Source organism: Catharus ustulatus, chromosome 26 (assembly GCF_009819885.2).
Source record: "Catharus ustulatus isolate bCatUst1 chromosome 26, bCatUst1.pri.v2, whole genome shotgun sequence".
In the NCBI taxonomy this organism is placed as follows: domain Eukaryota; kingdom Metazoa; phylum Chordata; class Aves; order Passeriformes; family Turdidae; genus Catharus; species Catharus ustulatus.
In genome coordinates, this window is record NC_046246.1 from 4082710 (window position 1) to 4203810 (window position 121101).

Here is a 121101-nt window from a genome sequence, read left to right on the forward strand (position 1 = left end):
CAGCCAGAGCTCCAGGAGCATTTGGAAAACACTCTCAGGGACATGGTGGGATCCTCAGGGTGTTTCTGAGCAGAGGGCACGGGGGCTGCAGGCAGAACCTGAGGAACAGCAGCAGCAGCACTCACCTGCTCCTGCCCCACCAGCTCCCAGCAGGGCTGTGCATCCCCAGCCTATCCCCAGCCTCTGCTGCCTCCTTCCCGGCAGAGGGGTCGGGACTGGCCGTGGCCGTGGCCATGACACGAGGCTGATGTCATGTGGGCATGGGGCCAAGTGCCAGGGCTCCTTCTGGGACCAATTTGGTTCAAAGCCCATGGCACGCTGCGCGGTGCGCGGGACGCGCGGCAGATGAGAAGCAGACGGCGGGATGAGCGCAGGGAGTGGGAGCTGGCCCTGGGATGGAAGGATGATTTCCACCAGGCTCCCATCTCTGGCACGGCCCTGTAACAGTGCCAGGTCTCTGCTGGTGCAAGGTCACAGACCTCCCCCAGCCAGGAGGCCAGGGAAGGGCAAGGCATCCGGGCCCCAGGGAATGGCTCTGGTGGATAAAGTGCCAATGCCTTCTGGAGAAGCTCCAGTGGGTCACCCCAGCACCCTTCTCCCTTCCAAGCTCAGGATCCCCAGCTCCAAAACCCCAGTGCATCAAGTCCTGTGCTCAGCCTTCTTAAATAATTTTTAATTTCCTGGAGGGAGAGCTTTTAATTTATTTCTGGGACAAAGTGGGGGAAGGGGAGGGGAAGATGACTCTGAAGTTCATCACTAAGCCCCCTTCACTTCCAAACCTCCCCTTTCCAACTGTCCCCAAAAGGACCTGACCAGCCCCCCATTAGTCCCCATGTCCCCTCTATCCTGTGCACCAAGCTGGGGTTCCCTGCTCTGGGGATCCCCACAGTGTCCCCATAGGCAGGTCCTTGCAGAGAGGGAGAGCTGGGGCTGAGGGGACATTGGCTTGCAGAGGAACGAATCTATTTCCACAGGAAGCAGCAAATCCTGCTGGTCTCCATCAGACACAGACATTCCCAGGAGATGGGCCGAACCCAAGCTGCACCAGTGCAAAATCCAGCGAAACAGATCCCTAAAAACACTGCTTCTGCATCCTTCTGTGAACCCAGAACTTGCCCAGCTCTCACTATGATTGGCACTTAGGGAAGGACCCCCAAACCCCCCAAACCAGTGGAGCCAGATCCAAGGCAGCAGGTTTGCAGCAGGCTCTGCACATCGGCACCCTGTGGGGATTCCTGGGGTGAGGACAAGAAAAGCTGAGAGAGGAGCATCCCCTGCTCTACCCTGGAGCCAAACTCCAGTGGCACTCATGATTTTCTGCACTGTTGAAATCTAAACTGGAGATGGAAAAGGCCTGTTTGGAATGTGCCTCTTGGTAAACTGAAGGAGAAGGTCCCTGAATGGATCAAAATTCCCTCTGTGCTCTCAGTGATGAAAACGTCACTCAGTTTGAGCTCAGGCCACGATGAGAGTGAAGCCCAGAGCAGCACAAAGCAAAGGCTCAGCTGATGGCAAAGGCTCAGCTGAGCTCATTGCGTGCCCAAACTCCTGTTTCTGTCCTGCTCATTTTCAGATGCCTGAGTCAGCTCCTGCCTTTCCTGTGTGACAGGAAAGGTTTGTTCCTTTAATCCCAGGCTTCCCCTGGAGCTGCAGCCCAAGTGTCCCAGTTACAGCTCTTGGTCCTGGCCCTCTGACTGCTCCTCCATGGAGCTGTCGAAGCCTTTGGAGCAGACAGGAGCAGGAGAGGCTGTCAAGGGGCCTGTTAGGCAGATGAGAAATTAAAACAACTTACTTATTGTTCCCATATTCCGCTGCTCTAAACCCTCACCATGTCATGGGGGAACATCTGCTCTCAGCATTTCTCCCTACATCCCACCTCCAGCAATCCAGAGCTTTCAAAGGATCTTTGTCCATCCTGAAAGCACCTCTATCCCAGCAGGCGAGAGGTGCCAGCCCAGCCTGGGCTTGGGCTGCAGAGCGCTTGGGTGCTCTGCTCGTGCCATGTCTGTCCCAGAGCTCGCAGAGGATGCCAGGGAAGGGCACATGGGGTGATCCGGCAGGAGATGGGACCATCCCCGCCCGGGGCAGCTCTGGGGGTGATTGTGGAGTGTGTGGCTGCCCCCACCGCGGCTGCCAGCCCCACAAAGCCTCTTTATCTCCCGAGACGTTCCCGGTGCTTCATGTGACCCCCGCGCCGGGCAGGGATCCGTGGGAACCGTTTGATGTTCCTGAGCCTTTTCCTTTCCCAGTGCGGACACCCTGGCTCCGGGTGAGCGGAATAAAGAACCCACTGAGCACTCAGCTCCGTCCCCATCCCCATGGGGACCTGCTGAGGCTCACGGGACCCACGGGCCGGTGGGAAGGAGCCAGAATGTCCCAATACAGCCGCCCCACCCGAGTCGGGGAGCGCCCGCCAGCACCCCTCCATTGCCGGGCTGTGCGTGCCGGGGTGCTCCAGCTCCTTCTGCCTGACACGGGTGGGAGATTTCCCCTTGTCCCTGGAGGACAACGGTGGGAGTTCCTCAAGGGATGCTGTGGGTGATCATGGACCCATAGGGATACACACGGGGGCGGGAGGCAGCGGGGGGCACCGGACAGGACCGGGCAGCCTCGAGAGCCCTATCACCCCCATATCCTCGTTCTCCGCGAGCATCCCCGCCTCCATCGAGCATCCCTGTCCCTCTCTGCCCCCCAACATCACTGTCCCTCACCCAGCATCCCTGTCTCCCCTCCCAGCATCCTTCTCCTCCACAGCATCCCTGACCCCCTCCAGCATCCCTGTCCCCCCCAGCATCCCTGACCCGCCACATCCCTGTCCTGTCCAAGCATCCTTGTCCCCCCAGCATCCTTGTTCCCCCACATCCTTGTCCCACCCAGCATCCCTGTCCCCCCCAGCATCCTTGTTCCCCCAGCATCCCTGCCTCCCCAGCATCCCTGCCCTCCCCAGCATCCCTGTCCCCCCCAGCATCCCTGCCTCCCCAGCATCCCTGCCTCCCCAGCATCCCTGCCCTCCCCAGCATCCCTGACCCCTCACATCCCTGCCCTCCCCAGCATCCCTGTCCCCCCCAGCATCCCTGACCCCTCACATCCCTGCCCTCCCCAGTATCCCTGCCCTCCCCAGCATCCTTGTCCCCCCTTCCAGCATCCTTGTCCCCCCCAGCATCCCTGATCCCTCACATCCTAGTCCCCCCCAACATCCCTGTCCCCCCCAACATCCCTGTCCCCCCTTCCAGCATCCCTGCCCTCCCCATCATCCCCGTCCCCCTGCAGCAGCCCCGCCGGCGCCGTCGGAAGTGCTGCCGTGACACCTCCCCACGCGGGGCCGCTTCCGCTCCCGCTCCCACCCGCGGCGGCGGCGGCGCACGGAGCCCGGCCCGGGAGCGGGGCTGGAGCGGGGCCGGAGCGGGGCTGGAGCGGGGCCGGAGCGGGGCTGAGCGGGCGGTGAGTGCTCGGGGCCGGGCGGGCGGGGGCAGCGGAGCGGAGCCTCCCGGGGGTCGCGGCTCCCGGGGGCCCCTGGCCGGGGTGCGGGTTCAGGGGGCTCTGCGGGGATCCCGCCCGGGGCTGGGGCTCGGGAGGCTCCGCCAGGGCTCTGCGGAGGTTCTGCAGGGCAGGGATGCTCCCCGGCTCGGCTCCCCCGTGTCCGCGCATCCCCCTGGCAGAGCAGCCTGGCCCTGCGGCCGCGGGGCAGCGCTCCCAGGGGTGCGGCTCCTCTGTGGGGTTCAGCGGGTTTTTGGGGGTGTCACCCAGAGCTGGACTGAGCAGACATCAATGCGGGGTGGGGATCCCGGGGTTCTAGGCCTCTGGGCTCCTGTACCCCTCCTGCTGCCCCGCTGCTGGCTGGGGTCGGACCGGGACACCCGATGGGTTCCTCCCTGCCATTGCTGCCAGCGCGTCCTTGAAGGAGAGAGCTTGGAAAGCGCCTCTCGCTGCCAGTGACCTGGCAAGGAAGGCGGGGATAACCTTTTCTTTTCTGGGCCGGTCTGTTCCCAGTCCTGCAGAGAAGGAAGGCCATGGGGTCAGCAGTTTGGGTGCAGGTGGAGGCCAGCACCCCATTCCCATGCAGGGCTGGTGGCAGAGCAACAGCAGAGGAGCCCAGGCAGTCTCAGCTGCTGAATGACATTTATTGCTGTTGGGAAAGCATCACCTTCCAAGCACACCTTTACCAGCATGGAATTAATTGCATCAGTCATAGCCCAAATGCTGCCAGCAGCGTGTGCAGCTGCGTGCCTGTGCCCCGTGATGCCCTTTGGCATCACCCAAGGGATGCTGCAGGAATGTAGGCTTGGACTGGAGCTCTCAGGGAAGACAGATGGATGGGAGGTGGCTCCTTGAGCTTCTGCATCAGGTGGGAAGATGCCCTTGGAAGGATAGCATCCCTGCCTATGGCAAGGGGTGGGAACAAAAGGAGCTTTAAGGTCTCGTCCATTCCATGATTGCATGATGTTGCCTGGGGACATGCTGAGAGCAGCAGGCAAACACCCAGGAACGCTGACCCCATGATATGTGCAGTACCTTTAAAGAGGTAAATAAAGTTAAGAGCCTGTTTTTCCCCACTGTAGCTGTCCTGAGCTCAGGCTGTGCCAGCCCAGGTGCCCACAGGTGTGTCACAGCTCCGTGTCTCTTTTGCAGGCAGGACACCACGAGATGTTTGCTGTCTGCCCGGCAAACGCCCCATTCCGGGGAGGGCCAGCGTCGGGCACGGCCATCCCAGGGGCGGGACATGGGCCGGACTCCAACTCCAACTTCGTGGGAGAGGTGTGTGACAGCAATGAGAACTGGAGCCAGCCAGCGCCGGGGTCCCCGCCGGAGGAGGGCTCCAGCCGGAGCGAAAACACCACAAATCCGTCTGATAATCTGCTGTTATTAATGCAGAGACAGATGGTCCAGGGCCGGCTTAGGGACACCGCCCCGGGCCTGGGCGACATGCACCCCGAGCAGGGGGAGCGCAGCCCCCCCGAGGGAGCGGAGGTCAGCGGGGCAGGGGGACAAAGCTGCGCCGAGGAGGCGGCCGGGGGATGTGTCAAAGCCCCGAGCTCCCCTGCAGAGGACAACGGCTACGCCAGCAGCTCCCTCAGCATCGACAGCCCCGACAGCACCTGCAGCACCACCTGGGACCCTCCTGCCTCTGCCCCCCGAGCCAGGAGCCCCCCTGAGGCTGGACCGGCTGAGCCTGAGCTGGGCACCCTGTTCCCAGTGCTGGCAGAGGCTGTGCAGCACCTCCAGGACAAGGAGCGCTTCAAGGAGCAGGAGAAGGAGAAGCACCACATCCAGCTGGTGATGTACCGGCGCCTGGCCCTGCTGCGCTGGATCCACGGCCTGCAGCAGAAAGTTGTGGACCAGCAGAACCGGTTGCAGGAGAGTTTCGACACCATCCTGGATAATCGCAAGGAGCTCATCCGCTGCATGCAGCAGGGCCCAGCCTGCATCGCTGCTGCAGCCACTCCTGGCCCCTGAGGTGCCACCAGTGCAGCCCAGCCCTCACCCTCTGGATGGTGTGGCGTTGGATGGTGGCGTCTCCATCCTGTGCCAAGTGCTCACCAGGCTCCTGGGGCCCACCCTGCCCTTCCCATCTCTCTCCAACGCAGCCAAGAGTCCCCAAAGCGTTCATCTCCATTATCCCTCTGCACTGGAATTTGTGTTGTCCTGCACCCAGGTCTGGGATGGCACTGGGGTGGCTCAACCTCAGGACCTTGGGGTTTGCTGAGCCCAAGGTGACCAGACTGTTCTTTAAACCTTTAAACCTCTAGTCCATTGTTGAGCCTGGCTTAGCCACACCAGTGCCAGTGTTGAGCCTGGCTTAGCCACACCAGTGCCAGAATTGCTGTGCTGGAACTGCAGGGCAATGGAGCTTCTAAACCTCCCTGGGCAAAGCATTTCCAGCATGTGCTTCATCCCCACATCCCACCTGCACCGCTGTGTCCCTGCAGCCACAGCCCAGCCCCTGGTAAATGTTGGTGAGAGTGAGGTGTCCTGGGCTGTGAGAGAGAAAAAAAGTCATTCTGAAAAGTGACCTCAGAATGCTGAAAATTTAAGTCAAGTGATCCAACACCAATATATGTTTTTAATGTCAGTATTAGAGAAAAGTTAATGTAGGTCTGTGTGTGTGTGCACGTCTGTCTGCTGTGGGCGATGCTCTCACTCACTGCATGATCCCAAAGCTTCTCATGAACTTGTGGTGTTGGTGTTTATATTAATTTATCATTTGAGAGAAAAGAGAATTTTTTTTTTGGATTTGCATTTTATCCAGCAAGAGCTGTACACAGAACCCAAAGAACAATTGTCTTAACTAGAGATGGAAAAGGAGCTGCTGTGTGTTTGCTGTGCTTTGCTGTGTATCCATAGGACACAGATTCCATTTAAGTGCTGATGTGGAGGAGCAGCAGTGGGCAGTGAGGGCTCAGCCAGAGGGGTCTGCACTCCCTGTCCTGCCCTGGTTGCCAAGCAAAGCTGGGCACTGATTCCATTTCTCATCAGCAAAGGAGGGTGATGAGGGATTCCAGAGCTGCCGTGTTCCTCCCAGCCAAACTGCTATCAGAGGAGCCACTTCACCAGGACCCCAGGGAACAGACGAATCTGGAAGCCTGGTGAGATCCTGGCACCCACCACCCACCAGATGCTCCTGGACTGTGGATGAACAACTATTGACCCATGGGCCAGGGGCAGCACCAGCCTCCTCCCACCCCACATGGGCACAGCCGGGCTCTGCTCCCCTGGGGCTGCTGCCAGTGGGTGAAGTGAGGAGATCCACAGAAATCCTCTTCCAAACAGGACGTTTTGGTGGCAAAGGGTGCACTCCGCTCAAAGCAACCTGTGCCAGCCCTGGAGGATTCTGGCAGCTTCCCACAAGGCTCATGCTGCCCTCACCTCCCTTCAGCTTGCTCGTGTCCAGCGCCTGCTCCCTGTGTCGTATCGTGATCGTGGGCATGTTGCACATCTTAATAAAAGCCTTGGAGCTGAAGGAGCCGAGCCCTAGCTGGATTTGTTCCTTTCTTTCCCTTCCCAAGCCTGCCGGGCTGGGAGCAGGGCTGCAGCCCACAGGACTGTGGGTGAAAGGCAGGGCGAGGGCACAGCTCTTGGCACAGCTCTTGGCACCTTCCTCCCCTCCCTGCAGCCCTGGGCATGCTGGCCTGCTGGGCCAGCAATGCTGTGCCAGTGGTGGGAGTTCATCCAGGCTCAACTTTTAAAGTTTTTTTAAACCCCGTTGTGTGTTGCTCCTCCCCTCTCTGCCATGGGACAGCAGGGAGCCGGTGCTGCGGTGCAGTCTCAGTGCAGGATTTACCTTCTGCCCCAGGAGAACGTGACTGGAACCGGGGGGACCGGATTCCCGAATTCCTGGCACCCTGCCCCGCGGTCCTGCTCGTGGGGAGGGCTGGGGGCAGCTCTGGGTGATGGGGGTGGCAGATAACAACACCTGAGTGTTGACCCAAAGGTGACTTTGCCTCAGGCTTCACAGAGATTAACTAGAGATGAAAAACCGAGGCTGGAGCAGCCCTTTGAACCCTCTCTCACCTTTCCCCCCACCCCTTCCTGCCTCTCCTTTCCAGCCTCTGAGTCTGTGGGAATGCAGGGATGCAATTCAGGGATCCATGTACAGACACAGCAAGGCATGAAGGGCAGAGCAGCCACATTTTTCCATGCTCAGCCAGGGCTGCTGGAAGGTTTGTCCAAGCCCTGGGGGGTTCCACAGGATGTGGGGTGCTCCTCTCTGACCCCTTTTCTCACCTCATCCACTTTCCATGGAGCCCATGCTCCAGCAGGTTTGGGGCAACATGAGCCCTCCCAGCCCTGCAGCGAGACTAAGAGATTCTCTGTTTATCTTGGTCAAATGCTTTACACAAATAATTATTTCCAAGGTAAATATTGTGAAAATCCAGATTATTTGCTCAAGAAATGAAAGAATAACTGCGGGAGCACATCAAAGAGGTGGATCTGCTCTGGCAACAAGAGGCTTCCTCCCTGCTTATTGGGAGCCCGATGCTCCTGCCCCAGGACCTGGCTGGAGATGGCCAGAACTGATTTGCAAAATCAACTTCAGACAGAGCTTTTCCACCCCCAGCTCCCGTGCCCCAAATGAGATTTGGGAATTAATTAAAAACCTGACCAATTGCAGGGGGGAAAAACAATAAAGACACAAAAGGCTCCAGGGTTGAGCCCAGGCCAGCTTGGGGAGGCAGGACCCCATCCCCAGGACATTCTGACCCTGGATCCCGTGCTCAGCTCCCTCTGGGTGCAGTTCAGGTGGGATGGGTGCCACAGGCAGGACCAGCACGGGGCTGGGACAGGGATCTGACCCAAGACTCCATGCCAGGGATTTCCCCAACCTCAAGGATTGCCAAGCCTCCATAAAGGGGCTGAATTCTCACCTCACAGAGGGATTCACTTGGCTCTCAGGGCAGATGCTCCAGCCCCAAACACCCCCAGGTTGGTGGGAATGCCACCAGCAGGATCTGGATCCAGCCATTGGTACCAACAGAAACCTGGAGCCAGCATGGGGGGATCTGAGGTATGGACCCCACGGCATCCAAGCCTGAATTTCCATGCCTGGCCCACGGCCCCTCTGGTTTTAAGGCCTCCTCTGAAAGTTTATTATTACTATTATATCAAATCCCTGTGACGCTGGGCTGGTTTTACTGCACAAAGCGAGGTTTGGCAAACGTTGCCTTGCTTTGAAAGTTAAAATAATGGCATTAAACCAAAATCAAGTATTAGGAAGCTTTGGAGGGAAATATTTTACCTTGTAATTGGAATCCACTCTAACCCTTTCCAGTATTTTGCAGGCTTAAAAAAAAGTCTTTAAAAATAAAATCGAATGATGTGGTAACTGATGCAATGAAAGTACAAAAGAAAATTAATAATTTCAGGCCATTATCCAGAGATCCAGAATGGGACACACTTAAAGCATCCCAGGATCCCTTGTTTATTGTGTCTCGAAGACTTCCAGATCCCACATGTTTGGTTTGCAGTGGGAAAAGGGCTTTCCTTGCTCTCAGCTGGGAAGATGAGCACAGCCAGAGCTGCTCACCTCATCCCAAATGTCACATCCAGGCAGCACCCACTGTGGGGAGGGGTCCCACCCCCCTGGGCATCCCATGTCCCACCATCACCATCCTCCCCAGGTGCTCCCTGGGGCATGGAGGAGTGAGATGAGCTCAGCCCTTAGAGGATCCATATGTGCCACAGTGCTGGGAGCACAGTGCTGGGAGTCACTGGGAGGTCCAGGAGGGTGCTGGGGAGAGGGGTGCTCTGTCCTGCTGCTCCAGTCTCTCCACAGAGAGATCCTCTGTGTCCATCCAGGCTCCTTTTCCCTGCAGCCCTGGGTAAGTGGCACTGACCAGTGGGAACTGGAGGGTTGGTGCCAAATTCTGGGAGTTCAAGTGTGGCCCTGAGCCTTGGTGCATCCCTCCCTGTTCCAGCAGCATCCACTGGGACAGAACAGGATTTTTCAGGCTATTCTCACTCCCTGATGTTTTATATTTCATGTTAACTGCCTCACACTGGAAGAATAAATAAAGAAGAAATACAGACACCTCCTGCTTGAATAAGAGCAGAGCAGCACCAGTGCCAGGAGCTCAGGGTGGACAAGGTGGGAGGCTGGATTTGGAATACCAGGATCTTCCTCCCACCTTGCACTGCTGAGGCATCAGGACACATTGCAAACCCTGACACCCTTCCAGGGTATTTCTAAAACCTTGGAATGTGTTAAAATCTGTGTATCACCCCAGCCTGATCACTGCAGCAGAAAACATCAACATGGGGAGCACCACTGCCCATCCACAGCCAGAACTGGACCACGCTGGGATGTGACCAGCACAGCCCAGCTCAGTGTGAGCATCCTCCTCACCCTGGCTTGGATGGTTCATTTGCCAGGACCCTTTTCCTGCTCGTCCTTTCCAGCGGCGTTGGGATGGGCGGGACCCCGAGTGCCTGGTATCTGATGGAAACGCAGTTTGAGCCTCCCTTCTTTAATGATTCCCTTTGAAATGTTGTTGCTTCCGCACATCCCCCTTCGGGGTAGAATATTAAGCAAGAGCAACTCGGCTGGAAATTCAGATTGTTTTTGTGTCTGTTTTCATTTACATTTTAATGACAGAGGAATCGTAGCAATCGGGCTGTTTGCAGCAGGGCCAGGGAAAGGGGGGAAAAATCACCTGCCACCACCTCACCTTTGCCCTCTGTAAACAGCACCAGGAGCTAGGAATCACCAGATTTTGGCATGAAGGGTTTATTTTTCCCTTTCTCCTGCCCAGGCAGATGGGATTTAAGTCAGAAATGGGCTCCTGGACCCCTTGCAGGGGCTTTGCTCAGGTGCAGCACCAAGACCTGGGTACACTGGGTGTTTTGGTGCTGGGCAAGGGGATGTGGTGTGAAGGATGTGAGCACATGGATGCTGTCCATTTGGGATAGTTGGGTGCTCCATGGGTGCTGGTGCTGCTCCAAGAACTCCCTGCATCTGCAGCAGGAGGGGAAAAGGGGTCCCAAACATCACTGTCTGCTCTAGGCAGAGGTGGGGGAAGAATTTCCCCTGTGAGAGCAGAGCCCCATCCCAGGAACCAGCACCTCAGTGCCCAGGAACCAACTCAGAGCCCCACCAGCAGCCCATGGCTCTTCAGATGAGGTATGGGGATCCAGGCCTCCCTGAGAAAACAGCTGGGAGTAAAGATCACTGGAAGAGAGGCAATAAACTCTCGGTTATTCTTCTGCCAGGGAGGCCAATCGAGCTGCAAAGAGCGCCCCAAGGCCAGCCGTACATCATTATTTCCTCGTGCAGTCCCGTGTGATGTAGTGGCTGTCTCGCTGGAGGGAATGCCTTCCTGCTTTTCAGCATCAGCACTGGAATATCTGGAGCCCTGGAAGCATCGGGTTGAACCCCAAAAACCCCAATGCTGCATTTTATTCCTTCAAGACAATAATAATCTGAATGTTGTACACACGGCCTGTCCACCAGGGTTTGACTGAGGGCTAAACCCCAAGGTTCTTCCTGCACAGCCCACAAACCCCTGTGCAGCCCCAGGGGCTCACTGGGGGAACTGCTGGCTCCTCTTGGCCAGGATGGGGGGACACCATTCCCCACAGGCTGCTGCACATTGGGATGGAGCTGGGGGCTGTGAAAGATGGGCTGTGACATAGCTGGGACTGCAGTGTCACCAGTGCCAACCTCTGCAGACAGGAACCTCTGGCATGCAGACTAGGCCCAGGTTTCAGCCTCTGGGATGGCCAGACTGGTGTCCAAGTGGACCACTGGGAGTGGACAAAAGTTCATGTCAGTGTGATAGAGTGAGGCTTCCCACTTGTCTATGCTTGGATTTAAACTGAAGTGCTTGGCCTGGCTGCATTCACAGACTCTGTCTATGTTTTCCATCTTGGAATCTCAATTTTCCTCTGTCCTGGCTTCATTTCTTTGCTCTGGACAGGGCCAGAGGGAGAAGGCAGCTTCCAGCTCCCAGTCATGGATGGAGGCTGCTTTTCACACCAACAACAAGTGAAACAACAAATAAATGCATTTGGGTTTTTTAAATCCATTGAGGCCTTGGGTCATTTTGTTTTCCATTCCCAAAGCCTCCTTCCCCAAGTCTCCAGCGCTGCCCTGCAAGTGGCACCATCTGTATTTTCATGTTTGAGTGGTGCCAGAGGGAGCAGTGGCACCAGGACCTGTGCTCTGGATCCCATCCCCACGCCAGCCCTTTCATCTCCTCACTTGTGCCACACTTGGTTTCTCAAGCCATCCAAAAACTTCCCAGGATGAGGAGATCCAAGCTGACTTTCTGTCTCCTTTGTTTGCTCCAGGAGGGCAGAGCCAGCAATGGGGCACACACACCCCATCAAACCCGCTGAAACCCGGGAGAAATGGAAACTTTTTAAAAATTCATGAAAAAACGAGGAATACAAAGCCGAATTAGGAGAGCTGGTAGTGCTGGGCTGAGTCTGTTTGGTGTTGATACTGTGCAGAATTAAGTCAGACTGGTCTTTCTTGTGGCCAGAGGGTAGGAAAAGGGCTCCCAGTGGAGAGGACCCAGCCCAGCTCTGGCGATGCTGAGCGGGGATTGATAACCCGGCGCGGGGGGCCGCGGCTCCGACGGATGCTGCTCCGGGCCCAAAAGCTGCATTTATCCCAGCGATAGCAGCCGAGCCAGAGCTGCAGGCCTTGGGGGCAAAAAAGGCTTAAAAACCCATCCTTCATTCATCAGGCAGCTGAGACAGAGAGGGGGAGGAGGGGGAGACAAAAATGATGGAGAACGAATTAAGAATTGGAGGAAACGTGGAGGGGGAGCTGCTGTGCCCCGGTCCTGCCTGGACCCTTGCCCACAAATCCAGGAATGGGCAGGAACCTGGGTGGGGGGGATGCTTAGGAGGGCATCAGGGCATGAATCCCACCTGAGTGTCACTTCCTAACCCCCAAATAATCCCCCTCTCCGATCCTGGAGCCACCCACTGCAGCTGCTGGTGTGTGGGAGGCAGCAATGGGTGCTGAGGTCTGGGTTTCCCTTTCCAGCATCTCCCTCTGGTGCCCTGGCAATGCTGGGGGGGCACTGGGAATTTTGCAGACAGGGGAACGGCAGGAGAGGGTTCATCAGTCACTTCTCATGAGCAAATAACGCAATGTGACAGCGAGGGGCTGTGAGGGGCTGCAGAGACCCCTGCACCGAGGGAAACCCTCCATGCAGACAGAATGTGCCCAGCAGTGTGGGCAGGGACCTGCCAGAGCAGGGATCAGTGTGGGCAGGAACAGGGAGAAGGAACAGGGGGCTGGAGATGCTCATGGCTGAGATACGCACCCCAAAAACTTCTGCCTGCTGTGGGAGATTCCTGCTCTGCCCCCAGCTCCTTGGGACATGCAGGCAGCTCGCCATGGAAAACTTTCTGAAGGACTCAGTTTGGTTGCATGCTGGAAGAAAACCAAGTTTTAAAACCTTGAACAGTTGATGAACCAGCTCTTGTTCCCCAGCCAGCCCCAGTTCTGCACTCATGAACTGCGGGGCCAGAAGGAACCATGACACGAATCAAATTTGACATTTTACTCAGTCTGGGCCAAGGAAACTCACCCAGAACCTTCTCCACCAGCCCCACAGTTTCTGACAGGAGTGTGGCGGCTGGGAAAGCATCTGTCAGCTCTGTGGCAGCCAACGAGGCCATGGCACAGCAATTAACTCCCCAATACAGCAATTAACCCTCAACATGGGCACACCCATGGCAGGTCTGAGAGCAGATGTCAAACTCCCCTCTCCACTCGTCTTTTGTACATTTGAGAATGTGCCTAAGAGGGAAGACCCTCCCTGTGTGCTGGGAATGAGCTGTTTGCACCCCATGGGGGTCACCTGATGGCCACACTGTCACCCAGGCCAGAAACAGAAGTGCCACCACCCAGCATCGTCTTGTTGAGGAAAGAGTCTCCTGCCACATTTCTCAGTGGGGTCCAAAGCACCAGGATTGCACTGTGGAAATAATTCAAATTAGGCATGCGTGTAATTACTGATATTTTATCCAAACAGGAGGAGCTGCAACATCCCTGGGTATCTGGGGAATCATCTCACTAGATGCAAAGCAGGAAACGATGTGGTGGATGGGGGACAGGCTGATGTGGACCCTGCCCAGGGCTGCCTGGTGGGACAGAGGGACAATAAATGTCCTGAGGACATGCCACCAGTGTGGGCATCCCAGCCAAGCTCCTCCTCTGCCTCCCCTTCCATGATATATCATAGTGGGACAACCACCCAGACAGTGGATATCCATCTCCAAGCATCCTAAATTCTTGGAATGGCAAGCTCTTGTGCCATCCTGCTCATTTGCCAGCTCTTTCCAAGCCCTGTCAGAGGAGGCTGCATCCCTGCACCTTCCTTGGGAGTGGGGGACGAGGCTGTGGCAGCTCCCAGCTGCAGGACCTGGCAGATGGAGAAGTTGGTGCAGAGATCTCCAGGGATTAGAAGCCACCAGGAGAGGTGTGGATTAAAACCAGACAAACACCTTCAGGCCAGCCCTGCTCTGCTTCAGCTCTGAGCAAGTTTTCCATGCCCTGGCTTTGGGGTTTTGTTTTTTGTTTTTTTCTTTGCTTGGAACCAGCTCAATGCACCAAGTTTTGCATGATTTTCTGCCTCCAGCTCCAGACTTTCCAGAAACTCAGCCTCTCGGCTCGTGCCAGACGCCTGCTGCTGGCTCCTGGTGCCAAAACTGCCCTGGAGGCTGCTCAGGAGCCACCAGCTCAAAGCTGGGGCACGAGCCTTACCCGGTGCTCGGCAGCAGGGGACAAGGTGGGGATGGAGCCCGAGGCAGGGGCTCATCCCGGGGCTGCTGGAGCCTGTCGGAGCAGGTTTCTGCAGTAAAGGGTGAAATTTGCAGCGAGCTCCTCTGAAATGAAAGCAGCCTCTGGAGCAACCTTTCCTCAGGAATTACCTTGCTGATTAATCTCTCCCGAAGTCACCGGTGATAAATGAAGCGATTAAGGGACTGACCTGCCTGTGGGGCTGGGGTTTTGTGGGGGTGGGCAGGGAGGGATGCTCCCCTCACCACCATTTGGGCTCTTTACAGACCCGACACCTCCTAAATCTGTATCTCCAGAGCAGCCCTGGGTGGCTCCTGCAGCAGGGACTGCGCTGGGAGAAGGTCAGCGGTGACCACCCAGGTCTGTCCCTGCCCAGAGGGGACAATGGAAATTGGGGAGAGGGTGTGGAGACCAGAGTGACCTGGTTGAGCCGGGGGCCTGGGCAGAGAGCTGGGGGTGCTGCTGCTCTCAGCTGCGTTTGGTGGTCCCCGTGTGTACCAGGGGCTAATACGTGTGAAAAGCAGATTTATTTTTGCCTACGTTTCATATTCTTCACGCTCCACGGCGGGAGACAAAGGATCAGCTCTTCAATGGAGTCCTAAGAATAAACCTTAAACCTCATCAAATCCAATCCGGCAATAAAAATTGCCCGAACAAAAGGCCAGGGACGGAGGGTGGCGGCGGGGCCGTTTCCCCACGATAACAAGTTTTCACAAGACTGTTTATCCGCACAATTTGGAACGACACTTAAAATCTCTAATCCCAATAGGCATGAAAGTGCTTGTCCCGAGCAAGCAGGTGGATTGTCCCGGAGCGGCCGCGTTGCCAATGCTGCTCGGTGGCCGCGGCGGTGCCCGTGGGGGTCACGGGGAATGTGCTGAGACGGGGCAGCTGCAGCCTGAATGCCTCTCTTCAACCTCAAAGCCTCGGCCCCTCTCCCCCGCACCCCTCTGCATCCCACCCCCTATTCAAGCCGGTTTTAAAAGGCAGCAAAATGGTTACAAGGTTTAAGGCAGAGGCGAGCAAAATGCTGCACAAAGGGAGGACAAAGGCGTGCGGCGTCCGGTCCCTAATCCAGCATCGCCCATGGCAATGCGGCCCGGAGCGGGGCTGCGGATTAAACCCACTGCCAACGCCGGGGTTTAGCGGCAGGGCTGGGGGGTGCCGAGGGCTGTTCCCCCTTCCCAGCCCACCAGAGCCCTCCGGGGTATCCGTCCCTGCAGGGGCTGGCGCAGGAGGAGCGGGGGAGGCACCGTCCTCACCCCGTCCCTCATCCCAAGGAGCAGCGCCGGTCCTGGGGAGGAGGTGGGATGTTGGGAGCTGATTGATGTTGGGCCCAGTAGAGATGCTGAGGGTGGAGCAAGAGCCTCTGTGTCTCCAGTGGTATCTCCAGTCCAAAGAAATCCTTTATTCCTCTCGTTCTTACACAAAATTCCAGAAAGTGTTCATAGCAAATGACAGCTCCTAAACTGTCCAGCCCGAGGCCTTCCAGGGCTGTGCCATCAGTCACTGGACCAGCTGCTTTTCCCTAATGGTGCTGCCTCCAAGCTCCCAGCTCAGCTCCGTGCCAGGAGCAGGTGCCCACATTCCCAATGTGGCTCTGTACAGGGGAAATCTCCCTTCTGGGACAGGGATCAGGTGAGCCACAAGCCCCCGTATAAAACCAGCAATCTTACAGCCACCAGGACCAGTGACTGAGGACACCAACACCTCTTTGTCCCCCACACTCCAAAAGCTGGTGGCATCCAGGACAGTCTTGACTTCTAGCACATCCTCAATTTATCATCCACATCCTTCCTCTGGGCCTGACATTCCCCCAGCACCCAGAAAAGAAGCTGTCTCCCCCACAGCATAAGTTTTCTCTTCTAAAGTTGAAATTAAGGCAATTATTTTTTCACAGTCTCTGTGTTATGAGCCCGAGCCCGGCGTTGTGCCGGGCTCAGCAGCCGGCTGCTAATCCCTTTAACACTCCAGAACCATCACCCAGACAGCAACGGGGCTGGGGAGAAAACCAAACTGACATCCCCTTCTCACGTGGAAGCGAGGAGAGATGCGTGGAGGGTCCTGCTGGGACCCCGTGGGTGTCGGGGGATGTGTCACGGTGGCAGCGACAAGTGCCACCGGCTCAGGGAGAATGAGCGTCAGCGCAGTGCCACCGAGCTGTGACAACGGTGACACCCCTGACTGGCACCGAGGCCCTGCCCTGCTTCCCACACCCACCGTGCTGTTGGGGCATGGCTTGGCTGTGCCCAGGGTTGGGAGATGCCCTGGGTGTCCCACGGGTGGCTGGGACATCCCAGGAGAAGGACATTAGAGGACAGGTGAGGGGTGTGCTGCATCCCCAGGGCTCAGGTGCGCTGCAGTCCTCGCTGGATGCTCTGAGGCTCCTGCTCACTGCAAAGAGGCTTTTAATTACTGTCAGTGCCTGAATCCTGCGGCAAACTGCTCTTTTCTCTCGCTAAAGACGGGCCAGGGGCAGGTCAGGGCTTTGGGCCATTTTCAGGCACAGATTTGTGATCCAAAGGGAAGCACAGAAATCCCAGGAGTACAACATGCACAGTGCAGCTGGTTTTTAACCAACAGGTAATGGGGCACAGGGGCAGCAACTCAATTCTCAATTCCTGCCCAGAGCTGCCCAAGGCATTTCTGGAAAGGAAATCCTCAGAGAGAAAATCTCTTCTCTCCACAATTATGGCCACTGGAGCTGTGTTTGGATACACTCAGTCTGCAATCTGCCTTTAAAACATCTCTGAAACCGCAGCAAAAGCAACTCCCTCTTTGGCCAGGTCGAGTATTTTTTCCTCCTCAAGTTCCTGGCAAAAAGAGGGCACTTGATAAAAGTTAAAAAAAAAAAAAAAAAGACAACAAGACAGCGAGGTTGTGCTTTAAATTAGCATTAATTTACAAAGCCCAGACAGACCCGCTAAGCAAATTGTGCCCATTAATATATTAACAACAGATTTTCCCTACTGCTCCTTTGGGTCTAGAGCATGAACAGGGGCTGGTGATTAAGGCTTTTTTAATTCTAAGAGCCTCAATGACCGAGCTGGACCCGCGTGTGCCCACGGCCGGCCCCTGCGCTGGGAGGGTGTCAGGGTGACCTCAATAAAGTAGGTGACCATGGCACCTCTAATCCCCTCTTTTAATTGATTACTCTCACCCAGCCCCCGAGGCCATGAGAATGGGGGACCCACCCTCTATAGATTAGCACCCTTTAGTTTACAGATCAGCCACTTTTTCAGTCCTTTGCCCTGCAGCAATGCATGAAAATAACACTAATCTCATTAAGGACAGAAGGGAGCCCTTCAAAGTTTATTAATAATGGGAGCAGACAGGGAGAGAGTCAGGCTCTGGGTCAGATTTCAAAGCCAGGGAAGTGGCAGGAGCTTTCCAAGGGCCTGGTTTTGCCAGGGAGGAGTTTTTGCCATATTTCCAGCTGGGTTTGGAGGTGCTGGTGGTGGCTCTGAGGAACACTGGGGGTCCTGAGCAGCCCCCAGAAATGGCTGGAAGGGATGCACAGTGCCCACCACTGCTTTGGCTGCTTGGGAGCTGCTCCAAGCTCTGCTCCACTCCACAGGACTGTCTTCCCTGCAACCCCTAGCTGAAAAAATTCTTGAATGATGGCAAGATCTCATCACCTTGAAAGACACCTCACAAACCTAAAAATCTGATTTAGGCTTTAAACACCAGAATGCAGAGGCTGATGTTAAAAAGGAGAATATTATCAAGGCCAAAGCAGCATCCTAGTCCTGGTGTTGGGGTTTTAGGTGGGACTGAACAGCAACACAGTCCCTGAGAGCTGATGGCTGTGGGGTTGTGACCCTGGAGTAGGGCACAGGCTATTATTTCTCCTTTAAGCAGAAATGGGGGAAGCATGTCTTGAAGGGCCACTGGCACCCAGAGCTGGGCTTGTTTCACCTTCCTCTTCCTCACTGCGGGATGAGAGAAAAACCACCTTCCATGTCAGAGGTCTGGGGCTCTATAACTGCCATGAACAGGCTGTTAGAGGTCATGAGAGATCACCCAATTTCTCCCAAGCTGCCTGAATCCCTCATGAAAGTTCCTGAATGTTTAAAGCACATTCCATGTGCAGTGTCCCCAGCACCTTCAGGGCTGAGCCCTGAATTACTCCCTGGCTTCAAACAGGAGATGATGGCACAAATGCTTTGGCAGAAGTGCTGCCACACCTGAGCTCCACCTCTGTGATTTCCAAGGGAATCCTAGCTCATCCTGAAGGATTGCTGGGACCCTTGACTGCTCCTGCAGAATGCTGTAAATCCCAGAGGATCTGCAGAGCCCAAGGGAGACCCCTCACCTGTGAGAGGGCTGAACCCAGAGGGGGATTCCCTCCCACAGCAACACGTGTGGGGATCCCACGGCTCAGGAGATGAAACTAAACCGACATCCTTTTGTCACCTGGAAGTGAGGAGAGAAGCAGCTCCTGGACCACATGTCAAGAGCTGCCCCAAATCCATGGAGTTAAACCCACCAACACCCACCAGGGCTGGATTTTGGGATGGGTGTCTGGGCTGTAGCACCAAGGGTTTGAGGGGGGCTCGGCGAAAGGATGGGCCGGATCAAAAGGAGGGAGGGTCCCAGGCTGCAATCCCTCCAGGCCTAACCTAATCACCATCGCTCTGCATTATTACCCTGCCTAACGTGGCATGCTTTTAAATAAAATATGCAAAGATTTCTCAAATTATTTCCCCGGGGCAAGTGCGTTTTCTATCTTCGCTCGTGCATGTTAATCTGAAAAATGCAAATTCCACACACACCCCCATCTGTTGGGGCTCGGCCATTTATTAACTTTTTTTTTAATGCAAAATGTTTCTTTCTTATATATATGTGTGTGTGTGTATGAAAAAGCAATGAGTTTTGTTATCTCTGTCCCTATTTTATTTCATTTAGAGAAAACAGGTTTTAATGGGTAAAAAAAAATGATAATAATAAAATGGTCCTGAGGTGCTGAGAATTACAACTCACTCAGCACTGGAGTTTTAATCAGAGATTGGTGTTGGGTAGGATTACGGCTGCAAGAAGGCTGGGCCTGTTTTAAGAAGAAATGCTGATGTTCAGGGGACAAGATTTACTTATTTATTTATCTATCCAGGATGACTTTGATATTCAGAGACTGACAGCTTCCCTGTGGCTGCCTGGACTTTGGTGGCACTTCCCCAGGCTGCAGGGCTGTCCCCATCCTCTCCTGCCAGGGGTTGACAGTCCCAGACTCCCCAGAGCAGCACATGGGCAGTGCCCTCATCTCCATTGTTAGGAGAAGGTTTAAAGCACATTTAGGGCTGAGCCCTGATTTACTCCCTGGCTTCAAACAGGAGACAATGGCACAAATACTTTGGCAGAAGAGGGAGCTTTGCAAAATCATTAAAAACGTCCAGAAAAAAGCAACCACAAACAAAAAAACAGGGGAAAGAAGGACCCCAGTGCCGTGTTTTCCCTGACAAGAACCCGATGTGACAGAGCTCGGCATGCTGAGCGTAATTGGCAGCCTCTGCCCAGGAGAGGCCCATGGACAAACTTGCTCCAGGACCTGAGGATGCCCCGGCCCCGAGCCCGCGGGTCCCCACGGCGAGGGACGAACGGGGACCGCGGCTCCGGCACGGCCGCCGTGGGGAACATCAGCCTTCACCTGGGTAATGAGACAAAACCCGGGGAAAATACACATGAAAAGGAAGGCAAAGAGAAACTCTTAAGAAATAAGATCAAAGTCCTGCCTTTAAAAATGTTGTCCTGCAGCTACGATGAAACCCAGATCGCCCTAATTGCGGCAGCCGCGTGCAGTGCTTGGCACAGTGCTGGAGAGAGGGACGGGCTGGGGGGGACCCAAAGGTCCCAGCACCCAGCTGGGAGGGACAGGAACACAATGGGGACATGCTGGCCTTGCTGGTTTTATTTTTGGAGTACTCTTGTCCCTGCTCCCACAGGCCCATGTAGCTCAGCAGTGATGTCTGAATGAGAACCATGGTGTGGGAAGCTGCTGGCTTGGGACACATCACACATTGCACTTAATATAATTGTATTAAATAAAATTGTATTAATATTTATTATGTAAATACAGTATTTTATTAATATTGTTCCCACTAGACATTTGAAAGAGAAACTTTGGATAAAGTGGTGGCCAGCTGCTTAGACACAGACTGTTGGTTTATGCAGGGCAAATGGTTACAGAAAAGGAGCTGCACTGGAGAAAAATATGTCTCTCTTTTGGAAAACTGCAAAGAAACTCTGGAACTGAGGCTTCTCCCAGGCTCCCAGGGACAAGTTCTGGAAGAAGCAATGGAGCATGAGGGAACTCCAGGCACGGAGTGTTGGGGGCCAAGGGATGCTCAGGTGTGCTGGGTGCTCTGGGCATGGGAGAGCCACAGTCCTTGGGCTAGCCCTTGCCAACCCCCCATTTATTGCCATGTTCAGAGCACAGAGTGGCTCTGCAGGCAGACACTGCTGCCTTTCCATGGGGCTGGTGCAGGGATGGATGAGCCAGCAGCTTTGCCTTCTCTCACCCCTTTTCAGCAGTTGCTCCCCATCCTTCTCTCTGCCATGGTCCTACAGAACCTGGGCAGCTGAGGGGGCATGGGGGGCTGGGAGTCACAGCCTCAGCCCAACCTGACCCCTGTAGTGGGTGCAGAGCACTCAGGTCCCCACCACGAGGCAGGGAAGCAGCTGGCTGGCCCTTTAAAGCCTTTTTTTCCCCCTCTCTTGTTAAAAGATGTCTGGGAGGGGAGCTGCCAATCTGAAAAATGATCCTTCCTTTTTTCCATTTTCTTCCTTCTCTCCTTCTAGCTCATGCTCATCTGTTCAGGTGAACCGCAGGCACATTCATTAAATCTCTGTCTTTGACACCTCAGCTGCTTTGGAGCCCTGGGCTGCTCTTTCTCTTTTCTTTCCATGTTTTTTTCCTGTTCCCCATCTCCGAGCCCGCCTGATCAGCACACTAAGGCAGCGAGAGCGAGCTGCAGAATTGTTAACGAAGCACAACTCCGCTGGTGAGGGGCTGAGTGCCCGGTTTTGGGGGAGGTGCAGGGGGTACCTGCTGTCCCTGCTCATGGACAGGAGCACCAGGGCACTGTGAGGTGCCACTGCTGGCACTGGGGTGGCACAGAGGGACATGAACATGGTGACAGCACAGCCAGCGCCCCAGGGCTGCGGCCAGCAGCCAAGGGCTTGGCTCACTCCACTGTCCTCAGTCCCACTAAATCCTGTTACTCCATGCAGGAATGCATTCCCTGCTCCCCAGGCCCCTCTGGGCTCCCAAAATCTTCCCAGGGCTCACCCTCATGCACCCATTCCTTGCCTGCACTGCAAGTCCCATCCTGACAGGGAGGCACCGATGGCTCAGTCTTGCCACAGATTTGCTGTTTGGCCAAGAGGGACAGAGCCCATCTCCAGCAGCTGCCTTCTGGATCAGCTTCTGATGCTGAGTGGGGCTGGAGGAAAGAGATAACCCGCCCAGCTGCCTGCCAGGAAGGATTTGGCCTGGGCTGTGCTGGCCCCTGGCCGGGTACCTGCTGCCTGCTCCCAGCCCTGGGAGCCCCAGCACTGAGCAGTGGAGGTGGTGGGGGATGAGATGCTCTCCATGGCCTCTGCCTGTGGGTTCAGGACAAAGGGGCAGGAGCAGAAAGGATCCCTTTGGTCGAGGCAGAGCCCTGGCAATGAGGAGGAGGGCAGAAGGACTGGACCCAGCACCTCAGGAAAGCAGATGTCCTAAATCCCAGCTCTCTCTGGGATGCACCCAGGGCAGGGCACTGTGTCCTGCAGGAAGGGCCAGCCTGGTGTGGAGAACGGGGCTGAGCAGTGAGTGGCTCCAGGAGGCTCAGCAGGACTGGGACTGTAAAGCTGCGAATTCCTGCAGAGTTTTGTTAGCGGGATCGGCGCACAGCCTGGTGCCCTGCTCCGAATTAATTATCCGCTGACACGATTTTGCTTCTTTCCCTTTGTGTTATTTTAATTAACAGAGATCTCCTCCAAGCAAGCCAGCTGTCATGTAAATTGTAAAACTGTCAGCATGTACAGGAACTTAACAGGGACTGGAAGAAAGCCTTGCACAAAGGGATGTGCTACTTTCCCTTTTTGGTTTTCCTTCTCTTTTTTTTTTTAATCTGGCACATTTGTAAAGTTTAAAAAAAGTGTGAAGACTAGGATAGGGCAACAGATGGAGAAAGCTTTTACTTTAGATCCATTTCCTTGAGGCAGAGGTGCAGGACAGAGGTGTTCTTGAGTACTTTGGATCAGGGTTTGTTGCATCCTTGCACATCCCTGTAGCCTGGGCTATTCCTTCCAGCTTCCCTTTCTCCTCCATCCACACAGGCTGCAGGTGGAATTAAACCTACCATAGAAGGACTCAGCATTAAGCTGAGCAAAAGGAGACATCCAGTGGCTTTGATAGAATTAATCTGGTCTGTGTCCATTGTGGATTTCACCCGCGTTCATCCTGAGCACGATGAACCCCTGAGTGCTGACAGCCAGCTGCAGGGCTGGCTCCAGCTCTACTCCTGCATCACCTAGGCTTGAGATTTTTAACTATGAGCTGAAATCAGCCAATTCTTCCCAAGACCAGACTCTGCAAACAAGCAAAACCGTGTTAATGGGCCCCATATGTCTTTGGTTAAAAGCTGCTCCAGCAGCAAGAGCAGCAGATGCAGAGTGGAGCACGCGGAGCCGGAGGTACAGCAGGAGTTCATGCGAGGATACTCTGTGGACATCCCATCTCCCCTGAATGCGAGCAGAAGCCTGTGGTAACCCTGCAGCGATCAATTAATAAATGTTTAGGCAAGTCAATGAAGGTTAGCAAGGCCCCAGCTCAATGGGAATCTCAGGGAGGGCAGTGGGAAGTGGAGATGCTCCGGAGCAGATGGATGGCAGCAGGACACCAAGGGTGAGATGTGCCAGGGCAGCCAGGGCTCTCTGCATCTTGGTGGGAGCTCACAAGGCAAGTGAGGCAGGAGGGAGGCTCACCAAACCTGCAGAGGCACCCCCATTTTTGTAAGGAAATTATATGTTTTTCTCCCTGCCTAATTCTGAGAGAAGACGAACCTCTGAAGGGCCTGGATTTCCCACAGTGTGATTTTTGGAGCATGTCTCATCCTTACCAGGTACAGACCTGGGCTATGTCTGGATGAGGACTGAGCTACTTAATTCCATTTCTTCCCTTCCTCACCACAAATGGTTTTAAGAACAAAGCAAAAAGATTCCAAACCACGTTCTGGTAAAGAAGGACGGATTTTCTTTCCCTGCAGCAGCCAGGGATAAAAGCCTGGAGACAGCTGAGCAAGCTGCAGCATCACAGCCCAAATGCTGAGCTTATCCGAGGAGCACAGCCGGGCTCTGAGGGCTCCAGCCTGATGCTGAGGGCTCCACAATGAGGCCAGGGGCTGGGATATGCCAAGCACATATGGAGGTTCCCTCTCAGCCCCGTTTGCATGCCAGGCATGCTGCTTGTCCACTGAAACAAATGACCTTGAGCAGTGCTGCGGGTCAATAAGATAATTTGCTAACTGATCCATCTTCTGTGGCAAACAGATGAATCAACTGCAGCTCCCTGGGCTGTTTTATGTACGGATGGGAGAGCCGTGAAGTTAAAATAACGTGTGCGGCCACATCCATCTCCGTGCAATGGAAGGATGGCTCTGAGTGAATAAAGCTGTGCATTTCTAGATGGGGAAAAACCATCTCTGCATCTCCTGACACTTGACCTGGTGAGGTGAGTGCCTGTTCTCCAGGACAATGTGGTCCTAGCCACTCTCTCTTAGTGGAGCATCTTGCCCTCTTGTTCCTGCTTTCCATACATCACCTCCAGCAGCTTTGCTGCTCTGATGGCCCCTCCTGGGCTTCAGCTCCCAGACAAGCCTTGGCCACCCTTGCTGCCACCTCATTGCTCCACAAAGAATGGACCAAAGGCTCCAGTTCCAGCCACAAAGGGGACTCACAGTCCAGGAGCTGGAGTACAGTGGGAAGCACACTCGGTTTTTACCAGTCTCCAGTGCTAGCAAAGCACTGAAAGCAATCAAGAAATGGCCATTTCCATCCTGGCAACACAACCTCCAGCAGACTGGCAGAGCGTGGGCAGGAGCTGGAGCCACCGGGGCTGGTGCACACGGCTGGGCTGCATCTGTCAGAGAACGAGGCAAACTGGGGCATTCAGAGGGAGCAGAAAGGCCCTGAGGCAGGCTGTGCTCACTGAGCCCCTAATCACAGCGAGGTGATTAATGCCCTTCTGCTCCCGTGCGCTGCTGCTCTGCTCCGTGCTGCCCTGGCTCAGCCCTGCTGCCTCAGCAGGTCCCACACCAGGGGCACCAGCCACTTGGCTTTGCAGGGATGCTGCTCAGTGTTCCTGCTGCTCAAAGCAGGGATGGAGCTGGGAAAGGACAGGGCAGAATAAAACCAAGGGTTCATCTTTGTCCATGAAAAGTCTGAGTATTAATGTCTGTTCTACGGGAGAGAGTTTTTAATCATGTTTTCTCCCAGAGCTTCCCAGCACTCTGTGTAAGGGCCAGCATATTTCAGGAATCCCAGGGCTGAGACTCAGACCTGGCTCCTGCCTCATGCAGCCTTGGATGGGCTGGAAATGCCCCATATCCACCTCTCTGTAAATCAATCTGATGAATGCTTTGCTGTTAGTTTTAAGCTGGTGCTATGAAAGCAGGGTCTGGGAGCAGGACACAGCCCAGATTTCAGCTCAGGGCCTCCCCAGGGAGTGGCATCCCAGGTTTCAGTGCTGAGGCAGAGGTTGCTGGGGTTAAAAATTCCCTGTACCTGCAGCTCCAGATGCTTATTTTCAAAATTCTTTTTAAAATTGCTGGTACAAACACAATTTTGTAGGAGGTTCCTGCAGTCCTTGCAAACAGGAGGAGGGTACTGGTGAGCTCCTCATGACAGACACAAGCCTGGTGCCCAAACTCCTCCTCTGACAGCTGGAGCACAGAGCTGGAAGCAGAAAGAGGGAGTCCTGGAGGCCAGCATTTGCTGATCTCAACACTGCATTCTGCAGCAGGATGGACACCTTCCAGGGGGATGCAGGTGGAATGTTCCCCATCCACCCTCCCATAATGGGGGTGGGTTACCTGGCCATGCTCCCCTGGCTTCTCCCCACAGGTTAACAGGGTTAGGCACAGCTCAGCCAGGTTAGGCACAGCTCAGCAGCAGCAAATGTCAGTGAGCAGGAACAAGCATCCATGCTCATTCCCAGGAGGAGAGAGGTCACGGTTTGCCTGTCCCAGAGGTTAACAAACCCTGCACAGCCACCCTAAGGGCACAGGAGCTGCTTTAGCTGAACACCAGAGATAAAAGAGCTGCTCAGAGGACTTCAGAAAAATGGGGTCCCTTCCACAGGGCCACAGGAAACACCTCGTGCCCCAGCAGCGTCACATCGTGCTCCTCTTCCTTGGTCACGAACCAGGCAAAGCTCGCTCCGCGCCGGGATCGCTGCAGGGCACTTCCTGCGAGCCATTAAAGCACGTTGGGTAATTAATACCTTCCATGCATGAGGAAAAATGAAAGGCAGGTGGGAGGAGGAGGGGAGCAGGGAGGAGGCAACTCCATTTTGAAGGCTGTCAGGGTGGTTTTCCCTTGTTATAATTTGGAGGCTCCTGCACGCTGCAGCGTTCACACCTCTCAGACAATATTCACAGCCTGGTTCCAGCCAGCATCACAACGCTGTCAGGCTATGCAGGATCCATCCATGCTGCCTGCTGGAGCAGCTCTCCTCCTCCTCCTCATCCCTTGGGAGCACTGCAGGATGAGCTGAGGCTGCCCCACGCTCCAGGCTCAGCACCCAGCCAGCCTCTCCAAACTCCCTCCATAGCTGACAGTTACAGGAAAGGCCCCTCTGTGCTAAAGAAAGCTCCATTTCAGCACCTTAAATACAGTTTCTTAACAAACAAAATGTTTATTTTCTGAATAATAATAATGATAAAAAGAGAATTCCAGCCTCGGGGCATGGGGTGCTCATTGGAGCGTGTGTCCATTACCGTCCGCACTCCAGACCCTGGCGCTTTATTCCAGGAGAGTGACTGACAGACCCTGATCGATGCTGATTTGGGTCTTAAATAAACACCCTGGCCCCGGTTTGCTGGGAAGAGTGAGGTGTTGGCATCTGGCTGACAGGCAGAGAGAGGCAAACTTTGCCAAATGGGCATTTCTAAGCAATATTTCCTTCTTTTGCAATTTATTTCCCTTCTCTCAGCACTATGCCATGGGAGCTGGGCAGAAGTCAGGAAGGTTTCAGAACAGAATTATTTTTCTTTTACTTCTTTAACTTATGTCTTCTGTAGACAGAAAAATAGAGTTCAAATATTCAAACAGAATTGTGCTGCTAAGAGCCACCAGATCTCACTAGTGCCTGATCAGACCATCAGGCAGGGAAAGGTGCTTCACTGCCGACAGCTGCTGTCAAGAGAAAAGCCCTTTGATAATTTGCTGAGCTGTGGCAATTCACATCTGCAAGAGCTGTAGAGCTCCAAGGAACCCTGAGCCTCTTGGAAATGTTTTTCACCAGCATCATGTAGGTATTAACTGGAAATTACTGGAAATGGCACTTGAGAGTTGAGTGACTCAGGCTGCTACAGTTTGGAAAATATCACTCAGGTCATTTTTTTGCCTTTTGAGCGTGACTTTGTCAAATCCAACACTTCCCCAATGGCCATTTCTAATTACTGCCATGTCAGGCATCAATATTAAAACAGCAGCAGATAAAGTTTGGTGCTGCAACACCCCAAACACTTCTGTGCACCCATGTTCTGCAGCTCCCCGTGGGCTGACTCTGTTATCTCCTCATCTCTGACCCTGCGTGCCAGCAGATTCCAGCCTGGGCAGAAATAAAGGTCACAAGTTACTGAGCCAATCTGGGAAAGAAATTCCAGGAGAGCAGATCGGGATTGTTTTAATTAAAGGCAAGAGGCAGGGGAAGGGGGGCAGAGCAACACTCGAGCAATCAAACAACATTTTCCCCTCATGAAGATGATCAGTTTGAGGTAGGATTAAGACGGCTGAAATTGTCTTTTTAAAGGAATGTAAAAATGTGGATGCTGGATGATTGACAAATAAAGGGCACTTTCCTTTAATTTAAATATGCTCCTAGTTTGTGCAGAATATGTTAATTTATACATTGCCTAAATAGCCAGTAGCTATTGTCTGTAAAACCACATCAGATCAGGGCAGCAGGGCAGTTAATGTACTGGCTGGATGTTATGGCTGGTCAGTGAAGCGATCCGAGCTTCCTTCCACTGGCTCCCAACCCCTAAATGGAATAGCTGAGCTGTAAAAAACTGCCAGGGGCATAAACTGAAGTTCATTCTGTCAGCCTTCAATAGCATAAGGCTCTCCTTCTCACAAGGACCTGTCCTTACCCTCAGCCCCAGCCCAGCTCCTGCTCCTGCTCCTCTGTGACCCCAGAGCTGTTCCCCTTCCACTGGGAGCCCTCCAAGCCCCTGTGCTCTCCACAGGGATTATTTCTTGGGGAACATAGAGCCCACCCCAGGAGCTGTTCACAGCTTTACAGCACCTCCCCCTGACCCTGTGTCCCCTCATGCCTCAGTTTCCCTGGCTGCAGGCTCTCCCAGACCCTCCATCCCAGCTCTCCTGGGTTTTGGTCATATCCTCCTGTCTCCCAAGGTCCCACAGCAGCTCTTAGCCCCTCCAAAAAGTCCTGCTCTGCTCCTTCCATGCCATGACCTGCGCTGAGATTATCAGCTGGGCCTCCTGAGTAGCCTTGGGACCCCAGCTGGATTTTTAACCCTGACTTTTGGCAGCCTGTGCTCCAAACAGGTCCTGAGTGTGATCCATCCATGCCTGACCTGTCTCTTCCTCTGCCTTCATGTGTAGCCACGACTTGGTCTGGTCTCTGGAGCAATTGTTAATGCAGAGAGGCTTCTAATTAACAGGATTCTGAAGTTAATTAAAACAATCTCGTTTAGATCTCTCTGTGAGTGCTCACAAGGGCAATCCTGCTTCCCTGGGCTCCTTGGAAGCCTCCATTCACCTCACAAATCACACCCCAGGGGCTGCTGTGTCTTTGGGAAAGGGTCTGGGGGGTCACCTTAAAGGCTGCCAGGTGCTGGAAGACCAAATGACCAGCATGGAAGCTCAGACTCCACAGACTCCACGGCCTTCCTGGGTCCTCCATTCACTTCTGGGACAAAGCTGCTTTCTCCATAGGTGACTCCTGAGGGGAAACTCTTGTCTCCCATGTCAGCCCAAAACCAGCAACATTATGGACCCATCTTGTTCAAGAAAGGTCCATCCTTTGCATTACCAATGCATTCCCAAAGATCAGTCTGGATTAAGTTTAGAGTGATATGATAAGTAGTAATAATACTGCTGCCTTGCCCCTAATTATTTTCAATATAATTACGTACCCTCAAGAAAGCTTTTAAATAGCACACTCTCCTCAGTGCTCCAGTCCAAGGGATTCATTTGTCTCAGGAAAGAAATATTCTTGGGGCTGAATCTTTCATTAGTCTTTCCTGGAGAGACTCCTGCTGAAGTCAGCAGGGTATGTGTGTCCCACTGGAGGATGGGGGGCTGTGGCTGCCTGGGCAGTGCCCACCACAGGAAGGTTTTACAAGCCCCTTGGAATTTGGTTTCTTGGCACCATAAAGTATTTGGCAGGGAAAAAAAGCCTGGAAGTCTGCTGGAAAGTACCAGTGAAAGACTCTGAGTTTTACTGTCTTTTATCAGCTTCTTACAATTCCTTTTCCTGAGTTTTAATCCCAGACAAGTGCTACAGCTTTGGTATGTGAAGGAAAAAGAGGGAAGACACTCAGAGTCTGGGATCATACTGCATGAGCAGATGCAAATCAAAAGTGCACTGTGGTGCCCTGCCTCACCTGGAGATCAAAATGGAAGGAACAGCAAGGCCAGTGTGTTTGGCAGGGAGGAATTAAATGCATACATTGAATTATTTATACAATATATTTATACAATATATTTTCATTGTTTTTCTGAGCAAATTGACTTTTCATTCAGAGTGTGCTCAGGTGGGGCCTTGTCTGTGGCACCCACATGGAATTTCCTGTACAAAAAGATGCCTTTGACTGAATTCTCCACTGTCCCAGTTACCTGCTGCCCTCCTGTCCCATGTCTGGGATACCTGTGCATGCCCACAGCTGTGGGATGGGATTGCTGTACATAAACACAGCCCCAGGACAGGATCACAGCCCAAATCTATTCTGATGTGCTCCCCACTTTCTGTGTTCAAACCCATGGGATGGTCAAAGCAGGATCCAGTTTGTGGGTTTTCAGCAATTCACGACTTTTAAAGATGAAAAACCTATATAATTGGATGCTTTCCTATGATCCTGTTTTATTTACTTGCTGGCAGAGTGGCTGTGAGTCCACTTCAGTTTGCATCCTGCAGAGACCCTTTTGTGCTTTATAGAGAGCATCCTCCTGGATTTTTAGGGGTTATTCCTGGTGGTGAAGTATCTGTGTAAATCAACACCTGCTTGACCCCTAGATCAAGGAACAGGACCCATGACATCCCCAGTTCACATCCCCGAAATTCTTTGGGGAAAGGGAGGACTCTTACTGGGAAGTGACAGCCCAGCCCATCCCTCCCTGTGCATTCCCACACACCTGCATTCCAGACTGTCCCTTCTGTGCATCAGTGTATGAAAACCAGGGATGGCTTTCCAAGGAAATTTCCTCACTGAAATAGTTAATGAGGACTGATCCCATCCCCCAGCTCTCTCCCCCCAGCTCGCCACCCCTCTGAAAAAAAATCAGAATAATAATTAAAAGATGCCTAGAAACGCTCTTGGAAGAGCATAAATTCTGAAGATGAAAGTAAATGATTAAAATAATTAAATACTTCAAGTTGACAAGCAGAAGCAGAATCTTGCCAACGGACATTTGTCGGTAATTAGTTAATTAATCCTAACACAAATTATAAGCCATAACAAACCAGTCAGGCTGAACGCAGCCGGCTGTTCAGAATTAAACTTAGAAAAGAAGGAGTGAGAGAAAGAAGAAAGAAAAGTTTGGAGATTCTTGCAGATCTGAAGGAAGATGCTGTGCAGAAGCTGGTGTATCTCTGGGAAGGGCAGCCAGGACAGGGGCAGGAGTTGGGGCAGAACAGGGCTGTGTTCTCACCTGGTGGGGCAGGATGCATGGAATTGGCAGTACAGAGTGGGATTTGGGATTTCCACCCTTTTTCTGTGAGTAAATACAACATAAAGGCTTCCCAGCTCTGTTTCCCACTGTGCCACTGGTACCAGTGTGCATTTGAGAACATCCCTGCCATGGGAATGAGCTGGTCTGGGCAGGACCACAGGACCTGCAGGTCCACAGGCAAGTGGGGACATTAATCCAGAGTTTCTGGAAGGTGCGCAGACATGCATCTGTGAAGGGCTCAATCCTGGGGTGATGGGAGGGCAGCTGGATTGCAGCTGCCCATTAACACCCTGGAAAGTGTTTCTAGGACAGGCTGGAAAAGCAGGGTCAGCGCTTGGGAGCTGGGTCCTGCCAGGGAAACTCAGTGCAAATGATACCAGGACACGTGTGTGGTCAGCAGGGACCCAGCATGAGCCTGATGCCATCCAAATCGCTGGGGAGTTGGGGAAGACAGAGCCCTTGTGCAATGGGAAGAGGTTAATGAGCTGTGGGCTGGTTTCTCACCTCCAGCCACCTCGGCTCAGCTCCAATTTTCAGCCCTAGATTAAGTGATGTTGGTGATCCACAGGCAGGACATGGTGACTGACAGCTCATCTGCGGCTGCACTGCTGTGTTCACACGTCCAGCCGGGGCTGGGGAGGCACTGAAGGGCCAGGCCTTGCCCTTCCTCCACCACGAAAAAGTGCTGGAGCAGCCAGAGTCAGTGTTCTGACAAGAGAGGACCTGTACATCCCCAGCACAGGGACACTGCTGGGTGACAGACTGGGCCGAGTGACAGCTGGCAATGCAGCTTAAGTGAGAAATGGGACATACAGGTTGCAAATGGGCTTTTAACAGCATGGAAAAGAAGGCACGAAATGTTTTGAAAGAATAAAGAGATACCAGGGAAGTGTGACTATCCCACAGATCCCACACTGTCAGAGGAGTTGCCAGTGACTGCTGTGCCATGTCTGGGCACGTATCATGTGAGGGGAAGTACGAACATGTGAGTACACATGACCATCTCCTGATGTGATTTACATGCAGAAGAGAAGGAGATTGCTTACAAGACAACAAGAATTAACACTGAAGAAATGCAAGGCCTGTCTCTTTTGGCCCAAACTCCCTGAGTTGCCTGCACAGTGGGTTCCTATTTTCCATCAAACCCATCCGGAGCTCTGCTGAAGAGAAAGTTTCATCCGCATGTGCGTGAGCATGTGTATGCGCGTGTTCTAAGTGTTTTGCATTATGTGAGCTCTGACCTTCAGAGGGGAACAGAAGGAATATTCTCCCCCCTGAGGCTAGAGTTGTCAGTGAAATGTCTGTCTTCCTTAATAATTTCAATCCGGGTGACAGGGGACAGGGCATTTTGCTCTGAACGAACGTACTGTAAAAACTGTCAGATAGAATTTGTCTCAAGAAGCAACATTTCTATCCATTCGGGGTCATAATTACAGGCATCTTATGACCTGTGGAGCAGCACATTTTTCTCAACTGAAAAAAAAGGAGTCCTAAAATAGGTGGTTTGGTCTTCTGCAGAGCTTTGGATTGAACCTAAATGGAATCTAACAAACAACGGCGATCTGCAGCAGAATGCTTTCTTCGTGTTTGCTGGCTGCTTTTTAAAACCCAGAACAAACTGTGCTCCAAAATGACGTAGCAGAAAAGAGGGATAGAAATTGCCATTCACTGGGCTGGAGTAATGGCCTATTTCTCCTATATCCTGTCTCCTAACTGCCTGCCTCTCCGAATTTCCTCCACACTGACACTAGCAAGCGTCTTGTTAATGAACTGAATAAGTAACTAAATGGGTGATTAACCAAATGAGCATGACGATAATTTGATTGCACTTTCCTCACTTTTAAAGCACAGGAAATAGTAAGAAAAGAAATAATTCAGTGACCAGGAGGAATTCAAACAGTACAGAGCTAGAGGAGCTGGGGGAAGCTTTGACTAGATGTGGCTGTCAATAAATCCCCCACAGCACTGCAGAAATCTCTGGCTAAATATTCAGATTTCTTGATTCGTGCCTCCACACAGGAGAAAAAAAAAACCTATTCATTGATTTGAAGCAGCTTTTACTTTTATGGTTTGATTTTATAATTAGCAACAGTCATGAAATGGATCGTCCTGCTGTTACATGCAGTTATGAGTCACACACAGCTCAATGCTGGACATAATTTTGGGGTCACCAGCCTGGGTTTATGTAGCAGAGCATGCAGTGCCTGCTGCTTCTCCACCTGACTGAAGTCTGAGTGATAAATCAGACTGGGAGAGGGAACACAAAGTTACCACAGTGGGAAAATGGTCTGCACTGCTGGGGAGGGAGAAATGCAAAACCAGAGAAATAACAACACCCTATCCTTGGCCATCCCAGGTGGAAAATCTCACCGTGGAAAATCTTCCCCACCCCAAGCAGACAATGGTGACCGAGGCAGAAGCACAGGGAAAGAGCATCTGGCAGAGGAGCAGGGCCCCAGCTGGACTCTGGAAGGCTCTCACCTGCAAGATCAATCCTGCCACAGACACAAATGTTAATCAGCCGTTGGCAGGGCAGGTTACAATCCATTTTCACCTGTACACTCCAATGGATGGCCTGTTCTTGCCATCACAGCTGGAGGAGAAACACTCAGCAGTGGGTCTGGGAGTGAGGAGCAGAGCAGCTCTGGGAGGCAGAGGGATGCCTGTAGGATTCACAGAACCAGGCACTGACATTCCCCAACATGTTTGCCAAGAATGAAAAAAAAACTCTTGGAAGGAGTTTTGCTGGTGGTGGGTAAGGAGGACAGTCCCTCCACACTGATGTTAGCCTGGGAAATGTCTGGAGGGGGGAATGGGGCATCCCAAGGTCAGAACAATCCCTCTGCAATGTTGCTGTGCCCTTGAGAGCAAGCACTGAAGAGAGATGCCAACAGCCAGGAGAGCCAGGCACAGGATTTAAATCCCACTGACAAACACCTCCATCCAGGTAGTGTCTAACACTGTCAAAGCAAACATGTGAAAGAGATTCTGTAGCTTTGCTCACTAAAACTTCAGCAAGAGCTGCTCTCCAGGGACTCCAAGGCATTGTGGTGGGAAGGACAGAGCCAGACTTGGCACCAGGGTTGCCACAGCCTGGGCATGGGAAGAACAAGGCAAGCCTTGTCCCTGCCCATCCCTGAGGGGAATCTGTTAAAACACACCATATTTAGGCCTATAGGAAGTCAGTTCCAGGAGCTCTGTGGAGCCCAGACAGGGAGATTAGGAGAAAAGCCCCATGTAAGCCTTGCAGGGTTCATTTTGGGGTTGGTGATCCGAACTGCATGCTCCAGCAGCTGGAGAGAAGCTCAGTGAATCAAGACACTTCTATTCCCATCCACTCCGTTACCCTGCCCTGTGATCTCCTAAATCACTTCTCCTCTCTGCACCTTCATTTCCTGCACCTGAAACAGCAAGAACATGAGGATTTTTTTTTTTCTCTTTTCTGGCAAGTAGAAGCTCCTGCAGGAATCTTCATCCAGGCATTCCAGTAACATCATCTTTATTAATATCATATTGACAGACAACAAAGAACAAAAGCTGGTGCAAGCACTGCTCAAACGATCCCTGGAATGACAAATCCCTCCCATCCTACCATCCCAGGTCACACCACAGCCCCACACTGCTCATATGAGATGCAGACTGAGCAGAAAACAGCTCAGATCCTTCAGGACAGCATTTCCCAGCCCAAGGCAGCAGCAACGCACTCGGTATAGCCTGTCTCGCAGGAGAGCAGGGTATTGGCATCACCACATTGGGGACAGAGGTAGAACACGCAGAGTTCCTCCTCCTCTGGCACATTTAGGGCACTGTGTTCTCTGTAAAAGGTGTTTTCCTGCTCTCACAGGAATGCCAGTATCCTGTGAGGCTACTCACAGCTTTTGTCTTTGGAATATCCCCATGGAGGTCGTGGAGCAAACCACATGAACACACATAACTGCAGAGTTTGTCCTGAAAATAAAACATGCAAGAGGAAATGGCCTAAAGCTGAGAGAGAGGAAATTCACTTTAGATATTAAAAGAAATGTTCAGTGTTCACATGGTCACACATTGGAACAGGCTGGGGAGGTTGTGGAGTCCATGGAGGCGTCCAAGAGGAATTGGGTGCTGTGGTTCCAGAGGCAGTGCTGGTTGAGGGACTGAATGATCTTAAATCCAACTGTAAACTTTCTTTTTGTCCCTGGTAGTTATTTTACCAGGACCTGAGAGTGCTAATATCCATCAGCCATCTCTCAGGAGCTCACATCAGCCAGCAGAGAAAGACCTGAGCCTTGCTTGACGCGTTCCATAAGAATCTTTATTTCATGTCAAGGGTGGTCAAGCAGGACTCTCTCAGAACAAAGGGCAGACAGTCACATTTATAGGTTCAGGGGGGATTCAAACTACAGCCAATAAAAGTTTATACAAAGAACAGCATCCAATCTAAGTGAGAAGTTCTAAAGATGAACTGACCAATTACACAAACTAATTTCTAACCAATTATCTTCCAAAGTGTTAGAGAGTGACCAAATTCTTAAGGAATTTGGCTCAGCCTTGGTATCTAGGAGACTTTATCTATTATAGCAAGTTCCAGGGGCCAGGGGAAGATGGCTTTGGAGGGATTGTATCATCCACATCCAACCTTGATGATTCCATGAAAATCTTACATGAATGCAGAGCTCAGTGGAGGGCAGGGTGGTGGCTCTGGACTGAGGGGGATCTTGGAGGTCTTTTCCAACCTCAGTGCCTCATTCAACCACCCCGTGTCTCTGGGATCTTTTCCACCTTGAACCATCCCCGTGATTCCAAAGGGATGGTGCTCAAACCCCATCCTTTTCTACGTTTATCCATCCCGTGATTCCAAAGGGATAGAACTTGACCCTCATCCTTTTCCACCTTTAATCACCCTGTGATTCCAAAGGGATAGAACTCGACTCCCATCCTTTTTCACCTTTAATCATCCCCTGATTCCAAAGGGATAGAACTCGAACCCTCATCCTTTTCCACCTTTAACCATCCCGTGATTCCAAAGGGATAGAACTCGAACCCTCATCCTTTTCCACCTTTAACCATCCCGTGATTCCAAAGGGATAGAACTCGAACGCTCATCCTTTTCCACCTTTACCCATCCTGGGATTCCAAAGGGATAGAACTCGACTCCCATCCTTTTCCACCTTTAACCATCCCGTGATTCCAAAGGGATGGAACTGGAACCCATATCCTTTTCCACCTTTAACCACCCTGTGATTCCAAAGGGATGGAACTTGACCCTCATCCTTTTCCACCTTTAACCACCCCGTGATTACAAAGGGACGGAACCCGACCCCCTCCCATTCCCGCCCCCCCCACTCCCCTCAGGGCTCCACGGCCCCGCGCGGGCGGCGGCTCTCGCGAGCGGTGACGTCATCGGCGCGCGCGGGCGCGCAGGCGCGGCGGGGCGGGCCGGGCCGCGCTGTGTCACGGCCATGGAGTACCTGATCGGCATCCAGGGCCCCGACTACGTCCTGGTGGCCGCGGACACCGTGGCGGCCACCAGCATCATCCAGATGAAGCACGGTGAGACCCTGGGGGGTGCCGGGCTCCTGTGCTGAGCCCTGGTACGGTGGGGTGTCGCAGGGCCTCGGGTGTGAGCGCGGTGTGCGCGGTCGGGGTGCTGCGGGCCCGCCGCTCGGCCTGAGGGGAGGCCGCTCACAGGGCAGGAGGTTTCTCGGTGTGAGCGCTGCCGGGCGCTTCAGGGGAGGTGTAGTCGCTGTAGAAAGTGCCCGGCGGCCTCTGGAGCGCGGAGCCAAAGTTGCTCCGGGTAAAGTCCCCGATCCTGACCGAGTGTGACCGCTCTGTGTTGGGCTGGCAGCTTAATTTACCTGTTCATGTGAGCCCAAACCTCGCTCTGCACAACAGTGTTAAAAAACCGCACAGGGATAACGATGTGTGTGTGGCAGGAGGTGCTCATTTGTGCCTACTTCTGGTAAAACGTAATTCATTGGGAGAAAAGGGATTATGGGGACTAAAAGTATCAGTGACACAGGGATCAGGAGCCAGGCTGAAACATGACTTTGGTTTCTTTGTGTGGTAACACATCTAAGGCATCACTAAGTCTCTGGAATTCTCTAAAATCAATTTTTCTTCCTGCTGTTGTAAAGATCTAGACTGAAGCTTGTTCCAATCTAAAGACTGTTTCAGTAGCTCTTTAAAAAAAAGCTGTAGAATAGAGGATTGCCAGATCCATACAAATGAATGTAAATAAATATCGATAAAAATGTTATAGCACTGTTTTTACCTCAAATGTTTCACTTCAAGTCTGTGATAGCCAATTGGAGATGGTGGTACAAAATAAAAATTTAATCACTTTAAATAACGTTTTCTAAGTTGATATTGGTTCCAAATAGGTATGTTCACAAGCTTTAAGGAAAATGTACTTTGACCATAGGATTTAGTTGCTTTTGCTGAGGTGGGGAACCTATAAATTTCAGATCTATATTTAGAATATTTATTTGTAAATTAATTTCAGCCTGGAGGAATTTTGCGGTGACCCAATTGTCCCTTCCAGTACCTGAAAGGAACCTGCAGGAAAGATGGAGAGAGACAATTTACAAGGGCCTGGAATGACAGGACAGAGGGAACAGCTTCCCACTGCCTGAGGAGAGGGCTAGATGGGATTTTGGGAAGGAATTGTTCCATGGGAAGGTGGGGAGGCCCTGCCACAGGTGCCCAAAGAAGCTGTGGCTGCCCCTGGATCCCTGGAAGTGTCCAAGGCCAGGTTGGACAGGGCTTGGAGCAGCCTGGGACAGGGGAAAGTGTCTCTGCCATGGCAGGGGATGGACTTTAATCCCAATTTTTTTGGTCCCTTCCAAGCCAAGTCTGGGATTGTAAGGGCTGGCCAGTGTCAGTGGCTCCAGACAGCAGCTCCAGTGCTGTGGTAGTTTTGACATCATTTTAGAGGATTGTGACGCTTTGTGGCTGTCTTGCAGCAGAGATTATTCAGCAGCATTTAGTGAGCTGGAGAGGAAGCTCAGAGCTGGAGGCTTGGAGTTCATCCAAGCCCTTGGTGGAGAGAAGGGATTTTCCCTTCTGTCTGTCCGGGATGTCCAAGTGCCAGATACCTGCTCTGGTGGGAGGAGACTCTGTGAGCACAGGATTGTCTTCAGCACTGTCACTGCAACAACTTGGATCCCCTCAAACACCCACAAACTTAAAACTGTGTTAAACTGCAGTTATGACTAAAAATATGGATTTATTTCCTGTTAATAAGTGGGCTTTGGTGTGATTTATAATCATTAGGATTTATAATCGTTACTTTAATTTTTGTTCTCTTTGGTTGTTTGGTTTGGTTTTTTCCACAAAAAATGACAAGGAAAATAAATATTTCTGGAAAAGCCTCATTCACATAAGATTCTGGTTTTGGGGACTCCTGGATATAAGGAAAAGGGCATCATTTGGCATGGAATTTTTTCCTGGATTTCCTAAGATTGCTTTTGCTCAATGTGTTGATATTTCAGCTTTATATTAAATTATTTGCTTCTATTGCTGAATATTTGAATAAAGTTGAATAGTCACCAAGCAAAATTCTTACTCCTGATCCCTTTGATGCTTTGAACACAACATTCTGTGTGAAACTTTATTCTTTCCTACCTTGCTTCTAATGTAGGAAATACTATTTCTGGAATGCCTCCCTTAAGAGCTTTGTTTTTCTTTAACAACTCTTGTGTTCTGTGTCAGCAGCTGTGAGACACCAAATGTCAGTGTTTGCTCAGAATGGCTTTTTACTGGTGCTCCAGGTCATGATGCAGTTATCCAAATCTCTTTCTTCTGTAAAGTCCTGATACATCAGGATATTGGCAAAATAATTTATTCTTCCTCATGACCGTGGCACTCAATGTTATTTTTCTTTGCCTAGACCATGACAAAATGTTTAAGATGAGTGAAAAGATCCTACTGCTGTGTGTGGGGGAGCCTGGAGACACGGTGCAGTTTGCAGAATACATCCAGAAAAATGTTCAGCTCTACAAAATGAGAAATGGTGAGTGAAGCAGGACAGGCCCTGAGGGTTGGGAGCAGAGCTAAGGGTGGTTTCCAGGTGAATGTTGGTGGAAAGTGCTGTTCTCAAACATTCTGTAAAGATTTCCACATTTTTAATATCCAGCAAAGGTGATAATGGGGGCAGGATGCAGAAATAGAGTTTGGGTTGTACAGTATAAATTAAATGGTTTATCCAGATCCCAGCAAATTTCTTTGCAACATAAATGACAAAAATATTTTACTGACAGACTTAACTATTTTCTTAATATGTCCATTGCAACTGTTAGCAATTCTTCTGATATCTTGGACAAAAAAGTTAAGCTACATGTCCTTAATATTTTAATTTTTTGAAGCCATGTATTTCTATGATCCATAGAAAAAGAAACTACCCAAAGTCTGAGGTTCCTGTTTATGCCTGTAGCTTTCAGAATAAACCAGAATTAGACAAAAGGCACTGCATTTTGTCACCAGAGAACATTTTGTTATTTCAAAGCAGGAATGGGAAGGTGGGAGGTGAAACATGGATGATTTGGGCTGATGCTAAATAAACAGTCACATTTCTTCTGCAGGTTATGAATTGTCTCCCACTGCAGCTGCAAACTTCACCCGGCGAAACCTCGCGGACTATCTCCGGAGTCGGGTGAGTAACAGCTGGGAGATTCTGGCAAAGGCTTCCAGGAACATTTCCACCCTCAAATAATGGAGTCTGAAAAAGGTGGGAGCTTCTGTCTCGTGATGAATTTGGAGCTGGCTGCTCAGGGACACAGTGGGGTCAATGAATGTGGCATTCAGTGCTCTGCTCTGGGTAACAAGGGGTTGGGGTCACAGGTTGGATTTGAGGATCTTGGAGATCTTCTCCAGCATCAATGATTCTGAGATTCTGTGAGTTCACATTGCTGAAATATTGTCTTAGTTAAATAGTATTTGATTTGCTTATTTTAAAAACTTATCACATCACTTATCAATAACTTATACAACCGTAGACTTAAAATTCCAGCCTTGGGCCCAATAAACACTTTGTCACACACTGCAGATGTGAAGTGAATTAAACTTCTTGAACATCCAGATAAGGTTGTGAGTTTTCATGCAAATGCACCAAATCCGTTTAATCTTCTTGGAAAATGATTTCATAGAGCAGAGCTGTTTGATGTAGTTAGGAAAACAAGTGCCTTTTGTAAACAGCAACATGAGGCTTTTGGTAAATACCACATCCAAGTTGGGGTTGTGTTTTCAAGTTACTGAGCTGCAATTACTGATGTTTCCCAGGGTGATTTTTTTTCAAAGTATAAAAGGCTGCTGTGAGGGAGCAAACAAACCTTTAATGATCCAAGGTTAGGAAACATTTCATTGAGAAGAATGTTAATGTGCTATATGAAAGAAAACAGGAAGAAAGAAGATGTTGAGAATGAAGCTGATCAGCTCTGCCAGGGATGGAGTGTGGGTTAAATTGTTTTGCTGTTCTAACAGTTCACTGCTTGGGCCTGGAATCAGGTTTAGTAGCAAATAAAGGCCAGTATTAACCTCAGAACTGTACTGTTGAGAACTACACATGTGGAGTGAGAGTTCCTCCACAGGAAGAGCCAGAGATTACTGTTCTCCTTTCTGATGGGGATCACAGCTGCAGACAGCAATTTTTCCTTGTGGGTCCCTTCCAGCTCAGGATATTCTGTGATTCCACCTGGTTTCAATGGCTTTAAATCCAACTGCATGGCTGGCAGGTGATGGTTGGCAGTGATGGTGTTTGCTTTAGCTTGTGTTGAGGTGTGATTTGGAAGGTCTGTGTGTGTTCTGTGCATTCCTGCGCAGTTCTTGAGGCTGATGTGAAGCAGTGATGCTGTTGGGGCCTGGCCCTGGTGCTGAAGGCTCATCTCAGGGACATCTGACCTGCACAGATGAGACTGAGTGTCCTGTCCCCTTTGAGCAGAGGCAGCTATTTCTTACATATGATTTAAAGTACCTTTAACAGGCTTTTTGGTAAACCTGCCCATCAGGAGGCAGCACTGATGTGGCACCTTTGTCTCCCTCTGTGCCACATCCCTCGGGGCTGATCCTCCCTGTGGCTCTGCTCCTTCCTGAGCCCACGCCTGTCTTCCAGCTCACCTGTTCCAGATGGGCAGCAGAGTGGGGAGGACACTGGCAGAGGCAGATGTGTTTATTTACTGGAGACAAAACGCTGCTCTGGTGCAGATGGCAACGCCCCAGGGCATGTGGCGCTCTCTGACACTGCTGTCACACTACACTGATCCCCACATTGCAGGCAGAACCTTTTTTCTCTAGCTGTAGCACTTCATGGTTTGTTTGTGGCATTTAGAATTTGACAATACAAACCTTGCCATCAGAGTTGGGTTTTTTTCTGTGAATTTTGTTGCATTTTCATCATAATATGTGGAATAACAGGAGGATTAACATTAGTGCTTGGTATCTATTGAAACTGCATAAGGGATTCCTAGAGGCTACTAATGTAATCATGTGGATCATGAAAATAAAAATTAAGAGGTAAAACATGCCAGCACCTGCTGTTAGGAGTGGGAAAATAGTTGAGAAGTAAAAAGTTTGGTGGAGAAAAGGTAGTTTGTTGTTTTATTGGCACTCACTGTATGAAGCTGTTCTAGGAGGCCAGAAGGTGTATGAACAGGGAGGTTAAACTGCAGCAGGACTTTCTCAGGCATTTAGACTCTTGTTGTGGCCAATATTAAAATAGAGCTTGTTCTGCATTGTTCATCACCATCTGGGTTCCTCCCTGTTAGATTTCTGTTTATATATTACTATTGAGGCAATCCTTGAAGGTGCTTGGCTTTCATTGAGGTGAGTGGTGCTGTAGTGACAGGACAATGGTGAGTGGCCTTAAGTGAAGGAAAGCAGGGTTAGATTGGATATTGGGATGAAATTGTTCCCTGTCAGGGTGGGGAGGCCCTGTCACAGAGGCCCTACCCAGAGAAGCTGTGGCTGCCCCTGGATCCCTGGAGGTGTCCAAGGCCAGGTTGGACTGGGCTTGGAACATTGTATATAGTGGAAGGTGTCCCTGCCCATGGCTGAGGGTGGAATGGCATGATCTTTAAGGTCCCTTTCAACCCAAACCATTCCAGGATTCTGTTGTTACCTATTCCAGCACCTCACCTGGCTCACCTGCTGAATCCAGTGCAGGTTCCAAGCCGAGGTTGGGTATGGGAATAGGAAGAACAACCCCCTGCCCTCCAAAGGTGATGAAGTTCAGTCTCTGGTTGTAATGCTGTTTAATTATAGGTGACAGGGTCTGGCTGGATTCCAAAGGCAGCTTTCAGCTCCTCTCCCCATGTCCACACTTGGCAGGAAGCTTCCTTGCTCCCACCTTTCCCCCCTCGCTGTGACTTTGGCTTCCGCCAGATGTCACGGGGCTGTGCCACCACCGAGCTGGGGTTGGGCTGTTCAGCACAACTGTGCTCTTCAGCTGTAAATTCTGAACAATTTCACACATCTCCTAATTGCTGTCGTTATTTTAAATCAAACAGCACCAAGTGCAAAACTACTTGGGATGAGAAATGGTGCTTCTGTAGGAAGGGAAGTTTGGGTTAAAAATAATGTCCTGGAGTGTCAACCATCACTCATTTGATGGCACTTTAACCACACCAGCCTTGTAAAGAGTTGAGAATTGTTGGCATGGACCAAGTTACAGAAGTCAGGGAAAGCTGCCTTTGGAATGGACAAAAGGATTGGGATGTACCAGAAATGTCACTCCCAGCATCGAGGTGTTACGCTGCAAATTTCCTTTATAATCATGGAAGGAGTAAATAGATTATGTATATTTGCTAATGTTTAAATCCTGCCTTTCTGGAATAATAAGGCATGGGGGATAAGTATTTACATTTGAGTTTTAAGAAGTCTCAGAGACCATTAGCAGGAGAACTTAAAACTGAAAATCAGTTTACAGATGGGTTTAAGTCTGTGTAACACCATTTATTTATGGTTGAGTATCTCGCATATGCCAATGTTGGTAATTCCAAGTCACACAATAATTTGAGTGATCTTGTGTCATGGCTCTTAAATATCAACTTGTGTGATGTTTCAGAATAAATAAATGATGAAATACAGCCTAATTAAACCAATACAGCTGCATGGTAACTTCTTTCCAAATATTCTTGGATGCTTTGAAGATTAAATCACACAATTTAAAGTGATGTTTTATATATAACTGTAACCTGCTTTATTCTTTCATACTGTCTGAAAGTAAAAATATAGTGGCATGTGAATTTTGTGTGTGTGTGTGTATGTGGAAATTTACTGCATTGAATATCAAAATGAACTTTTCCTATGATGCAGTTAATGTTTTGGCTTTAGGGTGAAATTCTGTTTGCTTTTTTAATCTGGTGGTTGCATCATCATTTTTTTTCTTATTTTGTTGCTTTGTTGATTCAGGCTTTCCAGCAGTTTGGAGATATCCTGTTAGTACAATTAATTTAATAAGAAACATTGTGTAGATATGGAAATACTGGAAGTATATAAAAGCTGCTTTTAAAAATACATACAATGCCCAAATTTTTTCTGATCCTACGTTTAAAAATAATGCAGTACACGTGTGTTTCATGGTCTTACAAAGTACAGATCTTGGAAGGAGATGTAGGAGAAGAAGAGATGTCTGATTTATTCATGATGGTGGAACACTAAACCCAGAACATGGAGTATACTGCCAAATATTAAAGATTAAACTTGGTACATGCAATAAAAACCAAATTGCCAGTGAACAGGACACTGTGTGTAACTGCACTGTGTGAGAGCTTTCATACGTGCTGAGACGGGCCGAGCTCACTGGGAGGGGACTGGGAAGAGAGCAAAGAGCAGGTTAAATGAACAAAGAGTTCTTAGAAACTGCAAAATGTTCACGTTGTGCTCACGTGTCAGCAGTAAAAATCCACAAGTTTTACGTTGAGGTGAAAGAATCTGGCGTGAAAACGGCATTCAAGTTTTTTAAAGTTTGAGTGTGCTGTGAAAGCTGTAAAAAAAATCCCCAAACACACTGGTTTTCAAGAGAGTAAGAGTTCTATGTTTTTATTTGCTTGTGCAGTCCATGTTACCTACCAGAAGATCTGATCACCTTTAGCTTAAGACCCACAATGTGCTGCAGACAGGATTGATGGAGCATTTTATGATAAGGAATTGAGTAATCAGCTCTGCTGCTGTTCCCTGGTGCGTGGGGGAATCAGGATTCAGAGATTGGTGTGGGTGCTCTAACAAAAATGTCATTTCTCTTGGCAGACCCCTTACCATGTGAACCTTCTCCTGGCTGGCTATGATGACCACGAGGGCCCTGCCCTGTACTACATGGATTACCTGGCAGCTCTGGCTAAGGCTCCTTTTGCAGCACATGGATATGGAGCATTCCTTACCCTCAGCATCCTTGACCGCTATTATAAGCCAGGTGAGTGGAGCCACTGGACAGGAAAATTCTCCTGCTTCAATTTAGGCCTTGAGTTTATTAACCAGGGAGACTGACATTTGCTGAATCAGGTGGCATTGCTGTGGTGCAACAGATTGGAACTTGACTTTTTGTTAGATAAATGGAGCTCAAAAGGTTGCCTTTGGTTTTGCTAGCATGGTGAAGGAGAACTAGTCAACTCCTTAATGTTTTTTTTCCTGTTTGCAGCATAACAGACTGGGAGTAAAGGACATTTCAGTTATTCTAAAACATGATTAGACTTTCCTGGATCATTGGCAGCTGGTAGTCTGCTTTTGATAAATAACAGTTTGACAGCTTTATCTTCTTGCTCGTCTCTTGGCTCTGACATGAACATTTTCCAAGAGTATCAGTATTCAGAGGCCAGTCCCAGATCCCACTGCTCCATATCTTGGATTGGCTTTGTGTGTGATAAATTAAAAACATTCAAGTGCAAAGATATTCCTAGCAAGATCATCTCCAGCACTCTGAAGTGGTGGTGATGAATCACAGAATATGGAATGGTTTGGTTTGGAAGGAGCCTTAAAGCTCATCCCATTTCACCTCCTGCCATAGGCAGGGACACTTTCCACTATCCCAGGGTGCTCCAAGCCCTGTCCAACATGGCCATGGACACTTCCAGGGATGGGGCAACCACAGCTTTTCTGGGCAACAGAGAGATTTTAGACTGATTTGCAGTTCTGTGCATGCTCATCATAACTCTTGTACATGTTTGTACCTGTCTAAGCTTTTAGCTTTAGAATCATAATCCACTGCCAAGGAATAAACATGGCCCCATCCCCACTGTGCAGATAAGGAAATGTGCAAAGCATGGAATATTGTTAATCTGACATCTTTGGCTTTAGCTACAAACTATTTGACTCCTGTGTGCAAAGCTGAGTTTAAGTTATTATCTCTGCTCTGAGATTAGAAATCCTTTCATCTGCCTCCTTCAAGAAATGTAGCTAGAAACGGATCATTTTCATTTAACTTGACTGAGCAGTCAATGCAGGTCTGGAACAAAGCCTAGAAAGAAGTTTTAGACCCACAGACCCTGTTTGTTTTCTAGTCATGTCCCTTAACAATCTATTGTTCCATTTTCACCATTCCTTGTGGAACAGAGGAAAATAATGAACCTCATTGTCATGCCTTGTCACCCCTATAGAGTGCTGGATTTTATCCTGAAGTGTGAGAATAGCAGGAGCATCCCACACGTGCCTTGCCCTTTATTGAGCTCATACCCAGCAGGAGCATCACACTAAACCCATCTCCACCTCCTGCCCTGGACTCACAGCCAGCTGGGGCAGCTGGAGCTGATTTAGAGCTGCAATAAACTGGAGGAGAGGGAGGTGGCTGGGCTTCTCTGAGCCAGGCCCTGGCCATGGGAGGCAGAATTCCGTCATGCTTCCCATTCCCTGTAACAAATCGATTCTCAATGGCTTGTTGCGGCGTGAGCACTGTGGTGCAGGGCGTCCTCAGGACATCTGGAAAGTGTTTTCTGTGGGCTGGGAAGGAGAGGTTTTGGTGCTCAGCTGAAAAGTTGTTTAAATTTAATAAAAGTTTCTTTGGAGAGAGATGGCCTCTAATGAAATCAATCTGTGGATGTTTTCCCTTTCAGGTATCACACGTGAGGAAGCTGTGGAGCTCTTAAAAAAATGTCTAGAGGAGGTGAGTTGCTGAACTCAAGCCCTGGTGCTCCTGAGAAAGGAATGTTTGTTTGCATTCATTCACTGATACTTTCCTGTTCCTCTTGTTGCATTTCTTGCTGCCTTTGCCAGAAGGGTAATAAAGGCACTGGCCAGATGTGGAATAGCTACTGAGGAAAAGGATTTGCAGGCAGTTGCGTTGCCTTTGCACGGTTCACGTCCTCCAGAACACAAACTTCTGCTTTATTCGTGCTTGGCATAATATTAATCCAGACTTTTTCCTCTTATGTTTCTTCTGAACATACTGCAGCATCCTTGTCACTTGTGTTACACTTAAGAGCTCTTAGAAGTGTATATTAATTCTTTCTCAGCTTGTGAAGGGATACCTGAGGTAAACCCTTGACCTAAAGTTCATGACCAATTTTAGTGTAAACATTAGACTCCAGACATTTCAGACACCAAGGCTTTTATTGTAGGAAAATACTCTTTATGCTTGTCTTCAAGAGATTGATTTGAATGTAACATCAAGAAGAAGTGCTCTGAAGAGATCCTGTTAGAAGTATCTTTGTGATATGTACACTTTGTGTCCAAAATTTTAGCCCACTCTAGTTTTCCTGCTTAAATGTCTTCCTTGTTAACAGGCCTGGCTATTTTGCATCTCTACCCAAGGCTCTTGCAACAAACTCGCCCTAATTCACTCCTGAGCAGTGAAAAAACCCACTCTGATTCCTAATATTTCAGGTCACTAGAACCAGGATGGAAATTTAAAGTAGACTTTCCTCTTTTATTTAAACTTTGAGTGAATCCCATTTCTTCTGTCTTTTTGTCTTTGCTGAACAGCTTCAGAAACGTTTCATCCTCAACCTGACCTCCTTCAACGCCCGGTTCATTGACAAGGAGGGCATCCATGAAGTGGACAATATACCCCTTACCAAAGTGGAGTCCTAACCCTCAAGATCTTTCTTCAACAGTCTTCTAGTTTTGTTCTCTCTTGGGTTTTGTTTTTTTTTTTTTTTTCTATTCATTTGAAGCACACAAGTAATGTACTGCAGTGGGAGCTTGAATAAAGCCTGGTACTGCAGTGGGAGCTTGAATAAAGCCTGACATTTATATAGCCAGTTTTATCTTTTTATTCCATTGATCTTTCCTGAGAGGATTTGGGTAAATTGTTCCACAGTGAAGGTGAAACTTGATTTAAAGTTCATGGGGGCCACATTGAGTTATTTATCTTTCCTCATCTGAGATTTTACTGCTCTCCAAATTTCTTATTTGTGGGAAAACTGTATTTTCTAGAGGACATTGTGCTGTCATCCCTCTCATCACTAAAGCTCAGCAAACCCCACACAAATGGTCCATGCCAGACATTCAGCATCTACTTTATTTTTCAAAGGTGCTGCCACTCTTTGCTGTATAAAATAATAATCAGTTTTCAAAGACATTTGCTTTTGATAGAGTTTTTTTTTTAAACTTGAATTAGATTGATACAAAGGTTTTTAAGTAGAATGGATTTTAAAATGTACTTTTTACTCACCTGACAATAGTTCTGTTACTGGGATAGAGCATTCTGCTGGCACAGTGGGTTCATAACTACATTAAATAGAATTTAGGTAGCATTTTAAATATAAACTAACATATCAGTTGTGTGATTTTTCTTAATTGATGTGTCTGTACATTTAGAAGTACATGAAAGCAGTTTAGTGAGAAATTAAACTGCAGTACTGCTCATAAATCTTTGAATTACTCTCAGCTAGCTCGAGTTTTGTTTCCTTGAGAATAATCCTTGATGATCCATCTAGGCGCAGGATGTTGCTTCCCTATAAAACCCCCATTCATGGAACAGCCTCAGATAATTATCATGTGACTGATACTTGTGGTCTGCCCAGAAGTGATTCTTCTGAGAACAGTTTTTGGTGTGACTCCTTCCCTACTTGAATTTGCATTCAAATTGCTCTGGGTGCTTATTTTATGTTTGAATAAGCTCAGAAAAAGAATCTTGGAGATAGGGCAGATGTGTAGAGGATTGTGTGCTGATTGATATTTTGTGTGTTGTAGCATAACACTCAAGTTCTCAGCAGGAAAAGGTGAGTGGCAGACTTAACTGTTAATTTGTCTAAGCTTTTTGGTCTTGCCTCAGTAGTGTGTTTGAGAAGGTTTGTTCCTTCCCAAAAGGATGTTGTCAGTCTTAAATGTATTCCTGTCTTCTGGAATGGATGAGAACTGGATGAGACTGAGACTTGCTTAATGACACAGAAGAAATTTGCAGCTCCAGTGCCTTAACTCACCCTGCTTCTTACTTAAATCTAATTCTTCCCTGGAGTCCCATCAGGCTTTGTAGTTTAATATTTTCCAGAATGAGTTTAATTACAGCTGGTTTTGCTGTAATGGCTACAGTGGCTGCAATGGCTTTTAAGGCCAATGGCACAGAACTCTGAAATGTTTTGCTAAAACTCACTTTATCTCTTGAAAACCTTTTAAACTTTTACACTCAGTTGTCCCCAGCCTGATGATTTCCTCTTGGCAGGTCACATTTAACACGAGCAGAGTCGGAGTGTTGTCGTTCTGCCACTGAAATCTCACCCCTTCGTGTTGCATTAATGTACTTGTTTAGCTTAATGCAGCATCTCTAATTTATTTTACCACTGATGTTGAATGTTTTTGCAGGTTTCTTGTCTCATTTCAAACTCATCAGTGCAGAGGGGCTGAGCTGATGTGATATTTTTGTCACTGCATATTAAAGCAGCAATGCCTCTTCATTGGAGGGAGTCATTGTTCAGACACTGCGCTGGGGTGTGGAGCTCTTGGATGATGTGAGCCTGGCAGAGAATCTGCCTGCAGTTTTTATTGGCACCTCTTTGCATGCAGGTGATTAATAAACATAAAACAATTATTCTCTGGTTGGATCCAGGTTGGAGTGGAACATATGTTTTGCCCAAGGGCAGGGCCCAGGATCTGAATCCTCCATGGAAAGGAAGATCCAAGGGGGAGCATCCGAAGCCAATGGAGCGGCAACCTCAAGGAATGAATAAATACAGCCCTTGATTCCAAACCAGGAACAAAAGAACTGGCCCATGATGAGATTGGGCTGTAGCCTCTAACAAAGGAGATTTTTTTGAGGACTTTACAAGGATTCATACTTTTTAAGGAAAAATGTGATACTTCTTCTGTATAACTTATTTTTTAAAATGTCTACAGTGCTGATATTCAAATTCAGAAACCAGTTTTCATTACTGACAGTAATACATACAATCTCTTTGAAAAATCAATATTTAAGTTAATGAAAGAGTAGAAAACTTCTTACCTTCTTTAGCCCTAAAGCTTCTGAAAACCATACTTTGCCTAGAATCCAGGAATTTCTATTTGAAAGAATTCACCTCTCCATTTGTATTTGTCATGACAGGCTTCTCTTTCATAAGAAATCTCTGAAATAATTGAGCACTGCAAGAAAATACTGCTTTGTACTAATTTTTGTGGTTCATATTATGAGAAATGAATGTAGTAGTCAAGGTACTGTGTTCCTGGGGCACTGTGGCCACGGTGAGCTGCTCTGCCTTGCCTTGCTTGGTAATTCTGACCATATGTTTTACTCTGAAAGCCTCAGGGCCCAAAGAGTTAACAAGGCCCTTTTTCTCGTGTTAGGTTTCCTGTTTAAGGATGGTCTTTTCCTTGGGGAGCAGATCATCACCAGCTCATCTCTCCAGAGCTTGGAGTTAGCTCCAAGATCAGTTTACAGATTCTCTGTGCCTTAGGCCACGTTGGGTTGGGAGTGCTTTGCTGGAAAAGGAATGTAAGCATAGGTGCAGCGCTCACAGGGCTTTTTCTTGGTGTTAATTACACCTTTCCATGGAAGAAAATCTGTGTTTTGGGATAGACCTCCCTGTGACCAGGAGCATTGGCCCAGAGGAGCCATCAGAGCTCAGCTGCCTTGTGGAATTGGTCTCAAACAAATTTGTGATGGTGCCAGGACAGTTCTGCTGCCTAAAAGTGACTCCATGACTCAAAAGTCATCTTGAGTGAAGTGACAGCCAAGCAGGGACATCAATCAAAAACTGGAAGGTGAAACCCATCCTGCTGTATTCACTTTTATGGGGAGCTGCTGGTGAGAGGAGCACTGATTCTCCTTCCTTTCCCCAGGATTTCAAGAAATCCGTGGCCCTGTTGTGTGTAAACCAAGAGATGCTCCAGCCCTGGGCAGGTGAATGGCCTCAGGCAGGGCCTGGGTTTTAGTGCAAACCTGAGTGTCCTCAGCAGAAATTAGTGAGACTGCCCAGCAATAATAACAACAACAACAAAAATAGAAATTGTGTGATAAATCCTACAGCATACTCTCTGCAATCCCTGAGTGACTTCTCTTTGTGGTGATCAGTCACTGGCAGAAGCTTTGCCACCAAATGGAGCTGTCACTTCCCAGAGCCAAGATGTGGGAGCAGAGGGGAGAGATCAGGCTGAGCTCTCCCAAGGATGTGTTTTCCTTTGCTCTTGTCTCCAGTTTTGACAGTAGGCTCCTCCAAGAGCCATTAGCCCATGCCAGAGCTGACATCAGGGATTATGCTCATAGAATTTGGTTGAGTCCATTTTCCCATCTGAAGCAGGGACAGAGTATTCCTTTGGTATTAAGTAACTTGGCATTTAAGGAAGCAAAAACCCATGTTTGCTACCTGTGAAGCACTGGATATATTTAAGGAAAAATTAATTTATCCTACTTGTAAAAAGTTTATCCTTCAAGCCATTTTAAATTCTTTCAGGGTTTAACCTTACATAGAGTTTCCATGTGTTGTTATCAGCCATCAACAGTAATTTAGTGCAGGAAATTTTCACTGATCAAGCTAAACAGACATCAGTTGTTTTAACAGATTAAAAAAAAAAAGCAAAATGTAAATGGTGGAATTAAAATATCCAACTTGTCTATTTTCAGTGCCCTTGACTATGTTGGTTTAGATCTCTGACTGGCTGAGGACTATGTTAAAAAATAAGTTAGTTGTCTTGAAAATGTAAAGTGACAGTTTAAGTGTTTTGTTTCTGTGCTAATGTGCAATTAGGTCGTTATCCAATAAGCTGATTCATGTAGTTTAACTCGAGACAGCTGTGGAAGGCAGAGAAAACCCTTCACTGTTGGGGCATGGGGGGAGAGGGTGTCTAAAAGGATCTGTTTCAGAACTGCCAGGATGTATTTTTCCCCATGTAATACACTAAAGTTAGCAAGATTTCTAAATTCTGCTGATCAAATCTATAGAGAGGAAATCTAAATATGGGTCTATCTGAATGCCAGCAAGTGTGGAATAATTTTTGATCTATAAATCAACTCTAAGCCAGCCCTGCAAGGTGGGGCCAACCTAATCACTGAATCCTCTGAAGTGATTTCTTGGGTGTGTTTTGATTTGCTTAAATGACCTTTTGCTTAGTAGATGTTGTTAGATATTTCTCATGTTTATCACAAACTTGAAAATTGTGGATCTCCTCGAATTAATTTCCAGCAGACAAAGGAAATTCCATCAACTTTTGTGTCAGTATTTTGGGGATTATTGACAATATCCTGCTGCTGTACCACCTAAACCCCCATGGGGCTCAGTGGTGCTTGATCTCCTCTTGCACTGGGAATGTGGGTGATGCCATTCCCTGCTCCCAGAGTTTTTGCTTTGTAGGGAACACCTGAGTGTCTCCCCAGCTCTGGATTCAGCAGAGGGCAGTGATCTCGCACGCTGCCGCCTTCTCCCAAACTGGTTTGTCCTCTTCCAGCCTTGCAGATCAGCTGGTGGTCACAGAACTCGTGGAGAGAGAACCAGAGCCTTGTGCAGCAGCAGCAGGTGGGATGTACAGGGTTGTTTCTTCCCTTGGAAGATACTTACTTTATTTTTCACAAATGTTGTGCCATTAAACACGTAATTATCCACATTTTCACAAAGGAAGATAGCCAGTGACTTGCCAAAAAACCCAAAAAGAGCTGCTGAAATCCATCCTGTCCTAGTTCACCCAAGCACTGACAAGCAGGGATGTGAAGTTAAGGTAAATCTTTAGTTTTTTAGGATATTACAATTCTCCCTTGCAGAGCTGCTCTGGACATTCACTGCTGTGTGCTCACAGTGAGGATGCTCACAGGATTTTATCAGCAGCTGTGCCAGCTGCACCACGTGGTGCTGCTTTCAAAGGACTTTCTGTGATCCCACAGCAAAATTTGAAGAAAAAAAAAATGGGAAAAAGCCTGCAATGACTGGTTTGGAATGTGGGATATCACAAGCCATTCATTTGCTCCCTCCCAACAAGCCTGCAGTGTGCTGAGGCTGTGGCTCAAGGGTGGCATTATGGGCCTGGCTGGAGCAGAAAATGCACTTGTCTGTGTAATTAAAATGTCCCCAGTTGGATTATATGAGAATCAGAAACTTTCAAGTACATAGCCAGACTCTGACATGGGAATTAGGAAAACATTTCCAAAACTGTCAGCTCATTTGGTGGTTTTCCTTTTTTTGGACAGCAGTTTGTTGTATCTTTGAAACTTTTGTTATTGGGCAAGGCTGAGTTTGAGATATGAAAGGATTTCCAGGGTTTACTTATTCTTTATTTTCTTATTTATTATTCTTTATTCCTCATTCCTTATTTAAAATTATACTGTTCAAACCTGGTGTGGGCTTTCTTTTGTTGTTATTGTTTGTTTGTGGGGTTTTTTTTTGTTTGTTTTAGTTTTGGAGGTTTTTCTATCATCCTTAAGCTCCCATAGTTCTTAGTGAGACCTTCAAGAAGAAAAGAATTAAATCAGGGTTTTAATTTAATTTGTCTTACATTGTTCACTCACTGCACATGAGAAACCTGCCCAGAGCATCACATCAGGGGCTTTGCATGGGCACATCTGATATTCCAAGGTTTTTGTGTTGGTTTTTGCCTTGGGATTGACAGCCTGTGCTGTGATGAGCTTTTTTTTGTGTGAGCTCCATGTCCCATTTCACATGAGCCAGGAAAGGGTTTGAGGTTGACCCCTCCTGATGTGTTTAGGAGCTGTGAAGCCACACGGTTACAGTCTTGGTTTTGGTTTCCATGTTGACTCCAAAATTTACAGGGTACTAAAGCAAAAGATTCTTTATGTTCAAAAGCTGTGAAGAAGCTTATTAACACATGGAATTAATAGAAAACATTTTTGCCCCAAGCTGAGCTGAACGGAGCTATTTTTCCTCACAGGATTTGCTGAAATACTCCTTGGCTCAGCAGGTTCAAAGGCACTGACAGCTTTTTTTAGGAATACTTTAAAACAAGAATGTTCCATATTTTTTTTTAGCATTTCATCTAAGTTTTCTGCTTTACCAGGTAAGACCTTTGTATTCTCTACATGGTGCATATACCAAATGTTCTGAAAGATGATCCACAGGGTTTCCCACTTTCCTTGGGAGAGCTGAATCCTGCAGTTTGTCTGAAACCTTCCCCTTTGCCCAGTGCTCTGACAAGGAAGGGATGGGCTGTGGATGCCCTGTGCCTTTTTTGGCTCTGGAGAGCTTTGGAGAAATTATTTTGGAGAAGTTCTGTGCCAAACCTCATTTTCTTCACTGAACAGAGCCAAGTCAGGGCTGGCTGTGCTACAGGACTGGTCTCATCTCTCAGGGTGATTACTGTGTGCTCCTGGAGGATCCCTGTGATGACCAAATTAGCAGGAAACTCCAAAAGCCATAATCTGTAATATATAATATATAATGTGCTGCTGCCATATGACAGGGCTGGGAGAGGAAATGAAATGAAAATGGGTCAGGAGTGGGAGGCCTGGGCTGAAACAATTCCCTGTGGTGCCAGGGTCCATTTAAGAGGCAAAACAGCAGCACATTACCAAGAGGGTGTAAGAAAGTTGTTTTCATGGTCCAAACTGAGCAAACTGGCCTTTCCAGCAGCCTCCTCCTCCTCAGCAGTGCCTGCATCCTGTGTGTCCTGCCTCCCTGCTGGAATGCTTCTGCAGGTAGTGAAATAGAACAGAGATTCTTAAAGGAGAGAGTTTTTAATCACTGGAAATAAAATTATAAACATAAAGATTATATCTTTGAAACAGACTGTTGAAACTAATTTTGGGTGGTTTTTGTTAATTGTGGTGCTCATGTTGATTTATCTGTGTTTGAATCCCACTTGTTTCCTAAACTCCCCACATCCCTTCAGCTCTTTATGTCACATCTGTTTTCAGTGAGGTGCAGGTAACTCTTTCTTTGTAAACTTGTCAGCTGAAATAGTAATTTGCAGGCAAAATGTTTCAGCACAAGATCTAATCCAATGAGGATTTGATGTTTGATGGCACAGCAAGGTACTGTGGGAACACAAACATAACCCTCCTGAAACAGAAACAGATATTTGGATTGAATGAATTTTTTTCTTAGGAAATGTTTCTTTGTTTGAAAAGAGCTGCATGCTGAGAAAAAAAAGAAAAATCTCTGGAAAAGAAACATCCCTGGAAGATCCAATCTGCACAGGAATCTGGTCAGAATTCCAGGTAGCTGCCAATGAGCTCTTCAATACAGGGTGAAACTCTCCTAACTCCTGAATAAAGGCACTCAGTATTTCAACCACTGATGTTCTGAATCTCATCCAGTAAAAGAATCCATGGATCCACTCTGATCAGGTCCATGACAGAGGAAAAGTTTGACTGGAAGACCTTGAGTGTACAGTGGGAAGAATGTGATTTACTTATAGCACGTGTTTATGGATAAAGAAATCCTAAATGTCATTGCAGAATTAGTTGAAACTTCTCTGTTCTGTGAGATAATGAATAGAACCACAGACAACACATGGAATTTTGGGCCAGAGGAAGGTGATGGACCAGTTGTTTTTTCTTGGGTGCAAGTCATTCAGTTACACCAAGAAAATTCTGCCTCTTGGGATTTGTTTTTGTGCATTTAAACCTCTAAACAGTGGGAAAACTCAATAAGAATTTAAGGCACTTCTGCACAGCAGAGTCATTGTCAGGTAAAAAGCTGCAGCATCCAGACACATCTTGAAGTCCTGCAGAACTTCTTGGCTTGGAGCAATAAATTGATCTTTCTCTGAACTCATTTCACACCCCCAAAAAAGCTGAGTTGTCTCCATTTAATATTTTCTTTGTCTGTAGCCTTTACTACTAAAACAAAGCTATCCTGATGAGAAATTCTTCTGGATCTCAGGGATTTTAACCTTTTCTCTGCTGAAAATAATCAAATTAGAAGCATCTGAAGGTGTCAGGATAAAAACATACAAAGGAACCATCCATAATTTTCCCTGCCTTGGAAAAGTTTAGGATACTTCAGCACCACAATCATGGGGACAAAGCTTGGGTGGATGTTCAGTGTCTGGTATTATTATTGCTATTTATGATATGCTATTGGAAATGTTCAGGTGGCCACAGTGGGAATTCTTTTCCATATAAAGGAGCTGAGGTGAAAAGACCAAAGAGAGAACTTGTGGCCACATTCTGGGTGATGACTGGGTCAGACTCTCTCTGCCAACTCTGTTTGGATAATGAAGGCTCCACATCCTGCAGCTGGACAGGGAGAGCAGGGCCTACACCAATAATCTCAGGAGCATCATGTCACCCTCACAAATAGCATTTATTTTACTGCCTGGCTTGAAAATGTTTCCAGTGTTGGTGTTTTGATTCAGCTGCACCAGCAGGAAAAGCTTCCCTTGCTCACAGGCCATGTGGCTCCTTGCATTCCACATGTAAAGTTGGGAATTTAATGGGCTCTCCTATAGGAAGGAATGCATTAACTACAGGTCAGCAAACTCTGGTTATTGGGTTGTTTCACACCGAGAGCTGTTATTACCCTGTTGCTTTTAAGGTGCCTGTTTAAAGGTAATTATTTAGTCTGTCCAAAGCTGTGTGGAATTCCAGCACAGCCTCTGCTCCCTGGCGTTAATGATGCAGCACAGTCAAAGCTCCATGTTCCCCTTGGTTTGCCCTTGGGAGAGCTGACTCTTAGGGATTGGTTTCTCTCTTTTTCTTTTTCACTTGTCAAGGATTGGTATGTGATTTCCCTGGAATTGTCATTCGTTCAAAATTAATTCAAAAAAGATTTTTTTTTTTGTTTAACGTCCCTTTAGAATTGAAATTCCAGCGTGTTCTGTAACAAGCGTAGAAACCCCGAGCCTGGATCTATTTTTACTCTTTGACACAATCCTATGTATTTTCCCACGATGAGATTTGTAATCAGTGTGGGAAATTATACCAGGGTTGAGCCTGGAATTGTGTAAAATGTTTTTTTTCTCTTAGGATGGAAAGGGAGAGGACATGTCAGGGGATGGCCTTGTTTGACAGTGAGATGGGAGGGGACTCCAGTACAGACAAGAATTGCCCTTGCATGACCCCTGACTCTGTGGGCCTGCAGGAATGAGGGTGCCCAAAATTTTGGGAAGTCTTGGTGCTTTTAGAAAGTTGCTCTTGTGTGACATGTCCATTACTCATCTTGAGCATCTGTGGTGGAATCAACAAGTGAATCCAAATCATGCAACTTCCTCCCACTCACGGGTCATTGGAGGTGTCCTGGCCTTTCAGGCACCAGACTGTTCCTCATAAAACATTCCAAAGGCTTGCAGGTACCCAAAAAGGAAAATGAGGAGGGATGTCTTTTCCACCCCATGGATGTGGTGTGTAATTACTGGAGGCAGATCCTGATTCTCTGTCTGCGTTGCTCATCCGTGCTGTGTCTAAGAATTCCTTGATATTCAAAGTGCCCCAGCCAAGCCAGGTTTGCATAATGTGATTAAATTAGGAAATGATATTTCATGCCTGGATATTACAGTGTACACACACACACTTTCATCCTGTGTTGGAGCGTCGCTTGCTCTGCTCTGATACCGTGCACCAGAGGATGTCTGCAAATGGAATTATTTCAGGATAGTTATCCTAAATAACCCCATGTAGGGAAACCTGTATTGTAGCACAAAAGCACCTTACTCTCCTTTATCATAATCCATTTTAATGTGGATTATGCTGATGCAGAACAGGGCGCTCCTACTTTGGAATAATTTTAAATAGGAATAGTTTTTATGCTTTTGGCTCACACCCTACATTATCCAAACTGGCTTTGAAGTGTAAACAAGCCTCTGATGTGTCTGTAGTATTTCCATTCTGCTCTCTGACTCCTCCTTGTTTCTTGGCTCTTCCTTTGGGAAGGTCCAGAGCAAAACCAGACCTGCACAGCCCGTCATTTAGGTCTTTGCTTTCACAAACCTCATACCAAGGGACGTTTCCAATTGGATTCCCAATTTAAATGCCTTGCTAAGCTTTGAAGGGAATATTTAGATGCAAGTTTCTGACGCTGAGCCATCCACACTGATTATATGAGGACATTAAATGTTTCCTTTCACACTTTCCTGAAACCGAGGTTTGTGTTCCAAACCTCCTGTGGTCTCTTTTGGGACTGTTTGGGGTTTTCCCTCTATTTCCATCAGCCTGTTCTGCACCTCCAGAGAAACCTGTGGGGTGCAACTCTGAGAAGGGTCCAATGCAGGGAGTGCTGCCATAGCTCAGACCCTCCTGCTGCTCCTGTGTGAGGAGCAGTGATGTGTAGGGAAGACAGGAGGTTCCCTAAAATTCCCTAAAATCAATCTTCCATTGTGTCAAAAGCCATTTTTACATCTGTCCCCATGAAAAGTCACAGTTTCTTACCCAAGGCAGGTAAGACTTAAACCTGCTTCCTGACCACTTCATGGGTGTCCTGTCTCTTGGTTTGGTGTCATCTTTCCCTGTTTGTATTCTTTTATCCCATAGTTTTCCCCACCTCTGTCACATCCTGCTCATGTGCATCCTCCTGCAGCTCCAGCCCTTGGTCCTGCCTCACCTGGGAGCTGCTCCCACCTGAGTTCCCCACGGATTTACCAGCTGGATTTTACCAGATCTGTAAGTGCCATTCAGGACACAGCAATACAGGGCAAGCACACAGATGTTATAAAACATAATCTGGTTTTTGCTTTGTTAATCCTTTTTCTGACCATTCCCATTGTGTTTATTTCTGAACTCTGGGAGTGCGAGGAGCTGGTGCAGAGTCCTGCTCGTGGTGATGCCACGAATGCAACTCATTTGGAGCTTCATTGCCTGGAGATCAGTGGGGCTGTTTTATCTTTTGTTTCATCACTGATACCATGAGGTCCTTCTGCAGCTCCTCACAGACAGGTTTAGATTTGACTACCCTGAGTAGTTCTGAAACATCAGCAAACTCATTCATCTCCACTGGCGCCAGCTGGCTCGGCACAAGGGCTGGGGACACCAGGCAGGAACAGCAGCTCCTGTCACCCCCTGAGCTCTGCTTCTGGCAGCACTCATCCCCCAGCCATGAAACTGGAGAATTCTCTCTTAAATCTATGCAATTTTATACAATTTCCATATAATAAACTATATAATCCCTTTTAAGATACAACCACAGAGGCAAAGGATCCTACTCACAAAGACGATGGAGGTGCTTTCTTCAAATAAAAAGAGGTTTATTAAGAGAATGAGAATGACATTGTAGTGTGGTTGTACATCTATTGCAGCATTAAGAGAAACAACAGCAAGTACAAAATCCTGCAGAACTTCTAGAGTCATCATCATCACAGCCTAATGTGTCCATGCTACAGTTTGGTGGCTCCAAAACTTCATTCCCATTTCTAATGGCAGAAAATCCAAAGATTTTCATCTTTCAAAAGAAAAAAAACCCCAACCCAAAACAAACAAACAAACAAACAAAAAAAGGCAAAACAAAAAAATCCAACTCAATTTGATATAAATAACTTGCACTGGACATTTTAAAACTTTCAGATTTTAATTACACATAAATAAATATATACAGATTTAGAACAGTTCAGTTTGGCCTGGTTCAAGTTCTGCTCCTTGTGCTTTATTTATTATTATTACTAATTTTAGAAACTTGTGTGCTGTTATCTGTAGGTTGTGGAGTTTTGTTTAGTCCTGGGTTTAACTTCACCTGCCTTATCCCCAGCTGGAAGGGCAGCAGTCAAGGGGGCTCCCCCCAGTTCTGCCCTGGGACCTGTTGGTTGTGTGGTTGTTCCTCCCTCGTGCCGTGGCTTGGGGCTCCTCAGCCCACAGGAAAATCCACAGTGAGTCTCAGTTTGAAGCTGTAAACAAGGCCTGGACCTGCTTTAAATCCACAGCAGTTCTGCCAGCAAATTTTCCTTGGCCTGGCATCAGGGCTGGGCTGTGGGTGGGGAAATGAGAAAGGTTTTCTGTGTTTGCCTCAACACCAGTGGATAAATCCAGGTAGAGCCAGGGCTCTGTCCCCTGCCCTCTGCTGCTCCTGCTCTGGGTCTTGCACTGATGAGGCTTTTGCTCTTTCCTCTCAGTTTTTCAGCTGGAACAAATTCCTAGACCACATCAGGATTTCACTATGGATTTTTTAAAAAGCAAAATAAAATCAAATTGCACATGACTTGGCTTCCTGCATCCACGTTACAAAAGAAAAAAAAAAAAAAAAAAGGCAAAAGGCAAAACCCCAAAGCCATCAGCCTGGCTTTTCTCAATCTCACTACGTTCATTAGCACTGTTTGCTTCTTAAATTCTTTAAGTCTTCTTTTTTCCTGCATTTTCTTTGCTTGCTTCACGAGTTTCCTCACGCACTCAGCAGTTCAGAAAACAGTGCAAACAGTGCACTGGGTCACGTTTCCCCCAGAGCCATGGCAGGTGCCCGGGGACGCTCCCACCGGGGGAGGCAGCGCTGTTATTTCCGATGCTTCACCTCTTTGTCTGACGCTTTGGTGTCCCCGGTCGTGTGCCCGTTCCCTGTGCTGTTCATGAATATTTTATCCAGCCCCTTGAGGGACTCCACCAGGTAGTTCTGGAAGGCGGTGAGGGCAGCACAGATGGCCGGGCCCCCGAAGCCGTGGGTGATGAGGCTGAAATGAGTCAAGCAGCTCTGCACTCCGGGCTCCAGGATGAGCGAGGGGCGGCTGTTCCCCAGCGGAGAGCGATCCTGGGCTATCAGGTCTGCAAACTCCTTGCAAATTTGCCTGGAAGAGAGAGGTTTGGTCACTCAAATGCACGCAGAGAGCTGCAGGACACAGTCATGTGTGGATGATACAATTCCTCCAAAGCCATCTTCCCCTGGCCCCTGGAACTTGCTATAATAGATAAAGTTTCCTAGATACCAAGGTTGAGCCAAATTCCTTAAGAATTTGGTCACTCTCCTAACACTTTGGAAGATAATTGGTCAGAAATTAGTTTGTGTAATTGGTCAGTTCACCTTTAGAACTTCTCACTTAGATTGGATGCTGTTCTTTGTATAAACTTTTATTGGCTGTAGTTTGAATCCCCCCTGAACCTATAAATATGACTGACTGCCCTTTGTTCTGAGAGAATCCTGCTGGACCACCCTTGGCATGAAATAAAGATTCTTGTGGAACGCGTCAAGCAAGGCTCCGGTCTTTCTCTGCTGGCTGATGTGAGCTCCTGAGAGATGGCTGATGGATATCAGCACTCTCAGCTCCTGGTAAAACAACTACCAGGGACCAAAAAGAAAGCTCACAGTCACAGAATCCTAGAGCAGTTTGGATGATCCAGTTCCAACCCCTCTGGCATGGACACCAGGTTGCTCAGAACTTCATCCAACCTAGCACTAAACACTTGGGGCATCCACAACTTCCCTGGGTGTATTTTGGGGAACAGCCACCTCCCCACTGGGAGATTTTGGCTGCAGAACTGGAGCCACGGCTGCTGCTGCAGCTTTGAAAGGGCACTCAAATGCTCCCCAGGTACCAAAATGCTCCCCAGGGCTGGGTTACCCTTTCCCATGCAGGAGCAAACCCTTCAATCCATGCAGGCCATTCCCCCTGCTGGACACCTTCCTGCAGTAAAGTTTGGGGGCTGGTGCTGCCCTCCTGGGCTGCAGATACCGAATGCTGTGGCTTGTTGCCCTCTGTACTCACTTGGTAGCCAGCAGCATGTTTTTCCTGGTGTGGAGCTCCGTGGGGTCGGAGTGCTGCCGGCACAGGTACTCTGCTGCTGCCTTGGCTGGGAACTCCGTCTCACAGACATACCCAAAATCCCGAGCCAGGTGAATGGCTTCACCTGCAAGGACAGAGGAACATGAGCACTGTGCCAGCACCAGTGTGACAGGAACTGGGAACTGGGAACTGGGAATTTCTGTAGAGCTTCAGCCCTCTCACTGTTGGGGCTCAGTTCTGATGGGACTGGGGCCCTTCCCTGTCTCAGTGGCCACCCAAGAGCTCTCCCCACCTTCATCTCGTGCTGCAAAAACACCTCTGAGTTTCTTATTCTCATCTGTAAGGCAATTAGTCTGTGTGACCCAAATGAGCTGGTGCCAGCTGTAAACAGCAGCTGGGTCCTTCCCTCACTACCTTTTACAAGAGCATCAGGACAGTGCTGGCCTTGGAGCAGGGTGAGGTGTGGCTCTGGGAACCTGCTGCAAGAGGAAGAGTAACATTTCTTACTTGGGAGCATTCCCTGCTGCATCTTTCCCTACTTCTTCCCAAATTTCCTGCTTGGTCTCTCCAGACTGAGTAGAGATTGAAAGGGAGCCTGGAGGGTCACAGAGTGACCTCAGCCCCATGACTGCTGGACAAGGCAGGGCAGGAGGAAGGGGCAGGAGGAAAGGGCAGGGGGAAGGAAAGGGCAGGGGGAAGGGGCAGGAGGAAGGGGAAGAGGAAGGGGCAGGGGGAAGGGGTAGGAGGAAGGGGCAGGGGAAGGGGCAGGGGGAAGGGGTAGGAGGAAGGGGCAGGGGAAGGGGCAGGGGGAAGGGGTAGGAGGAAGGGGCAGGGGAAGGGGCAGGGGGAAAGGGTAGGGGGAAGGGGAAGAGGAAGGGGCAGGGGGAAGGGGTAGGAGGAAGGGGCAGGAGGAAGGGGTTACATCCCCCACAGCCCTCGGGCTGGACATGCAGGCAGTGTATCCATCACCTCGTGGAAATGCCCACCCATTGATGGAATTGATCCATCTCCAGGCGTCCCCGTGGAAATAATCAGAGCTGATGGCAATTGATCATGCCCAACACCCGAAATCCTGGTCGGGCAGGCAGAGCTAATTTGCCTTGCCCCCCTGCTGCTCACACGTATTAGGCCATCCATCCTAACAGCATTAACCCAGATCCCATCCCAGCCTGCTCCTGGAGCTCAGTCTGGGGAGCTCTGTTACAGGCAAGTGTCTCTGCTTCCCACATAACAACAGTACTTTCCAATTCATCTCCTTCTCTAGAGAAAGGGCAAATAAGGTAAACCTAAAGAATCAGAATTTGCAGTTGTTTGTGTGTTAAAAAAACAGTCAGAAAAGCTCAAGTGATGAAAAACTGGTACTGAGATAATAAAATAGATCTGAGTGACCTCATGGTCAGAGCCAGGGCTGCAGCCAGGATTTATTTCTTCTGTGAATGTGTGAGTGGCTGCACATTTAATGTTTTTATAAAGGCAGTTTGGATGCTGGATTAGAGAGCTGTGGGGGGACAGTGTTAAAGACACATTGAGCCAGATCTTGAGGATGGGAGGCTTCAGGACAGTGCACAGAGGGTCGTGGTGGGCAGAGGGGCAGCAAGAGGCTGGCTGAGGGCAAACCTCCTTCCAAGAGCTCAGGGATGTTTCTGGAATTGAAATATAGCCCTGCTGCTCCCCTGGGACCAGGCTGGAGATGCTCTCATGGAGCACTTGCCCAGGAGAGGGTGAGTCTTGGTGTACGTGGTGAGGGCTCCCAGGGGAGCTGTTTCTACCTGGTGCTCCCTGGATTCTGCAGAAACATCCTCCCCATCTGTATGAGTGGCTGTGGGTTGGTGTAAGAAAAAATATTTCATCTGCACTCAAAACCCCATCCATTGCCTCTTTTAAATAATTAAGGAAGGCAGAGGGGATGAGACAGCAAATGTTCAGGAAAGAGTGTGTTTGGAGAAGAGGGGCACAAGACACTTTGTGTGTGCTGGGTGATGGCACTGCAGAGACACCTTCATCTGGGTGGAACATCTGATTCCATCATGCTTACAGGCAGGAGGAAATTATATCCATCAAACACACATGGCACCACTCCTATTTGCTATGAGCTGGGAAGCAGGAACCAAAGCATCAGCAGCCACTTGAAACCAAACTGTACATTTCTTCCTTCCTTTCTTTCCTTCATTCTTTTCTTTCTTTTCTTTTCATGGAAATCAGCCTTTCATTCAGCACGAACCAACTGCCCTGGGTAACAACCTCCGCCTAATGAAGCGGGTCATTTAATTTGCTGGCGACAATGGGGATGATTTTCTATTCAGGATCCCAAGGCAGCTGCCTGCACCACGGGCACGGACACAATGGATTCCTGAGCTCAGAGGGAGGCAGAGCTGTCATTCCATTTGTTTGCATCCCCGTGTGCTTTTCTCCCAGGACGCAGAGGCAACATCATCATTTCCATGGTGGAGAGAAGTAGGAGGGGAGGAGGTAACCAAGTTAGGCAGGGGCACCTCACATGTCTGGGCAGGGCTCTGCCTGCCAGGGCAGCACCTTTTCCATAGCTCTGAGGGCAGCTGCCACACACCTGAGCTCCACCTGCAAAGCCTCAGAGCAGTTTGACATCTCCTTGGTGTCTCACTCATTTCCTGGAGGAGGGAAGGACTTGGATATGGGGCATTTCCTTCCTACAGGGACCTTGGGATGCTGCCTGAGGGTGGCATGGTGGGAGCACCCGAGCTGTGCTGTAGGTGGGCACGTGCACGGGCTGCAGAACAGCTGGGAAACTCTTGGCAGCTTTATTCAGGCTTATTTTTGTGTGTTTGGTCTCTGTCACCCAAGTATTAAAACTCAAAGAAATGAGGGATACCCTGAGCTGCAGCCAGAAGGATACTCACAGTCCTGCTTGGCCTTATCCATGGGCCACATCTGATCCAACAGAAATGGCTGAGTTTTGGAAAACAGACATGGAAGCATAGAGTGCTAGGATGGTTTGGGTTGGAAGAGACCTTAAAGATCATGCAGTTCCAACCTCTAACCACAGGCAGGGCAACCATGCTTGGACATTTTCCTGGACATTTGCTGCCTTAGTTTCATTTTTGTTCTGCCCACTGCCTTCCCAAGAGTCTGCTCGTTTGAAAGGACACATTCTTGAATCAGGGACGTTGCTGTGCTCATTCAGCGGTGACCACTCCATATTTTAAGAGTTCTGGTTTGTGGAAAGCTGGAAATTAAGGGTTTGGGAGTTTTGGCACTCCACCCTCCACGGGAGCAGGGAGAGACTCTTACCTTCCACGAGGGATGTGAGCAGGGTGACGTTGGCAGCTTTGCGCCTTCCTGCAGGTAGATTTAGTCCAATTTTCTCTAACCTTTCTCTTAAACACCGACCCCCATTTTTTGATTTGGCTCTGAAAAGAGAAAACAAAGAGAGAAAATAAATTCCCATGAAACTCATGTTAAAATAACCATAATCCTAGTTTAAGCTTTGAGATTTGAAAGGAAAGAAGAAAAAGCAATACAAATATTGTACCACAGACCAGAATTTCTCATCTCTTTATATAAGAGCTGGTGCTGAACATAGATCTTGGGGCTCTTGGAGCAGCTTACCTGCGGAGGACCCCGCCGAGGAGAGAGGCGTTGAGACACTCGGGGGGCGAGAGCCTCCTCTGCACCTCCCCGACCGTCACCTTGTACTTGGAGGTGGAGCTGAGGAGGGACAGGCGGCCGGGCACGGAGCAGAAAACCTCGTTGGGATTGGTGACCCCTCCGATCAGGCTGTCCTTGTTCATGGACAGCGTGGAGATGGTGGTGCCGTTGGCCTTCGAGGGGATGGGCACTGGAGACAAGGAGAGGGAGAGAAGAGGAGACCATGGCTGAGAGACCCAGACTCTGCAGGCAGCTCTCCAGCTCCTCCCAGACAGCAGCACGGCTGCTGGGATGTCTCATTAGTTCCTTATTTTCCTCAATGAGAGAAGCGAGGTGGGGTGATGAAACTAAACTAAATAAAGGTTAAAGGAAAGGAAGAAGCCTGGACGCTGCCCTCGCCTGCTCCCACACCTCCCAGCTCAGCTGTAATTAAAGCCAAGTTTGGGCTGGTCCTGTGGAAGGCTGAGGATTGTCTGCAGTGTTTCTGGCTGGACCTGTGACCAGCTGCTCTCCCTGTCCCCTCTGGGTGCTCTGTGAAGGTGGGTGGCCGGGCAAAACGTGGCTGGTCCTGCTGGCCAGGATGCCAATCCTCTCCAGGGACTGCAGCTGCAGCCCAGCTCTGTGCCAGCACACACTGCATCCCACCAGGCAGGATCACCCACATGAGCCAGCACCTCCATTCCCTGCCCCAAACCCAGAGCTGCTGGGCTGGCTGAGAGCTCTGCTCCCCTAATGTGCCCGTGGGAACCAGGGGAAAGAGTTTCTTTGCCTTCAGCTCTGGGGTTAGCCCCACAAATAGCCGCAGCCCTAAACTTTCATCATCCCTGGCTTGCAGGAAGCTTGAGAAGATCAAACCCAATTAATCCAGCACAAACTTCCCTTTGCTTAGTGGGCAAAAGTCAATTAACACAAGGTTAGGCAGGCACTGGTAACTGCAGCATCTCATTGCTGCACACCAGGGCAAAGGGGCTCAGTTTTCCCATTTATCATTCCATAAGAAACGTTCTTAGACGCAATGAAGGTTTGTAAGTTAAAACTGTGGCAGAGACTTGTGCCAAATCTCTTCAGCTTTTATGCTCTGAAATTAATAACCAATTTAACTCAGGGGAAAAAAAGCAGGTTTGGAAAGAATCTAAAGATCATTTCAGCCCTGGCATTCTTTGTGCTTCCTGAGGAATTACTGTTCCACAGTCACAAGGTTCCTGCAAGAAATGCAGCAGTGAATGCCATGGTTTATAAAGGAAATACATATTCCCAAAATGAAACAGAAACCCCAGGATTAACCAGGGAGGGTACATGGACTGGACCTACAAGGGGGAGCTTACAATCAGCATGTTGTAAATCCAGCTCAACTACTTGCTAGCATGGCAATAAAAATCAGCACATGCTACATAAAAATGACTCATGTTTCAAGAGTAAGGGATGAATGGAAAGGAGCTGAAGGACATGGAGTTTCCTCCCAGCACAAAACTTGAGCAAAGTCAAGGAGCAAAGGGCGGGATGCACCAGTGCCCTGCTGGAGCCGGCAGCTGCGGTCAGTGCTTGCCATGACTGAGCTTGGTTCAGGGCAGAAAAAACACAGGAACATCCCCCTGAGACGTAGGAAACCAGAACTATTTCCAGGAAGGAGCAACTTCAAAGCTTTCTTCTGCAGCCCCAAACAGGTTAGGCTAGTCTCCAGGGGATCCCTTAAAATCAAAAGTCAGAGCGTGGTTTGCAAATATCCGTGCTGAGGTGTGAGGCCCTGCAGGTCCCAGAGTTGGGTTCTGCTGCAGAAAGAGCCACCCCAAACCAGACCCCTCTAGGGAGCAGCTGTTTCTTGCAGTATCATGTGAAGAGCTGTGCATAATTGATGCACTCTGTAACCTGGATTATACCTGGAGACATCTGTGCATGCCTGCCATCATGCCATGGCTCAAGCCGCATGCGTGGCCGGGGACCTGCACACACCCGAGGGACAGCAGAGCCATGCAGGGAGGGGACCGTGCCTCACCACACCTCCATGGGACACAGCATCTGGGGAGGAGGCAAACCCAGCTGTGCCAGTGTGACTTTACACCAGAGCCCATGGAAAACTGGGCTGGAGAAGGGTTGGATACAGCTCTGTGTTTGCCGGTCACCCCACGGGCAGTGACAGGGAGGCACGGGTGATGTTGATGTGCAGTATGGAGACACAACACTTGGGAAACACGTATTGGAGGTTTTAGGAATGATGCTACTGTCAGAAACAAAGCCCTGGAAAGCTGTGCCCTGGAGCAGACTGCTGTGAAGGGTAAAGCCCAGCACAGCTGGGTCAGCCCAGCTCTGTGCCACAAGCAAACCAGGCAGGCGCCAGCACTGAGCGTGGATTTTGCCATTGCTCTTCTGCCACGAAGCCTCAGCCAAGGCCACAGCCCCGTCACTTTGGGCACGTGCAGGTATGGGGCAGGGTGCCTGTGTCATGTAGAGCTTGTGCCCTCACTGGGCACACGGGATGTGAGGGAGGGACGGAGCTGGCAGCAGTGCTGGGAGCTGAGCCGGGCCCTGGAGTCCTGCAGCAGTGCTTCATCCATTAGACAGCGTTGCCTCAATACAACAAGAATAAACAAAGCCACATTCGCCATTAATCACGAATTATTGTTATTGAGCCTCACCTGCTGCTGTTTGCCTGGTCTGATCTGCAGCTTGTTTGCCCATAAACATGCTGCAGGAGGGAGACAAGCTACCATTAAAGCCTGACAGCTTTGTTTCCTTGGCTTTTGGGGAACCAAAATTGTCTCTTGTCATCTGAGTAAACCAAAAGTCCCCCTCGATCTTCAGTTGCTGCTTTCCTGTTCCCGCAAGCAGCAGGTGATCGGAGCACCTGAGCCAGCCTGCAGACGAGAAGGAAGCATGAGAGCAGTGACAGCCCAACGCCCCGGCGCCGACCCCCTGCGCCCTTCCGAGCCCTGCTGCTCCCGCTGTGCCGGGAAAACAGAGGAATGACCCTTTGGGTCTGCACCATGAGCTTTGAGGCACTCAACAGCCCCGGGGTGAGTGGGGGTCTGCAGTGTCACTGTGCCCCAGAGAAGGGCACAACAAGGAGCTGAGACCCACTGGTGTTTTGCAGTCACAACACATCACTGCACTCGCCATCCCTTCTGAGGTCCTGTGGGATCAGCCATAGGAGACACCCGTTCTTGGCAGGGTAGGACATCACCTTCCCCACAGTGACCCAGCCCTTCCTCAGCTTGTCCCCCTGGCAGGAGCTTGGGCAGGTTCATGTCCCACTCCTGACCATGGAGGACGGGATTCCCAGCAGAAACACATCCCAGAGATGCTTGTGCACGCAGTGACAGACCACACACTACCAAGGCTGGTGAGGAAGGGTTGGACCTTGGTGCCCCTCCAGCCCTGCCTGATAAGTGGATGGGGTACCCCTGGGTCACCCCAGCCCACCCCAGCAAGCTATAAATGGCAAGGTACAAGTGGGAGTTTGGACTGATTCAACCAAAGAAAGGGGAAGAAGGAGAACTCAGACCTTCAACAACTGCTCAGAGTGCTCCTGGGGAGTGCAAAATCCTCTTTGTTATCTGTTCTTATTATTTATCATAATTATTTACTGATGCTTGATTGATTCACTTCATTTTTTTGCTCTTTTCTCAAACTGTCTGACATTCCTGAGCAGGATTTTCCCATAGAAGTGATGTTTATTCAGAATAATCCTGCTGCTTCTAAATCAGTAAATCCAGGTGAGCTTGGCTACAGATTTCAAAAACTAAAGCCCCTGTGAAGCATTTTGACCTGCCCTGGGGATGCTGCAGGTGGGCTGCACACAGGTAAGCACTGGCATGGGTCAGAGGGGTCAGATCTAAAAGGGAAAACAGATTTTGAAATAAGGTTATGCTGGCAGACCTCAAAGGGCTTCACGCTTTGCTGATCCTCAGCCCAGTGCTGGTACAGCACCAGCCACCAAAGCCATGAACTCACTCCTGACTCAAGCCAGCTCCTTAGTGCAGCTGGGGAAAATTGAGGCACAGAGCAAGTTAAATGATTTACCACAGCTCAGGTACATGGGCATGATCTGTGTGTGTGCAATTCCAGTCTGTGGGAATGCCTTTCTAAGCAACCCAGGCATCAGCTCTTGCCCAGGTGTTGGGATGTGCTGTGCTGCAGGCTGGTTATGAACAGCCTGTGTTTTCATAGCTCTGGATTTTCTGTAGGAAGCTGTGAAATCGAGCTGTTTGTCACCACATCATCTTGGCTCCTGGTGCTGTGGTGATTTGGAGAAGGGCAGCACGGCAGGAGCAGGCACACAGCAGAGTCTTGTGGAGTGTGGGAAGGGAAACAATCCTCATTTCTTCTGTACATCTCACAGGAGGTGTTTCCATCAGACTCAGCCTCACTGCAGCCTTGAACCCCACAGGGCAGGTGCCATTTGCAATCTGTCGTGTTCCAGGTGTGTGTGAACAGCAGTGGAGACCCAAACTCCCATGTGAGTCGCTTGTCCCCATGCTTGGAGCAGCCACACGTGACTTCATCTTCCCTGTGAACCACAAGGTTTGTGATCTCCCATCAGAGGGGCCTTTTGTGTTGGGTCAGCTCTGGTTTGTCTTTTAAACACACCCTGGTGTAATTGTCAGATGATGAACCCCCACAGCTGCATTTGCTGTGGCTCCAAAACCCTGATGCAGAGAGAGAGTGATTTCAAAAACACCAAGGGTTCCATCCCCTGATTTCCCTGAGCTGGAGAACATCCTGCCTGCCTGGGGTTATCTGCTTGTGTCTGGCACAGACTGGAATTGTGTTGTGACACAGTACAAGTCACTATCCCAGTTTGGGCTTGACTGTCTCCAGCAACAAATTGCAGATAATAATATAATAATGTCTACCTGGGAGGGATGCTGTGATACCCAATTAAAACTTGCCAAGTAATCTCTGATGAGAGATTTCTCCAGGTGAGAAGTCCTTGGGTGTTGAATGAAGCCAGCAGGAGCTGGTCCAGTGCCTGAGCACAGGATGTGATGATGCCCCTTGGAGCAGACAGGCAATGGAAAGGCAATTCCCATTAACAAGATCCCCATGTTGCAGGTTGGGTGGGATGTCACAGCCTTGTCTCCCTGAGGGGTTTTCAGGAGAGAGCCGGGAGAAAGATAAAAACACGGCTGAATGGATTGCTCGGCTGTGAATCCAGTTAGTGAAACAAGGAGCCTCATGCCTTCAAAGTGTCCCAAAAGAAAGCACAAAGTTTCTGCCTCTTCTGTTCTGGCTTGCAGAGGTAGGTCCCTTGACTTTTGAGTTCAAGTAAGGAGAAGGAGCAAAACAAATTCATTGTTCAAAGGCTTTTACCTAGAAAAATTTGGAGAATTTCCCACTTTTCCCCAGTTCAATCCAGCACGAACTGATGTGCAGCCCTGCACCTCTGCTTCCTCATCCTCCCTCTGCCGCATGGTCTGGGCTGATGATGCTCCATCCTTCAGCTCCTGCATTCCTTCTCCTTCCTCATCCTTGTTCACCAAAGTTTGTGGGTGAAATGACCTTTGTGTTTCCTAGAAATGGACACTTTGATATGTAAATATTCGGTGGAAAAGTGTAGCTGCAGCTGCACGATGCGGGGATTGCCAGGAGCTGCGGGAGCCGGTGTCCGTGCTCGGGGGCTGGCAGCAAAACATCGACTTTTGGGTCTAAGGGAAAAGAAACTTTGCCTACAAAAAGAGAAAAATACGAAGTACTGACTTGTTTCCATAGGAGAAATGCGCTGCCTGCTTGTAAAATGATTTGTAAGCAGGAAAATTTGTGGTACTTGGGAATTGAGTTGCTTATCGTGGTGTTATTTGTTCTGTTCCATTTCCAGCTGGAGCTCGGGATGCTGTGAGGGGAAAAACAGGTCCAGAGGGAACATGCAAATCGCTGCCCGTCTTACAAGTCTGTTTTCTTCTCTCTCCAGATACACCACAGGTAAATTCTCTTCCTCGGTAAGGCGGGATCCTTGGATATCGGAGCTTTTATTGCGACGTCCCTTTAAAAGTGGGAGTGCGCCGCTGTCTGAGGTTGCATTTTAAAGAGGTATCAGTGAATCGCCTTAGGAGACAACCTGGACAAAGCAATCGCTCATCTTCAGGCACAACAGCGCTGTCTCCAGCCCCCCACCAAAGCTCTGAGCCCCCCGTCCCTCTCCAGGACCGTGCCCGGTCAGCTCGGCTGCCTCGGGCATCGCTGCGGGGCAGAGCCCTGAGCCGTGCCAGGAGACACCTGCACCTCCAAACCTGCCGCAGGTGCCGAGCTTTCTGTTCCATGATGCAGGTGCAGCGGTGACAGCCCCAAACCCCCCGGTTTGTTCCCTGCCCGGGGATCCCGCTGCTCTGAGCCGCTCCGGGCTGGCAGTGGGGGAAGCTCGGACTGACGAAGGTTTGTGTGCAGCCCCTGATGGAAGTGCTGCAGAGAGGTGAGGGATTGCTGTTGTCTTCCGGGAAGAGCTGTCAGCGAGCTCATCTAACCTTCGTTTGAATGTCTCTGATGTAAATTATAAGATGGAAATACATATATAAAATATCTGGATGTGGGTGTGAGCCAGGGGCAGCTGCTCCCGCCATCCTTTAAAAGCCCTTTTTCATGGAGGAGATGCTGCAGAGTTCAGCTGCTCCAATTTCCTGGTGTTTCAGCAGAGAGGTATTTATTGATGGTCCAGGGAAGGAGGTCAGAGCCATCAGCTGTATTTCAAAGCGCACTCTGTAATTATCCTCTCTTCCCAGAGGGGATTATACAGGTTTTCTCTTTATCTCGAATGCACAACCTGAACCAAGTCCCCGTGTCAAAGAGCCTCTCTAGGAACCACCATCATCGGCCTTTTCAAATGGAAGGATGGAAAGAATCTCGGTTTTATCTGTGGGTTTTTGAGATCGCTGAGTTCTGATAGGGAAATGAATCTCGGACCCTCCGAGGAAAGCAGGGATGCAACTTCAAACTATTCCCATGAGAAAGCTGATCAGGAGAGGTCCCATGCCTATGCAAAACTCCCATATTTAACATTTTGTTTCCCATGCAAATCCATTCATCAGGTTAGGAAAGAAATACGAAGTTGCCATGTGAGATTAATTCCATTTTACATTCTGTACCTCTGTTTGACCAAGTGAAGTCCCAACCATGCATCACTGCAGGTGTCTCTTGGGGAGCTTTGGGATGGATCAATGGGACAAGGAAGGTTCAGACTCCCCCAAATCCATGGTTACAATGGCTTGGTTAAGGATAGTCCCTGCTGAGTACATCTTGCTTTGATAAGAATGGCCAGCTGCTATAATATTAAAATTTACTCAGCCCCCTGTGCTTCTGCAGAATTTGGGAAGGGGATTAGAAAATGCTTTGCAATTGATAATTTCAGCTAATGCATTTTCCTGCTTCACCGTTTAGGAATGACTCGACCTCAAATATGCTGCTGTTCAGAATAGTTTGTCAGTTTTTTGGAAACTGCTCACAATTAATTTGTGGTGAGTTCCCACATGTTTCCTTTCCATGCCTCATTTCATGGAGTGGATTTTGCTGTCTGGGGAACCCTGATGTCACATCCTGAGCAGTAACTGCAGAAATACTTCACTGGAAGGCACCAAACATCAATGATTAAAATGTCCCCCTAAACAGTCAAACTCAGGTATCAGAACCTTTGAAGGGAATGAACAAAAATTATTCGGGTTCTGGTTTTGAGTGTCAAAGTGTTTGGAGAGATTTCCTGCGCTGTTGGTTGGAAGCCGCCCCGATGCAGCAATTTCATTGGAGAAGTCAGTTAGGTCTGGTAATTCACATTATTTCCCTCCCCCTTGATTCTAAATTACTTCTGAATCTGCAGCTGCACCCTTCCATATCTACATTAGAAAATTAAGTATTTCAATTTCAGTTCAATTAATGAGCAATTGTTTAAAATGCAGTTCAAATTCTGCCCGTATAGAATTCACGTTTCACCAAACCAAGCAGGTTTAGAAACAGGAGACTGGAGAGCTGAAGGATTTAAACCAGAGGAATTGGGAACCCACACTGCTCCTGCTGACACCAAGGGAAGTTCCCCATCCAATGTCACCCCATCCCCACACACTCCATAACTCTGCCAGCAGCATCAACCACCCCAAATTTACTCCTTTAGCAGCACAAACACTCTGACACCCGGTCTGTGAGATCTTCACATGTTTAAACAGTTTGATCTATTTTACAATAACATGCACGAGAGATTTTCCCTGTATTCCCTATAGATGCACCTGAATTTGTGTGACTGGGATCTCCATAAGGTAAAAGGGGAGAACAAAGCCGTGACATCGTGGTGAGCAGTGATCCCCTTCCCAGGGAAGCTGCTGCGATGTTCCTGTCAATTTGTTAAATCTATTCAGGTTGTTGAAGGGCAAAAAACCATTCAGCAAAGATTAGACACGAATAATAATAATAATAAAAATTCTTCCCCTCATACTGAGCTCGCTGCTGGCAGGGTTTCAGTCTGGGTCTGACCGCAGAACGTGAATCCCTCGGTCCAGCGGCTCCTCCAGAGCTGCTGGCTCGTCCAGGAATGGCTCTGGGGACAGGCACTGCACACCCCCTGTCACAGCAGAAAAGGCTTTTCCTTTTCCTTGCCCAGATGCCCTGGTTTTTCAATGGCTGCCCCATCTCTTGCTAACTGGGATCCTGTGCTGGAAACCCCCCTAAGCACCCTCTGTCAGATCCTCTGCTCGCACTCTCCAGCCCTGGCACTGCGGCTCTGCTTTCTCCCATGCGTGTGGCCACTTCGGGGCTCCCAGGGAGCCCTGGGGACACCACTTGCTCCCTGGGACCTGTCTGACCAGTCCAGAGGGAGCAGGGCCTGACCCAGTCCCTCGCTCCCTGGCGCCTCGGCACTCTGGTGACTGATGCCAGATAAATGCCTGAGATAGAGGGTGGGGACACTCAGCCCGGCTGGAATCCCAAGCACGCACCACAGACAGTGTGATGGATTTTTAAACTGTGAAGGTGAACCTGTTCCTAGCTCCTCTCTCCCTACTCCAAGCCCCCACCTCCTGCCATTCTATATTTTGGGGTGGTTTAATTGCAATGAGTACCTTGGGTTCGTTTCTGGTTATTCCCCCTCACTCCCATGTGCTTCTCTGCCCTTTCCCCCCAAACCACAACCCTTCTCACCAAAGGGAAGGTGATATCTGGGCATGGCAGAGCTGGGCTGGGGACAGGCCAGGGAGATGAGAGCTGAGCACGCAGCAGCTCCAAGCATCACATCCAGATTTGCTAATTAGTTCCTCCATTAAGAATTAAAATAAACAAACAAATGGAAGGACAGCAAGAGTGAGTAATTCCCTGGATCACACAGGAAAGGGTGGGATGGTTTAGTGGTTAGAATGCTAGTCTAGGACTTCAGAGAACCTCATTTAAGCTCTTCAAATAATTAAGAGAGATTGCAAACATTTTTTTTCCTGAGATCATATATCTTGGAATATTATTAAACTGGGAGGAATAGCCTGTGTTTGCCTCTGCTCTGCTGCAGGTTTAGTGTGACCCTGGGCTGGAGTGACATCGATGTGTCCCTATGGGTCTTGCCTGTGTCTGTGCTGTTGTGGGTGCGTGTCCTGATGGACCCCAGGTACCTGTGCTGTCACTCAAATTAAGATCTTGGCACCACTTCCTTTGCAGGGACAAGCACCACAGGCGTCACCTGGCCAAGGCTGTCCTGCTGTCAGTGGATGAAGTAGCCCCTGTGGGAGCCAGGGTAGTGATGTGACAGTGGCCACTGAACTGCAAAAATACCTCACAGCCCCAAAATGAAGGGAAAGGTGCTCCAGAGCAAGCCCAGCATGTCTGTGCTGCTCACTCAGTGCTGTCCATGGAGAAGCCTCACCTGGGATCCTCCAGGAGCAGAGGTGCTGCTGCTTTGCTTCAAGCCACATGCCAAAAAACAACCCAAGTTGGCTTTCCTGAACCTACCCTTTAAGAGTTGCTCTTTATTTCTAACAAAGAAAAAAATTCATTTAAAAACATCTAATTAAACAGTAAGTCATGACAAGGTACATGAAACTTGGAGATAACACATGCCTGGGAGGCACTGGGGAGGTTGAGACAAAGCCCAGCGCCTTCACCAGTACCCGCATGTGTTATCTCACATGAACACACACCTGGGCTTATCCTGGTGCAATTATAGGACATTAAAAATATAATTTTAATGGAGGAATGGTGATCTGGATGCAGTTCAGAGTAAAAACTTTCTTTTAAGTTTCTGTGTTTGATTAGTAGGTGTTCCTGCCGCGCAGCGTGCGCACGAGGGGGAAGCGCCGGGACCGGGAGGTGTGACTGTGTTTTGAGGAACGCTGCTCTATCTCCCGGTGTGTGCGAGGGCTTGTCCAAACTTTAAAGCATTCGTGAGCAGCACTAAGGCAGCAAAAGTTCCAGTCAAGACCTGGCTTGTCCCAGGTGAGCCCCTTTTCCTACTCAGGCAATCTGCCGCTGCAGATGAAGCTGCAGAGAGCTGGGAGGGCTCCCCAGTGAGCCCAGCACCCTGCACTGACTGGAAGCCAAGTACCTCCACCCACGGCCCTGGACAGTCCTATAAAAGCTGTGTCTTCACAGCCCCAGGTGTTTTACGGGATGACCTCATTTATTACCTTGCCCGTCACAGGAAATGATGTTTATCTAATCTACCATTCTTTCAGGATTTTTTTTTTCCCCTGCCACATCTGGCTTCTTACATTTCTTACAGCTCGATTCCTCCTTGCACCAAAACAAAGGAGAAATGGCACTGCCACCATCATGCCAGTGCCCCAGTCCCACCAGTCCCATCAGCTTGAGAAGAAGCTGAGAAACTTCAAAACCTGGAGCTCGCGTGCGGTGGCGAGTGGATCTAAGGATCTCGGTCTTAATCTCCCTCCTCTGCCGCATTCCTTAGTAGTGACAGCTACTTCTTGCAATATTCCTGACTGTGGGCTCTGAGGCACAGCTTTCCATCTGTCTGTCCAGTATCCAGCCAAACAGGTCCACATTCCTGAGCAGAAACGCTAGCACTGCCCCTCGGAGCGGCTCAGAAACCTCAGATGGGAATTGGAACAAGTCACACAAACGAGGGAGGGTGGCAGCCAGATCCACAAACACGAGGGACGGTGGCAAGCACCAGATCCACAAACACAAACACAATGGTGGGACCAGGCCAGCACAGAGCCCAGGGACGTGTGCTGTGTGTGTCTGGGTGCCAGTGTGAGCCCACGCTGGTCACACCCTGCTCTGTCTCTACTCCAGGTTGTAAAATGCCACAGCCAAAACTTGTGCCCGCGAGCGGGTGCACCGGCCCCTGTGGCTCACCCTGCTCCTGCTGCCACAGGGCCCCAGCTCACTCCAGCCCGCTGCCGGCAGGACCCTGGGCTGCTCCCGCACCCCAGCGTATCCCCAGGTGCCAGGAAAAGAGATTTCTATTTTTCTTTGTAATAAAAAGGCTCTCTCAGAAGCTTTCTGCTGATCCCAAAAGGATGTGAAAGCAATAAAACCCCTCCTTATTTTACAACCAAGCTGCAGGATTTTTTGCTACTGAGCACAACGACCTAATGCTTGGTTTCATAACCAGAAAGTCGCACCCTGCACCAGGAGCTCGGGGCTTGCCGAGTCCTCAGTTTTATGTCTGGGGGGTCTCAAAGCCAGACCCTGGTAGCTGATCTGGGCACCTAAACAGCAGGGCAGCAAGTGAGTGGAGCAGAAAATTTCTGAGCTGTAGACTAAAGCAGTCAGAGCCCCAACTAAACTTTTTCAGAGCTAATTTTAATGTTTCCTAGTATAATATCTTCCTGGTCTTGTATAAATGCTTGGAAGGAAAAGTAAAAATAATAATAATAAATAATAATAATAATAAACCCAACCACAAACAAAACAACAACAAAAGAAAGACAAAGAAAACAATTTCTAGAACACTTTTGGGAAAAAAGGGAGAATGAACAAACAGGGGTACAATAAATGTTCTGCTGCCCTATCCAAGATTTTATGCATTTAATTCCCGAACGAAATCTATCGCCCTATTTGTCACGACAGCTCGAGGGGAAAACTCATCCTCCGTTTTTCAGAGCTATCACATCTCTCCCTGCTCCAAAGTGAAATTCCAGCTCACGTCCCGCATCCCACAACCAAACCGGACCCCTCACCGGGGGTTTCCCGGTACCCCGCATCACCCGGCGCCTCCAGCCCTAGGGATCACCACGGCGATAACGAACCGGAACCAGTGCAGAGGGTAACGGTGGAAATGGGAATTTGAGCGCCTGTTTCCAGCCGGGATCTGCCTCCCTGGGCTGTACCCGCCGCCGGGACCCGGCTCCCCGCGCCGCGATGCGGGCACCGGCCGGGACTGCGGGATGGGGGTCCCTTGGTGATGCCCCGAGCCCGTGCTGGAGCGAATCCCCGCTTTTCCTCTCCATTTATTAATAATCTCAATTATTAATTCAAGGGTACCTACAGCCAAAGGGCCGGAGCGCTGCGGGCTCGGGAAAACACTGGGAGGGGAGCGGGTGGCAATGCACCGCGTCTCCGAGATACCCACGAAATCCCTGAAATTCTATTAACGGCTGGAAGTTTATTTAAGAAGGAAAAGGAGGGAAAACAGACACGCAGTCAGAGATGCTCCCATACAGAGGCTTCGGGCAGCATCTTCACCGAGCCGGGCAGGGCAGCCCCGCTGGGGGACATCGGCAGTGACCCTCCTGCCGCGGGGATGGCCCCAAAATCCCGGGATACGGGAGGGGACAGCTGCGGGGACAGCTCGGGGCTGCGGGCTCTTCCCTCCCGTTCCGGGCTGTTTCTGACCGAGGACGAAATGCGACTCCAAGGACAGGAGTTAAAAGGGAGATTTGGGGATTTAGGGCAGGTGATTAATATTTTGTTGAACCGGGACAACAGTATCTCGGCAACTAATTAGGCGAGATAGATCTGTTTTCACACGCAAAGATTTCTATCAGGTTTCTGTCCGACGGCCATTCCGTCAGGAATTCCAGGATTAATCGGTATTTGGGATCTCGGTGCGATTTAGGAGAAAACGGAGCTTTTTAGGGTTTACCCTCGCTCTCTTCAAAGAGGGTGTCCTCGAGCCCTGCTGCCCAGCCGCCCCCTCCGGCACTTTCTGCCCGGGACCCGCCGGGAGCTGCCTCAGATGGTTTTAATTTAATTTTATTTTTCTTGGGGTGTCATTCACCCGCGGGGGCCTGGGCTCGGCTCTAGCCCCGCTGGGGCTGCAGAACACAGCTCAAAGCTGCCACAACCATTTTATACACTCTAAAAAATTAAATAGAGCCGAATGTAAAGGAATTTATTCCTCGGGCCGTGTGGAGGGCAGAAACGTTTTGACCCGGGATTCCCGGCTGCAGCTTCCCTAATTCCTCTGATTTCTTTTGAGCTGAACTCACCCGGTTGGAAACTTCCAAGGGCAGGGAAAGAGGAGCGTGGCCATCGGCTCCGGACCCCGTTGTCCCCATCCCAGAGAGCGGGGTGGGTGACAGAGCGGTGCCAGGACAGAGCCCCTGCTGCTGCCGATGCTTCCAGGAACCCCCGGTGGCTCAGCCCAGTGTGGCTGCCCAATTCTCCCCACAAACACGCTCGTGGCTTTGGATTTATCGATTTCTCCAGCAAACTCGGAGCTTCGCGCTCCAAACAGAGGAATAATAATAGAAAACGTTAAAATAATTTAAAAATGAAGCAAAAACAAGGACGGGAAATATATATTACTATTTTAAAAATTTAAAAATATCCAAATGAGAACGGGCACGGAAGAACAAGTGTCCACGAGCACAGGGGCTGCGGCCGAGCTCTTTGCACCATTCCCGCCTTCAGCCAGAGATATTTTAATTTTAATTTTCCTTTTTTTATTTCCCTTTTCAAGACTAGAGGACTAGAGAATTTCCAAGGGCAAAAACCAAGCACTAAACAACGACAAATCCTCCCGATAAGAGACATAAAAATTGTAAGTAACTGCGCTTTTGGAAAAAGGAGAGGAAAACCCCCAAGGAACCACTATAACTCCAACCGAACTTCCAGAAAAACATTCCCACTCGGGGTGTTTCCCGAGGGCTCCGGGGTGCTCCTGCACGGCCCAAGCCGCGGAGGTACGGTCGGCACCGGCTCATGCACCCCTCAGCCCGTTGATACCATTCCTCACGCCCGAATGTTTCATGAAACGCCTCTCCAGCGTTCTGATTAAAGCTCAATTAATGCGGGTCATTAATGTCCCGCTGGCAGCCGCGTGTTCCTAGAACAGCCTTTTCTAGGGGAAGGGGCTGCGGGCGCACCGGGAGCGCCGCTCCCCCGTGAAACGAGCGGGGGCAGCTGAGGAAGAACCGCACGACCGGGAGGTTTTTCCGCGCAGTTACCGGGGATCGGCTACGGCCGGGACCAGCACCGGGACTGGGGGGCCGTAACACCAACCAGCCCACGTTCGCACCGGGGCTCGGTGTTAAACGCGTCCTTCACCTTACACATTTCTGTAAAAAATCGCGGGGAGAAGCCAAGAGCAGTGCTGGAATATTCCATAGTAGGGATCGCCCCGAGCAGCGCACTAGACGCTCTCGGGCCCCCCTCGTCGCTCTTACAACGCACCGGCAGAAGGTTTAGCACAGAAACATTTTAGGGATAGTATTAATATAATATCTGTTCTACCCAGAGGTTCGTTGGGATGTGGGGACTGGTCAGGGTGCGGGACAGAACCGGACGCGGGAGACCCGGGGGTCGAGCGGGACCTCTGCCCGCAGCCCCGTTCCCCCGCCGGCCCCGGAGCGAAGCCCCGGTCACCGAACGGCAGAGAGGGGTCTCTGCAGACCCGAGTTTTGCCGAGGTGGGGGCTGCGGGACACTCCCGGCTGCAAGGACGGGCAGCACCGGTCCCAAAGCCGCGCCACTTCTCGTCTCCGTTAAACGCGTCCTTCCCCTCGGTACCAGTCCCGCCGCACGGGCCCGATCCGCCGCGGTCCGGGGCGTGTGAAGCGGTTCGCTGCCCGCGCTGCCGGGGGCTCCGACCGGGGGGCGGTGGGACCGGGAGCACCGGGAGCTGCCGCCGGGGCAGCCCCGGGCTTTCCACACAAACCGTACGCGGCCACCGCCGGGTTGGGCCCCGGGGCTCCCCGACAGCTGGGTCCGCCCGTCCGGGCCCTTCGGTACCGGGAAGGAGCGACGGCCGCGGTACCGCCCGAGGGAGAGCAGCGGGCCGGGGGGCAGTGGGAGCGCTGGTCCGCCAGGATCCGCCGCTTTCGTTTTAGTCTCGCCGGGAACAGCAGCGAGCCCTTCCCGACGGACGGGGGCAGCCCCGCGGGAGGGCGGACGGGGGGGACCCGACGCTGGGGAGCCCCGAGGGCAGGAGAGGGGCCCGGTTCGGTGCCGCTTTCCGCTGAGCCTCCGCGCTCTTACCTTTCTTGATCACGGACTGATCGAGCAGGTTCATCCCACCGTCGTCCACGGCCTGAAAACACGGAGGAAGAGCCGTCAGCCGGCTCCGGGCACCGGCTGCTGGCGGCGCGGGGACAGCGCGCCCGTGGCCCGATCCACCCACTGGCACCGGCCAGAGGGAATTCCGAGGGCACGAGCGAGCCCCAGCAATGGGAATCCCCGGGTCGGTGTTTCTGCTTGCCCGGGGGTACGGACGCCGTGGGGCCCGACTCGTCCCGCCGGGAGTCCCTGGTCGCACGGGCAGAGGGATCTGGCCCCGTCCCCCCGCAACCAACCCGCCCCGGGCACACTCCCGCTGCTCCCCGTACCTGGATGTCCTCGAGGCCGTGGTGGCCGAGGCCGTGGAGGCCCAGGGGGCCGTCGGCGAGGCCGTGGCCACCGTCGGGCAGCCCGTGGAGCAGACGGGGCACGGCTGGGTAATCGCGGCGGGGGTCGAGTCCCAGGGCGCGGTGGGTCTGCGAGAGCAGCCCCGGCTCGTCCTGCCGGCCGCGCTGCGGGGGCCAGGCCGGCTGCTGGTGCTGGTGCAGAGGGCTGAGCGCCGCGTACGGGTCCGCCAGGTGAGGGTAAGCGGGCTCCTGGCCCTGCGGGTAGGGCAACGGCGGCTGCGGGTACGGCGGGGGGAAGTAGGGCGGCTGGAAGTCGGCGGCGGGCGTGTGGCAGAGCGGCGGCGCCGAGCCGTAGGGCGCCTGGTTGAGCGAGGGCAGCTGCGGCAGGCGGGCCCCGGCCGGCGCCCCGGGCAGCCCCTCGGCGCGGTCCTGCGGCGGCGAAAACAGCGGCGGTGAGGCGGGCACGGACCCCCGGCCCCAGCCCCCGATCCCCCGTCCCGTCCCGTCCTGCCCCACCCGTGCTCGCCCCGCACTCACCATGCCCGGGTAGCTGTGCACAAGCATCGGTGCGGGCCCGCGGCAAGCCCCGGGCGGGCCGGGCCCCGGGGGTGCCCCCGTCTCCGCCCCTCTATCCCGCCGGAGCGGCGTCTCCCATCGCCCGCCCGCTCCTCTGCGCCGGCCCCGACTCCATGCACGCCAGTTATAGCGGCGGGGGCGCGCCCGCCACCCCGGGAGCGCGCGTCAGAGCGCGGGGACGGGGACGCGCCGCCCGCTCCCGCGGGGCCCCGACGGCTCCCGACAGCAGGCGCGGCGGGACGGCGGCGGGAGGCGGCCGGGCCGGGGGGCGAGGGGCACCCACCGCCCCCTGGGAGCGTGGCTGATGCTACCCCCGCCCCGTCGGGCTGCCCCGGTCCCCTGTGCACGGTACTGCACACCCTCCGCCCCGTTCCGCCCCGGGTCCCCCTGCCCCGGGCCGCGCCGCCTGAGAGTTCTGTCGCGGATCGCCCCGGGCCGCACCGGGGAGCGAGCCCCGAGGGTCGGGAGAGCCCAAGGGCGCGGACGGGCTGCGGGGCCGCGGCGATGCTCTACGGTTTGACTTTATTAGCCCGAGCCGGGTGCGGGGCCCCTCCGGGAGCGCTGCGAGGGCCCCGGCGGCAGCTGCGCCTTCCCGAGAGCGGAGCGGGGCTCGGGGCCGGTCCTGCCGGGAGAGCTCGGGGCTGCTCCCGGGGCGCTTCCCCGACGGGGAGCGGGGTGCTGCATCCCGGACTGGGGACCGCGAGAAGTGTCTGGGGGTGCTCCGGGCCCGAAGAGATGGACGGGAGCACGGGCACCGGGCGCAACAGAGCCAGGGGAAAACGGGGAGCACCGACGGGCATCATGCCTGCCTCTCCGCCCTCCTCCATCCCTCCCTCCGCCTCTCCATCGCTCCCTCCGCCTCTCCATCCCTCCCTCACTCTCTGTTTGAGCCCTCCCTCCGGGGCAGGACGAGGCGGGCCCGCAACACCGAGTCCCTGAGCGCGGTACCGGGCACCGCAGGGCGAGCCGGGCAGTCGGGAAGCACTGAGTGACCCCAGTGACATCCCTCCCTCCTCCGTATCACTGCCACGCAGGTCCCACGGCTGAGGTGTCCACTCTCACACCCCGACACGCACCCGGACACCGCGGTCACAGCTCACCCGCAGGGTGCCGGCCGCCCATCGCTGGACGGGATGTTGCATTGGTAGCTCGTGTTTTAGGTGGAGCAGAGCACAAACCCTTCACCCCCAGCTGTAACACGCCGCGCTGTGTGATCGACATCAACAAACACAGCCCAACACTGCAGCTAATTTAATTCCACTCTTCCCGCCCCGAGCTACAGCTCCCTTCATTTTCATTTTTCCTCTGAATTCCCACAACTCAGACCTCTTTGATTTCCAGGTTTAATTAACAATGCTCATTAAATGAATTTTTATTCATTTCTTTTAATATTACCCTGCCACCTGTCTTTAGGAGGCAACGGCTGATCGTTTATTCTAATTTATTTCTGCTAAAGATGGCATTTAAGAGTGGGAGGAGGGATATGCAGAGGTATAGAGGGTTGATCCATTCAAATCTCTTCATCCCCCTCAAATGTTCTTCAAGGACGCTGCTCCTGGAAGTTCTGTATTTATTTTCCACCAGATCCATTTCATTTGCTAGGAAAAATTGGATTGGACATGCTGTATTTTGCAGTTATGTTCCAGTTCATTCTTAATGTCCCTTGCTCGTCTACTCTGTATAATGTCGAGTCTTTATTCCTCTGAAAGAGGTGAAACTGTGCAAAATCCAGGCAGGGAGGGTTGTGAGTCAGCCTGCACAGGACTGCAGAAAAGCAGGAGGATGGTCCCTTGCAGCAGCTTGGAGGAAAGCTGTGTTTCCACCCAAAAATGAGACAGAGCAGAGGAAACCTGCAACACTGACAGACAAAGGGAGGGAAAAACAAAAAGCAGAGCTGTCCTGCTACCCCTCATGGAACATGCTGGGCGAACTGGGATTGTGAGATTAGGCTGGGGCAGTGGGCCAGGGCAGCCTGGAGTTGTAGGGCTGTAGGGCTGGGGGGGGGGGGTGTCACCCTCCCCAGCACAGCACAGCAGTGATCAGGAAGGAGAAAAGGGACTTTGCAAAAGACTCTGGGCTTTGGGAAACCCCCAGGAGCTACCCTGCATTGGCACCTTCTTCACCTTCTCTGGGAGCACAATCAGCACCTTCCCAGCTCTGGGGTCCTGCTCAGCAGCACCCTCAGAGCCCTACAAGAAGCAGAATTGTCCTTGCAAGATGTCCAAGACCCATCCGAGTCCTTCACTGCCCCAGACTCTGTACAGCATCTGTCTGATGATGAGGGCAAACCAAACCCCTCTCTGGGGCCTCTCATGGACAGGAGGCATTCATTAAGCCACCAGTGCTGATGATGAACAATTATTCACTTTTACCTGCTGTCCTGAGGTCCCAGACAGGGCCCAGGACTGTCACACAGGGGGCTGCCAACACATACTCCCAGGTGCCTGGTTTTGTTTCTGGTTCAGCCTGGCCAGGACAATTGCTGGGGTCACCTGAGCACAGGAGGCTCAAACACAGCTCCCTGTTACCTGCTCTTTAACATCCCTGTTTAAGGACCACTTGTGTTTTGCTTGTGTTTTGCTCTGCCAAACATCCTCTGTGTCCTAACAGTGATGTGGTCCTGCTGAGGACCTCAACACCAGAGCTGCCCCCCAGCTACAGGGAGCATTCACTGCGAGTCTGGGCAAGGTCTCCACTCCAGGGATCACTTCTTGCACATGGACCCAAGCTAGAAATCTCTGGAAAACTGGGTTTGTAGCAAAGGTCCCAGAGCTCCTTCTCAGGAAACCCCCAGCACCAGCAGGAGCATGTGAGGGGTTTGGGGCAGCAACTTCTGCTCCTGAGGGTCAGTGACAAATGAACTGGTGGAGCAGGAGATGAGAGCACTGAGACTAAAGTATGTGAGCAGAGCTCTTCCCTAATCAAAGATGAACCAGTTCTTCTCCAGAAGTTCAGCCCCCATCAGCACCTCAGTGAAATACAAGCTGCTGCTGTTAATTCCTACATCCCCTTCTCAGAAGGAATCTCCTTGCTATGAATCTGGAGAGCCAGGCAGGGCTTTGAGGACCCTGCTGAGGGGTGGGCAGGGAGTGTGGCAGCCCCCTTGCTCCTCAGACCTCCACTCTCACCATCCCTGCTACATCTCATGGCAGGAGAGAGGAGGCTGTGCTGGGTTCTGGCAGCACAGCAGCCAACTAACAACCTTATGAAACATTTAATTTTATTGCCAGTATTTTGGGGTGAGATGAATTAATGCTGTTAAATAATGTATACCATGGTCAGGTTTGCAATGGCATTATGACATTTAAACTGTCAAAGAGAAATAGAATGTAGATCTGCTCCTCTGGGGCCTTGTCCATCTTGGAGCACAGTGAACAATCATGTTGCTCCTGGAGATCTTGTCCTACTGTTGGAAATTCAATGGGAGATGAAGGACGGTTTGCTTTGGGTGCTGCTGGCTGCAATCCCACTCCGTGCTGGGATCTCAAACGCTGGCAGAGAGGGGACGTTAGATGATGCCACATCCACCTCTCTGGAACCAGATCATCTGTGCCTGTGGATGCCAACTGCCAGGGGCAGAACCTGTGGTTGGGCTTGCAAAGCTTGGGGTGGCTGAGGACAGCCTGCAGCCTTTGAAGCCTTGGCCACGCTGCCAGGGCACCGTCTCCCTCGCGTGGGCTGAGCCAGCCGGGCGTGCTGGGGCCTGTGGACTGGCACACATGGAGCCAAAGGTGATGCCCACGTGGCAAGAGGCTTCCAACAGCTCCAGTGCCCTCCCCTCCTGAACATGCAGTGCTCACTGCTGTCAGTGATCAGTCTTGGGGAGGCAAAACAGTCTTTTTGGGGATGCTCTGTGCAAGAATGTTTGGAAAGTGCCCTGGGACAGGAAAGCAGTGATTCTGCTCAAGGAGCTCTGCCATCTCCACTGGGATTCAGCCTGGACACGTCTCAGAGCAAGGTGGGTGTCTCACCCCTTCCACTGTCGACTCAGGAGCTGTGAGGGGCTCACAAGGAGAGTATTTTGTTTCATGCAAAGAAACAAGTGAATGACAAGACATCAGGGTCTCAGGGAGGGTCCAGCTCTGGCAGTGCATGGATGGACCTGCTCAGACCTGAGGGGACTTTACACCAGAGAGTGTGAGAATGAGGTGCAGATGCTCCTCTCTAGGCACCTGCTGGTGGCCAAACTCCACTCTCTAAGATGTGGTGAAAGATAAAACTGGAGGACTTCCTGGGCTCTTAGTTTGCTCCCGGGTAGCCTCTCAGGGAATTAAAGACCAGCAAGTAAAGGCTTCTGGTTTAGGACTGTGCTAGTGTTGGCACTGTGGGCCCAGGCTGGATCTCTGCTCTGGTGTTGTGGGAGCTCCAGGCACTGCCACAGCAATGAGCCATGGCCAAACCAGACCAGCTGCCCATAGCAAGCCCACTGCACTGGGGATAGCAGAACATCCTCCTGCTGATACAGGTCATATCTCTCATTAGTGACAGCACTAATTAGTGGCTGTCATTAAGAGGAAACCCACACCGCTGACCAGAGGCAAGACAGCGTACAGGACTGGGAACACTTGAAGGTAAAGGCTTTGAGGGTTTGGGTGGTTTTGCTGCACTGTATTCCAAACTTTTCCTGCTGGTGTTTCCCTGTGGTGCAGGGATGTGTTCCTGGCAGGCTGAGGAGCCTCTCCCAGCCCAGCTCCACTAAGTTCTGCTCTTTTCCAAAGCCAGGAGGCTCATTTGCCTGTTTGGCTCACACTGCTCTACTGGGAGCACCTGCCTTTGTTCCAACTTGTGCTGGCTGCTCAGGGCTGAGCTGAAAAGATCTAAAGATACTTTCCCTGAGCAACAGCCTCCTCTCCAGTTGTGTAAGGCACTTGCTCTAATAAAGCAGCGAGCCAAAACCACAGCATAAAGCAGGAATACACTCAGAGCCAGCCCTCCTTTTGAGTCAGCTTCGTGCTTGATTTTCTCTTGATCAGACAATTCCACAGCCCCCTGCGATGAGTTCTGATCAACGCCTTGGGCTGGCAGCAGAGCCGGGCCCGGCGAGGCAGCAGCTCCCAGAGAACTCCTCGGCTGACACCTGGTGGAAAAGCAGGAGCAGGGACCGCTGCTCGGATCAGCCTCAGCCTCAGCAGCCGCCCTGTGCAGCTGCTCCCCCTGGGAAATATCCTCGGGATAACCTGGGACCCAAGAACTGGAAGGCCAAGCTGTAAAGTCGGTGCTACAAGAGATTTACTCCATGGTTCGTGTGGCCTTTCTCTTCTGTAAAGCAAGATGTTCTTTTGTCTGCAGGGAATCAGCAAGGGGGAATTCACTCATTTTGGCTTTCACACCCTAAAGGGAGCAGAGGCAAACTGAATCCTTCAAGAGTGGAAAACTCTCCCTGTATATCCCATCCTGGCAGTGAGAGGGAGCAAATTGAAAATCACATGGATGTACTTTGTGCAGGTGTTTCATGGGGAAAAACAGGCAAAGCAAGTGGTGCTGGGAAGGTTTTCTAGGTGTGAACTTGGGATGATGGTACCAGTGGTGAGTATGAACTGGGGGATCATCCAGCAGCATGGCATCTTCAAGTCACAAGGAGTTATTTCCAGTGCTATCAGTAAATAATAAAGCTTTTCCCATTTCTGCCTTTTTCAGGGTTCTGTGTGTAGTGCCAAGTTACTTACTAACATGTGCAGGACTCAGAGAAAATAAGGTGAAAACCTGCAGGGCTTACTTTGACAAAACTGTGACCCTATTAATGGGAGAAGCAAGCTGTCAGGGCCCTGGGCAGAAAGAAATCCCAGCACTGAGGAGTCTGAAAAGCAAACTGACAAAATGTCTTTAATAACAAAACAGGCTGTTTTTACAGAGAAATCCTCACAACAGGTCGAGCAAGGGCATGGTGAAATGTTCTGAGGCAGCAGCAGTCCTGCACACTGGTGGAGGCAGTGCTGATCACTCCAGTTTTGTGAAGTTTGGTCATTTAAATGATTTTTTTTGTGCCCATCTGGCAGCAAAGAGCACAGCAGAAGTGTTGAGGTGTCTGGCTTCATTTCCCACCTGGATTGCTGCTGGCTCCTCCCTGCTCGGCCAGACACTGTTCCAGAGCTGCCATTCCATACAGACTGGCCCACTCTGTGCCATGGTGGGACAGGATCACATCCCTGCACTGCTCACTGGCTCTGGCCAGCTCCACCAGCACGGCCTGGAAAGCTGTGACAAGCTCAAAATCCACCGAGGAGGGAACAACGCGGGACAGCAACTGCGAGAGCCCCTGCAGCCAGTGCGCCTGGAGAATGGTGTGTGGCAGCCAGGGGAAAAGGGGGATGCAGCCAGCCAGGGCCTGCATTCCCAGGAACCAGAGCTCACAGATGTCATCCCAGGCACTCACGTAGGTGGGCGACACCACCATGGCCAGGCCATCGCTGCTGGGGTCTGCCTGGGCCGTGTGGGCCTCGGAGAGGAAGCGAATGGCAGCTCCAAAAAACTTCTCAGCAGACTTCGTTCCCTGGAGGGCTGAAAGGAAAAGGAAATGAATTTCACAATGCAGAGATTGCTCACTCAAAGAAGGGCCCTGAGGTGGGGCTGTGTGGAGCAGTACAAAATCTTCCTGCCCTAGAAATCTCTTCATCCCAGTACATCAGCCTGCTGAATGTTTCAAAAATTCCTTGCTCCTGAACATTTTTGGTTTATCCCTTTTTTAATAGCAAACTGGACCAGTTTTCCTTATATTTGCTTTCCCAAACTCCTGGCTCCTGATCCCTGCCCATGCAGCACAAAGTGGGTTTTGCCAATGGGAACTTCCTTTACCTGGTGACCCCTTGAGGATCCTGGCCATCATCAGGCCCAGAGTGGCCACATTTGCTGACAGAACCAGGTGATGCTTCTGAGGCAGCAGAAGTGGAAGAGAGGTCAGCAACACATCCATCAATGAGGAAAAAGTTTTGTCACGCCTAGAGAGAAAAATAAACCCTTTTTGGCACATTTCCTGAGCAGAGCCAGAAGCACCTGAGGATGTTAAGGTTAAAGAAAGCACCAAAAATGTAATGGAATTGGGGTTGAAAAAGGAACATCCCTTTTCAGCATAGCATGTTGACATGCACAAAGCATCCTTTCTTCCCACTGCCAACCCCAGAGCCAGCTCCCACAGCTCTGTTACCTGACCAGGTCCGGAGCAGTCACAACCAGGTTAAGGAAAATCCCACACACGGTCTGGAGACTCATTTCAGTGCTTGTCAGGGGTGCTGGGGCCGTGGACTTGGAGGTCAGAACCTCCCACTGCTGCAGGAAGTACTCACACAGCAGTGCTGGTGCCCCTTCAGAGATGAGGATGTCCCGGGGCCTGTCCTCTGCTGTCAAATGGCAAAATCCAGGTAGCAGAAATCTGGAACAGGAAAGAAATTGGGAGCATGAGGAAGAATGGGTCTAAGCCCTATATTTACATCCATCTTGGGGGAGAAAGCCCCACAGAACTGGCACTGCAGGGACAGTGAAAATAGAAAAAAATATTTGAGCAGGTTTGTGTTAAAATGCAACAAATGTGTGCTTAAAATGCTCACCTCAGAGCATCCTGGGGTAGGGCAGAGCCCTTGGTGCTGTCCAGCTCTGCCTGGGGAAGACTCACAGCTGGGCTGCCTTCCTTGAAAAGCTTTCTGGCATAATCAACAAGGAAAGGCAAGAGCTCACAGATTTCCTGCTTGAGGGAGGATGTCTCTTCTGCCATCCAAGCTCCAAGGACTCGAACAGAGGCAAAGATGAAAGGATCTTGCAGCTCCTCCTGTTTAACCTGCATGAAGAAAGCAAAGTGACACATTATTTTCACTGTACATCAACTACCACAGGTCTAGAAACCACAGTGGGCTAAGAGGCAGAGTTTGCTCCACACAGAGACACCCCCTCCCAACCTGCTCTTTGTTAAAAGCCCTGCATTACCTGTCTCAAGTAGAATATTACAGCTCCAAATGCCTCCTCCATAATCCTCATGAGCTGCATTTTCTGCACATTTTCTAGCAGAGGGTTCTCTTCCCTCAGGCACTCCTGGATCCCCATCTCCATAAGGACATAGCAGGCTGTCATCACCTCTTTCTTCCCCTCCATCTCCATGGGATCTGGCTCCTCTAGGGTCAGGCGGACCTCCACACAAGCCAAGTTCACCAGCAGGGCCAGGAACTTGCTGCCAGCACTCCCTGCTGGGATCCACTCAGCCCCATAGGCTTGTACAAGGCCAGCTGCAAGCTTCAGAGCAGGGTCCCGCTGTGACTGGCTGAGTTTACTGCCCAAAACATCAGCCAGCCCTTTGTAAAGTCTGCAGAGGCACTCAGAGCCCTCCGAGTTCTCTGTGAGAGGAGGTGACAGGGGGATGAAGTGAGGCAGAACCTCACACAGCTCAAATTTGGTCATGTCTTCAGCCTTGAGGAAGTCACCAGAGAGCTTGCTGAGCACAGCCAGGAGCTGTGGAGCATCTCTCTGCCAGCACTTGGCCTCTGCTATGGCCAACAGCCCCACAAGCAGTGTGAGGGCACGGTCAGAGCCGTGACCACCATTCAGGTAGGCCTGGCACAGGGCAGACACTGTCCCTTTGGTCACCAACTCCCTGGGACCCCTGGCCGTGGCCAGGACAGCGCTGAGGCACTGGTACACATCATCGACCATGGATGTGCTGTCTGAGTCACAGGGGGAAAGCAGGATCTCATTGAAGGTCGGGATTTTGTTCAGGATCTGGGAGTGCCCAGCTAGCTCTGGGTCGGTGCAGAAACAGGCCAGCAGGGTGAGGCCGAGGGCACGGAAGGTGTGCGGGGGGCAGCCGGCTGGGGGCTGCCGGGAGGTCAGCAGGCGGGTCGGGAATGTGAATCCGATGGCATCGAAGATCTGGCGACGGGTCTTGGCGTCCACCTCTCCAGCCTTGACTGCTTTGGTCACCTATGAGGCAAAACAAGAGTGGGTGTAAGCATAGCAAAAGGATTTGGTACGTATACAGGATGGAACTGTCGCAAATCAGAAGCCAAACCAACTTTAATTAGTGCAGGGAAGTGCCCACTGAGCTGGCACTTGGCCCAAGTGCTAATCCAGAGATTTACCACGGTGCTCCAAAAGTGTGGCAGCACTGACCGACCCTCCGCACAGCCAGGGCAGTGCCAGGCTGCCTCGCTTTGCTGAAGGGAACCCCAAAGCTCTGAAGCAGCTTGCTCCGAGCTCCCAATCCCCCTCTCCGCGCGTCCCCCAGGCACTCCCGTGTCCAGCAGGCTGCTTGGCCTTCCCTTTGCGATCCCGCGGTTCCTTACCAGGAGCAGCGCTGCGAACTGCTCGCTGTCGTTCCTCGCGTCTCTGAGCACACCGAGGCACCGCTTCAGCGTGGCGTGCCCATCCCCGGAGTCCGAGGCCATGGCCGGGAAGCGCGGCTAAAGGACTGGAAGGGAACACAGACAGCCTCTCCTCAGCCCCTTCCCTCACGGCTCCAGCTCCAGCCCCTCCCCTCACAGCGCCCCGCCTGCCGGCGCGCGCCACCTGCCGCCTCAGCCAATCCGCGCGCCGCCCCCGCGCCGCCGGCCAATCGCGTGCGGCCTTGTTGGGCGGTGCTCGAAGCCACCGCCTCCGCGCGGAACTGTGGGCAAATCACCTGTGGCTGCGCGGCCTTCGCGCCCGCCCCGCCCGGTGCGACCGGGACAGGCGGCGGGGAGCGAGCGGCAGGGACCTGCGGCTCCGCAGCCCTGGCACTGCCCGCACAGCCGGACCCAGCCCTGGTGCCGGCAGGCGGCGGTTCAGCTTCCGGGTGAGCGTGCGCGGGCGCTGCCATGGCCGCGGGGCAGGAGGCCGCGGTGCCCCCGGGCCCGTCGCGCTGGAGCCCCGGCCGTGCCCGGCGCCCGGTGCCCGCCTGAGCTCGCCGAGGAGCCGCTGAGGAGCCGCCGAGCCTCGCCATGCGCCGTTGGTACGTACTCGCCGGCGGCACGGGGCGCTGCCGCCTCCCGCGGGGCCCGGGCCCGGCCCCGGGGGCTCCGGCCGGGCAGGTGCGGGGACCGGGGGTCTGGGGCGGCGGAAAGTTTCCTCAAGGACCTGTTGGCTGAGCAGGCGCGGGGTTATCCCCGTGAAGTTTTCCTCGCTTGTGTGTTCCTCTTCTGCTGCGGACGGTTGAGTGCCGTTCCTTGAGGTGTAACAAGCTCAGAGTGCTTGAGGAGCGCTGGTGGATCTGGCTGTAGCAGCATTCCCTGTAGCAGCATTTCCTTTGGATTCTTCAGAAGTGGCAGATTTAGTGCCATTTAGTACCTCATGATGCTTTCATTGCTCCGTTAAAATACATACCGTTTATTACCTGTGTAATAATTAATGTTCTCCTACCGCATCACCTAGAGATAATTTACATTCAATTACCATATGAGGCTATTAAATAACCTTTAGCATTAGAAAGGCAGAGAAGTTTGGCGATCCCTGACCTGTGGAGCAGAATAAGGAACAAACCAGGGCGTTAGATCCCAGTTTCCCGGCGTTGTTGTGCTCTCGTTTCCCTTTTCTGGCTGGCACCAGCCAATACAGACGTGCCTGCAGTGACATTGCCAGGCAGATGTGCAGGGGTTGTCACTGCCTGTGTTATCCTCGTGCTGCTGCCTGGGTGTCCAATCCTCAGGCACATTTGAAACTGAAATTTCCCCAATGCCCGTTTGGAATCCAGTGGACAGCTACTGTGATACCAGATGAAAAATGGGGTCTGGAGGAGAAAACCACAAGGGAAAGACCTCTGCACTCAGCACTGGGAGCTGTGCCGCTACAGATTTCATTTGGATATCAGACATTGATAGTTCCTTAGCAACAGCTGGACTAATCACAGCTGATAAGACATTTCTTTTCCACCACAAATGCTCTGTTCGTTTTGCAGTCTCGCTGGATCTGTACAGGAACATTTCAATTGCCACAGGATGTTTTGTGTCTCATATCCTACATGTTTCTAGAACCCCACTGCTGCCCACAAAGGCCATGGAGAAGAGGTTGGAAGCCAAGCCCAGCATCAGCGCCTGGTTCCTGTCACGATACTGCCTGGGAAAAGCTGTGAGGGAGCTGGGAGTCCTGCAGCTGTTCTACCTGTGCACTTGCCTGTGTGCCTTGTGCTCCAATGCAGGTGACTCTTTTGTTCTCTCTGGGACTGTGTGTATGGGTTTTTATAGTCTTTATACCTCTTACTTTTTTAAAATATTCTGAGAGAAAAGGGAAATGATTTTATGGTAGACATTGTAGGGTTTTTTTTTATTGGTTTGCTTTTTAATTGAGTTTTTTAAACTAACAAACCAAAGCTGTTGCTTTCTTTTAAACCAAACAAAACACCACCCTTAGCAGTTACTAAATGAGCTCTCAAAAGTATACCTTATATCTCAGAGAGTGCTTTTTCTGACCTTAATTTTTGACAAAAGGAACAAGTGATAATCTGGAAAATAATTTAAGGAAAACGACCTGGAAAAGCAAGAGTGTTTTTTAGCCCTAAGGTGTTTAACGCTCTTCCCAAGAACAGTGTGTCAGAAGTCTTTATTTGCCTACTGACAATGGTTATGTTTGTTTTTTTTATTTCCTGTTCAAACTTGAGCAGCCAATCTCCTGCTCAAGTAAATAACCAGGTTACTTAGAAGTTTTCCTCTAATGGATTGTGTGATGTTTGGTTTGGGAAGGGGTTGGTTTGCTTTGTTTCCCAGTTATGTGGACGTGTTCTCCAGGTAGCTGCAGCGTCCCTGTTGTATTACTGGACCTTCCTGGACAGTTCCCAGTGGCAGATTTTATTAAGCTCATGAGCTGTGTGATCTTAATCAGTTAATTTAGACCCTGGAAAGACGTGTTTGTATTCCTGGTCCTAGCAAAGGGTTGTGTGTTTGAATGGTGAGTGTTTCCTTATCAGCTGGGCTTCCTGCATGCATTTCCTGGCTTTAGTAATTTCTTGGAAGTTTAGAGTTAGAGCTCCTATGAGACTCCTAGAGGGTGTTCTAGATGGTGTTGGTGTATTTAAGGCCTGCTCTGCTTGGAGGAGTTAAAGCCAGGACTCAAGAATTGTTAAAGTTGGACCAGTGCAGGTCTGAGATCATCAAGTCCAACGGTTAAATGAGTGAAGAGTCCATTAAATTAAGGTTTTTGCGTGTGCAGAAATAAATATAATTATATGGACATGGTTACCCTGATGTGGACATTTTTTCCATTGCAGAGTTTTTGTTATTTGGGCTTGTTTGTGTCACTGAGGCAGCGGAGTTTGTGAAGTTATGGCTGAAACGAGCGTGGTCATGTGGAGTTACGCAAGGGGGACTGTGTTGACATAACTGACTGACGTGTGGCAGGTTTAAAAAGTTCACAGTCAAGTCTTTAATCATTAATCTGCTATCCAGCAGGATTAACTGCCTGGGCAAGTCTGTAAACCTGAAGTTATTAATAGAAGCTGTTCCTGTGTGTTCCATTCCCCTGCTGCTCAGCAAAGCTGTGAGCTGCATCCCTGGGACAGGAACTCCTGAGTTCCTGGGAAGAGCAATTTTCTCCACTGATGTGACAAAAACAATACGGAAAAGTGACTAAGCACACCCACTGTGCAGGTGTCTTGTGACTTGTGTGGTGCTGAGCTTAGGAGGGAACTCATCCTCAGGAATGTTTCTCATTTCCACAGATGAAATGTCAGTGTAGACTCTGTTTTCTCCCAGAGCAAGTGAAAATCAGTATGTCTCTGTGGAAAATCCACATCTGGAATGCTGGGCTGGCACTCTGGGGCTTGCATGTTCACTTCTGTCATTCCTGAGAGTTACCTGAGTTTTAAGCTGTCCATGTACAGCAATTCAGAAGAACATACTGGCTAATTTCAAAAAACATGTCCCAAGTGGCCATTAGCAGAGTTCTGGAAATGAAATGTAGCCAAAATATTATTCAAATCTTGTTTTAGCAGTGTGTTAAAAGAGCAGCAGAATGCTCTCAGCATGATAGTGGTGTGTCATCCAGGCTAAGTCATAGCTCTGACATGCTGAGGAGATGTTTCTGGGGATCCAGGCTTTACATTTGAGATGAATAAATATAGTACATGTGTTATGTAGTGATTTGTCACAAGGGATATCTTCCCTGGGAATATTTTTCTCTTAAATGTGCCCCATTCTGTGTGTGCCCCAGTTCTAAACCTGGTACTAGAAACTGCTGCTGAATTTCACTGCTTCCATATCAAGCCTTAATTTGAGTGGTATGTGTGAGCCAGGCCTGACATATGAGGAGAGATGGATGAGCAGTGGTGGAGGAGGAAGGATTTTAGGAATGTGGGAAGCAGCACACTTCCCTCATGCACAGGATATATTAGGGACGTGATTCACCTTTAACAGAAAAGGAATTTTACAGGCAAAACATAAATCTGAGTGGATGAGATCCTGCTGAAATTCACAGCAATGTTGTAATTTTTCAATTTGTTATTGTTTCTCCAAGTCTGGAGAGTGTGTGTGCATACACGTGGGTTTGGTGTGTACACAGATTCCATATTCTGTTCTAATTCCAGCTCCATCAGGTTGGTGCCAGGAGCTTGTCCCTGCCTGTGGCTGTGACAGTGGTGCCAGGTTCTGGCTGTCCAGGCATTTCAGGTGTGATGTGCTTGGCTGTTGCCCTGGGCACACAGATTCCCTGTCTTCTCTCTCTGCAGGGGAGTGCTGTGTGTTGATGAGGTGTGACAAGGGTGCTGAGGCTTTTAAAGATGCTTTTGTCAACTCCTCTTGCTGTTGAACATTTGCAGAGTTTTTTTTACACATTTCATTGTTCAAGTGAGGAGCTTCTCTCCCTTCTGCACAGTGGTGGGTTCAGACACACAGGGAGCTCTGTCCCCTGTGGCTTGATCACTAAACTTGAGTCTATTCTCAATCAGGATATTGTAATTTAAATTCAGACTTTATTTTAATGGAGAAAAATGTTTCCCAATTGTGTTGTGTTCAAGAACTCCATTCTTTACAGAGAGGGTGCCAGATCTGGAGCATATTCTCCAGCTGCACAACTCCCAGCCCAGCAACACTGTTTGTAAAGTAATCTTCCAATGACCTATTATCACTTGGATGCTGAACACAGCACAGTGTAACAGTCCCATAGGTCATTAGGCTATTTTTAGGGAGTTCTTAATCTGCAGAGCTCTGAATTTTGGAAGCCTTTTAATCCATTGATCCCTGCAAAATTTTCATGCTAAGAAAAAAAGAATCCATATGCAAAGCAGTTGCTGCTTTACTGCAGAGCTGAGACCTGAAGTGACTTGACTTAACAGAAATTATGCCAAATGTTGGAGGGTTTTTAATGAAAAACACTGTGGCAGGGTAAGTTGCAAGGCTTTGCTTTGCAGAACCCTTTTCTAGAAGCTGTTAACAACTTCCCAAGTGGAGCAAATTCAGTCAGAATAGGCAACTGATGTCAAATATCAGCATGGAAGAGTTAAAAATGCCTCTGTACTCTTCACCAAGCCAGTGCCACTCCTTGCAGTGTTTTCTTTCTAGGCAGACTATGGGCAGAGAGGCAAGACCATAACTGGTTGGAGTAAATAACTGCAATTGGGATTTCAGGGTTCAGTTTCTGTCTCTGAACATTGTGTGACCTTTGTCCCAGTGCTCAGTGTGGGAATTATGGGCTCCTCTGAAACAGGAACATTTCTGTCTTCACTTCTGCTTCTCCATCCCTCTTGGAAAGGATGGTGGTGGCTTAGGTAGGAGGAGCAGATTGTTCCTTAAAATCTTGTGTAACTACTGGATAGTGAGGCCAGACAGAGATTCTGAGAAGTCATATTTACATTCCTATATCCATTCTCCCGTGCCCCAAATTCATCTTGGCAATAGTGGTGAGATCTATCATCCACTGCTTTAAAGGATTGAGAGTTATCTGTCTGTCTTTCCTCCTCTTTCCCAGATGCAAACTGGAACAGATCTAAATGTGAGCTGGGGAAGATCCTGCTTGGCAGCCGTCTGACATCGTGGGCAGGTCACCATTTGCAGCTTCTGGAAGGGTTCCATACTCTGAGCTCCTGTCAGACCACTTGCTGCCAGCACCCCACCTGTGATGCCTTTTGGTTCTTGGAGAATATGTGCATCCAGGTGAACTGCACCGTGCCTGGCACGTGTCAGGCCAACAAGACTGGCTTTTCAGATTCTGTTTTGGTGTTTTTAAAGAAATCGAAAAGCACAGAGCACTTGTTAAACTTCCATATGGAAGGTGGTGTGAAGCCTTGGAGTCACAAGTGGTTGGACTGGGATATCCCTGTCCAGAGGAAGAAAAGACTGAGGAGATCATTCCAGAAGTGGAGGCTGGCAGGTAACAGCGTGCAGCTCCTGAGAAGGGATCTGGCAAAGAGCTCCAGGAGCAGCCAAAGTGAAGCAGAGCGCTTGAAGGATCAGGTCCTGAAGCACTTAGTGGCAGACAGAGCTGCTCCTGAGAAAGAAAACCAAAAGCAAGACTTGCTGAAAAATGGACAGAATCCAAGAGAACAGAACCCCAGAAGTGCACTCCCTCCTAAGAGCAATAATGTGAACAGGTCACAGGATGCTGAGGACTTGCCCCAGGTAAGTGATTGCTGGGGCTGTCTGGGACAGCTGTCCCCATCCTCAGTCTGGTTTCAGGTGGATTTTGACTTGGAACTGCCCAAGTGATGGGATACCTTTCCAGGTTACCAGTTCTCAGCCTCCTGTCAACAAAGCATGGCCGGTGGTTGGGGTTTTGTTTGTGTTTTGGGGTAGGTTTATCCTCTCCCCTTTTTCTTAGGTGGGATAAAGGTGAGGCATGGTGGAGTCTGTGATAATGCTTATCCTCTGTATAATCACACAGTGTGCTTGCCCAGATGGGAAGGAAAGGTGACATGTCAGTGGGAATTGTTTGGGAGCTGAAAGCTGTTACCTGTAAAAGAACCTGTTCAGATCCACGCAATAAAATAAACTGTGTTCATTTAATGCTGAATCAAGGCATTAAATACATTATTTATTTTTATGTTATTTTATGGAGTCATGCATAGCACTCACAGTGTATTTCTATGTCAATCTGCTTGCTTGAGTTGGCATCTTAATGCCAAATGTTCTCTTTTTTGAAGAGTACTTCTGTTTCTCAAATCCACCAAAGCTTACCTTGGCACAGGGTGAATGAAATCAGTTTAGTCTTTACTCCAAATACATACAGTGTTAAGCCAGTACATCTTGATCTTACAGAGAATTTGGCACATTTGAATTGTTAAGTGATATTTGTATTTTCACATCTGCAAATAATTTTTTTAACCTTATCTCAAAAATGCTTGTGCACTCCTGATGGTGAAATATAGTTCTACTTTGTTAAACTGTTCCTGAAATAGCTTTTGCTGTGTTTCAGGGATTTGGCATTGTACAAAACCAGTGCCTGTGGTTCTGGAAATGACTGAATTTTTCAAATCCTGGTTGCAGGTAGGGCTGTGACTGCCTGAGCCACCACCCTGCAGCAGGATGTGGCAAGCAGCCAAGGGACACTGTTGAGAGCTCCCAGGCTGCCAGGGTGAAACCAGGCACTAAAACTTGACAAATGTTTGATTTTCCAGAACCCCCCCAGCACCTGGGGCCAACTTGAGCTCAGCTTTCTCTCTCCCCTGCAATGCTGCAGCCTTTCCACCCTCCTTGTTCTTTTCTACTCCCAGCAGTTGAGCTGAACAGGGTGACCCCATTCTCTCAGCTGTCACACATGTGAGCAGATGTCTTTGCAGCCACTCTTAAAAGTATTCTTTTGCTCTTGGGGAGCAACTTTTACATCTCCCTGCTTGTTCTGTTTGCAGTTTTGCTTTCCAGGTTATCCTGCTATTACTGTCCAGTGTGTGTCTAGTAAACTGGTTGTAAATATTAAATTACACTGATTAATCAATTCCTGAATGTTGCTGAACATGCAGAATTTCCCATCTTTAGAAATTGCTCCCATTGTCATTAATGTGCACTGTTGGATGTGTGCTGGGGAGAGGTTTTTACTCTCCTTGATGATATTTGCTAATAAGAAAGTCCATGTCTCTTAACAAAATGCAAATTCATAAAAATAAAAACTTTCTACTAAAATATAGGGGCATGATAGAATTCCTGGCATTTGCATTTTTGAGGTTTAGGATGGAGATTTTGAGGAGAAGGAAGAATTAAAATACCCACCTGGGCTAATTCTGGGATTATTGAACCATCCAACTTTACCTGCAAAATGCAAAGCCAGCTCTGCAGCTGTCCTTGTACTTCAAATCCAAGAGCAGTTTAATGTGAGCCAAGGATGCAACATTGGAGGATGTGTTCTTGGGGCATGGCCAGACCTTCCAGGAGGGTTGGTTATGGACCAAAATAAAGTTACACCCATGCTGAAATCACTAGAATTTCTCCTGGCTACATTTGGTCCAATCCATGGAGCACATGGCTGGGTGTTTAATGCTGTTCTTTAGGAAGAGTTGGAAAATGGGGACACTACTGGCTGTTCATACCTGAGAGCATCAAATACCTCAAGCAGGAAAGGACATTTGAAATCAAAGTGCTTTTTGTCCTCTGCTGAGCACTGAATGTGTGGAAGGCAAATCTTTTCCTGTGCTCTTGTAGGCTCAGAGAGAGGGAAAATGACAGTTTTGGGTAAACACTGCCTCTGCGGGTTTGAATTTTCCTCTTGCAGTTCTGATGGCTCCACAGCCATCTGCAATGGCATTTGCTTATCTGCAGTGATTATTTATTTCTGGTTTTACTGTATCCATGCTATGGAACCAGGATAAACCACAGTGCATCCTGCTCATCAGCCCTTAACTAAGGGAGATTGCTACTTTTTCATTAAAGTGAGTGATATTTTCTAGGCACCAGGTTTTTTCTGTCTCGTTGTAGAATTCCTTGTCAATTTTAAAATATAGCAACACATTTTATAGCCAGTCAGGAGAAGCATTTAAGTGCAGCACTGCTGCTGAGTGAGGCTGCTGCAGCACTGCAGCAGCTCTGCAGGCAGAGTGGGAAAGGCTGGAGCCAGAGCATTGCAACAGAGCCAGAGACCTCATTCCTGCTCTCACATCAAAGCCCCTGTTTGGCTCTTGCTGTCACACTTCCTGCAAGGGCTGGGTGCTTTTCATCCACGAGAAGCAAGGAAATGTCTCTCTTTACCACCAGCACTAACTCTGTAATGGTTTGTGACATTACCTACATTTTAGTGTCTTAAGAGTCTTCTCAGATGTGGCACTTACTGCAGCAGGGACATCATCTAAGCTGAGAAGAGCCCATTGTGTAAATTCAGATCAGGGCTATTTAAATTGAAAAATAAAAGTAAATTCCAGGACAGAGGTATTTTTCTCTCAAGTAACTTGGGCTTGCTGTGGATTCTGATGCACAGGGCTGCTCTGGTCCCTCTAACAGACATGGGACTCTCAGACAAGGACACTAGGCAATTTGTCTCAGGCCAAAGGCATTTAGGGGTTGGAATCAAAATTGTCTGAGGCTCCTGTGTTGACTCAGGCCAATGTGTCACTTCTCTCTATTTTCTAAGCTAATAAGATAGGACAGCTGGCAAACTTCTAGTCTCCTTGTCGTTTATCCCCAAGAATGAAATAATCTGTTCTTTGCTTTAAAGAATTCAGAGTTATGGAGCAAAGATAAGAAATGTCTCAGCTTGCAAGCATTGGAGGCATTTTTGACTGTTATATTGCCCCAGGGAAAGCTTATCTTATTCGAGCTCTCCACAGACATTTAGCTGTCAATTCATCCTGAAGACTTTTGGAAGGAAGAGGATCTCTCTTAACTGTAAAGTGAGGTTTTATTTGGATTTAAAAGTGAGTCAAGAAAGCATTCAGCTCACTGGAAATATTGCCAAGCAAAGTGGGGACTCTGCTGTGGCCAGCAGGTGAATGTGGATCTCCTGTGTGTTGTTTGTCACTCTTGTTTTTGTCACCCTTCTGGGTGGATTCTTGAGAAGCAAAAAGTGGTTTCCTATAGTGGTAGGAAGTCAGGAAACATTCTGCTCCTGTGCCTTTCCAAAAGAGTCTGTCTCACTTGAATTCCTGTCTGGTTGTTCCCCTTTTTTTCCTGCCAGCATTTCAAACTTGATCTTGAGGAAGGGGGATCAGTACCCTTTGAAGTTGTCAGTGGGTGGAAGGTGATACAGCTTGGGACATCCAGCTGTCCTGAGGCCAATGAGGAAGAACAGCATGCCAGATTTTTCCTGCATAGACTCCACAGAATCCATTTTTTTGTTTGAATAAGCCATTAACAAGTAACCAAATAAAGGAAGACAGCTTATGTCTGTAACACTAACAAATAGTGTTTGATTCTTTGCTCCATAAAGCTCAGATATTAATCAAACATTCTGAGAGCAAAGTGAGCTGAGAGGAGGAAATTATTTGCCCAAAGCTGAAACAAAAACCTTGCAGAGAAACCCTCAGTGCCTTCAGTGCTGCACCTGCCTTGGCTGGTTGTTCAGTGTGGGCAGCACACCTTTATTTTTACAACCAACATTTAGTATTTTCTAAAGCCCAGCCCATTTATTGACAAGGATGTTGCCCACCATGGTCTGGAGTGTTTTCCCAGTTCCTGTTTCCTGGACTGAATACCAACAGCACAGTCTGAAAACTTGAGTATATTTCCTTCAATATGAGTTTTTAATCACTCCTCTGATGGGGAGTAGTGATGGGAAATTCAGTTCCAAAGCACTTTCTGATTCAAAGATGGTAAATTGCTCCATTTTAAATATTTAGCAGCTGTTCTCAAAATAGAGTTAGCTAAAAAAGAGAAGGTGCTACACACATGGACTTCACGGTGGAGGGTAAATTGTCAGGAGTGTGGGCTGGCAGGCTAGGAACTGGAATGGAGCTAGGTAAAAGGAATTTTCTGATGAAAGAAAGGAAATTGTTCTGATTATTTTCAATCAAGTGGCTCATCCTGTGTGGATGTCAGCAAACCTTTTGCCCTCCAGCTCCTCTCCCTGTCCCAGCAGCATCTCCTGGGGCAGGCATGCAGGGAACTCTGTGTGTCAGCTCACCTTGCTTTGAAAAGCAATTCCAAAATAAATTTCCTCTTGCTGTAACAATTCAGTTATTACATAAAGATGCTACTGCAATCCTCCTGCTTTGTGTTGGCCAACTGCATGGCTTCAGGAAAAAGAAATCACAGCCAAAGTAAATGAACCCCAGTTTGTGGTCCCTGTCTTTAGGGTCTGTCTTATCCCACCTTTCTGTACTTTTAGCTCCCCTCACTGCAGTTTTGAATCTGGATCTTCTGTTATATTTGCCACATCAACAGCCTTGTTTAATGCTGTAGCTAAGTTTGGTGTTAACTGGTGTTCAGCTGGGGTAGAAATGGTCTCTCTGTTGTGGAGGAAGAGCATGGAGAAACACTTCAGAAGAGAGAAGAGGAAGCTGTAATAATTCCTTCTGGAAAAACAAAGGAGGGACTTTTCAGCCTCCATAACTGTGTAGGAGGAGAAGGGCAATATAAAACTGCCATTCAGTGTTCAGGTCAAACTCAGACAACTTTTTCCTTTACAGATCCACACAGGAACATCTGCACCAGCACCCTCAGTGGTGGCTACGTTCTCCAGCCCTGTGGCACTGGACTTGACAGCTCCAGGGAAGACTGAGAAGCCTGGGCAGCCTGATGATGCCCATGCTCACTCTGAGGTGTTTCCTACAGACAGCCCTGTGCCAGTGAAAAGCACAGCAAAGGCACAGGCAGCCACTTCTGTGCCCAGTGGAGTCCCCACAAATGGCAGTGTTCCTACAGGCCAGAGCAGCACTGCTGCAGCCCCAAGCACTCCTGCCACCACACCAGGTGAGGACTTGCAGGTCTCCAGCAAATATCACCTGCTCAGGCTTTTTCAAGCCAAGGCAGTGTGGAAAAATAGGAGATAATTGTGGTACCTTGGAGAAAATACTGAGCCACCTGTGTCAGAATGTGTGCTGTTGGATCCCAGTAACTCCTGAGGTCTGGAATGGGACTTGGGCATCATAAATCTGCATGTGACCATTGCATGTGAGGACAGCTGGGAACTAATGGGGATATCTTAATTGCCAAAGTGAAGGCTGAGATGTGATGTGGGGCAGAGTCCCAGGAAGTGTTTTTCCAGTAGCCTTGGCATGCTGCTATCCATCAATTCCAGCAGCAATCTTAATGTGTGCTCAGAGAAGGGTGTAACTGATTATTTTCTGTCCCTGAAGTGTCTCTGCACAGTTCAGCCGTGGAGAGCAGTGTACTTGGCTGTTAGCCATCAGCTTTGCAGCATGATGATGTTTCTGTTCACACTGCTATTTCCTAAAACAGACTGTTGAAAATGCATAAAGGCCAAAATGCCCTTTGGCAGCTCTGTTCCCTCAGGCAGGCTGTCAGCTCTCCCTGTAGGGCTGGCTACGCACAGGGAATGGCGTGTACTGCTCGTGTGCTGTCTCAGAACTCACTTAATCCAGTGTGCTGAAGCATTCACAGCTGAATTTCTTTTGAATTTAGGGTTCCTTTCCCTTACAAGGGAACAAATGGAAAGTATAAGGGAAGCACTGCATCCAGAGATGTTTTTTGGCAGGAAGCTCATTGGCTGCTTGTGCTGACAAGTTAATGGTTTGGGTTTTTTCTAAGGGCTTACCCCAGCTAAAAGTGGAAAATATACTTTAAACATCTTCCTTGGCTTGTCTGGGAAGACTAACATGGCCAGGGCCTCCTGGTTTTGCTAACAAATGCAGAGATGATGTAAAGTGTAGTTTTTCCAAGCTACCAAGTTTTCCCAGTATTTTTAAATCTGTTTGTGTTGGTTTTGTTTTTATTATTTCCTAATGAGATCTGATTTTCTTTTTGCCTTGGAACTCTTTGCAGATGAAAGACTGATGGAGGATTTGAGAGGGGAAAGAAAGGTGATTAATTCCACAAGCTGTTAAAATTGGAAGATAGATAAATAATAGATGGGAAAATAGCTGAATGTTTAAGGTCCTTTTTTTCCCATTTTTTGGAACTTGGATTTTTTGTGCATACCTCTGAAACATTGTCTTTGACAGGGTCAAACCAAAGAAAGCATATTTTCTATGCATGATTCTCAGATCCAATAATAAAAAGACAAATATAAAGCAAATGGGAAGAGGGAGATGAGGAGGCCAAGAAGTGTTTTTAAGAAGTGTGTTCAATTTTCTGATTATCTTAATGCTAATAAAAAGCAGAAAAAATATGTCCCTGGCCATAGTTTTCAAGGTTACCCTGTAGTCTTTAAAAGCAACCTGTCAGTTTATTTGAAATGGAATGGCAAGAAAATTCTTGAGCAGGGGTGGAAAAGAAAATACAAATAAAAGGACCAGGTTTGTATCTTGAACTTCCATGGCAGCTATGCAGGTTTAAAAAAGTTCTCTGAGCCCTCAAGCAATTTTTCAGAAAAGGAATTCTGTGGATTCTTTATATATTTGTGAAGCTCTGGAGTTGCAGGGTGGAAGTAGCAGTGTTTGTCTCGCAGTGCCATGAGCCTGCAGCTGAGTTCTCTGCCAAAAGCTGTCAAATCAAGCCCTTCCCATCCTGCTGGACCTGGGTGAAGAGACTCCTCTGTGCAGGGCCCAAGGGCCACATTTCAGCACAGTATCTGCAAAGAGAGAGGTGACTGAGTTATTTTGGGCTTGTGTAAAAATTGTAAACCCCCATTAGTGCTTTTGCATTGACAAACAGAGGGAAATCTGAAATGGGAGGTCTCTTGAACAGGATGTTTACAAAATACATCATCATTTATAGCTGGGGTTTATTCCATAAACTGAAACCAAGGTGGATTTATTTACTTTTTTTTTTCCTGTTCCTCTTCCAATTCTATGTCCCTTTCAGCCATGAAGGAACTGGTGGTTTCTGCTGGAGACAGCGTCGAAGTGACCCTGCCAAAGAATGAAGTTCAGCTAAATGCATTTGTGCTTCCTGAACCACCACCTGGTAAGGCTTCCCTGGGAGTTCTGCTAAGGGCTTGGGATGTGAAAAGGCAAACAGTCATTATGTATGGCATGCAATGAGGGCAGTCTTGAAAATGTCTTTTGTCAGAGAGCACTTTCCTGTGGAAATGTTTCATATGCAGTTACTACCTCGTGCTGCCTCTTAGAGAAAATAGCAGGACACAAAAAAATGGAAAGTGCTACAAAGCCAGTGGATTTGGGAGATTGTGGGAAGAGATGACACATTCTCAGGGTAGTGTGTGAGGAAGAATTGGATTTTTAGCATCTATTCTTGATGTTTGCTGATAGGAACTGAGCTGTATTAGCAAGTAATTGAAATCTAAATTGGGGTATTTGCCTGCTGAGGAACACGTTCTATACACTCCTCATTTCATCATGCAAATTGTTGGCAGATATTTTTAAAGTTCTTATCTTAACTGTCTCCACTTTGGCAGTGGGAGCTGCAGAGGCAGGTGTGTTCCATGTTGTGCAGCAGCAGGGATTGATTCATTCCTGTTCAAAAATTGGCATTCCTGTGTCTGCAGGATCTCAGGATGTGATAAGGCTTTTCTCTCTTATTATCCTGGAGCTGTGATTGTTCCAAAGCTCTTTATTGCCTTGGAGGCTGAAAGATGAGTTCTGATTCCAGAGTAAATGAGTTTAGAAGCACAGATTGTCTCTTTTCCTGGGTATATTCCCAAAAAGCCGCAGCCCAAGCTGTCTCATTTCTCCACAGTACAGCAGAATGTGCCTTGTAAATGTTTAATACCTTTGCAGTTCTTTAGTGTGGCAGAAAGACAGGCTTTGAAAACAAACATCTGGACCTTTTCTTTTTTTTTTTTTTTAAGGAACCACATATTCCTATGAGTGGGAGTTGATTACTCATCCAAAAGACTACAGTGGGGAAATGGCAGGGAAGCCAGACTCCCAGACCCTGAAGTTGTCTAAGGTAAAGCTTTGGCTGCTTTGTATCCTGTTGTATTAAATGCCAATGGAGAAAATGGGGACCCCAGCAGCCAGGAAAGACTTGTATGGGATTTCAGGATGAATAGGAAATTGCATGATGGGCAGGCAGCCAACATTTGACTGCAAGCCCTCTTCTGAGGCTCGTAGAAAAAGGACATCGATCTGGCACGAGGGAAAGAAGGAATTGATTTCAGGAGTTACAAGCTGCCTACAAGCAGTGTGACAAGGCACACAAATGGCAGAAATTAACAGGAGCAAAAGGTGGGAATATTTCTGGAACAGTGTGGTAGTCTGATTAGGTGTGAGCCTTTTACTGCCCACTGGAAGAGGAACTTGCTGCTTCCATTAACAAGAGCCCTGCAATACCTCGTGGCATGTCCCTGGCTGCTGCTTTTAGACAAGCTCTGACAGGGAAAGGGTTGCCAGTTCCTGCACATGGGGATTTTAACAAGGAAATTACTCTAAGTACTGTGAATATACAGTTCTGTACTTGAGACATTCCTTCCAGCAGCCTGGATTCTACTGCACTCAGGAGAAAAAATGTACAGGCTTTAGTGAGGATATAATGCAGAGCCAAACCATTTGAAAGGAGTGTGCAGGTCTCTGTCAGGGTTTCAGCTTTTTGGGTATCAAGATTGTTATCCAGCATCTGGTCCCTCACCCTCTCATTTGGGCTCAACAGTGAATGGTAAAGAGGTGACTGCCTGGCTCATGTCCCCTAGAAGGAAGAGAAGTTGCATTTATAAAAACACACAAGAAGAGATTTTCTCACCTCAAATGCAATCTGCTAGTACAGATTCCAGTAGCCAGACAACCTGAACTAATCTCTGTTATCTCTCTTCTGTTTGCCTATTGTTACTGGAAAATAAAGCTTGACAGACAGTCCTGTGACAGAGAGAAATACGAGTCTTTGGTTTCTGCATAGCCATTGTAAACTGAAATATGTGTGATACCATTTTAACCTGGAAACCACCCTTTGCTGTGCATGCAGAGGCTGAAGCACAATTACCTGGGTGCTTCTTTGCCAAAGCACAGGAACTTGACCTTCCAATAGGTACTGACGAGGTGCCACCAACCTGTAGGTAAATAATCTTTTTTTTTTCTTTTAGCTTACTGTTGGCCTGTACGAGTTCAAAGTCGTGGTTGATGGGGAAAATGCTCATGGAGAGGGATATGTGAATGTAACAGTGAATCCAGGTCAGTGCTGGGATTGGATTTTCCTTGACTTCACCCATCTCTGACAGGCCAAGGCAACTGTACCATGTAGTTAGATTGTTTGGTGATAATTCATTGTGCTGTGAACTTGTAGTGTGTGTGTATATATATGTGTATATATACACACACATATATATGTGTATTAAATAATTTCTTGAGATGGGAAGCTGATGCTAATACACAGCTATTTTTGCTGTACTGCATCAAGCCAACCACTTGATAAAAGAGCTGTAATGCTGATAGGGAAGTGCTCAGCAAACACCTCACCCTGAAAGGCCACTGCTTCTATAAAAACTAGCTGCAGTCTGACAAAAGACTTGTATCAGCAGGAACAAAAGCTGAAGAGAAGCCAGAGTTTTGCAGCTCCTTTGGAGGTTGCTTTCTTCCCTGTCCAGTAAGGAATATCATTCCCAACCATAGGCAGGTTAAGTCAAATCTCATTCCTTATTGTAAGACATGATTTGCAGATGAGCTGGTGGAGATACAGCATCTTGTCCTGACTGCCTCACCTTTTAGGTGCCTGTGTAAAGAGACAGTCACAGGTTTCAATAAAACCCCTTCATTTTGCAGTCTTCAGCAAGACTTCTTGTACAAGCTTTGTGGGCAAAGAAGGGTTCTTGCACTCCCTAAATCAGCAGGAGAGTGTGGCTGGTCTTCTGGGTGCTGTGGCTGATCATTTCCTTATAAGCAGTGACTTTGCAGCTGGCAGCATGCACCAAAATCCTTCAGTTTTCAGAGCAGCAGTCACACTGTGGCAAGAAGCTGTAGGTGCTTGACCCAGTAGAGGAAAACCTATACAGTGCAGCCTTCCCAGAGCTCTGGTGTGCTGGCTGTTCACCTCCACACTGTTGGAACCCCCTTTTGGTAGCATAGATTCCCCAAGCTGGTGTAGAACATGCTGGAAGCACAAATCACTGTTGCTGATAGTTTTGCAGTTCCTTGGCCAGGGCTTTGTGCCTGTATTGTCATGCTAACAGCTGGGTTGTTGTTGCAGAGCCCCGGGTGAATCAGCCTCCAGTTGCCATCGTGTCCCCACCTTTCCAGGAAATCTCCCTGCCGACCGTTTCCACTCTCATCGATGGCAGCAGTGAGTATCTGCAGGTTTGAGTGCAGCATCCAGCAGGGCTGGTTTGTGTTTGGTCCTGGGCTGGCCTTTTGCATAAAGTTTAAGAGAAACAGTGACACTGTCAAACACAATTCAGTGAAAAGAATTAGCCTCTCTGGCCAGGAGAGCAGAACACACACACAACATCACCTCTCCGTGTTCCCTTTTGAAGGGCACTGGCCTGAGCTAATCTCCTAAAAAAGGAAAAGCTCTGGAGGTTGCTGCTTAGAATCAAAAAATAATTACTGTCAGTCAAAATTACTGGGCTCTTGGCTGAACTTCAAACATCTAAGTTACTGACACACCACCTTCAGTGATCTTGACCTGCACTAGAGCTTTTCAGGAGTTCCTTTAAAACAAATTCAGGTTGTCTTAGCCCCAGCTAGCACTGATTTGTTACAGTTTGGATGTGTGAGCACAACACAGACTCTGGGCTTGGACCAAAAATATCTTTGCCTACTAAACCCAGGGCAGAAGTAGGGACTGACCATCTGGAATCTGTGAAGTACCATTTTCCAACTCCTTGTGTGTGTGTTTTCCTCCTTTACTGAAACAGAAAGCACGGATGATGATAAAATTATCAGCTACCACTGGGAAGAGCTGAAGGGTCCCCTGCGGGAGGAGAAGGTTTCCAGTGACACTGCCATCCTGACACTGACCAACCTGGTACCTGGCAATTACACATTCAGGTAGGTCACACCTGGCAGAGTCCATCAGCTCTCATCCCTTAAGAGTGAAATGTATGAACTTCCTCAAGTGTTCATCTGGTTAAAAAACAAACAAAACAAAGCATGGAGAGAACTCAATTTTGTGATGTTCTCTCTCTCCACTCCTACACTTTCATGTAGTTTTGTAGGTTGGCACTTCAGGAGAGATAAGCTGTCCAGCTACTTCTTATTCTTGACTTGTAGCCCTGGTTAAGATGATGGCTGGTCTGTCAGTGCTGCAAAATGTCTCTTGAAATGTCAAATCTAAACACTTTGGGTGAAGGTTTAGGAAGAAATGAAGTCTTCAATTCCAGTTTTTAAATGCAATGTGTTTGTCTCAGATAAGTGAATGAGGCCTAATAGTTTCATGCACAGCCTGGGCAATAGGTGGTAGCTGATTTTACTTTTTTATTTGTCCTCTGTTTTTTCTTTGGTCTGTATTTTGGTGTGATGTCCATCACTGCATCAGCAGATGTATTTAAAGTAAGATAAACTGGAGTATCTCTTACTGAATGCTGCTTTCTTGTTAAACAGTTGGCATGTGCACTAATCAGATGCATGTTCAGATCTAGATTTAGCAAAAAGCTGTTGTGTTTTGTGTTACCAGCCTACCTGAGATGTGCTGTGTCCAGCCCACTTGTGGGTTAGTAATGCACTTCTGTGTTTCACCTTGGAACTGGTTAGATTTCAAGTGAGAGATGGATGTGGCTGTTGAATTCCTTGAACTTTGAGGCTGGTAATTGGACATTTAGGGGAAGTTTGTATTCAGACAAGGCTGTATTCAGCTCTGATCACCATCACTCTTCAGTGCTTTCACTTCTCTTTTCCCTCTTCAGTCTAACAGTCGTGGACTCAGATGGTGCCAGCAACTCCACCACTGCCAACCTGACTGTGAAGAAGGCAGTGGATTATCCCCCAGTGGCCAATGCTGGCCCAAACCAGGTGATCACCCTGCCCCAGAACTCCATCACGCTCTACGGCAACCAGAGCACGGACGACCACAGCATTGTCAGCTACGAGTGGCTGCTCAGCCCCAACAGCAAAGGGAAGGTGATGGAGATGCAGGTCAGTGCAGCTCCCCAGTGTTCTGGATGGCTCACTAGCTGGGTTTTTATCTATAATAACACCACTGTTAGCAAATGTCTTTTAGAATCCTGCAGAGCAAATGTGTGATGATTGAGTGTGTGCTTAAAGCTAAATCTGTGTGAAGCTGCTGTTGGTTTAGTGGCTGAGCTGGTGCCCCAGCCTCATCACTGGCATCATGTTCCTTTCTTGAGCAATGCAGTTTCAAATCATGCTGAAGAAGGGGGATTGAGAGAGGTGGGAACTTTTGAGCTGAATCTTGCAGTCTAAATTTTGCTGATACTGGCCAGACTCTCCTCAGTGCTAAACAGTAAATGTTGGAACTTGTTTCTGTGTCATTTTTCTTATAAACATTATTACTACTGTAAAATTTATAGCATAAGAAAGCCCATGAATCAGGTTCACAATGTGTGGGATTTGCACAGGGCTCCCCAGAGATTTTACTGGAGTTGGGAACTACTGAATCCCAGAAGGTTTGCTTGTATGGCATTACTTTTGTTATGTCCCACAGCAGTGTCCTTGCAGAGTACATAAATTCAGCTGCAAGAGCTTTGCATGCTGAAGTGGCACAGACTCCTGCTCCCCTAGCAGGAGTTGGTAATAACCCCTTAGAATGTGCTGGAGTCTTCTGGTCCATCATCAGGATTGTTTTTATTCCATGAATATCTTTTCTCACAGGGTGTGAGGACACCAGTCTTGCAGCTCTCTGCAATGCAGGAAGGTGATTACACCTACCAGCTCATAGTGACTGATTCTGCTGGGCACCAGTCCACTGCAGAGGTCACTGTGATAGTCCAGCCAGGTAAGCTGCCTTTACCTGCTGCTGCTGCTTCCCTTCCAGGGGTTGAAGGTGAGCAGCAATCTGTCAGCAACCTTGAGATCTTATGGTGATTTTCAAATAAGCTGCTCTGATTGAGGGCCATTCTGGGCTGGTATATTGCTGATAAATGAGCAAAATAAAGCTTGTAGGAATATTGTCTTATTGACCATTCTCGTATTTCACACAATGTAACCTAATTGATATTTTCCTGCAATAAAGGCAGGATTGTATTTCCAAACAGCTGTATCTGTACATGGTGCTGGGTCCTGGGATGGGGACAGGAAAAGTGGAGCAGTACTTGGAGAATGACAGCAAAAATCAGAAGTAGTTTTCAGTCTCATTTTATTGCAGATGTGTGAATGAAATGCTCATTGGAATTCTTCACAGAATTCTATTCGCTTTATCTGAGTACAAGGTAGTGGGCAAGAGATCATGGAGAAATCTTAATGGTGCTGTTTTAAGTTTCACCTTTATGGTGTGTGTATGAGAAATCTGCATTCTTTTCCAGAGAACAACAAACCCCCAAAGGCAGATGCTGGTCCAGATAAAGAATTGACTCTTCCTGTGGACAGCACCACTCTAGATGGCAGTAAGAGCTCAGATGACCAGAAGATAGTCTTCTTTCTTTGGGAAAAAACACGGTGTGTATGCCCTTCCATGTTCTTGTGTATCTAAATCTTTCATTTAAAACAACCCTCACACCTCCCCTGTGTTCAGTCATGATCACATTGGGCCTGACAAGCTTTACCAATGACCTGAATACGACAAGGATTTATGTTTGGTTGGAAAGAAGTGGAGTTTTCTTTGAGCATGAGAAATAGCTTTGCCTTCATCTCTAGGCTTGACTGCCACTCTGAGTGTGGTGTGGCTCAGCAGTGTTTCCATTCACAGCAGTGGAGCTTTGTCTTGGTCTCATGGAGAGTCTGACCCTTGTAATTGAAACAACAGCAGGGCCTCTTAACTCAGTGCTTCTGCAATTTATTTAAATGAGTCTTCCAACTCTAAATTCCTTGAAATGCTTTAGGGAATTCAGGAAAAAGCCTATGAGCAACTTGCAGTAGCTTTTTCTGTTTGCTAATGCAAAGTCTGTGCAAAGCCCTAGAAATAAAGGACTGGTTTTGCTTTGTACCTTTTTTTTTTTTCTACAAAATTGGCTCATTGTGCAGTTCACAAACCAATTTGCTGACAGTACCACTATTTGTAAACACCACCTAAATGCTGTTTTCAGTGTTCCTCTGGTTTAAAATTAACCAAAATGTTAAACTGCCAGAAATTCTGCTTTTTGTTCTGGATCCTGCATTTATTCTACAGATTATCTTGCTGTAACTAGAGAACATAATTTTGCTTTTATCATGGACTCTTATTTCCAGGCTCCTGTTAAGAGCAAGGCTGCCTCCAGTGCTCTCTGCAAAGTTTAAATGGATCAAAACCTCTGAAAAAGGTCAAAAACTAACCAAACCCCTTGTGTCTTGGTTAGGGGTCCAGATGGTGTGAAGCTGGAGAATGCCAACAGCAGCATTGCCACTGTCACAGGCCTCCAGGTTGGGACATACGAGTTCACCCTGACAGTGAAAGATGAGAAGAACCTGCAGAGCCAAAGCTCCGTCAACGTCATCGTCAAAGAAGGTACATCCAGCCACGAGCAAAGCTGCTCAGCCTCAGGTTCTCTCTGAGCAGTTAGCAAAACCTGTGCTCAGAAACACAATAAAAGTAAAGAATGGAGGGAGACAATGTGGAGAGCGCTGTAGTGGCCTTGAGGTTTGCCCTTTTCTGGAAGAACAGTATCTTCAGCTTAGTCCTGCAGTACTTCCCTTCTCTTCCCTAGGGTTAGACAGGGATTTCTGGGGTACACTGGAGATCTATGCAGTAATTTTTGGTTGGGCATTACAAGATCTTTCTCCAAGTGCTTTCTCTCTGTTTATTTAGAGATAAACAAGCCGCCCGTTGCAAAGATTGCTGGTAACGTTGTCATCACCTTGCCCACAAACACAGCAGAGTTGGATGGATCCAAGTCCTCTGATGATAAGGGGATTGTCAGCTACTTGTGGACCCGGGACGAGGGGAGTCCTGCAGCTGGGGTGAGCTTTCTTTTGTAAAGGATCACAAAAATCAGTGCAAGGTAGTGTTGACAGCTCCTGAGGAAATGCAGAGCTCATGGTTGGGCTGTTACTCTGTCATATCCTGAAAAAAGATGATACATGGTGCTACTTTGATAATTTGTTCCCTCATACTTTGTTCTGCCTTCCAGGAGGTCTTAAATAATTCAGACCAGCATCCTGTCCTCCTCCTGTCTAATCTGGTAGAAGGGACCTACACATTTCACCTCAGAGTAACAGATGCCAAAGGAGAGAGTGATGTGGAAAGGACCACAGTGGAGGTCAAACCTGGTGAGTCTGGGTTTTGTACCACATTTACCTGCAGCCATCTGGATACAGTATACTAGAATGAAAATGTGTCATCTAGTCCAGTTTAGAACTGCAAATGTGAAAAGTTTGAGGGGATATGGTTGTGTTTTCCTGTGGTTTTTGAGGGCTGACACTCTCACTGCTTCTGTTACCTGTGAAAGTCATACTTGTATCTCTTCCCACAGTGCCACTGTGTAGTTCTGTGTTCAAATCAGAAACATCCTGGAAAGATAGCTAAAGCCCTGCCTTGTGCCCAGGCTGCTAAACTCTAAAGATCTGTGCTATCTACAATCTCTCTAGATCCTAGGAAGAATAACCTGGTGGAGATAATTCTGGATGTGAACGTGAGCCAGCTGACGGAGCGGCAGAAGGGGATGCTCATCCGGCAGATAGGAGTGCTGCTGGGGGTCCTTGACTCAGACATCACCGTGCAGAAGATCCAGCCATACACTGAGCAAAGGTGGGACTCACCTGGGAGGGTACACAGTGAGGAATTGCTTGAGGGTTTGGAAAATCAAGGCCTTTTGGAAAGCAGATTGGGTCATCGGAACATGTGGAGTTGGTGCTTAACGTTGATATTCCTGCTCTGATCAGAGTTGCCAAGCAGGTCTTGAGTATCTTTCCCTGCTGGAGATGGTGCATTGCCCTTGAAAACTGCTGCTGCTAATGTCTTTTCACCTCAAACCTGTAAAATAAGAACAAATCTGCTTTGTTTTTTGAAAATTGTGGAGACTGTGTGAAGGGATGTTCTGCAGCTGTGGTCTGTAACTGAAGTAATGGGGCTTGGTGCAGGAGTTTGCTGAAACACTTACAGCACACCAGAGTGTGTAACAACCCTCCTCACCTTCATTGGTGGTTCATACAATCCCAGACTGATTTGGGTAGGAAGGGACCTTAAGGATCATCCAGTCCCAACCACCCAGCCACAGGCAGGGACACCTTCCACTAATTCTGCAGTAACTTTATTGCCTACACAACTGCTTTGACTTAGTGTATGAAAAAATGTTGAAAGGTGATGTAATTTCTGTTTGAAGAGATAGAAGAGCTTAGTTTTGATTACTGGTTGGCTTACAGAAAACTGCATTTCTCCTAAACACATGGAAGTTGACTGCTGAGCAGGGTGGTGTTACCTGCCTGGAGAGTGGCAATCTGTTGAAATAAGTGCAATATTGCACTTAGTTTTTATTGAAAGGGGAGTAGTTTAAAGTACCTAAAGCACAGAAGATTTAAGGGACATGCTTTAAGTCCTGCAGCAAGTCAGCAATAAATCTGCTGTTACTTTACACTTCCCTAAGTGCTGTGATGTATAGATTCCTTCATGTCCACGTGGCCTGCTGTAGCAGGAAAATCAGAATTCATTGTCCATGCAAACCTAGGGAGCTGAGAACAGAGGAGCCAGCACTTCTGTTGTAACATTAGCTCTGTGTCTCTGCCAGGAGCAAGCCAGTCACCCCTGAGTAAGGCAAGCAAGGGATTCTTGTCATTAATGCTTCATCTGTTTATATGTTCAAGCAGACTAAAGAGTGGGAAGTGTTATAAAGAGCAGAGATTGTTTCCTGACAGATGGCTTTAAGATCCCATTTTTGCTTTCACTATCAAAGTAACTTGTTCTGTTTAAAAAAGAGCTTTTTCCTCTGACTGCTGGCTTGTTCTTTTTCACATACTCTGAGGGTTTCACTGATATCCCATTGACTCATAAGCTCACTAGTGATAATAAATCCTCATGCATCCTTTTGTGAGTCTAAAGGATCCACAGGGCTCTGCAAGGTGAGCAAGCCATGAGGAACAAGTTCTTCTATCATAAAGTTAATGCAGTAAAAGCTGAAGAATACAGAATCCTTCACACCTGGGTTGTTTTTGGGCTATAATACTTGGTGCATTCAAACTCAACTCTGCAAAAGACTGTAAACTTCCACTGTCTGGTGCTCTGTGCTGAGTAGGTAGATGGACCCTCAAGTTCCAGGTGTAGTAAAGTCCAACAAGGAGGAAGGGAGGAGAATATGAAAACAGCAGGACCTTAACATTTGGGGATTTAATGCTTAGTATGAACATGCAAAGATCTGCTTAATGTGCAAATTCAAGAACAGTCCAACTCTAGCTTGGAAAATGTGAATGGATCAGAGATGCTGAAGGGTTTCCTACTGTAGGACCAGGTCTGCCATTACTGCTTTCAAACAGAGCCAGAAGTCTGGTCTTGAGATAAATTTGGGATTCTGAGTAAGTCCCTCTAATGACAGACTGGAGAGTGTGAAGCAGCAGATAATAATTCTTGCCTTTCTTCCAGCACGAAGATGGTGTTCTTTGTGCAGAACCAGCCTCCCCATCAGATATTCAAAGGACGAGAGGTGGCCTGGACGCTGAAGAACGAGCTGCGGAAACAACAGTCAGACTTCCTCATCTTCCGGGCACTGGAGATTAACACAGTCAGTAAGTGAGAGTCTTGGGACAGACTGAACATCTTTTACCTTCTTTTCAGCTGACAGAATAAGGCTGCTAAAAACACCCACGTGCCCACACACTTACACTCACTGCAGGAGCTTTCATGTTAATAAATGGGAAACAGAAAATTAAGTCTATTAGACTATTTGCTGATCACTTATTTACCAATTAATTCCGTCTATTCACTATTCAACTTCTTACAAATAATTGCTTACAGTGTTGCTGTGAAGATAAGAGTCCACAAAATGAAGAGGAGATTGATATTTATGAAACTAAAATACAGTGTTAATGGACTCAGCCACTGAAAGTAGTGTCATCCTGAAAATAGTAAACTGCACATCTTGGTGGCTGTGAATCCACTTGTTTCCTGTGCAGCACAAACATCAGTCTGCAGGAAATGTTCCCCTTCTATCATTATTTTACATCTTTACATTAGCACTCTTTTATGAGATCCATCCTGTGAGGATCATTTGCTGATCAGTTAGAGAATTGAAACTAGAATTGTGTGAAGTAATTATTTTCATTACTTCCTGATCTTACCATATTGTGGCCTTCAGATGCAATTTTTCAGTTCTGTTTGGTCTCTCCAAAGGATCTGTTTGTTTCTTGTCTGTCTCACAGGCAGGGTTTGAATTGGAAAATCAAAACTTTGTTTGAAAACATTTCTTTGACAAATACACAAATTGCATAACATGTATATAAAAATGAGGATTTATTAGGCAAAATGTGTGTTGCTGGTGAAGTGGGATGTTTCAGTTTGGCATGAGGCCCAGGTGCTTACGTTTGCACTTCTCACCTCTTGTGATTAGGCTGAGCTATGAATGAGCTGCAGAGGGGCCACATTCAGCTCAGAGCCTGCAGCAGGGGTTGGCTGTATTGAACTATTTTGTCCCAATTTTGCCTGACCTGTGAGTCATTTAGTTCACCTTGCTGGTTTTGGCCCCCAGCCTGTCAGCTGAACTGCTCCGAGCACGGGCGCTGTGACTCCTTCACCAAGCGCTGTGTGTGTGACCCGTTCTGGATGGAGAATTTCCTCAGGGTGCAGATGGGGGACGGCGAAAGCAACTGTGGTATGTAAACTGTGACCCCCCAGGGTGGGCACCTTGGCAGAGAACCCCCCCAGGGTGGGCACAGTGCCAGGCACCTCCTGTCTCCCAGTTGCTCTGATGAGATGGTGACACCAGGACACAGTCCCTTGTCTCACCTGGGCTGATGTTTGATAGGGGAGTGAGTCCCCTTCAGACCCTCCCAGTGAACACTCACTAAGAGTTGAGTCCATTCTGGGTGTATAAATCACAGCTGTCTTCTGTCACATCTGTACAGAGGCTTTTCTGCCACAGGAAAGCAAATTTTATAAACCAGCACATGGTGATAACTGCCCAGTGAGTCCATGCACTGGATCTTTAGCTGTCCAAGGGGATCTGGTGGTGCTGCAGTGGGGAATGCCAGCCTCTAATTCTTGGCCTTGGCTTTTCTTTCCCAAGAATAGTCCCCTAAAACATGCACTGTCAATTGTATGAGGTGCCAAAATGTGTTTATCTCTGGGGTTTTGCTTGCAGAGTGGAGTGTGCTGTATGTGATCATTGCATCTTTTGTCATCGTGGTTGCCTTTGGAATCTTGTCGTGGATGGTGATCTGCTGCTGCAAGAGGTGGGGCTGAGACCAAACCCCTGCTGAATCCAGGTTTCACAGCCAAGTGTCTGCTGTAGGAAGTTAAAGATTCAAACCCATTGTCCCAGCAGGTCATCTGCTGAACCTTGGGATGTTGGGTTTTCTCACTTAAATATTTCACGTTAAATGTTGAAGTCCCACAACTCTGTGTTATGTTAAGAGGCAAAATTTGGATTAACCTGTAAATGTGCAACTTAGCAACATTTTAATGTTTCACTTTGTAATATGAACATTATCCTAAATAGGAAGCGCTTTAACTTTGAAAATCAGAGATGTTTTTCTTCTGGCTCTTTTGGAAATGGATTCTCTCTTAATTCCTTTTCCTCCCCTTTAGACGGAAAGGAAAATCCAAAAGAAAAAGCAAATACAAGATTTTGGATGCAACGGATCAAGAAAGCCTGGAATTAAAACCAAATCCCAAAGCAGGTAAAATATGAGAGAGAAGAGCTCAGCACTTCCAGAATGCTGACTGAGGACTCTTCCTCAGCAGACTCAAAATCACAGTGAAACAAATATGTAGGGTCTGACAGAGGGGTCTCAGAAGATTTGAGAGCTTGTCTCAGATCTGAATATGGGATATTTAGTAAAGTCATCTAACTTTTAGGTTTGGAAATTAGGACTGAAACTGTCCTGATCCTGATGTCTCCACTTGGTACCTCAGAAGTAGGAAGTGGATGCACTGAAGCTGTGCAGAACAGCCTGACTCAGGAAGCCCAAAACTAGGACTTGACTATAACTTCTCTAGTTTTCCCCTGAGTTCTGGCTCCCTTTTTGCCAGTATGCAGTTCTTTGGTCATTCTCTACAGCAAACCAGGAATTCAGTGGCACTAAACATTACACTAAACTGATCAACACCTGAAAACAGTCTGAAAATATTTGCCTATTGCAGAGATTGAGGTTTTTTTCTGCTCTGCTACTTGCCCACCACAAACAACTGATTCATCAGCTTATTTATTCTTGCTCTTGTGCACATCAGGCTGTGAAAATTTCACATTTTAGCTCATCTTCTAGTTTTCCAGTAAGCAGGTGCATTTCAGAGGGAGATCCATGAATTCCTCAGTGCTCCATGTGGCATGTTGGCCCATTCCAGAAAAGCAGGATTTGTCTTCAGTGTTCTCAGCCAGCACTCTCCTGTCTGCATTGCTGTCCTGAGAATGCTTGTCAGGTGCTTTGCAAGAATCAGGGAGTTATTTCAGGCTGGAGTGTTTTTATCTGATACATGAACCAAGCCATGGTCACCTGCTGACTGCCCAGGAAAAGAGGGAAGTGTTGGAAAGGATGTGCCAAGTACAACCCTGCTGAATGCCAGGGAGCTCTGCAGCTGCTGAGTGTGGGTTTCATTATCAAAATGTGTCCTGGTTTTGTTTAGAGAAGGGGATGTGTTAGCTGTGCATGGAAAAGAGTCCCTGATCCTTGTTTGCTGGTGGAAAACAACCGTTCATCCCAGCATTATCCCATTTAATGGTGTTCCAGCAAAGTGAGCAGTGCCCAAGAGCAGCATGGAGGGCATTGCTCTGACAGACTCATCAGCTGTTCCTCTGAGGACCAGGCTGTCCCAACTGCTCAAACACTGATACCCTTGCAGGAAACCCGGGTGTGTTTCCCTCCCTCAGCACCCAACTCTGCTTTAATCTGACCATCTGTCACCTCGGAGCTACTGTGCAATAAATGTACTAAATGTGCCTCACCATTTGCTCTCTGGTAACTAAACTCATCTTGCTGCTTCTGAGGCTGGCTGCTGACTGAAGTCTTTTTCTCTGCTAGATATGTCCAGGGAGCTTTCTGCTAACAGAGAAAATGTTGCATTTCTCCATTAAGGAAAAGCTAAATTTAAATATTTCCTCTGCTGACAATATCATTAAATGTCTCTCTCCTGTCCTTGTGCATTAATCTAAATTCACCCTGCTAATTTATCTCTTTTCCTTTGCAGGCAGCAGTAGCAGAGAGGAGAGTAGGGAGAGGTAGTGAGATGGCAGAGATCTTCCCTCACACACCTGCATATTCTCTTACTCCAGCCGTGAGCCCTCCGAGCATTTTCTAGGCAATGCCCCAAGCAAGGTCAGGGAGACACAGCTCCCACGTGTGCTCACAGCCCCTTCTGGTCACATCATTGCCTTCCTGTGCTTTGTGCTGTCTTGGAGTGCTGTTGTGACCTCTAACATGCCTGAGTGTCTGAGACAGGATCACTTTGGCTTCAGCATCAGAGGGAATAAGAGACACACAGAGCAAAGTCAGATTCTGCTGCCTCTTAGATGTGATTGGAAAAGGAGACAGAGGGGATGGAGCAAGGTGAGGTGGTTCACTGGTGTTAAAAGCATTTCTAACCTGGGAATGTTTCTCCTTCAAGGTGGCAGACAGAAAGCTCAAGTCCTCAACACGAGCCTGATGCACTCAGAGTCCGAGCTGGACAGTGATGAAGCCATCTTCACATGGCCTGACCGGGAAAAAGGGAAACTGCTCCGCAGCCAGAACGGCTCCCTGCGCAATGGACAGCTGACACTCAAACCCAAGAGCCAGAGGGAGGAAATCCTATAGCTCCCCTTGGGCAGCCTTGGCTGGAGCTCGCAGGGAAGGCCTGTCCTGTCCCTGTCCTACCAGGGCCTTCAGAGGCCACTTTGACTAGGACAACGCTGCTAACTTGTTTCACAGAAATTAACTTCGGTTTTGTGGGTTTCTTTGCATTCAGTTAAAACTGGTTGTACTTGAATTTGAACTTCAAGGGAAATCAAAGGGAGGAGAAGGCAACTGTGAACCCCAGGAGAAGAGTCAGAAAAGGACAGAGCTGGCATCTGGAGAGAGTAGGACAGAACCACTTGGAGCAACTGTGAATGTGCAGGACCCTCCTAAGCCACTCAGATGGCAGCGGAGGGAGCACCTGTGGACTTGCAGCTCACTTGCCTTGAGGCTCCTTGGGGAAGGAAGGTCAAGTCCTTGAGCTGTGCTCTGAACTCCCTTCAGGCTCCCATAGCCTACCACAAGCTACTTGTGCTGTCCAACAATTTTCTTCTCCTTTACTCCCACCTTCCCTAATGGTTTAAGCACTATTTTAATGTAGACTTGTCCTTTCACATGCACTTGGCTGCTGTTGGAGTGTAGAGGAGGGGGAATGTAAACACACTGGTCACACTCTGGCAGTTTGCAGGTAGGAGAGGGGTTTGTGGCTGTTCTAAATCGCTGTCAGGCCGCTCTCATGGGGAATGTTGGGGACTTGGTGCCTGTTCGTGTGTGAAAAGCTGACCTGTGGTTACTGCCCAGGCTGGGAGACCCCTCCTGCAGCAAAGTCCTGCTGGGTACCAGAGGTGGGGACACACACACCCACCTTTGGTACCTGTGTCCAACATCTGGCTTCATTCCAAGCTGTGACATGTTGTGTGGCCCCAGCACCTTCTGTTGGTCACCAGGCCGTCCGTGAGGCTGGATGTTAACCATATCTCAGTTATGGAACACTATGTACTGTGGTTTTTTGGTTTGGGGTTTTTTTTTTTTTCCCCTTAAAATTTGCACATCCCTGGTGATGGGATTGGTCTCTGCAGTCCCCAGCTGGCTGCTCCCTCAGCCTGGCAGCTCACTTGTGGCTGCAGAGCTGTGGTGGAAAAGGGAACTCTGGGTACCCAAGGGCAGTGGGCAGTGCCAGCAGCACGTGGCACAGCGTGTCACTGTGTCCCTGCTGCCTGACCCCAAGGGCAGGTGGGGTGGGGGGGGTCCTTTTCCATTCCCACTCCCTTATCTCACTGTGCTGCTGTCATGAGTTGCACCCATGCAGAACTCAGCCTCGTGCTGGCATGAAGGATACCACTGCTTCTCTGGGGATGGGTGGGCATTCATTGCCTTTCTTTGTGTTTAATTTAAAAACTGGAAACTGGTTTCATTGGCTTTTTTTTTTTTCCTTCTTATTGAACTATGAAAGCCAAAAGGCTTTAAGTTCCTCAGTTGTATTTATATTGCTGCACTACTGATTTGTGTTGAGCTAGATGAGGATTAAACACTATTGAACGTGAGGGGATGTTCCCTCACTGAATGTAGTCATGGCTGCTGCTGAGTTTATTTTTTGGGCAATCAGCTGTTCCTCAGGCCCAGCCCTGGAGCCTGCAGCTCTTCCAGTGCCGAGACCACGGCATTTGCTGGCGTCACAGCACAGGCCACCCTCTGCCTGGGCTGTCTGGCACACAGCTGGGGCTTGGCTCAGGCTTCCCCTTCCTGGAGGCTCCTGCACCCGCTCTCCCCAGGGCTCCTTCCCTCAAAACCCGCCCAGGACCACACACGGGGAGGGCTGACCCCGGGATGCTCCTCAGAGGGCACAGCCCAGCTCTGAATGTCCCATGGCCTCACACTTAACTCTTGGGTGACACCCACCCTCTGCATGTCCCTTCATTTAGGTGTAAATGAACAAACTGTGGGAATAGAAGGGTTTGGAGCTGCAGGGATTGAGCAGGTGTGGTCCTGAGGCTGCACCTGGGAGCACTTTGTGCTGGGAGTGGGGAGATGTTGGGCTCTACCTGGTTCTGGTCCTTAGGGCTTGTGCTTTTTGAGCCCCTCTGCCCATCCCAGGGAGGGCCCCCAGCAGCAGATGGGGGCTCAGCCACTGAGCATTGGTTTGTGCAGGGGTCAGTGCCCTTCCAGCAGACACAGGGTGGGCTTTCAGTGAGCCTGGCTGCTTGGTACAGGAGAGGGAATTACAATCCATGCAGCTGTTACCTCCAACACCTTTGTTCAGCTGCAGCAACATCTTTGTTCCCTTCACCCCTGTGGGGTCACTGCCCTTCAGGTGACGGTGCTGTACCCAAGGTTGGGCTCTGGGGAGGGCTTTGGCCTTCCCTCCATGCCCAATGACTTGTAGTCACTTGCCATCTCTGAGTGCAGGTTTGTGACAGCACAGCACAAGCTCACAGATTCCTAGCTCCCATTAGTATTCCCTGGCTGTGCAGCCTCTTCCCCCTCCACATGTTAACCCTGAGTGCCACCAAGCCTTCAGAAATGGGCACAGGCAGCTCTGCACCCCAGCTTTGGGGGGCACAAGGACGTGTGGGGCTGACAGAGGTGAAGACACTCCCAAGGATGAAGGTGGGAACTTCTGGCCCGAGATAGGAGCAGGGTGGGCTGTCTGTGTAGTGGCCCAGGAGCACAGCTCTCCCCAGGTGTGTGCACAGAGCCTCCCTGGGGTTTTGGAATCCCTTTCCCTGCTCTCCTCCTCCTGCAGCGTCACTAATTCTGCTGCCGGTTTGTTACCCGAGCACCGTGAGCGTGACCTTGCTCAGGAAGGTTTCTGCATTGCTATGCTTTATGATTTCACAATTAGACACTGGCTACAAGTTGCCCACTTGTGGAAGTTAAAGGCTGAGACATCTGTCAGATGAACCAGCACCTTCACTCAGTTTTGTTTCCTTTAACATATTCAAGTGCTGGTGAAGATGTTTGAGGCAAATTCTGGTTTTGAAATAGTTTGCTCTTAAATCTTTTCCATATCCTGCTGTGTAGCTAGGAGTGCCCAACCTGTCTGCACTTTGGTTAATGATGTTTGGTGATTCCAGTGTTACTTGAGTCAAGACTAAAAGTCTGGTTTTTTAAGCAAAATGTTTCTTGCAAATGAAAAGATGTCTTGCTTCTTTCTCCAGTTTCAGCTGTGGGACAGTTCTCACCAAAGACTTGATTTCACAGGAAAGCAAAATAGCAGCTGCCCCACACCTGAAT

General features: G+C 49.3%; 5 protein-coding genes across 6 annotated transcripts; 3 read left to right on the forward strand and 2 right to left on the reverse strand.

The window, feature by feature from the left end:
* Positions 1-3406: 3406 nt before the first annotated feature.
* C26H1orf216 (chromosome 26 C1orf216 homolog) lies at positions 3407-6958 on the forward strand. 2 transcript variants are annotated; one of them, XM_033080983.2, is made up of 2 exons: positions 3407-3441; positions 4630-6958. In XM_033080983.2, the coding sequence occupies exon 2, from the start codon at positions 4645-4647 to the stop codon at positions 5452-5454; it is 810 nt and encodes a 269-aa protein (XP_032936874.1). In that variant the 5' UTR covers positions 3407-3441; positions 4630-4644; the 3' UTR covers positions 5455-6958. The 2 variants fall into 2 exon arrangements, with proteins under 2 accessions (XP_032936874.1, XP_032936873.1); XM_033080982.2 differs by lacking the exon at positions 3407-3441 and adding an exon at positions 4484-4522.
* A 28815-nt stretch (positions 6959-35773) lies between these two features.
* Positions 35774-46536, forward strand: PSMB2 (proteasome 20S subunit beta 2). Its single transcript, XM_033080984.1, has 6 exons — positions 35774-35905; positions 38244-38366; positions 38935-39005; positions 43595-43757; positions 45391-45440; positions 46259-46536. Exons 1-6 carry the CDS (start codon positions 35815-35817, stop codon positions 46364-46366), a joined length of 606 nt encoding a protein of 201 aa, XP_032936875.1. The 5' UTR covers positions 35774-35814; the 3' UTR covers positions 46367-46536.
* Positions 46537-57771: 11235 nt separating this feature from the next.
* Positions 57772-80171, reverse strand: TFAP2E (transcription factor AP-2 epsilon). The gene is made up of 7 exons (XM_033081016.1): positions 79590-80171; positions 79243-79294; positions 66541-66759; positions 63869-64097; positions 63551-63669; positions 60266-60407; positions 57772-59350 (listed from the first exon to the last, which is right to left on the reverse strand). The coding sequence occupies exons 1-7, from the start codon at positions 80169-80171 to the stop codon at positions 59062-59064; spliced, it is 1632 nt and encodes a 543-aa protein (XP_032936907.1). The 3' UTR covers positions 57772-59061.
* A 5810-nt stretch (positions 80172-85981) lies between these two features.
* On the reverse strand, positions 85982-89621 carry NCDN (neurochondrin). The gene is made up of 6 exons (XM_033080667.2): positions 89447-89621; positions 88098-89084; positions 87725-87951; positions 87325-87549; positions 86976-87118; positions 85982-86681 (listed from the first exon to the last, which is right to left on the reverse strand). Exons 1-6 carry the CDS (start codon positions 89546-89548, stop codon positions 86215-86217), a joined length of 2151 nt encoding a protein of 716 aa, XP_032936558.1. The 5' UTR covers positions 89549-89621; the 3' UTR covers positions 85982-86214.
* A 163-nt stretch (positions 89622-89784) lies between these two features.
* KIAA0319L (KIAA0319 like) lies at positions 89785-119435 on the forward strand. The gene is made up of 21 exons (XM_033080666.1): positions 89785-90090; positions 91106-91272; positions 95031-95680; positions 100609-100891; positions 102905-103006; positions 103851-103951; positions 105078-105165; positions 106178-106270; positions 106845-106977; positions 107832-108060; positions 108757-108880; positions 109407-109539; positions 110376-110524; positions 110825-110976; positions 111147-111285; positions 111604-111763; positions 113588-113730; positions 114690-114812; positions 115302-115392; positions 115748-115839; positions 117761-119435. The coding sequence occupies exons 2-21, from the start codon at positions 91131-91133 to the stop codon at positions 117946-117948; spliced, it is 3315 nt and encodes a 1104-aa protein (XP_032936557.1). The 5' UTR covers positions 89785-90090; positions 91106-91130; the 3' UTR covers positions 117949-119435.
* Positions 119436-121101: the final 1666 nt, after the last annotated feature.

Bases quoted from the DNA above. Each gene is read 5' to 3' on its own strand.
- C26H1orf216 (XM_033080982.2), top strand. From the start codon at position 4,502: ATGTGCAGTACCTTTAAAGAG. The intron at 4,523-4,629 runs GTAAATAAAGTT...TCTCTTTTGCAG, and splicing joins TGTGCAGTACCTTTAAAGAG to GCAGGACACCACGAGATGTT.
- PSMB2 (XM_033080984.1), top strand. From the start codon at position 35,815: ATGGAGTACCTGATCGGCATCCAGGGCCCCGACTACGTCCTGGTGGCC. The intron at 43,758-45,390 runs GTGAGTGGAGCC...TTTCCCTTTCAG, and splicing joins TGACCGCTATTATAAGCCAG to GTATCACACGTGAGGAAGCT. The intron at 45,441-46,258 runs GTGAGTTGCTGA...TTTGCTGAACAG, and splicing joins TAAAAAAATGTCTAGAGGAG to CTTCAGAAACGTTTCATCCT.
- TFAP2E (XM_033081016.1), bottom strand. From the start codon at position 80,171: ATGCTTGTGCACAGCTACCCGGGCATGGTGAGTGCGGGGCGAGCACGG. The intron at 79,295-79,589 runs GTACGGGGAGCA...CCGTGTTTTCAG, and splicing joins ACGGCCTCGAGGACATCCAG to GCCGTGGACGACGGTGGGAT. The intron at 60,408-63,550 runs GTAAGAGTCTCT...CTGTCCTTGCAG, and splicing joins GCTCACATCCCTCGTGGAAG to GTGAAGCCATTCACCTGGCT.
- NCDN (XM_033080667.2), bottom strand. From the start codon at position 89,548: ATGGCCTCGGACTCCGGGGATGGGCACGCCACGCTGAAGCGGTGCCTC. The intron at 89,085-89,446 runs GTAAGGAACCGC...TTTGCCTCATAG, and splicing joins AGTTCGCAGCGCTGCTCCTG to GTGACCAAAGCAGTCAAGGC. The intron at 87,952-88,097 runs GTAATGCAGGGC...TTCTTCATGCAG, and splicing joins TAATATTCTACTTGAGACAG to GTTAAACAGGAGGAGCTGCA.
- KIAA0319L (XM_033080666.1), top strand. From the start codon at position 91,131: ATGGAGAAGAGGTTGGAAGCCAAGCCCAGCATCAGCGCCTGGTTCCTG. The intron at 106,271-106,844 runs GTGAGTATCTGC...TTACTGAAACAG, and splicing joins CACTCTCATCGATGGCAGCA to AAAGCACGGATGATGATAAA. The intron at 115,393-115,747 runs GTGGGGCTGAGA...CCTCCCCTTTAG, and splicing joins GTGATCTGCTGCTGCAAGAG to ACGGAAAGGAAAATCCAAAA.